This window comes from Ciconia boyciana, chromosome 2 (assembly GCF_034638445.1).
Source record: "Ciconia boyciana chromosome 2, ASM3463844v1, whole genome shotgun sequence".
NCBI classification, from domain to species: Eukaryota; Metazoa; Chordata; class Aves; order Ciconiiformes; family Ciconiidae; genus Ciconia; species Ciconia boyciana.
Window position 1 is genome coordinate 165,908,919 of NC_132935.1, and position 140,939 is coordinate 166,049,857.

The window sequence follows — 140,939 nt, forward strand, 5'->3', positions numbered from 1 at the left end:
TCTTTGGACAGGGGTCGTGAGTGAACGTGCCTGTCATTTTTAATGGGAGGAGCAAAGACTGAGGTCGTTCAGAAAGGCAGGCTTTCTCACAAGTGCTTTCCCATCATTTGCTCAGCTTGACTCATCAGTTTCTGCCAGACTCTTTAAAGTTTTCTTGCTTTTGAAAGTACAGGCTTTCCTAAGCAGTTTCAGCTCCATGCCTGAAGGAATTGTAGGCAGTGATTCATCAGAGAGACAACACATCCCAAACAACTAGAAGGTCAGCTACTTCTTAAGGCAAAAATATTTTGCAGTGATTTATAGCCGTATCTGGGAAAATAGAGCTCTTACATGGCTAAAACAGGCAAATAATAGATTGAGAATTTCTTGTCATCAACACTCAGCGCTCTTCTCACAGAAAGATCACATGCTTTGCATACTGAAACAAAATGTAAGTTTTATTCCTTTTTATTAGTAATGGATGTGGAATAGCCAGTTGAAGAGTTGGACTGATGTATCTTTCTCTTTTGACCAGTGTTTAATATTCTAACTACAGTCCAGATGTAACATTTACACTGAAAATACTTACAGATTCAACCTCATACTCAAAAAATTTCTAGTACAAATACAGTTAGTACATAAAAAAAATGAACAACAAAAAAAATAACAATCCCAGAAACTTCATAACAGCACAGACTGGTTATGGCCTTGAGTTAAGTTCAAGTATTTCCCAGTGGAATGCAATGCAAGCAACAAGGTAATCTGGCTTTTACGTGGGACATTCCTGGCCCTGAACGGTAAGAATAGAAATATAAATGTGGGCACTTTATCCGACCAAGTTGAGCGAGAGAGTCAACATTTACGATTAGTTCAGCTACAAAGCTAAACCCGTCTTGTGTGTGAACAAAACTATTAACCTGTAAAAAAAAAAGCAAAGCATTAATTATACTACTGGTGTTTCTTCCATGGCCGACGCTGCCTGTCGTCTAATTGAAATTCCTCGAGACGCTGGTTTAGTTTGTAATGGTTGTGATGGGTTTTTAGCTTGTGGTTATCCTTATTTTGCCTCTCTATCCTTTTCCTTCCCAAACTGACATGATAAAAAGAGGGGACTGTTGCTCCTGCCCCAAAAGGAGTTGCTCCTGCAGAGACATTAATGTGTGTCGGTCACCTTTGTGGTGTTGAGTTGGTGGAAAGACACAATATCCTAAAGACTTTCGAGGCCAAGGAGTGGAGGAGGAAGGGGGGGAGTGAGCAACTCAATATACATAGTAATAATAATAATAATCCTTTATATTTCTGGGGCTGTCTGACTCATGCTGCCTCCTGTGTGCAGCTCAGATGGGATCTGGGAGAACTGGGGTCCCTCCTCCCCCGGGTCAGAGGAGTCAGCAGTGTCCTCCAGGCTGGCTGGGACCTTGCAGGTAACTTTGCATCTCTCCCAGGCAGCTCACGACACCGGAGCAGTCCTGCCAGGAATGTGCCTTTGTGCTTCTGTCCCTGTCAAAATCCTTGGAAAACATGGGAAAGCAAGATTAGTTTCCATTTGCAAAGCATTTTATGCAAGGAAGTGTTTCAAGCCTGATAGGTGAGCGGGGCTGGCTGGAACGACAGCGGTTACCCTGTCTCCCTGCCTGACGAGGAGGTTGCATTGATCGCCCAAGAGTCTGCCCTGGCTCTAGTACTCATCAATATGGCAATTATTGACTCTCACTATGGAAAACAGTGTGTGCGTATTAAATGTGCTGGTGACACCAGCTGGGAGGAGGCTGCAAATCTGCTGCAGGATCAACTGACCATTCAAAACCCCCTTGGCGCACTGGGTCTGTGGCATGAAAATAAAAAGGCAGTTTGCAGGAGGGCAGAAAGATCCAGGCCATACAAGCACACATCTGCAGAGAGGGGCAGTCCCCATGCCTGCAGAAGATTGGGTTTCGAGGAGGACCAGGGTGGCGGATGGGTGCATGAAGAGGAGCAGGGTGGAAAGCTGGCCCAAGGGCCGCTGCTGCCTCACTGCTGGGAAGACATGGACTGGCTGGTGGTGGCTCAAAGATACAAAGGAAAACCATGATGCAAAAGCAGCCTTTGAAGAAAGGTTGATGAGACTGGAGTTTAGCTTAAAGCAGACTTGAGGAGGATGAAAACAGTCTTCAAAAACCCAAAAGCTTCTGCAGACATTAAAGGCATGAGATGTTCTCCGTGTCTGCTGAGGAGAGGAGATGCCAGGGGTTGCAGTGAGGGGGGGTTCGTGTTAGCCATTAAGGAAGCATTTGATGGTGGCAAGTTGGCAAGACGATCCATGGTCCTTTCCAACCCTGTTGCTCTACGTGTCTCTGAACCTGCAGCCATGGAGCCCAGGGATCTTCTCCCATCGGGCACTGACCAGCTACATCGTTCGGGCATGGTGTATAGCCCTGCTGTATAAAATGGGTTTAATGAGTTGATCAGGTCCCTGTGACCAGGTTCTGGGATTTTTGGCTTAAAATCCACCCCCCAGTTTTTCCACGGTGAGGCGTTTGCTAGGATGGTTTCCTGAAGCAAGAGCAAGGGAGGCACATGCCCATCCCTGCGCTTGGTGACTCGCTGGTGAATCTGCAAGTCAGTGGGAGCCGAGGGGCTGATCTGAGTCATCAGGAAATGCTCAAGCCACGTCTGGGGCTGAGGGAGGTGTCGCTGGTATGGGCAGGAGAAATCAAAAATCCAGGCTCCTGCACAGCACAGTGCCTTCCAGCATTGTGTGGGAAGGACAAGTTTATCTGGGGCTGTGATATTGCGCTCATCTCAAAAGAATCCGAAAAAAACAGGCAGCATCAAGCCATCGCTCTCCTCAGAATTTCCATCCTTCCCTTGGGATTGTGACTTTAAGTACACACTGTTTCCTGTGGGGCACAAGGCTGGCAATAAATGAGAAGTCGCATCGATGTGGAGGACAAGCTTGTGCCCTGGACATCTTACTAGAGAGCAAATTTCCACCCAGCAGCACCTCTGCTCTCCTCCCCAGCAGCCCTGGGCTGTGGACCTGCATGCATTTACCTTCATGATGGCACCACCGTCGGCAACCAGCCTCTCCTGCATTGCCCGGTGCAGCCCCAGCCCAGGAGGAGAACACGTTCCCGCATGCAGGACAAGGACCAACAGCGCAGTTGGATATGTTTGTCTCCCCACCACCATGGTGTGAACTTTCTGAACCTTTCATGCAAAATTCACAGCAGAAAGGCCATCCCTCCACACGACAGATGTGTGTTACTCCTGACCATTTCTGGTGGGGGGGGTGCACTGATCCTCCTCCTAGATGCGGTTGTCCATTTTCGAGGGGAAGATCTCTAGCAGTGAGAGCGGGCAGAGCTCCAGGCATTTTACTGATGGACCAGGAACCAGCAGGACCAGGAACAAGCCTGAAAGTGTTCCCCAGACTGTTATGCAAAGCCATACTGAATGTTTGTAGCTGGATACCTCATAGGATATTTCTTTGCTTTCTTTTTAAACCTACTTTTTTGCTGCCAGCACTGTTCTCTAATGGCATGGCACAGCTCAGTCGAGATTACCAGGCGCTGAAGGCCATACCCAGGTGTTTCATACTGGCCAAAGGGCCTGGCCAGCTGGGGAACAGGCATCCTCAAGGCCTTCAGAGACCAATATCAAGGACATAAGAAAGATGCCCAGCAAGAAATCACATAGATCCAATGGATAAGAAATACTGGCATGGGGACCTGCATGTGACTTTGGGTGGGTGGCACGGCCCCAAGGGACAAGCTCAGCAAAGGGACAGTGCTGTGTTTGGTGAGGATTTACTTCTTTTGAGTTAGGTTTGATCTTGAAGGCTCTGCCTATTTGAGTTCTCCACAGTGGTGAATCAACTGTTGGACTCTTGGGAGGTTGCGAGAGCATCTGCAAACCACAGGCATCTTGGGAACATCTCAGCGATGAGACCCACTCTGAGATGTGGCAGAGTGGGGCAGTGACTGGTTTCATCCTCTACCATTCAGCAGGAGATGCTCCCTGTGCTCCCAGTGATGAGGTTTTCTTTCTATTTTGTGTTACTGGAGGGGAACAAAGCCACAGCCCCGCAGCTGTGCAAGAGACATGGGATGAAACCACCCCGACAAAGCACATCCTCAGCACTAAGCAGGAGCCTTGGAGCTCAGCAGCTTGGTTTTAACATGCCCCTAGACTCCTGTAGCTGCATGAAAACCACCCTAAAACCAAGCCAAGCTCAAAAAGCTCCCCATAAACTAGTGAAAAACTTCCTGCTACTGTCCTGGTCCTGTCCCCACTGAAGCCAGATCTTCTGTTAAGCCCCCCAAGCAAGTGTGTGAAACCTGCCAGTTCCCCAGGGGAGGCTGGAGGCTAGAAGCTCAAAGACTGCTCCAGGATGAGATCAGCCATAGTCCTCAACCAGCCGGGTTTTCCCAGGGGAGGTGGAAGGCTGCAAAATTACCAAAGGGTTGATATTACATTTCTATATATCTCTCTATGTCTATATTCACACACACATGTTCATATGTGTCTGTATATATACGTACATGTACACACACACACATCATATACACGCTATGCATAGATCTGCTGTCTGCCACTATTTATAAGGGTTTGATTAAACAGAAAAACAAATTTGCCAACACTGATCTTCCAATCTCTACTAATAATCAGCAAATAAAGAAGTCTAAACCCTTTATGATTTTGTTTTCCTGGTTGCATAAAGGCACTTTCTGATGATGTGAAGCAGCAGTTTGTTAAAAACTCTGTAACTGCAACGATTCCCATCACATCTGTAGCAAGCGCTATACAGGCACTGGTATGACGCAACGTCACTGCTCGCTCCTGCTGCGTAGCGTTTGATCGTATTTGCTTTTTGCTTCGATGCAGAGGAATAAAAGACAAAAACCTTCAGCGCTGTGCTATGCTTTTAGGTCTCCCTGTGTAAGACAGACAGTCGCTGTGTTTCTGCTCCATAACCTGATGTGGGTGCCAGCTCGTGGCTCGCAGCATCGAACGATGCCTTCGTTTCCAGCGATGCCTGCTACAGCATCTAGCAATTCAGGCACGACATCAGCTGTAAGCGTGACATGAAGGTTCATGCAATATGTCAGTTGTTTTCTATCAAGGGATCAGAAATTAATTTTGATTAAGGATATTTAGTAATTAAACACTGCCTGACGTACAGCACTGTAGCCTCGCCATGCAGGAGGGGAGCTGCTCGCTGTTGGCCTGACTTCTCTCCTGAGCCACCAGCAGCTCCACTTCCCATCACAGCGCGTTGTCCGGTCTCTGTTGGGGGCTCTGGTGGTGACCGAAGGGGTGCGAGATGCAGGGAGTTTGCTGTTGCTCACTGGAGGTTCCCAGCTGGAGAATGTGTTGGAAACAGGAAAGAAGTGTCTTTTGTTAACGCACTGGAAGACAGCACTAAATTGGTCTGAAACTCCTTTTCTCTCTTGACTTCCATATAAAAATTGCGCCTGTGCCCTGTGAAACGAATGCATGACAATACCAAAAAACCAGAAACAAACCAAAATAAAAACCCCACTTATGCTGTCCTCTCTCCTTTTAGACGAAGCTATATCCATACAGACGTCTTTCCATCTTTACTGCTTGAGCTCCCTTTCTCCAAGCAGGCCTTGGGTTTAGCACCTTGTTTCTCCTGGGCAGTGTTGGCCCGGTTCTGCTCTACCACCGTGCCACCCGAGGCAGGACTGCTGGTTCGAGAAGGTTGCGTGTTGGCCTGGGTGCTGCTGTAGCTCTGAAATGCTATGTCTAACTGCTCCTGGGCCACTCGCAAGTGTTTGTGCAGGGTGGACAAGTCTGCCGGGAGGTTCTCATCTGGGCTGGTGCACTGCTGCTCCTGAGCGACGTTAGCCAAGTTCTGCTCATGAGCCATCAAGCTGTTGGGGATCTTGGTGGACTTCTCTGATTTCACTACCAGGTTGTACTCAGGAGGGCAGGAGATGTTCTTTGGGTAGGCATAATTGTAGGGAGGCTGCCTAAAGCTGTTGATTTTCCGGTTACGAATGGCATCTCGGATGGTCCCAAACCCCAGGTGAAACATCTCACACATGTTCAGAAGTAAGCACAGGCAGCTCACGACATACATCACCAGGAGAAAGATGGTCTTCTCTGTTGGCCGGGACACAAAGCAATCCACAGTGTGAGGGCAAGGGACTCTGTTGCAGACGTAATAGGCTTCTACCTCAAAACCGTAGAGCAAATACTGCCCTATCAAAAAGCAAACTTCAAAGGAAGCTCTGGTAAGTAGCTGGAAGACGTAGATTTTCATCAGTCCTTCTTGCTGGATGCGCCTCCTCCCGTCATGCTTTTGTTGCTCTTTGCTTTTGGGCTTGGCTTTGGCTTTCTCCTTTTCTGCTGTGTCGTCAGAGATCATGGGCTCCTCTTCATCAGCCTCCATCGGGTCCTCCATGTTGCGCACTGCCTGCCAGTTCAAAGCAAACTGCTTCTTCTTCTTGAATCCCTTGAACTTCTTCTCCTCCTCCGCCGACCGGGCGATCCTGTGGATGGCATAGCCCAGGTACATGACTGAAGGGGTGGATATCATGATGATCTGGAAGACCCAGAATCTGACGTGTGACAGCGGCGCAAAGGCATCGTAACAGACGTTGTCGCAGCCAGGCTGCTTGGTATTACAGGTGAACTTGCTCTGCTCGTCGGAGTAGATGGACTCCCCTCCCACCGCTGTCAAGACAATGCGGAAGACGATGAGCACGGTGAGCCAGACCTTCCCCACGAAGGTGGAGTGATTGTGAATCTCTTCTAGCAGGCGGGTTAGAAAGCTCCAGCTCATGTTGGTCATAAGGGCTACTCAGTTATAACCTGCAGGAAGAGGGGGAAGAAAAAAACATAGCTGTAACTTAACATCTGTGGCTGCAGTCAGTAATATGGCTGTGACATTGGCACATCTGTGACAGATGAGATCATTTTATCTCAAAGAGGCACCCTTCACTGCTGCAGCCCATCTCCCCAGGACCTGATTAGGGACCTGAGGGACCATGACATGGGGCTGGCCATGAGAGTGCAGCATCGGGGAACGAGCCGTGGCCAGTGTGGGCATGTGCTGCACCACCGTAATGGGAGGCAGGGATAGCTGGTGGTACTAGATAAACACAGATTAATAACACAACAAGCCACAGCACCTACTAGGTTCACCATTACCCGCCTTGTTGCCTGTTTCAAGCCGTTGCTCAGCTGTGAGAAGGGTTTGCATAACTAAATTGAACGCAAGGCACCATGGAAGCCACCTAGGCACAAAAAGGTGCTTAACTTGTGATAATCTCTTGCTTCCATGCCGTGAGCTCAAGTGTCTGAGCTGAAAGCAGGAGTAGGGGATGGTGCCCATACCACAAAGACTTGCACTGCTGAAATATCTTTCATTAGCAAACCCAGAAAAATGCAAAGAATCAGCAAAAGAATGGGAATATTTATGTTTACAGGCTGATGGCCCTTTTAAGTTCCTTTTGAAAAAACAGAACAAAACAAAACAAATGTTTAATCAAATGCAGGCTGTTTTAAAAATAAACCTTGAAAAGCTTTCAGAGAAAACCATGCATTTATTAGAAGACCTGGACAGCTGGGGAGGAAGAGCTTGTAAAAAACATTTTGTGTTTAGCTTAACTTGCAATGGGGCCTCAGCCAGAGCTCCTTGGGTGACCCCAGGCATCATTAAAGGCAGGCAGCAATTTTACTGCTTGTCTGGCAGCAGCCCTGGCAGATACCTGGATGAAAGCAACAGGGAAAGCACTCAGGCCCAAAAAGCACCATGGCGAGGGACAGCGGGGCTCTCACTCCAGAGCAGCAGAGGATGGCATCATCCTTTCTGTTCCCCTGCGTCCCTCCTCTGAATCATCCTCAGGCTCATCATGGAGTTTACCCACCTTGTTTGCGTGCAGACACCTGATGGCAGGCAGTAAATTAGGCATCCGCAAACCCAGTCCCACCCATGAACTGACGCCTACCGCTGCACCCAGAAGCAGAGCGGCAGACGTAGGAGTCAAGCACATAAGCATGGACACAAAAGAGTTAGTTATCGTGGGGCAGCACATAGCAGCGGTGTGTTATGGCTCAGCAGTAGCTGCCCTGGCACAGGCTACTCCCCTGTGGTCCTTCACGATCATGCAGAAGAAGAGAAAGGAGCTGTTGTCCATACATTGAAAGAGTATGGACATCAGACCTACCCCTCCATGCTGGCTGAGCATGGCTGGGTGGAGGTAAATATCCAGGAGGGAAGATGATGCCATGAGACATGAACATGGTCCTAACCTGGCTTTGCACCACTTTTATATGGAGACACAAAATTATGCCCTAGGGTTTCCATGGCACAAGCCAGGCTTTGAGCCCATCACCCGTGCCAGACGCAGGGTGGGAGCAGCCACCAGCGTCAGCCATGGGCACAGCCCCATGTGGGAGAAAGAAGGGAAACGTGCCTTGCTCTGTTCTCCACATCGAGCCTTTCTGGAATGCGATTTTGCTCACGCTGCTTCTTAGGACAGGAGCCAAACAGCACTGGTTTGCTCAGCACTCGCCTTCGCGCTGCCCCGGGAGGTAACAGCGTAGTTCGAGGCTCGAGATGCAGTGAAATTCTTCCGCTCTCGAGGGCTCTCGAGAGCAGGCAGATGGAATTTTCTAACCCTGCTATTTCTAGATCAAACAAATCCTCTGCGAACCCAAACCCCCAAGTCTTCACACGCCAGACCGAGACTGTGGGAGCACTCTGCAGATGGTGTTATTCTTGTCCTGTAGCTGGAGAAACTGAGGCAAGGAGCAGAGAAACAGCTCACTCTAGGCTGGGTAATAAGCCAGAAGAGGTGGGGAAGTTCTCCTCTCTGCCCTCAACTTACCTGGTGAAGAACAACAGCCCTCAAAGCTGCTGGGGCCAGAATCCCGATATTCTGCCCCCAAAATGATGCCTTGGACCCAATGGTCAGTACAGAAATGCTGTTGCAGATAGGACAATTCAGCCACTGCAGAAGAACGTGGAAAGCAATCACCATGGACCTATTCTTTATTTATTGAGGAAACTGGATTTATTCAGGGCTGAGATGGGAAAGCATCCCCTCTGATTGCCTTTTTGCTTATTTAGAGTCAGTGGATACACTTTAAAGTGTCTTTAACCTTTCCTCTGGTTTGTGTCCACATTCAGATATGGGCAAAATGGGCCGTTAAATGATTTGCAGGATTAATCCGGGCACTTGGCCAAGCTCCAGCTGACAGGGGGCTGGGAAGGGAAGACCCTGCTGGGTGCAGCAATGGCCTATTGTGGGACATGGTGCATCCGGGTCCAGCCGAGGCAGGGCTGGGGCTTGGATCGAACACACATCGGCCCCAGCTTGGCTGGCCCCATGCGGGCATTCAGCCACCTCCTGGCTCCCATCTGCATCCCAATCAGCTGCAAGCCCCAAATTGGTCTAAAACACAGGCTTCAAATGTCCTGTAGAGCAGTTCGTTTATAATTTCACTGCTCACCTAAGGGGTTTATAAGGTCTACACCGGGCATAATTTACTGTTTTGCAAGTGTTAGTCACGGACACAGTTCCCAAAGCTCGGAGTCACCTCCCAGCAGCAGTTTTGCTGGGGCAGGGAGGGTCTGACCAAGGTAGTGGTGGCTTTTGGAATAAATATTCAAGTTTTGATCTGATATTAGTCAGTGTTGTTAGCAAAACACCCACTGTCTCCTCTGGGAAACACATTTTGGAAAGGAGCACCCGATAGCGTTGGTTCAAAACACTCACAAACCTCCTGAGTCAGGGAGAAGGAAAGAAATTGCAAAATAATCGAAGTGGCGGGTTGTTGCTTTAAGAAGACCACCTCCGGTTACCAGCCACCAGCCCAAGCTGTTGGTCCTGCCATTGACACTGCGGTTAGCTCTCCATGCACATCTGGATCTGCAGGAACATCTGCAGGAAACAGCCTCGAGCTGTTTCTGCGCCCCTGGGACCCCGCTGTTGCCTCTGTGTATGATCACACCTTGATGTTATTACCACTCCTGTGTGTCCACCCACTCTCCTGGCACCGTATTTGAAAGCGGGAGCTGAAGGAAACGAATTAAAAAACCCTCCTACAATCAGTTCAGTTAAACTTCCAGTGGTTTTTTGCGACTCACTGGCTAGAAAGACTATACTATGAGATTTCAATGCCTTTAATTGCTTGGGGGGCTTAGTACACCATGATATTTTGGAATCAGTTATAAGGCAAACAAGCTTCCAAGGAAGGATTTGTTCACATTGCTTTTGTTGATGAATAGGATGGTACTAGGAAAAGACTATGTCTCATCTCCTCACAATGCCAACTATCAAAGCGCAAAAAATGGATTTTTGCACCTTCTGTGTGCTTCAGACCTAATTCCTCCATGCAATGGAAAAGTTACAAGGCCAGCTCCCTGGGGAAAAAAACCTGTGTGGATCTGCAGCAGGTAGATGGATTACACTAGGTGGTTCAGGTAGTTAAATTACCTGCCGGAGAGATTGCTTGAGAGGACCCACCATCCCTCTGGTTTTGAAATCCATTCATTCACAGTCATCTATCTTCACATGTTGTCTCCAGATTAGCTGACATGCAGTGTATGAAACGCATGCGGGGTACAAGTTGCACTTTGAAACTGCTATAAAGGAGGAGTTGGACCGCTCAACCCATCAGCAGCACTTAAAATAGTGAAAATCGTGTGCAGCCAGGTACCGGAATGAGCTGTTGGTTCCGTGTTCTCATGATGGTTACTTCCCAAAACCCACTGACCCCTCTGCACAATCACAGGCACAACTGTTGGAACTGGGACAACTTTAAAACCTGAGTCTAAAATAAGCAGAAGGAGGAAAAAAATAAATAGAAAAAAACATCTGTGCTAGCTGGATGTCCTTCCTTTCTGCACGGTTCCCACACCGTTGCTTAAGCTGCAGGGAAAACAACGGAAAAAAAAACCTACTTACAGAGACATGGTGCTTCTCGTGGCGGCTTTCCCTCCTCCGCCGACATTCCTGTGCCGCCAGCCCTCCGCCTTGCCCTAGATAAACTCCCGCCGCCTCGGTCCAGCCATGCCCCAGCAGTTGGAAACCAGAGCTCAAGGGAAGTATTTAATGTGCTGTCAAACCCCGCCTCTCCGGTGGCCAGGCACCCACCGCCGGGAGGTCCTGCCCCAGCTGCCTGCACCCCTACGGTCAGTCCCACCGCCGCTCAGGGCTCCTCTGTCCCTCGCCAAGCCTTGGGAGAAGGAGGGAAGGTGCTATATATATATATATATATGTATACCGGGGAAGAAAGGGGCATCGGTTTTAAATCCAAACAAGTCACCGGGTCTGGTTTTAGGAACGCTGCCTGGAATTTTGCTGCTGAGCTCTTGAGCTGGTTGGAAGTAAATTAATAGCATCGGCTAGTGGCACTGGTAACAGATTTGTAAGACAGAGAGCATGACTAATAGGGAACATGTGGAAAACACATTTTGGCAAAAGTTCCTTGGTTGCTGGGAGAAAAAAAAATAATAAGGAGGCAAAGCTCACTAGTGAGAAAAACCGCTCTGAAGCTCCTGCTTTGCTGCTCCCCCAGGCAAGGCTTTCTCTGAAAGAGGTGGTGCACCCCTCTCCAAGCTGGTGGATGGGAGCAGAGAGCAGATGAAGGATGGGGAAGGGGTTTTGAGCACACACAGAGACTTTTTGGCTTCTTTGCAGAAGCAGGAAGAAATAAGGAGTATGGGAATGTACATGAAGCCTAAGGCAAGTACAGAAGAAAACCTCCGTCCTGCTGGTCCAAGGATCGCGTCTCGTCCCTGCTCCATCTGTGGGGAGCTTTGGCATTGCCACCCCAGTGTGATCAGGGCTCCAGGTAGCTGCTGAGATGGAAACAGAGAGTCAAGGCAGAAAGTCTCCCCAAGGGCCAGCAAGGAGGAGAAGGAAGCGACAGCATCAGCCAACAAGTCATGAAAAGCATCAGATCCAGCCTTTGAGGGGAGAAAGTATGGGAGGATGTACGTTTTGATCAAGGGGGACTTTTGAAACCATATGGTTAATTGGGAACTTGCATCCCTGGTCCTGACAAAGCAGGATATTCACTCTCCTGTCAGACCTCTGGTTTCCCGAAGAGCCCGAAGGGACGCGGAGGGTCAGTTCCTGCTCGCTGGAGCATCTCACCCCGACACTCTTGCAAGCAGCAGCATCTCCTGCACTGCTCCATGCTGACTAACGAGCCGTACTGCTGAAAGTTGCTCTGCGAGAGCCCAGGAGCATGTGAGCCTCTGCTGTCACCAGAGCTCGGCTGTGTGACACAACCCCATTGCAGCTAATGGGGTCTCTGGGGAGGCTAGCATTTCTGGGCACATTGCAGTAATTTTCCTGAAGGTTTTAAGTTATAAAGTAATTACTCATACACAGTGATAAGTTAATTCACTGTTCAGAAGTAGCCATCTATGATAGGCAAGTGGAAAAAGCCCTATCATCAGCTAAGTTAGGTGTAGAGATGAATATACCCTTGGGTGAGTATGCCACACTAGGGAAACCAGAGTTTGGGAGGCATTTTGGAGGAATAAGCCTCTAAAGAAGTTAAATTATCACAACCCTGGCTGCATGCTTCAACTTAAGCACATTGCACACCGACAAAGCTTGAGCTCTCAAAGGACATGGGGAGATAGGGAGCTGGTTTCAGAGGAGAGCACCAGGGCTGGAGATCTCCTCCAGCAACACCCCAACCTTCCTGGAGATCTCTCATTGGGACCCCTCTGAGGGGAGAAAACATCCAGCGAGCCGAGGCCACATTACCCCTGCGTGTTCCCGGGGTTGGATTTGGCCTCCAGCATGCTGGGGCAGTGACCTCTTTGCCCGCATGGTCCTTCAAGTCTGGAGACAGTGCAGTGGGTCACCTCGTGGTCACCTCCACAGGGGCCACCGCATGGTCCTTGGGTGCATTGCCCACAAGCAGGGACCCCACAGCTTCCAGCACATCACACCATCTACTTCTAAAAGACAAGTCCTGTGAGATACATCAGACCTGAGGGATGGCCACCAAGATCTCATTCCCATCAAAGAACTGTGGTGAAACTTCCACCCACTCCAGCCGGTGCAGGATGGAGCTGCAGAGAAGTATTATTAGTTACTTAAAAATAACTAGCTGAGAACAACTTCCAGGCTCTGCAGGATTGCGGGCAGCAACTTAGAGATAAAAGGCAGCTCAGCATGGTCCCTGTCCCGTGGGTCATGCAGCCTTTCCAGGCCCTTTGCTTCCTAACCGTGCGGGTTATTTATACACACAGCAATCTCGTCTGGTGGAAGTTTTCTTGGGGCATCTGTGCTTCAGGCAAGCTGAGCAACATCTGCTCCTGCTCCAGCCTCCTGCCCAGCAGGTCTGGCCATCACACTGGCAGGGATCGAGTGATTCCCATCACCAAACCATCACCCATGGGCCAAACCATCACCTGAGGAAGGAGGCAGAGGGCTGGAGGCAGAGCCAGACCTTTGCATTTTCTCCTGCATGCTTTAGCTGGGTTTTCACCAGCCGAACAGGTTGTGTGAAAGCCAAAACCTTCGCTGCATGGGTAATAACAGAAAATGGCAGGGGTATGCGCACAGTTATAAATAGTGTTTTCTTCCTCCCAAGGAAGACATTGGAGAGCAAACAGCTTTTTTAGACATAAATTAATGTACAGGCTAAAAAAAGTCATAGGCACCTTTTCACTCTCGACCCACCCCTGCAGCGTCCCATGTCCCCGATTTAATGCTTAGCACTGAGAAAAGGAAATAAAAGAGAGGGTGGAGATAGAGGGGGAATGGATGTGACGAAGCATTGTACGATTCTGGCTGCTGCTGGGAGTCACCTCTCCAAGTCACTTCTCCACCCAGGCACCGCTCGTGTTTCAGAGTAGTGATCTATACATACTTCTTTTAGATATCCTATTGAAATAAGTGAGTGCTGTCACTAACGATAATGAGATCTGGTGTAACATCTCCCTGCTATGTCAGTGATGAGTAGCAACTGTAATTATCCACTCTGGCCACAAATCTACGAAGCTCTGTACTGTATTGCACTGAGAGTTCATTTTTCTTCTCTAATCTTTACCTTTTGGATTTTCATTCCATCTGTTTTAAAACTAAACGAAATGAAGAAATGCACCTTTGTTCAAATGATAAGCCTGCTTTTTAAAACAAGACCCAGGAAGCAACATCACTGTGTTGAGACAAATGTCACAAAATTGAAATAAATTAAGAATGTCAAGTTTTCATCTAATTGGAAATTGTTGGATTTGGGCTTAAGAGACTACAGAATTTCATGTCTGAGAAGCAAAAATGTTTGAATATCACAAATGAGGGCAAGACTGAAGCAGCAGTTTTAATTTGTATCTTTTCTTCTTTGACTAACTTCACTAACCTTTTTTCTCTGACCTTCGGACATGGGATGCGGGACACATCTTCGCCCTTGGTGGCTGTGGGTGCCATCCGCTTTGAAAGCGGTTTGTGATGGAAAGGGTGACAAAGGCACTGCCTAAAAGGAAGTATTAGACTTGGAAAATATTCTACTTCTTTTGCATCATCTTAAAGTCCACTGCAGAACTGCTGAATTTTGTTATTATTCTGATTATTCAGTAACTTGGTGGCAGTTAGAGAGAAAAAGGGATCTGGGGCTTTATAGCTTTGCCAGTGGACGATAGAGTCACAGAAAGGCACGCTGAGGGTTATCTTTGCAAGCGAAGGCGGCACTTTAAAACATTGCAGCTACACAGGAAAAGAGTCAGGTTTTAATTTCATTAGTGTCTCTGGTGTGGCTGGACTGTTACTTGCAGCCCCATGCCTTTAGTGGAGCACCACAGTTCTGGAAATGGCTTTAAACTGAGATTTTTTTTCCCCAGATGTAAAGATGTGCTTCAGGGAGTGGCAACCTCCTTTCTCAATGCATCCTCCTTTCCTCCAGTCCCCCTCGTCCTGCCGTTATCCTCGCTGTCTTCAGGGCTGCTGGTCCCTGAGCACACAGGTGTGGGGGGATTGATGGGTTTGGGAAAGGGCTCGGGCTCGTTTTTGACAAGTTTTTGACAAGTTTGGTTGAAGTCAGCATTACAACCTTGGCATTTCTAATGGCTGGTTCCCAGGCACGTGCCTGGTTGATAGGACCAGGTAAATGGAGCACTGCAGAGAGGTCTGAGTACGTATCTCACTGGGGCACTTTCAAGGCTGCCTTCCATTTTCTGACGGGAAAGAGGCCATCAGCACCCATCGGAGCTCCTGCTTCATGCCTGGAGTCTCCAGAGGCTTCAGCGTCGCAAGGACTCAAGTTGTGTCATTGCCCCAGTGACGTGCTGGCTGTGCCGGGGACTTCTGCTGGGACACAGAGCCATGTCTCTTGTGTTAAGGTGCTTTGGGACAGGCCAACCCCTTCCAGCAAGGGCAGAAGCAACGTACTGGGATAGGACTTGGGGCTATGGGTGGAGGCACCATGCCTTGCGACAGCCCCTGTTCCCGGCCACAGAAACAGCCCATTCACTCGAAACAGTAGCTGAACCAACACCCCTGTTTCTGGGTGATGGTGTCAAGGCCAACTGTGGACATCCCAGGGACCCATTCAGGAGCTGTGATGCAGAGACGGGAGGGAGCAGGTGGGAATGGCCGCAGTGCTGCTCAACTCAACCACCCCAGTCAAGGACCCCTGGGCTCCCTTTCAGTCCCACCATGTTCCGAAGCTTAACCCAGAAAAAAATCTCAGTTGTGCAAACTTCCCTCCTTCACCGAGAGCTTTGGGCATTCTCCGAGATTTGGGACTAAGCAGGGCTCACATCATAAGAAATCTGCCAAAACCTCAACTCTCTTAAAAAAAAAAATTTACAGGCGGCAGAAAAAGCTGTGCCAGTGTCTTGCTAAAATCTGCTTCATCGCAAATCTCTGTGCGGACTTTTCAGGACAGTGGTGATGACAACCCCAGTGCAAATGTGTCATTTGAACAACACAGAGCCAGGGCCTCTACCTATTCATCATCAGGTTCGTTTTTCTTCTGCATCCAGCTTTGCTTGTTGGGTGAACCCAAGAAGGTTTTGATCTGGATCAGGATGTTGCAGTTGGTCTCTGGCTCTTGCAAGGATCAAACAGAGAAAATCGGGTCTCACATGTTTTTCCAAAGCCCGCGGAGATTTTGGCTGCATAATGTAAGGATGTTTGAAAACGAGGTGATGGCTGCTTTCTTTTATGCACTCTGAAAATATAAACTCTGGCTCTGAATTGCCATGAAATTCGGACCACAGTTGTGTTTCAGTTAGCCCAGAAGACAGGTCAGAAAACAGAATTTCTGTTAAGTTTGCATTGGTTTGTGATTGGAGCAAAAAGCCAATGCTGTTAGCAGAATGAATAATATTTCTGCTGAAAAACAGTGAAATGTTTCCTTTGGATATCACTGACTGATGATCGCAGAAAGGTAAAAGCACTTCATTTTGAAAATGACAAAAAAAATAATCTGATATAGTTAAATAACAGTAAGATTTAAATTCCAAAGTACAAAAGCCCAGAGGAAGCATTTAAACCCAGGCTGGAGAGCAGAAGTGATTTATTCCAGCCCTTCCCAGCTGAAAATTTCGCTGTGATGGACACATTCTTGAGATAAATTTCAGCGTTGACAAAACCACATATTTTTTCTGACAGGAACCTTTCTGCTGAAGTTGTCAAGGATGGCAAGATAACACGGGCCAACACACCAAAAGGTGGTAAGAAGGGACTCGCGGAGACCCCCAGGGACGTGGCTCAGCAACGCCCTTTATAGCATTTTTTCCCTGTGTCTGTTCCTGCTCCAAAGAAAGCATCTGCCTCAATAGTCAGAGGTCAAATCGAGCAATTATTCCCTTCTCTATTTGCTTCCCTTTCCTGAAGTAGCTGGAGAAGCAATGGGAATGAAAGGCCATCTCCAGCCGCACCCGTTGGGGTCGTACCTGGCGTTAGTGCTACCCCCGTCTCTCCTGCAAACCCATCGCGGCTCCCTGAGCTCTCATAACAGGAAGCAATAAACTTTCCAGCCGGTGTTCCCAGCCCTGGCTGGCCTGCAGCAGAACCCTGTGAAGCCAAGCCAGGCTTGACTCGCTGTAGACCTTCCTGAACTTGTACAAAAGAGTGAAAAAAAAAAAGAAATTCAATAAAAGTCAGAGGAAATCCATCCCCTGACGAAAATGGCCGTGCAAAAGTTCACGGCATGTCGCCTCCTCCTGCTGTTGCCCCCGCGGTCGCTCCTCTATCTGCAGTTCACCGAGCAGCGGTGTGTTAATGCAGGCAGGGGCAGAGGAAAAAGGCCAGGGTGCATGGGAGAATTAGGGAACGCTGGAAAAAAAGTCAAGCGGCCACATTTTTGGCTGCTCCAGAAAGGTGTTGGTTTGTTTTTTTTTTCCCCCTAACACCTGTGGATGGGCAGAGATGGTGTGTTAGGAGGGAGCTTGGAAGAGCCCCAGGAAAAGGGGGCAGGAGCAAGAGGAGCAGGAACAGAGGTTTGAAGCTCAGCCACGGCTTCTGGGCTTGATTCAAGAGCTGCTGGGTGAGGTCCATGGCTCACACTGAGTGGATGAGAGGAATGGTTTCCCTGCTTTTCAGCTGCGTGAAAACCATGTGCACAGTGTCAGTGGGGGGAGAGGGGAGGGGATGGAAGCAGCCAGTGACTCTGCATAGGGATGAACATCTTGGACACAGCTTGAGGGTAAAGACAGCAACACCCCAAAGCGAAGGTGGAGTGGTCGTGTCCTCTGTGGATCCACACAAGCAAAGCAAGACATGCTCAACACCTCCTCTAGCTTTCCTCACCAAACCCCTCTTGCAAATACCTGAAAATACAGATAGTTTTAGGTTTTCTTGTGGAAAATGCTTTGCACCTATCCAGGCGGGCTGCTGACTCGGAGAGTTTAACTCTGTTTTTTTGCAGCAGTGCCATCGAGAAAAATGTTAGTGTCATGTCTGTCATCACACGCCTCATCTGTCAGACATGGGGAAGTACAATGGCCACCACAACAGGCGGGACAACCGGTACACAACCAATGCTGGTCTGGTTCAACCAGCCCCATTACATGTAGCAGCTCCCAGGACAGACTCTCCTACCAGGATTTAAACCAGGTTCTTATGGGTCGGAGCAACCCAAGGAGACCCTGCCACTGCCCTTGGCTCTGGCTGAAGGGCGCTTTTGCCCCTAGTAAAGGACAGTGTGACCCACCACTAACCATGGCCCCATTTGTCAAAGTGGAGACTCAGCTCTATAGGTTCAAGCTCAATCCTGGGCTGACAGCCACCTGCCCAAACCACAAGTGCAATATGGAAGAAGGCTCTGGACTGGGAAGTTGGTGGAGGTTTCTTTCAAACCTGAGTGCAGGAGAAGCCCAGCATGAGAACCAGGTCCAAAGTTATCTTTGTTTCTTTACTACCCCAAAAATATCTGTAATTCGCCAACCAAAGTGCAGGGTAGAGGAACCGTGTCTCAACCCTAACAAGGACAGGAGCTTGCAGTGAGCAAGTGCCCCAGAAATTGGTGCAGGAACGGGACCCACAGGATCCAACCCAGCTACATGAACCAGGTCCAAGCTCTACCTGCCTTTACATGATGCTCCCTCATCCAGCCCTGGCCATACATCATGATCGCTGAGCAACTGCCCTGTCCTACGCCGTCCTCCAGGCAGAACTCATGCCTTACTGCTTTAAACAACCGTGTGGTTAAAGACGATGTGCGGGTGATTTGGAAGAGCTGCGATGCTCGTGAGCAGATTTAAGGTCCTTTTGCTTTGGTGTGGCATCTACTCAGGGTGCTGAGTCCTCTGCGCTCTGCTCTACCAAGAACATAAGGGTGGTCTCCTAAACCCATCATCCAGCACCTCAACAGGTGGTCTGGTTGCAGGAGCTGAGGTGAAGCTCAAGGAGCAGGACTTGTAAGGTGAGCCAAAATCTTATCCGAACCAGGACATGTGCATCTAAGACACCAAACCTCTCTGAACATCCCAACACTCATCACTGGAGCATCTATTGCCCAACCTCCTGGCTTTGGAGGACCCTCAGACTTATCAGGTCAGATAGAGCCATAACAGTGAGGCCACTCCATGACCCAAGTGTTGTGCAAACAGGGAAAAGGGCTTGGGACAGCTGCCAAACCCTTCCCTCTACCGTAATCACCCATCTCTGCTCCCTCCCTGAATAAACTCCAAGCTGCAGACCTGCCACCCCAAATCACCAAAATGTCCTCCTGAGCTCAGCCCTAGCTACCTGGACACCAGACCCCTCCTCACAGTAAAAAAATCCAACATCAACTAAATAAGGATATTGAAGACAAGAAAGCAAATGCCAAAGTGAAAATACCAGACGCTTGGATGCGACTTTATGGCCCATTTTTTCCATTACTAATAAGATCTAAACATAGTTAAAAGAGAAGAGAGAGAGAGAGAGAGAGAGACTCAAATGTGATAAATTAGGAAACCAACGGGTTGGACATGCTCTTGCCAACTGTTCTTAGATAACAGACAAAACAGAAAATAAAGAAAAAAAGGAAACATTATTACTACAAGTGCTTTCCTATCCTTCTGGCTGGGTTCCCAGCATGACCGGGGAAGGTTTCTACTCTGCTTACCCAGATTTATTCTTACACCAGTATCACCAGTAAATATTTAAATAACCACTTAGGTAATTATACGATCATGTTTACATGCAGAGAAGAGGAAGATGAGAGAGAAATGCCCGAAGGAGTGCCCGGTGCCAGGCGAGCAGTATGGTACCTTCCCTGGGAGCCCCGGGGACAGGAACATCGGTGAAGGCTGGCCGGTCTGATCCGAAGGCGAGTGTGGGGTGGGAAAGGGACGAGAGCCTTCCTGGACGTGTTTACATAGGTGGGCCCCCACCCGCTGACGCCGGAGAGGTCAGCAGCTCATGCCTCGCATCTGGACGCCACTGGGTCCCCCGTGCCAAGAACGGAGACCACGTGTCTTTTCAACCCCAAAGCTCGCAGGACTGGAGAGGAGTTAAATCAGTGTCCCTCCTTCCCTTCCAGAGGTAGATAGTGGGGTGGAGAAGGTGCCCTCAGGCTGGCATCCGGGTGGGAGTGGAGCCAGTCCCATTTGGCCCTAGGCCATGCTGATGCTCGAAGCAAAGGTTGACTCTGAGATCTGCAGTGCTAGAGGTCCAAGCCCTTGGGCATCCAATGGGGTGCTGGCCGCACCTTTTCCACCCCCTCCACCACACTGGGCATGAGCACACACACCTGCCTGTCTGCCATGCTGGGCATCCAGATATCCAAAGCCTGCACCAGCACCAGCAAAACCTATACCAGCACCACCAAAACCTACACCAGCACCACCAAACCCTACACCAATACCACCAAAACCTACACCAGCACCACCAAACCCACACCAGCACCACCAAACCCTACACCAATACCACCAAACCCTACACCAGCACCACCAAACCCTATACCAGCACCACCAAACCCTACACGAGCACCACCAAACCCACACCAGCACCACCAAACCCACACCAGCACCACCAAACCCTACACCAATACCACCAAAACCTACACCAGCACCACCAAACCCACACCAGCACCACCAAACCCTACACGAGCACCACCAAACCCACACCAGCACCACCAAACCCTACACCAATACCACCAAAACCTACACCAGCACCACCAAACCCTACACCAATACCACCAAAACCTACACCAGCACCACCAAACCCACACCAGCACCACCAAACCCTACACCAATACCACCAAAACCTACACCAGCACCACCAAACCCACACCAGCACCACCAAACCCTACACCAATACCACCAAAACCTACACCAGCACCACCAAACCCTATACCAGCACCACCAAACCCTACACCAGCACCACCAAACCCTACACAAGCACCACCAAACCCACACCAGCACCACCAAACCCTACACCAATACCACCAAAACCTACACCAGCACCACCAAACCCTACACCAATACCACCAAAACCTACACCAGCACCACCAAACCCACACCAGCACCACCAAACCCTACACCAATACCACCAAAACCTACACCAGCACCACCAAACCCTATACCAGCACCACCAAACCCTACACCAGCACCACCAAACCCTACACAAGCACCACCAAACCCTACACCAATACCACCAAAACCTACACCAGCACCACCAAACCCACACCAGCACCACCAAACCCTACACCAATACCACCAAAACCTACACCAGCACCACCAAACCCTACACCAATACCACCAAAACCTACACCAGCACCACCAAACCCACACCAGCACCACCAAACCCTACACCAATACCACCAAAACCTACACCAGCACCACCAAACCCTATACCAGCACCACCAAACCCTACACCAGCACCACCAAACCCTACACAAGCACCACCAAACCCACACCAGCACCACCAAACCCTACACCAATACCACCAAAACCTACACCAGCACCACCAAACCCACACCAGCACCACCAAACCCTACACCAATACCACCAAAACCTACACCAGCACCACCAAACCCTATACCAGCACCACCAAACCCTACACAAGCACCACCAAACCCGACACCAGCACCACCAAACCAGACACCAGCACCACTACACCGTATGCCACCTCCACCAAACCCTACACCAGCATGACCAAACCCTACACCACCACCACCAATCTGTACACCACCTTCACCAAACCCTACAGTACCTCCCCAACCCATGATGTCCCTAGGTTGGGACCATGAGCCTGAGAGTTTGCCATGGTCCCGTCATGCCTCATGCACAGGGCTAAGGCAGACACCCCAACCTTGCTGCCTTCCCCCTCCTACCAAAGGACGGACCAAGCTGGTCCCTGCTACCCAGCTGCCTGCACCCCATGCGGGGGAACTTCACCCCAGGGGGGGAAGGAGCCAGGAGATCTGGGCTGCAGCCAGGTGCTCTCAGAGGACCATCATGGGATGGTACCTTCCTCCCTGCAGCATTGCATTCCCAGACACAGGACCCGCTGCGTGACCCCCCCACTGTAGGAGAGCATAATCTCTTACGGTCTCAGTCCTTAATGAACACAGGGGGCTGTGCAGGTCATCGGTCCCGAGGTGGACAGCCACGCTCACTGCCCCTCGGGAAGTCAGCAGCAGGTTGTGCTCCAACGCGAGTGCACACGCTGCTTTGCAACAGGTTGCTCCGGGGAGCGAGCAGCAATAAAAAGCTGGAGAGAAGAAAGGGTAATATCGAATCCAGCTGTGAAAACAAAGATTAAAACCCTCTGAGCCTACAACCTCCCTTGGCCAACATGTGGGAAACAACGCGCCAACATTAATTCCTCTCCCCATGTCCAGCCAACAGATATTTTTTCATGAATGAGCATGTTGAGGCGGAAGGGGAAGGAAGGGAGATGCAGGAGGAGGTGGACAGCCCTTCCACGCCTTTTACACAAGGGAACCTCTGCAGTTCATGGAGAGGCAGGGCCGTGGGTCTGAGCCAACGATGCTCCAGTGCTTGGGGCTGATCCACAACCTGGGACAAGCAGGCAGCAAGATGAGGTTTTTCTCTCTTTGCTTATACAACAGGCTGGTCCTGAAGGTAGAGATCTTCCCAAGAGAGCGCCAGGCACATGGGTGCATGGGTGCAGGTTTTGCTAGAGAAGTGAGTGGCCCGGGTGCACGCTACCCTGCTCACACCAAACCCTCCACCACCCACTGGGATGTGGTGGGCTCCTGCTGCCACAGCAGGTACCCCTGGCATTGCTGGGCCTTGCACAGAGGAGTCGAACACACCCATACCAGGTACTTGGCTGGTTCCTAAGCAGGGATGCCTGAAGCTGCACTGTGAGGCTGAGGATGGCATACAGAGGATGCTATAGTCCCAGTTTAATCTGCAATAATACTAAACTCCCCCCAAGCCATGCAGCAAGCCCCTTCCTAACCTGCCAGTCTTGTGCTCACATTTCTTTTCTTCCATGCTTTCTGCCAGCCCAGAGTTCAGCGTCCTCTGCTAATTTGAACATTGCTAAGTTTGAAGAGGACGGACAATGCCGCGGAAAGAGGGTGCAAAAGGAAAAAAACCTGATCCTCCTTCACTTTGCGATAAATAGCCCTTAGAAATGCCAAGTCAGGGTTTCTGACCTACGGGCAGCTACTGGGACACGTCTAGGTTTGCTGCTGGTCAACTGAGGTCCATCCTCTTTGCTGTGGCTCTGATGGTGGTCACTGGCTGGGCACCCAGCCCGCGACATTTCAGTATTTCAGGAAACCCCCTGGAAGTTTTCTGGAGTGAATAGCTGCAATCAGTGACCTGCCATTACCAGAAGCTGGGGAAATAAGATGAAGTTGTGGGAGGCTCTTCTTGAAAATTCACTCTTTCCCTCTCTCTGGTTCTTTCCCTCCCTTCCTCTCCAAGACATCCTCCCTTTACCATCCAGACAGAAATAAATAAGAAACCGCAACACCATCTGTGTTTCTGAGAAAGATTAAGAAGCAACAATTTAAGAGATGTGAACCAAAACCCCAAATTATGTTCTGCAGCATTGCTATAAGATGGGTCGGTTTGCACACAAATGGCCAAGGTAGAGCCCTGTGGGCCATGTGTGCAGCCGTGAGGAGCTGGAGCCAGAGGAGCAGAGTCCCACAGCCGACTGGTGGTACCTGACTCACTGAGCCGTGATGAATACGGAGTCTGTGAGCTTCCTTGAATCATTGGAAAGCAGATCTTCACCCATTGTTGTCTTTTTCCCTGGATGCTTTTTGGGTCCCTACTGACCTCAAAGCCTGGGAGCCTTCACCTCAACCCTCTGGAGCCCACGTCAGTGCTGCTTGGCCAACTGTCTGCCATCTCTAGGGTGACTCCAGGCAGAAGTGAGCAGGACACCCCTATTTCCACCTCTCCCAAAGGCAACAGCACAAGGCAGATAATGTTTCTGCCTTCTCTCAAGCAATAAGAGTCTTGCAAACCATGAGCCCCGATCACTAGCACCAGACACAGCCCTGTGATGGAGGGTGGCCGAGACATGACGAGGGAAGGGACTTGCCTGGTGGGAGTTAATATCCAAACCAAGCCCAGGAGGTCCCACAGAGGGTCCCTCCCATGGCACTGCCACCCTGTCCCATGTGGGACTTGACCCCAACCAGCTACATCACTGCCTCCTGCTTAGATGTGTCTCTTCTGCCTAAACCCTTGACAAAACGTCATTGCATCGCCCTGCCATGATCGCAGGCTCCCCTTTGCATTCATCCCCACTGGTTTTATCTACGCTGCTGCCTCCAAAAATGAGCAGGCCTTCTCCTGGCACACCTAACGTCACATCTCACCACCTTCAGGAATGCAGATCCAGACCCCAGACAGCCCTTGCTCTGCTGCTGTCCATTCAAAGGCCCTCACTCCCTCCCCGTTTCAAAAATTCAGCTGACCAAGTGGGTTTTCTCCTTTGGCCGGAGCCCTTTTTTTCTGCTCTTGATTTAATTGTCCAGTTGTAATAGCCAAGAATTTCCAAAACTTGGCAGAAAATTAAAGAATCAGTGCAGGAGCAAAACCACCCCTGCCTTGGAGAACGGCGCTTTCGTTTCCTGCCAGCCATCCTCTTTCAGGCACCGAGAGCAAAAAATTTTGGGCCTTTCCAACCACTAAATCACTCTGTTGGACTCATAACAGGGGCAGTTGAACTACACCTAGTTCCAGCTATTGAAATGACGGCAACAGTCTCCATCCCACAGGAACTGACCCCTTTACTGTCACCGATGCTGGTGGAAGTGCTGATGACATACAAACATTAGTGACCGTTACTAATTTCCAGTGGTGTTTGCTGAAGCTGGAGCCAATGCAGAGCTGGGGTGGAGGGGAGCAAGCTCAAGGCACTGGAGATGGGATGTGGGGATGCTCAACCCAATGGAGAAGCCAAGGGCTGCATGGAGGGGGAATTATGGCTTTACTTAAGAGTTAGCCCCACCAGACTAAGCAAGGTGTAGGCTGGTTAGCCAGGATGCTCTGCATGTCAGGATATCTATCCCAGTCATCACACTGAAGTCCTGCACTCAAAAGCACATGATGTGGTCGGTGGGCTTCATAGGACCAAGAAATGGGGTCATCACGGAGCAGTGCACATGGCGTCCTCTTGCAGCTCTCAGCAAAGTCTGCCCAGCAGAGAAGTCCATGCACATACTCAGCCCATCACCTGCCCCATCCTGGCCAGCCCCGGGGAGAAGTCATTGCTCCTCCACCAGCAATGTCCAGCACCTGATTATAAAATTTTGGGTGCTTTTACCTGTGATTTGGGGAATGACCGATTTCATCCTTTTTCATGCCTGTCCATGCAACAGCCCCATTAACACCATGGAAGAGAAGGGGAACGGGGGACATTCAGCCTCTCTGCTGTGCAATGGAAAGGGATGGGTGAAACGTGCATCCCTGGGTAGGTCTGTTTTTGAAAAGCAATTACTGGCAGGGAAGACGGCAAATCCTGCATTCCTCAGCGAAGGAATCTGGATGATGTCACCTCCTGCCCGGTGGCAGGAGCATTCCTGCCCGCCGCGGCTCCCTCCGGGCAGCCCCTGCCTTTGCTACAAATATTTGTTTTGGCTTGTTTTTTGGAAGCTTCTCATTACAAGGAATAACAGCAGGATGGACTCTCCTACTGTAAGGCCTGTCTCTCTACCAGCACATTAGCACGGGCCACAGGTTAATAGAGGTTCACACATGCCAGCCAAAATTTTACTGCCAGTAGCAGAACTGGGGTTGGTTTTTTTTGTTTGTTTGGTTTGGGTTTTTTTTTTAAATCTGTGCAGTGCAGTGTGGACTGAGAGATATCAGAAATATCTTGAAATGGAAGGCTGCCTGCTCCACTAAACCACTGAACCAAATTCGGTCAATTTTCTAGTATGCATATCTAGACTGGAAGCATGTAGATGTGCTTCTAATCCTGTGGCTTCCTCTCTCTCCCTTTCTAGCAGGATACCCCTAGTAGGTTACACCTAGTAGGATACATCTACCAGGATGCCTAAAGCAAGTCAGGATCTTTCCTAACCAACTAGCCTGGGATAAATTGCCCTTTTGCCTGGAAGGGGAGTCCCAGTAGATCACAGAATCACAAAATCGTATAGGTTGGAAAATACCTTTAAGATCATCGAGTCCAACCGTAAACCTAACACTGCCAAGCCCACCACTACACCATGGCCCTGAGCACCTCATCCAAATGGCTTTTAAATACCTCCAGGGATGGCGACTCAACCACTTCCCTGGGCAGCCTGTTCCAATGCTTGACAACCCTTTCAGGGAAGTAAAATTTCCTAATAGCCAATCTAAAATTTCCTAATATCCAAGATGTTTCTAGGAAAAGGGTTGCAGGGGTATGGGGCAATTGTGGGGTGATGGGGAGGTAGGACCACGTGCAGCGTGGTGGCTTCTCCTCAAAAGGAAAAGTTCTCTTATTGTCTCCTCCAAGACTGTTTTTAGGGCACGTGGGTGGGATTTAGTTGCCTAAACTTGGGTGTTCAGTCCTCCTAGGAGCTGAGCTCAGTGTCCACCTGGCCTCTGAGGGCTGGTCTGGGACACAACTCAGTTTTCAGCTCTTCTCTCTGCTCCTCTAAATTTCACTACATGCTCTCAGGAGCCAGGAGACAAGAAGGACACCGTGTCCAAGATGCGGTATCCTCCTGCAACTCTTTCCTGCTAGTTTACATTTTTAACTACCCCTAAAAATACCCATCCAAGGCAAAGGTGCTGCTTGCACCCCACTGTTCACCCACTTCTCCTTAGCACCCGTGATGCTGGAGGAGGAAAGGTGGACACAGCTGGAGGGGTCAGGAACTGATCGTAAAGTAGGTGTCTTTTGGCAGATGGATAAATCGCTTCCTTATGCTCCAGGATGACCCATTGCTGGCACCTGAAGAAGTTTCATGCTCTCAGACCCTGCCTGCAGGTCTGACAGGAGAAGGACAGCCCTGCCCTTCAGTGGAAAATGTCAGAAGAGCAGGAGAGTGTTTTTTGTGAGACACTTGTGAGGTTAGGTTACTCCAAATCCCACAGATGTTGATGAGATCTCACTAAAGTCCCTGATTTTATTAAAACATGAGTTGTGCAGCTGAGGTCCTAGCAGAGGCACAATGAGAGGAGAGATGGGAATGGAAACGAACTGCGTTTTTAACACCAGCATAAGGTATTGCCCCTGTATCTGAGTGCGTGGATGAGCTGGTTTGGGTTATAAAAAAAAGCACGTTTAAGCAATCGCTTTTGGAGGTTTCCCCAGCTGATGCCTCTTGCATCGGCTGATCGTCTTGTTCTGCCAGGCCAGGGAGGCTGTGAGCATGGACGGGAGCCCCAGGCATCACGCTCTGGCTCTCTTTGTGCCACATACAGCCTTCATTGGTGTAACACTTAAATCTGGATGGATCCCCACCACAACGGGTGAAATCATCTCTCCTTCCCCATGGGAACTGCAGGCTGCAGCAACCCCTCTGAGCCGGGCAGGAGCCAGGCATTTTGCACAGCTGCTGGGCAGCCCAAGCCCTAAATCAACCCTTCTTCAATTAGTGCAGGACTTTCATCAGTGCTCTGTTGTTTTTAAGCTCCAGCGATAAGAGGTTTCAGTGAATATTTCAAACCGTACATAAACTACAGCCTGCCAACGTAAACACCGTAAAAACACTCCCTATAAATCATGCATCAGAGTTCACCCTTACTAGGACTATTAAAATTTTCTGGGATGGCTCAAAAAGTGCTGTGGGCTGCCAGGAGGCTCTGCAGCCACAAGATCTGGGGGAGAGACATGTAGTGCAAAAGCTTGCAAGAAAGCAGCTGCTCAGAGCAGAGCTTCCTCCTTGTCCTCCCACCTCGGGATCTCCGGGCGAGCTCCGCTCACGCAGGACTAAATAAATCAGCTCCACGCCCATACGCATCCTGGCCAGCATGCGAAACCTTGCATGTGTTTGCTGTTAGACACAGTATTTCTTCCAGAAAGCCGCCTGCTTTTCCCTGCTGCTCTTCTGGCCTGCCTGCATCCATCTCCTCCTATTTTCCAGGGCATCCCTCTCTGCTACTACAGAAAGGAGTAAGGTTATCTTGCAAACCAGCTTCAGAAGTGCCAGAGGACCAAAAGCAGATCAAAACCTTTCCAAAGATGTCTTTGGAGCACAGCTACAAGCCAGGCAGTCCTGTCCTCCTGCATTTGCCACCAGAGCTTTCTCTGATCTCCAGGCAGAAACAGCCTCGGTCAAATCCTACAGCAACCTGGAGAGCCAAGAAGGGAGAGGTCTGGAGAAGCCCCCATGCAGGGACCAGCCCCACCTCTGGTCTCTTTGCCATGGATCCCACCCACCGAAAGACCAGCAGTGCTGCAGCATGGCCAGCAGCAGCCCTGAGCCATCTCCCAGGATGGGTCCAAAGGAGAAGACACAGCCATCCTCCCCCTCTCCCGAAATCACGGTGGCCTGTAGTCTGTCTCACCACCCCAGGGACATCCGGGAGAGCTTTGCTCTCCTGCTGGAGCTCCTCACCTCTCCACTAACATGGGGACGCTGGGCAGGACTCCATGCCCTGGCTGGGGCGGTGGGATGTTTCATGCTCCACCAAACCGGCATTCCCCACCGAACACCATCCTGTCCATCCTGTGCAAACCTCTGAGTCCACTCAACCAGGAGCTGAAGCTACAGCTGATCCTTTCTCGCCTGTCTCCCCCTGGTCCCGCCGCCTGAAAAACACTTTACCAGGGAGTTTGTAGCCTGAGAGCAACCACCTCCCGTGAAGCCAAGCCAAGCATGCAACAAAGCCCCACTGAAAGGCAGCCTTCCTCCCGGGTGCCCTTGGAGAGCGCTGAGCAGCTCCTCCCGACTGCCATATCGCCGCTCCAGCAGCTGGAGCATCGCACGCGCCAGCAGCCCGCCCCGGCAAAACTAATGGGTTGTGGCATCTCAGATGACCCCAAATACCTACATGTGGGCAACCGAAACCAGCCCGGGGTGTCCCATATGCAGCCCGTGGAGTCTGGGTGCTGGGGTAAGCACAGGGTCCTCACCCCGGTGGTCTCCCCTTTCCCGGGAGACTCAACCACAACCCTGGGAGAAGCCATGCTAGCAAATAAAGTTCTTCTACAGCAGGGATTGCTTTGCAATGCCCGTGGCATCCTCTTTCCTCTCTCTCCTCTCCTCCCCTCCTCTTCTCCAGCATTGCTTCCTTTTTATTAGCTTGATCTGTTTTGACTTGAAACTCTCCAGAGCCAGGGCTGGCTCACGTCTTCCCCAGAGCCACGAGGTGCTCCCATCCCACCGATCACAAGAGGAGAGCAAAGGGCTGTTCTCGTGCTGCAGAAAGCCCTGGGGGACCTGGCAGTGCTTGCACAGGCCACCGGGTCACCGAAAACTGCCAGGGCGAGGGAGACAACTTCTGCTCTTGCATCATGTCACTAGATAGCGGCTCCTCCCTGGGGCTTGGAGCAGAGAGACGGGCAGGGGGGAGGCAGCGGGGAGCTGCCTGCCCTGGAAAGGAAACGAGGACATTCATTCCTTAGTGAACCTGGTTAACTATTTCTGTCTGGGAGCGCAGAGGAAAGGGCCGGGCAGAGCAGCAAGCAATACCATTGTCCCCAGCAGGAAAAAAAAAAAAAGGGATGATAAAAACATGCCTGGAGGAATTTGGCTCAGGCTGACTTTTGAACCGGCATCAGGTTTCCGAAGCAAAGGCTTCCAGATGCACGGCAGGGCGTTCTCTGGGGCTGAAACTGGTGGGGAACGTCATTTGGGGTCGTGGGTTGGATTAACTCTGCATTGACCCAGAGGGTCAGACGGAGAAGGGATTTAAGCACCCAAAGATGCCCAGGGCCAGACAGGAGCTGGTAGTGATGCTTCAGCCTGGTGGCTCGGCCGTGGCGGGGGACGAGCCACGTTTCTGGGACGTTTTCCGGTGATTTTGTCCATTTACATCCCGCCAGCAGCCTGCTGGTGGGCTCACACATGCCATCTGCAGCTCGCTGCCTTGCTGGCCTCCACTTCGTATTTGAAAGGCGCTTTGCACAAAGCAGACGCTTGTAAAGCTCTTGGCCGAGCATGTGTTTAAGAGGGTATTAAAAGTTGCGGTCAGAAATAACAAAGCAAAGCAGAAACGCAGCCTTGGGAGGCACCGAGCTCCCTCAGTCCTTGCTATGTTGAAATGGGTCTTATCTCAGTTGAAATGGGGATGCTGTATGTAAATTCAACCAGAAAGTAGGGTCTCGTGACCCCAACGCTATCCTGGCCCCCATGGAGCAGCTGGTGCTGCCCTGTCACCCCCTGGTGATGCTGGGTCCCCTCCCAGGGGTGGCCAGCTGGTGGTGGCATCCCCCAGGGATGACAGCTGGGGCCAAGGCCATTGAGTGTCATTAATAATCAGGGTGATGGGACCGAGTTTGTGGCCACTCCTGGTTGGGGGAAGCAGTGGATAGGTGGGGTGGGGCAGTGCTGCTGTGTTGGGGGACCTCAGCAGGCTGGAGAAATGGGCTGGTAGGACTCAGGTGAAGTTCAACAGAGGGAAAGGCAGAATGGTGGCCCTGGCTGGGGACAGGACACAGGACAGCAAGGAGTGACTGGCTGGGGAGCAGCTCTGCAGCAAGGATGGGGGGTCCTGGTGGTCAAGTTGGACATGAATCAGCAGTGTGGGCTTGCAGCAGAGAAGGCCACCCCGTGCCAGCCTGTCTCGGCAAGAGCGTAGCCCATGGTGTAAGCGCTGTTATGATCCTCTCTGTTCTGCCCTTGTAAGGCCACAGCTGGATACTGTGTCCAGTTTGGGGCTCCCCAGTGCAAGAAGGGTACTGGAGTGAGTCCTACAGAGGCTTCCAAAATGGTCGTGGGCTGGAGAAGGGGATGTCTCAGGAGAGGCTGAGAGCATTGGGTCTGATCAGCCTGGAGAAGAGAAAGGGAAGATCTTACGGGCATGTGCAGCTGCCTTCTAGGAGGTTATAGAGAAGGTGGTCCAGACGCTTCTCAAAAGCACACAATGAAAGGCCAAGTTGCAGCCAGAAAACTTTCAACTGGATATGAAATAAAAAAGTCTCCATGACAAACACTGGCACAGGGAACTGGTGGGATCTCCACCTTTGGAGATAACTCGACTGGACAGGGCCCTGGGCAGCTTCATCCAACATCAAACTTGGCCCTACTCCATGACCTCCTGAGGCACCTTCAGCCTCTGTTGTCCTGCCATTGCACAACTCACTCTCGAGATTCCCATCAGTCCCCCCTTGCTCAACATCTCCCACACCTCCGCACCCACCAGTGGCCAGGAGAAGTTGGCATCCTCCCCAGGAGACTGCCCTCAGGATGATCAAGAAGACAGACCACAGAAGAGGGTGTGAAGGTCTCCGAGGAGCTCTTCTGAGACCCTGCAGGATGTAAATGGATCCTGTATAGAGCCACCTCATGCACTAGGGACAGCCCAGGGCACCTGGCAGGCAGTCCCAGGGTCCCCACCTTCTGCGGAGGCAGCCAGAGAGCTGATGGGCCATCCCACAGCACCAAAAAAATGCCACCAGGCCCCTCTGCAGAGGCAAGGAGGTAAACAAATTGTTCTAGCAAAGTTAGAAGTGAAGAAGTTAGAAGCTAGGAGTGACATAGCAATTTACCCCCATATGCCTTAATTAATTTGTAGGACAGGGCTCCTCATTTTCTATCCATTTCCCCCGTCCCCTGCTGCTACAAGCCCTGGGTTGCAGTGACGGCATGCAGCAACCCTGCACAAACTCCTTTATTTTCTCTTTTCCTGACAGCAAGGAGCAGAAACCACAGCAGTTTACGTGGCCGGTCACCAAGATCTCCAAGCAACGGACCAGGCCAAAGGGAGCTGCGCAGCCTTAAAAATGAACCTTGTGCTGGTTGAATGAACCTTGGGTGCAAGAGCTCCAAACAAGCCATAAATTACGAGAGAGGAAAGTCTTCCGCAGTGCTGGGACCTGCAGAAATAAGGCGCATGCCGTATGCCGTGGTCCACCTCCGCAGTACATTACAGGGGAAGGAGGGGTTTCCTTATTACACACACCAAAAAAAAAATCTTCTGGTATTTCGGTCTTGGACAAGCCCCAAGGATTATCTCAGAAATAGCTCTCATAGCTTGCAGGAGTACGAGGCGCAGATTCCCCATCAGTGACATGCCCCTTTCCCCCGTTCCCACCCGTCCGTGACTCACTTGAGCCGGGTTACATTGGATTTCCTTCCTCCAACTTTCTAAGGAGGCTTTGGATAGAGGACAGATTGCCCTCCTGTGGCATTTCAAGGTAATTTGGGTGAAGGGAGAAGGTACCTCTGGCCTCCTGAGACTCAAGGGGCTCCTGGCTTCCCTCTGGTTGGGGTACAGGGTTCACTCACCCTCTGCCAAAAGAGAACACAGCTCTCTCCCATTAAGCACAGCTTAAATACATTTATTAAGCCAAGCTCCTGTGCTTGGTATAGATGGAAAGGGCATTTTGGGATGGGAGGAGATGGAGGCCCCAGGGTGTGCGAGAGAAATGCCTCCCTACCATGCATGGGGCACAGCACAGACCAGGAGGGCTCAGGAGGTCCTTCCAGCCCCACTCTCTGGGGATCCCTTTGGACAAATGCTGGTTGCAACCAACTTTGCTACAACTGTACCAGCGACCTGGAGGTAGGAGGGATGTAGCTAAGGGTCACCCATTAACCACAAGGAAGATCTTAGGGTTTTAATGAGGATGGATTTGATAAAGGCTACAGAAATGCAACAGCACCTTACAGAAATGCAACAGCACCTTACAGAAATGCAACAGCACCTTACAGAAATGCAACAGCACCTTACAGAAATGCAACAGCACCTTACAGAAATGCAACAGCATCTCTAAACAAGATTCATCTAAGGACCTAGAGGTGTTGATGGGGGATACAAGTTGGAGAAGGAGATTCCACCCCAGAAGAGCAACCTGTGTGTTTGGTAGCCAACAGGAGAGTTTCCTCTCAAGGAAGGCCCATTGGCCAAGAAGATGAGGCCACCAAAGAGCAGGTTCAGGTCCCGCTGGTGGTGGTGCTGCCGAGCTGCTGCCCTCCCCAGCTGCGCAGGAGAGAAGACACCCTTTGTGAGATGCTTTGAGATGCGAGGATTAAAAACTATGCTCACATCCTTGGATATTATTTAAAAACCAATACAATACAAAAGCACCTTACAGAGAACATAAACTTATCAATGGACCTTTTGTCCATGGGTTAGAGACACCAGCTGCAAAACCGCATCTTCTGCTGGGGTGAGCTCCTACAGGCGCTGGTTTCTGCCCTTGCCTGGTCTTTAAAGACCGGCTCATGATGCATGAGCGTGTACTACCTGAGCTGATGCTCCAAAAGCAAGCAGGCTGCAGACCCTAAAATACGCTGTACAAGCAGAAGTCTCAGAAACATAACCCAAGGGACCAAGAGCAGGACTAGCAGGAAAACCAGACCCTGAAGCATTTTCCTCTCCCCACCTCTGGTGGCTTGAGATGGGGAGGAGGTTCGGGATGGGGACTCGCCAGAAGATCCCAGAGCACACAGGCGTTCCCATCAGGAAAAAGCTAAAACACCGACGGTTTAATTCCAAACTCCCTGGAGATGGATTTGCACTGCCCCATGCAACAGGAGATGATTTATGCCAACAAAGCGTGCACAAACTGACGCCAAATAGGGACGTTATGTCTCTTACCACCGGCAGGAAAGGCAATACACGAATGTTAGGTCACAGCAAACGTGTTCGCCACCCAAGTGATGAGGAAAGGGCAGAAAATGAAGAGCAGGGGAGAGCGGGGTGGGAGCAGAGGTAGATTGAAGCAGAGGGAGGGGGGCTGCGAAGTGCCAGGAATCGGCCAAGCTAAAACCATGCAGCAAAATATCGATATAAAGTGGAGGGGATGGAAAAAAACAACACAAAAAGTAACATACGGAGAAGCACTGGGCTCAGTCCTTTGCAAAAACGTCCCATCCTTCCCCGCCGCGGTGTGCAGAGCTGCAGGAGTGCCCCATCCCTGCCTGCCGCCGCCGGCAGAGCTCCCCAGCCGCTGCTTTTCCTCCCCTCCCACCCCTTCGAACCGAGCTCTCTTCCCGCTACACCAGCCTGGAGATGATGACGTGGAGACCTCCACCGGAGAAGCTTCCCGCGACAGGAGAGCTCCTCCGAGTCTGGGATTCCAAGGATTTCTTTCCCTTCCTTTTTTTTTTTTTTCATTTCCTTATAAGCATCAAAAAAAAGTCCAGGAAAAACAAGAATGCGGCAATGCTTTCAGAAGCCAAGAGCAATGCCTAGGGAAAAATCAAATAATTCAAATAGTCTAAGGGTTTAGGGCTAATAATAGCGAAGAGAGAGCTCCTTGGAGCAGGAGAAGGGAGGTGGAAAGCAGAGGTGCTGCCATGGGATAAGAAATGCTCCCTTCTTCTTTGGGTTTTCTTTTCCTTTCTGTTCAAACAGGGGTGAAGCAGAAAGGAAAAAGACAGCTGCAAACTCGACCTGTCCTTACAGCTACAGTGATATACTGCAGCATCATCAAAAACCTCTTTTTTCCCCCCTCGATTTTTATGTCAAAGTGAACAGGCCAAAGCAGCACTCGTTGCTCAAATTTTACATTTTTAGTATTTTATGGTGGCCGGGGGCTCTCTGCCAGCCCCATTCCCAGACCCTCTTCATCCCTTTGCTCCCTTCCCAGCCCTGTTTTGCAGGGCAGGGGGGGGTGGCTGGAAGCATCGCCCTGCTCTGCGGATAACAGCTGGAAGGAAAAACGCCTGGAAGGGGACAGAGAGGACATTTTCTTCCTCCTCCAGCCCCTCCTGCTCTCAGCCAGAGGGTTTTGCCCCCATGCAGGGCTCTGGGCGAGGAGGGGGCTGATGTTATCCCACGCTCGAACGCAACAAGCAGGGATTAAATAACTGCTGCCGTCCGGCGGCTGCGACCTTTGGCAAGTTATCTGTTCCTTCACCTTGCCAGCTCGCATGATTTTATGGCTGATCTCACAATAATTGATGTTTTCCTTAAAGGCCCCGTGCTGCAAGGTGAGATTTGGCTTTCAGGGGTTCAAACCAACAAGGTGTTGCTCACTGCAATTAAAGAATCCCCTCCCCTCCCCAAAAAAAAAAAACAAACAAAAACTTAGCAACCCCAGTATGAAGATGGCTCTAAATCTTCTAAATCTGGTGATTCTTCAATCTCCTAATCATACAGGGACCCAGTGCACGTCCCTCAGCATTTCTTAAGTAGCACCCGCCATGTGAAACTACTCAAAAGAATTTGTTTTTCCCAGTTTTAAAGAGAAGAGATGTTCTTGCTTGCCAGCACAGCTGGGATGGGGCAGCCAAGTTTTCATCCACTTATTTAATTTTTCAAGTGTGTGTGTTCTCTCCAGCTGTTTTTGGGGAGGAATGAGCTGGGAAACAGCCTGGCTGACTGTGCAGGGGAGATGCATTCCCAGAAAGGGTTTTCAAGTGGAAATTAGCTCGTAGGATGCTCTGGGGATGGAGGAGGAGGGAGAAGGGAGTCATCGCCACAGCACTTGCTCCTGCAGCTGGTGCTGCCCTTGACACGGTCACAAGCCAAACCTTCAGCCCAGATTTGAGCTTTTTGAGCAGATTTTGGGCAAGGAAAACACCCTCATCAGAAACTGTTTAGGGAAATCCTTTTGTAGGCACCAAGCTTGAAAACAACCTTAAATATGCTTCTAAAAAATCTCAGCCTCGCTCTGTTTCGGACCCAGAGCGAAGCCTCGTTCAGCCTTGTTTAAAACATTTTCAAGCAAAACCCTGGATCCAAATTTTAAGGGATTGCCCCAACCCCTAGCGGAGTTGGATTTCTGTAGCTTAAGCATGTATTTAATACAAAACATTTTATAGACATAAAAAGAAGTAAGACAACTTGCACGGCTCTCGATGTTGACTATATATGTGATATATAAAAAATATACTATATATAATATATGCAATATAATATATACAAAATATATTACAAGGATCAATGAAAGCATGACATTGCCCCCCAGGATGAGGAACAGAGCATCCTTTTGTCCCCAAATCCACTTTTTCTCCCAATCAGCAATGCCCCCAGAGTATTGGTAAGGAGGCGATTAGACGAGCCATACCTTTCACAGCCAGGAAAAAAAGGTGCGTCTGAGCTGCGGGTCTTCACCGCATAACCGGAGACCTTCACGGGGGGAAAAGCCCTGCAGCACAACCGGCCTCAGCCCTGCAACAAAGCCAAGGAGGAGGCGATTATTCCCGGGCATCTCTCTGCCAGGCACAATACGGCAGCGTTTCAGTGCCCGCACTCAATGCTGTCATTGTCCCCCTCCGGAGCCGTGGCTCCTGCGTGCGGTGGCACAGGGTGAAGCTTCTGCTCCTCTGCAAGCTCCCAAAGGCTTCATCCTAGCACTGGAGAGGACCAGGAGACTTTGTTTTCCTCCTAGGGCAGGATAACAGACCTGGGGACAGGAGAGATCTCAGTTTTGCCTTGCCAACACCGTTACGCTATTGCCTGGTGTGAGGTTGCTACGAGTGAGGAAGGAAACAGGATCTTAGATAAAATACATCAGGGGTACAAAGGTGATGGGAAGACTGGGTTGAGATGGGGTGTTAACAGCTCACTGATAAAACGGAGGGATGCTCTGGGTGGTATTTTGTAGGGATCCTTCCAGGGACTTGGCATCTGGATGCTGCATCCAGTGGAGGAGCACACTGAGGAGCTGGAGAGGATCCGGTGGTGGCCACCAAGATGGTCAAGGCTGGAGGATGGGATGCATGAGGAGAGGCTGAGCTGGGTCTGATCAGGCTGGAGAAGAGCAGGGGAGACCTTATTGATAAATGCAACTGTTAAATAGGGAGGTGGAGAGAAAACGGACCCAAACTCTTCTCAGAGGCACCCAGGGACCAGAGAGGAAGCAAGTTTGCTGCAGCCAAGATGACAAGGCATGCAGGAAGATCCTGCCTGTCTTTAGAAACACCAGGACCTGCTGCAAGAAGACCAGTGAAATTTCTTCCCTATGACCGTGGTGGACAGGACAAGGGCAATGAGGTTGGATTTCAGCAATAAAAACAGCAAAGAGCCCAGAGATGCTACCACAACGGTGCCATCTGCTTTATTTTTGCTCCTGGTGTCTGTGGGTTAGGAGTAGGTCCCAAAGCTGATGGAGTGAAGCTGCAGTGTGATGGCTCCAAGGAGCAGCAGCACTCATGCTCTGGAGGGCAGATGGGGTGAAACAACTGTGGTGCATTCAAAAAAAGAAAAAAATATATATAAAGGCAAATGAAATGTGGAAAAGCTGCTGTGATGGAGCTGGGCTGCTCCCCAGGGATGCTGGCAGGGGCAGGGTGTGCAGGCAGCACTTGGGACCCCGGGGCCAGGAGGAGGGAGCAGAAGGGATGTTCAGCCCAGGTTTGAAGCCACAAGGATGTCCGTGCTGGCTGAGATGACTGTAGGCGTTACGGCTTGCTGGCCTCTGCAGGTCAAGCTACTGTAATAATTAGCAATCAGATAGCGAATCGATGAAACACGTGAGATCATCCTCCTTGCTCAGGGGAACAGCCTGACAAGCTCTATCGCCCCATGGATGCCGGTTGTGGCTCCCCAGGGAGGGCAATTACCCCACCGGCGTGGGCAGTGACACCAGTGTCCCCTCTCCACCTGAACCTGCGTGTTGTTTTCTCTCTCTGGTCCATGCCACCATGTCCAGGAGGCATCCATGGGACCACCACCACAAGCAGGGATGCAGCTCAAGTATCCTGCACTTCCAATCAGGAAAAATTATAAGCCTCCCTTTTTTTCCTCATCCTATACCCAGTATATCCAGGTCAGCACATTGCCGATTGTAACAGGAGGGACTGGAGCATTGCACTTGGCTTTTTGGAGAGTTTTCCCAGCAGGGCTCAGTCCCCATCACCTCTGTGCTGGCTTTGCATTAGGGAGCCAGGGACACCCACCATGCAGGCGTTTTGCTTTCCATCAGCGAGACTTGCTTGATAGCAAACAGGAGAAGAAACTCCAGTGCTTCAAGGGAATATCTGCAACTTAATGCTGGACTGAGGACTCGGCCACCGTGGGGCTGATGGCAGGGAGACAGCTGCCCTGTCCTCCCCTGCACCCGCTGGTCCCAGCTCCCTGGGGTCTCCTCCCCATGTGGGTTCACTAAAATAATCCCCTCTATGGGGCAATGAAATAAAATATATAAATTCTTTGAGCTCAACCTAGGCACCAGCATTTCTGCCTCCCTTCTTTTTATCGCCTCCTCACATCTCTGACAGCCGGGATGGGGAAACTAAAAGCCAGGAAAACATCCTGTTCCTGCCTCCTTTCGTGCCGGGGGAGAGAGAAATCAGGCATCAGGAGGGGGATGCATCCCCAATTTCACAAGCGTCCGGTAGTACCAGTTGCTGCTGCACGCAATCTGAATTGCAGATGGCTTCTGGCTATTTACGGGGCTGGAGCCATGTCCCAGACAAGCGGAGTCACAGCTGCTATTGTCAGAAAAAGCTGAGCCTGTACTGGATTCCCCATTTTTTGCCCATTTTTGGAGCCTGGGAGCAGGGCTGAGCTCGAGAAACGGGGAGCACAGTGTTGATGCCAGTGTTTCAGTGCTTCTCGCAGTGCGTGCCACCCCGTCTGGAGCCAGTCGGGTTTATGGATTGGCATCCCGTGCTCTCCAGGGATGACACAGTTGCACATCCAGTCGATGAGGCTGACCCAAATACAGTCCCCAGCAAGGCAGGCACATCCCAGCTCCCGGTCCGGCTGCCAGGGCAGCTCTTATCCTCGTGGAGCCAACGGAGGTGGAGACTGCATGACTCTTACAAGCACCTTGGAGCATCACATATCGATGGGATGCTCCCCAATACCCTGTGCTAGAGAGAAAATCTCGATCCTTCCCCACAACTTGCTTTCCAGCAGCAGCACGGTCAGGAAAAACGAGCCCCAGAGGAGCAGTGTCTTGGCTGAGGGGTGTCGGTGTGGGTCGGGTTGGGTCCCTCCGGGGTCAGTTAGCCCCAGCGAGGGTTACCAGCAGTTGTGGTTTTATGGGACCTACCTGTTGTCGGCGTTGGTGGTGCTGGTGGGTATCTCAGCGCGAAGCAGCAGCAACTGGCGTGTGGTGGTCACCTCGCCGTCCTGCGGGAGAGCACAAAAAGGACATCAGCATCCCCAGGCAGGGACCACGTCACCCAGCATAAGACCAACCTCAGCTGCAGCCCCCTAAAAAAAGCCCACATTCCAGCATTGCTGGATTCCTTGGCTAGGGAAAGCCATTCCCAGTCCACCGAGCCCACCTCCCTCCTGCTCCCGCGGACACACTCCTCATCTGCTCCAGCACAAAGTCAGCCGGCTTCACGTGGCTCGTGAGACGCCGGAGGATTTTGCACTGTGGTGGGTTGGGGAGCGCTGGCAGGTCTCACCCTGTGGCTCCGCTGTGGAGGGGTGACCCCAGGGAGAAGGATCACACCCCAAACCCCCTGCAGTAAGGCTCTCGGCTTCTGTTTGAGGCCATGCAGGCTGCCGGAGGATTTCCTAGAAGAGGTTTGCAGCATACCGATGGAAATGCAGGCACTGGATATAGCAGGAAAAAAAAAGGGGTTTTTTTTTGCCAGAAAAGCTGGTAACTGGTGGCCTCAGACCCCTCAGCCATGCCAGGGCCAGGCAGCACTAACCCCACTGACGTGCTGAATGACCTCTCTGGAAGGTCCTAAATGCACGCGAGGAGCCCAGGCTGCCTTGCAATAAAGTTTTTCTTCCCCAATAACTACTTCTGACAGCACTCAGGTCGCTGTAGCCACAGCCCTACCCATCACACGCCATCCCCGTGCACCGATGTGAGCACATCCCATCGCACCTGGGATGCTAAATCCCAGCACTCGCGATCAGAAGCGCGCATACAGACCGAGCTGGACGCTGACAGGCAAGCCAGAAAACCACAGTTATTCCTACTTCTTTTTTTCCTCGTTGGTGGTTTTATACGCCGGCCGCCCAATTATTTCCCAGGCTGGCTCTGCCCCATGGTGCCTTTTTGCAATGGCACAGAAGGAAGCTTGAAAATCGGGGCTGCCTCCAAAAGCACTGAGATGCCAAGAAAAGCCACGGCAAGGACAAGTCTCTGGACCACAGGATCATTGCAGGGGGACGCGATGCTGGAAGGAGCCACGGGCGGATGGGCTTTGGGCTAATTTTGGCTGCTTGAAGCTATCCTGGAGCGTGGCTCCAGCCTTTCTTGGCTTCCCCCAGGATAATCTGGGCACTGGCTTCGAGGACTGCCTGCCCTCATGCATCCCTGCATGATGTCCTTCCCAGGCAGCACCTCGGTGCCACCGGCTCAGAGCAGAGGTCACCTCTGCGTCTAAAGCCACCAACCAACCCCACGTTCACCCCTTGAAGGGGTATGTCTATTGCCAAAGACCTTGAATGAACAGGAGGGTGGGAAAAGTGATCAGATCCTGCCCCAAAAGCGGTGTGTCAGCCCAGATTCAGCAAAAACCAGCCCAGATTCAGCAAAAAAACCACAAGAGCAAGACTGCAAAGTTATTGCTTTGAAGCAAAAGTGCTATGGGGATTTTTTTTTTTTTTTTTTTTGGCATTGGCTCCAAAATACCCTCAACCCCAGCCAGGGAGAGCCCCCGGGGCAGGTTTTATCCCAGCTCTTCCCCGGCGTGGCTCCTCACATCATCCCACGTACCCTTCTCATGGGGATTAGCCTTCCTCCCTCAGCATCCTCCTCCTGCAGGGATGTAGGATGAGGTGCTGCCACACTTCCCAAAGCGTCTTGCAGAGCTGAAAAAAGCTGAAATCTGTCCAATTTTATACCAGTCTGATGGACCAGGGGGAAAAAAAATATATATATATATATTAAAAACCCTCTTTTTGTGACATTTCTGTGAGGAACCCAGGGGCAAGCCCATTCTTTCGCATGGGGATACCGCAAGATGGAGCGGCAGGAGTCACAGCCACACTCGGGGGGGGGAGAAATTCATCCCCATGGTCCCACGCAGCCAGGTGACAAGATTTTTAACTGCTGTTTGGACAGCTAAATAAAACCACATTTGACACCGTTAGCTTCCTCTTGTCCTTCACCTCGCCCACCTTCACCCCAAAATGCCCCAAACCCGTTGGTTGATATGTTCAGCACCTTCTGCCTGGAAGATCTCCTAGATGGGAAATAGGGTCCCCCCCAGGACCAGCATCTTTAATCACAGAAAACCCCTGGGCAGGGAGACTCCTGTGCCCTCACTTTGCCACAGTCTGATCCCTCGATCCCATCCCCAGCCCCACATCGAGCGCCGGGAGCAGTTGTTTGCAGTTGTGTAGGAACACTGAATTCGGCAGCCACCACAACTGCGATGCTCAGCACAGTCCTTGCCTGCCCCAGGGATGCAGGGATGGCCGCATCCCCAACGAGCCAATACCGAAAATACGGATCCAGAAAGGTATTTATGGTTGCAAATGCAATTAATAAAAATAGATGTCCCATTTTGAGGAGGCAGAAATTAAACCCATTTCAACAGGTGCCTTCGCTCACCCCATTACAAGATTCGATGTACAGCATGGCCCCTCGAAAACACCAGAGCAGCACTGCCAACAGCTGCCAAAAACGACTCGCGAGAGATGCTCAACAGCCGTATCACCCGCTCGGCGACCAGCACGGCTCCAGCAACCCGCTCCCGGTCCCTCCACCACCCATCGCCGTCCCAACGGCCACCCCGTCACCTCGCGTTAGCGCCGGGCATCCAGGCGTTCACCGCTTCGGTCCGTCAGACACAGCGGCAGCCGCTAAAAGCGGGTCACCCGATATAGGGCAGGTTATTTAGGACTTCCCTCTCCGTTACCACCAGGGAAGGGGGATGCAAGTGATCTAAATGACTTTTTTTTTCCCCATTTTCCAAGCGCTGACGGTGCTGCCTTCCCGTCGCGGGTACCACTCACCTCTCCCGGAGGGAAACCCAAAAGCTGGGCTCGGGACTGGCAGCCGTGCAGCTCTCGGGGTGTTGGCAGGAGGGCTGAGCAGGCAGCGGCTGGGCATTTCCATCTGGTGACAGCACCGCAGGTCCCACGCGGTGGCCGGAGACCACCCGACTGAGGCCAGCACCGTGTCCTGCACCTCAGCGTTTTGCCGCTCTGCAGCACGGGCCCCCTGCGCTTTCCTGCTGTCATTTCTGCCATCTAGAGGGGACATTTCCCCATTGCAAACGCATCCCTCAAAACATAACGAAACCCCATGATTCAGAAAAATATCACAGTCCATCACTCGCCGCTGCAGGAAGAGCCTGGCCACAGCGATTCACACCATCAGGATGGGGAAAACCAGATGCTGTGAAGCAGGTACACCTCCAGAAAATTTTGGGGGAGCATCTTCCTGGGCATTTAACCAAAGCTAGAACCTTGCAACGTGAAACTCATGACAACAGAAAGGAGGATTTCACAGTATAATCTATAAAAGATATATTTAAAACACCCAAACAGAGGCAAATGATCAAAATAATCATCAACTCTCATCTTTCTAAGTGCAAGCAAGGTACTAAAAGGGTTGCCCAAGGTCTGGTTCTGCTTATTGGTGTCCACAACATGGAGGATGGATCTTGGTAAATTAGGATGGAGCTGGATTGAGAGGGACTGCAGGTGTGCCAGAGCAGAGCAGCTGGGTAAACTGGAGATGGGGTATGAACAGGATGAAACCCAAGAGTTGCGTTTAAGGTACAACCATGCCCTGGTAAGATGTGGGTTTGGTGAGAAAATATCACAGCCTGGCATTGCACAGTCCAGCCGTTCGTGGTCTGCACGATGCCAGCTTGATCTGGGTTCAGTTTGGGGGAAGACGGCTGGAAGCCACCATCTGTGGGACGGCAGCTCTGCGGGATTCGCCATTTCTTGAGGATCAAATGCAAACCGCCTGTGTCCTCCAGGACAACAGGCTCTGGGACAAGCGACGCCTGTTAGCAGCAACTGTTCCTTCCATGCAGCCCAAAACCAGGTTAACCACCTGGAGGTACCAGATGCAACATTGCTCGTCTCTCTCCCACACTTACCTCTGGTGAAGGTTGGGGTGCTTAAAGTATAGGGGCTCAGTGAGGAACCAACCCCTCCAAGGAGGCTCAGGATACGACCTGCTGGAGGGACCAAAAGGCTCAGAAGTTACATGAAAGCATCAACGTTAAGGCTGAAGAAAGCTGGGGAAGTGCAAAGCATCCTCCCGGCCCCCGTGAGGCAAAGCTCTCCACGTCTCAAGCCAGAGACCAGCATGAGGGACAGTGGCTAGATCAAATAGATCCCTCCTAGGAAAAGGGATTTATTGCTGCCCTCAAGCATGTCATCCAAAAAGGCTGTACAGCTTGGGAAGGAAATCTTTTCTCCCCCAACTTGTGGGTACAAGAGCATCTAAAAATCTACCTGCACCTAAACTCAAGTGGAACAACAAGTACATGTGAATTACAAGATGGCTGCCAGGATGGCAGAGAGGAGGAGAAGCTCACAGTACCTTTCCCCCAGAAAAGAGGGCAGCAGAGAGATCATAGCCTGCAAGCATTCCCTTCTCTCGGCTTATTAAACAAACCCATCTGTTCACAAGGACTGCGGTCAGAGCAGCCGAGCCGTGCCGACATGCTGCTCTGCCACAGCGACACAACAAAACACCGCAGAGGCCGAGGGTGGCAGGCACAGACGATCGGAAACGCCTGGAGGAGCTGTAGCCAGATCTGCAAAAGCAGGAACCAGAGGGAGCAAGAGGATGCCAACACTTGTGATATCAGGTGCCAGTAAAGATGGGAACCCTTCTGTCTGCAGGTGAAAGAGGGGGTCACGTCAATCTAAGTAGCTCCCTTCTGTGAGTGGCGTTAGCTGGGCACAACATGGACCTCCACAAATATCGCAGTGGGATCTTAAGCCACGTGCCAGGGCTGCAGCTGCCCAGATAGCTGCTCTACAACCTCGCAGAACGGCTCTGCCCTTCGGCAGCAGATGCCGTGCAATCGCTTCCAAAGCATCCGCCTGAGGTACCAACCTGGGAGAGCCCACGCCGAGTGTGTGGCAAACAAACACAAGCGTGACCGGGTTTCATTTTCTTTTCTTTTAATAGAAACATCCTAGAGTAACTTGGGAGGAGGATCAGCCTAAAGGGAATGTCTCTCGGAATAAAATGGTGTGGCGTGCTTTGGGAATGATGTGCAAAGTTAAAACGTCCAAGCAGGCTCAGCTCAGGACTTCCTGGATTCTTGGGTCTTCTTGATTTCCTGCAAGGAGATCAGGAAAACAACTGAGCATCTGCCGCTCTTTGGGAACAACTCAGTTTCACAGCTCTGGAGACCACGAGCATTCATCTCCTCAGACCAGCTCCACAGCATCACAGGACCAAGCCCAGAATTTACACATGAGCCTTTAGGGACAAGGCAAGGTTTGACTTGGAGGCTCTTCAGAAAGAGCACCCCCCCTTCCATACTGTCCAGGGATGTACGTTTATTTTGCCCCTAACCCAGTATCGTGCTGGATCCGTTTCCCACTCTTAGGCCACTGATCCATCCCCACTCATATACGCGATCTCTACTCAACTATGTCACTCAGCAGCTCTAAACAGATCAAGTGTGGGTATGAGGTCACGTTTCTGTGTCTGCCTATAGACAGACCCTCACCTGCTCAGCCCACATGTCATGCCTGCCTGCGGAGCGAGGCAGAAAAGCCCCAAACAACTCACCTCCAGGAGTATCTCCTTCAATTCGGAATAGGCTTTTTCTAAATCATCATTAATAATGACCAAGTCAAACAGGCCAGGCTCTTTACCTAGGGAAGGAGATGAGGACAGAGGAGTTAGAGAAGAACATGTTCAGTCCCTGCGTCATCCCTCGTGCATGACCTGAGTTCCTGTGGCATTTTAATATTATTATTTCAGCCACTGATAATGCGCTTCTCTGCCAAGCGCCCACAAGGAACTGCAGCGGGAAACGATGCAGTATGGTGCTTTGATCAAACTCAGCTAATGTCCAAGCCCTGCCAGCACTCCTTGGAGAACACACGTCAGATGTTCATGCAAAAAACAGCTCCCAAATCACCAACACATCCCCTCTCCCTGCGCACATCACTCGAAGACCCCTGGACTTACTAAGTTCCAAATCTACGCGGGCTGCAGTCAAACGCTTCAGTAAACTTTCTTCTGTCTCAGTCTTTCGGTCACGTAGTCTTTTTTCCTAAATCCAATGACAAACATATTGGAGAAATGCGTGTTCCAAATGCTGCACGCAGAAACCACCACCCACCTCACAAGCCAGTGCTGTCTGCCATTTGCTACTGCCAGTGACCACAGGCACGTGAGATAATACTCTGCAAAGGGTGAGGGGCCCCATTCACAGCCCAGAGCAAACCAGTGGCCAAGCTGGGTTTGGACTGAAGATCTCCTACCCAGAGCTCAGGTTCCCAGTCTCTTTTTCCCCCTCCCTGTTTTTTGGGGGTTTTTTTGCAGGTACTGCTGGGAGATGAAATCTCTCTGCTGGGCTCTGGCACCTGGTGCTGTTGGCTTCCTCCTCCACAAACTCCATGAGAAACACAGACTCAGACTAGGTAGACTGCCTGATCTACTGAGAGCAAGAGGGGAGAGCCGAGTCATGGGCTTCTCTGCCACATACTCCTTGCATGGCTTCAGCAAGTTGCATCTGTGTGTCTGCATCTCTCCCTGAACCATGAGAGTGATTTCGCTTCTCCCAGGAGCACACTACGATATTATATAGGGCCCCCTAAGACCAGAGTGGTATAGGATTTCCAGCGCTGCAGAGAACCAGCCTCCCTCGGTTTAACTTTAATATCTGGAGGCACATCTCAGCACAAAAATCTCCTCCTCTCCCCAGCATAAGCACAAGTAATGCCTTTAAAGGCTCGCCATGCTGCAACAGAGTCTATAACCCAACGCAGGTACACACACTGAGGTGTGGAAACTGTACAGGAGGGACTAAAAAAAACAGGGCACAGGAAGATTTATCCCTGTGAGCCAGAGGTTGGGGAGTTAGACTGGGCAGAGGTAACAGTGTGCTCAGAAACGTCCTCCCACCCTATTCTATGGCCCTTAGAGTACAGATGAATCAATGAGGGGGGAAACCCCATCGCTTCAGAGCAAGACGCTGATTACCTCTAACTGCCTAACGGCAAAGGAAGGCGGTCGCTCACCAAGATGTCTATGGACGGAGGCTGCACGGAGATGTAGATGGGGTTCAGGTCTGTCCTCTTGATGTTCTTCACGCCCTGGATGTCAATGTCAAGGACGCAGATCTGGTTCTGGGCCTGAACAGCCTGCACTGCACCTTTACTGGGGACAGAGCAAAGAGGGAAGGGGTCAGAGTGTTCAGCCATAGCAGTGGGGGTTTGGTGTATCCCCCTCCAGTAGCAGGCCTTCACCTTGCAGGGCTCTCCTGTGCCCAAATTGTGGCAGGAGAGAAGAGAGAGCCTGCTCTGCTCTTGCTAAACAGTTTCTCTTTCCCCCAGTATCCTCTGGGTCCCTGGGGTGGAGCAGGGACCTGCTGTCTCCTGCTAGAGAGCCTGGCAAAACCACGACGGAAGGTGTGGAAATGGATAATGTGCAACTAGCCCACAAGCAGTGTGGATCAGGTATGGTCCATAAAGCTCCTGCCTTCAACAAACACAGGAGCAACCTTCACCAAAGGGCAAAAACACCGAGATCTTTCCTTCTCCAGAGACCCACCGATTTCTGTACCCGTGTGCTCTCCTGAAGGATGCTTGATGGAGATGGATGCTCCTGCCTGGGTCGCAAGATGCACAATTAAGAAAATATTTTTTAAGTGGTGGTTCTTGCATGTCATTAAAGATGGTATCTCTTCCCCAACACGGGGGAATTGCCTCGAGCTTGTTCCTGAACACCTACAATTCTCCCTTGAAAAGCAGCAACACCAACCCTCTCCTGGTGCACTGGAAGTACCTGGACTAGTTACTGGGTAGCAGCCCTCTTGGGAGACTTTTCAGTCAGTATTTGCACAGTGCTGGGCACAGATTCTCCTTCAGGCCAGGGCTCTGTGGCATGATGGACAGTGCGGAGAGAAGCCCTGCCAGGAACTCAGAGGTGGCACTGCATGTTTTGAGGTCATGAAGTCAGGAGGTCATGCAATGGAAGCAGAAATTAAGAGAAAACGCTGCCCTACAGCCAGCCTCCAACTTGCTCAATTCCCTGCCCATATCCAGGGCACCTCTTTGGACCTCACCTTGTCACCCTGCACCACCAAAGTTTGCTCCCTGGTACCCTCTGCAAAGACATGCTGAAAACAAGACTCCCTTAAACAAATGCTCTTGTGTTGTCTTATACCCCAGGAAAGGGGAGTCACAGCTCCAGTGAAACAGGATTCAGGACCCCCAGCCCTCCTCCCACAGCTCTCACCAGCCCTGCTCCTGGCTGTGCCAGACGGGGAAGGCAGGGTCTTCACCGACACAGAGGGAAAGCACCCACGGGTGTCACGCAGCAGCTGCTTGCGGCCACGGCACTGCTGTTGGCAGGGTGTGCAGAGGAAGACGTGACAGCGCCGACACAGAATCCTGAACCCATGGGTACCACAGCTACATGACAGCTCGTTGCAAACACAGCTGGAGAGGACAGAGGCAGTGCAAGCAGAAGGTGCCTCTCGGAGGAACAGGGAGCAGATCCGAGATGGGGAAAGCTGTAAAGATTTATGGGAGCCTGCAAGCCCAGAAAAGCCCCAGTGAACAGAGATGAGCAACGGAGCAGTCCAATACAGCGGTGCTGTGAGCTCCTCATGCCAGACGGTGCAGAAGAGCAGGCAGACAGGCAAGCCTTGGGGTCCTGCAGCTGGTGTGGTCAGAGCAGCAGGGTCTGCTGCCTGCAGAGACGCTGCCATGATGGGGTCACGCAGGACGATGGAGGTGGCTGGTGACTTTCCTCCTGACCTGGGAGTCCCACAACACAAGTCACAAACCCCAACAGGAAGGAGAAAGCTGAAGCGAAGCTGCGAGACCAGCACTGTACCCTATACAAATACAGAGGTTTGCTGCTTGCCTCGGTGGGCAGCAGCAAGAGCCCAAATCTCAGCACCGTCCACCGCAAATCCACAAGAAGTCCCCAAAATGCCTTGGTTTGCCTTGTGAAAGCCACAGGCTTCATCTGGTATCACCAGATATCAACTAGCTCCTGCTACAACCCATCTACAAAAAGCCAGCAGCTCTCAGAGCCCTGAAAAAGAGAACCCATGCCTGCACTCTGATCTCAGCCTCTAATTTAAGGCAGCTTCAAAGAATCTCTGGTTTCTGTGGGCAGGACTCAGTGCTATCCCACAGACAGGGCCCTTTCCGGGCTCTAAAATTAAACAATTAATTTTTAGTTTTTCATTATTACTAGCTGATGAGATTTAGGAAGCAGAAAGGATAGGCGAAAACGTCAGCTATTCTGATAAGCATGAGGGACTCCATTTTATCACACACCTGATTAGAAACATCCTTAGGTACCTGTAGAGGAAACAGAGGTTTGGAGAGTTTCTGTATTTATTTTGTTTGCAAACTGGTCTTTATGGCTGAGATGCTTTAGGTTAATTTCAGCCTCCCACCCTGCATGCCCACCACCACAGGCAGAGCACAGGCAGCGTGAATATGCAGAGGGCACCAAAGATGAAAGTGAGGGCCAGGGAGAAAAGCACCTCGGAAACAAACCCAAGCACGTCATTTAATTTGGTTAAAGTATCAAATTCCTGCAAATTTCAAGGAAATTGGCTGAGGAGAGATGTCTTCTCACACCCACCCTGAGGAAAAGGCACCACAATCAACTCCGCCTACGTATCAGGCATCAGAAAGCAGCTGTCTCCTCCACGCTGCAGCCGGACGGATTAAGCAGGACACGTGTGAAGGAAGGAAGCCTGTCCTATGCAGGATGAAGCCAGGGATTAAGGAGCATGAACTTGGCTTCTCCTTGATGCTGGGTATTTGGAAGATGAGCTGTCAGGTTTCGCTTCTCTTGCCAAACCAGCAACACTGGAAGTATCAAGGCCAGGGCAGGGGATTGTGCTTCTCCATCAGCCTCAGAGGGAGCATGGCCAGACCCCTGCGAGGCTGCCCTTAGCTGTGGTGACAGCAGTGACGCCTGTGCATGTCACATTAAAACAGCTACGTTACTGAAATGCAAAATCACCAACTGTTCCTTCAGAGCTGTACAGAGCACGTTCGGTCTGGGGGCCTTCTGTTGGCACCTCCCGTAAGGAAACCATCCTCAGAAGCTAACTTTGCCATCTCCAAAAAGTCCTCAAAAAAGCACATTCAGCTCTTTAAGAAATGTAAGTCTTCCTGAAAAGCGTTTCGGGCAAGTTTCTTTAATACGACTAATTAAATATCTCAGGAAACATTTAACTTTCCACTTTAGCAGGTCCTTTACTATAGTGCCACAATTTCCTCACAATAATTATATAAGATATCTGACTTCTAATTAACATTGCAGCTTAATGTTTTATTGATCATCAGCTCCAACGCCCAGGGCAATGCTATTTTAAAATCCACCTAACTCTTTAACCCCAGTTAAGGGTGCCATGCAATTTATCTGTTCGTAAGCAGCCACTTTATCAAAGCAGCACGCATACTTGTTTCACAACAGCCAATACAGATATTGCTTCTGCTCCTGAATTCATCGTATCCAGACCATTAGGCAACGCAGGGATAATGAGAGTAAGTCTCTATTCTGATGACTACCCTTTGCAAGCACTTGGAAAATATTAAGGAGCGCAAATAGTCTGTGAAAATCACCCTTGTGCAAGAAAAGTGTTAAGCATATGAACTACTTCAGCAGCCCTCAAACACTGGAGGCTATAGACAATCTTGTAACACAACGATGATTTCATTATGATGAGCTAACTCTCTGCAAGAGTTAATTTTGCCATCTTAATAAAGCTGACAAGGACCCCGCTATCAAAATGAAAGGCTTTGCTTACGGTAAGAATCTGCGTGTTTGGGGGAAAACAGCGTTGTTTAAGTTAAAACATTTTTTTCCTTCATCATCTCAGGTCCTGGCACCACCTGGTTCAGCAGCGACAGCGTCTGAACTGCATACCTCGTCCCGTACATATTTCCGGAGAACTCTGCGTGCTCAATGAATTCACCAGCATCAATTTCTTTCTGCATTTCCTCTCTGGTCACAAAGTGGTAATCTGGATAGGGAAAACAGGAAAAATAGCCAGAAATTAACAGCTTTGAAGGTAAAGTTCATGGTCAAAATGACACCCATGGGTGCTTAGGGGAGAAGCACCTTAAAATCTGCTTTGGACAACGCTGGCAGACTGCAGATATCTACTGCCTAATTACTGTATACAGCATCCCCTCTCCACACCAACTGCCCCGACACCTGCTCAAAATGCTGTGGAGCTTTCTGTGTGGCCAGACATGCTGCTGTACCCCCCTTCTCATACCCTTTCCCCTTTCTGGTGCACTGGGAAACTCCCCTCAGGGGTGGAACACATTACACCAGGACTGCCAAAGCCCTTAATTTGAAAGCATTTATGATTAAAGATTAGAACGGGACGAGAGAGAGAGAGAGAGAGAGAGAGAGAGGAGATAAAAGGGATCATCAAAACCAAACGAACTAAAAAGGAATGTTTCTCTATCTTTTGTTAAAATTCCTCCCTTTCACTTCAGAGTGAAAGCTGCCGTCGGAAATTAAGTGCAAACCTTGTTTGATTCTTTCTGAAATATGCAAACAAACTAGAAAATAGAAAAGCAGCTGGCCAGCTGCACACAACCCATTAATACAGAAAAAAGCATCTCATTAAGCAGTTGCATTTTCTAAAGCAGCTCACATTTGAGGTACTTCACCAGAGCTACCTGGCACTTCGGAAAACCAAGACACTCAATAACCAAGTATGGACCAGGGCACTTAAACGGAGAGCCCCGCTTCGAAAGCCTCGGCCAGCGAGTCACAGAGACAGCGTCTAGAAAAGAAAACTGGCAGCACGTGCTCTGCCTCTGTTAACATTTCACCGCTTAATTAAATTTTGGGTTTGTTGTGCCAAGTCCATCCCTCTTCATTACCTTCTCTCCAACGCACGGCACATGCTGCAGAACAGCAGTAAACGGCTGTGGTCTCACTGCCACTGAGATGAAGAACAGCAGTGTGTGTATGTATACATATTTATACACACATATACATACACACTCTCAAATAATATCATTACTGAATGTCTGCCTAAGGAAATGCACCCTATAAACATAAATGTAGAACTAACTTATCCGCTAGTGGGGATTCGTGCATGCACTTCACATAAAAACTTAAAATTTTTCAGAGGAATTATTTGCCGAGTCCGGTGAGACAGGCCCACCTGCAAGACACTCACCTTTGCCATTTACTTCTCCGGGTCTTGGCTGCCTTGTGGTATCTGTAAGCAAAAACCAGCCTTGTAAATTTTGCAGATCACCCAAGGAAGTAATAGTATCGAAGAAATAAAAGCACGTATGCAGCAGATTAACCCAATCACATAGTAAGCTGATCCCCTATTTAAAATGATCAAAGCTTCCGGAATCAGCTAGTGTAACACACAACAACATGCAGGATTGGCCTTTCACAAAAGAATCCTAGATAATCTGAAAACAATCAATTAAGACTGTTAGGGGCTGAGCGGTGAGTGTGGGTCTTACCAGGCTGGGCTTAGTTTTCAGCTCTGCTACAGCTTTCCTGTGTAATCCTAGACATGTTATTTGGACCTCTGCCTCAGTTCAGGGGAATTAGCGGTGCCCTACTTCGCAGAGTTATCTTCATTTTAAAAGATCACGTAGCACCTACACAGGTGCTTAAAAAAGCCAGATTTAACGAATAAGGACAAACTCCTGCATGAGGTAGGTGAATAAATCAGACAGTCTTTGAACCCTGTTGGAAGTCATTCAAACTAGTATTATTTTAAGCACATGCTCTGCAAACCAAAAAGGAGCTGATGGTCATCATGGAGGGCAACGCTGATTATTTTATTTAGGACCAGCAGGAGTTAACCTAATGCAATAAGGCTCTCATCACCTGTAAGTTTTTAAAAAGCACCAGTTGCCAAGGTCTAAGCGGCCTATGGAGATTTAGGAAAAAAATATCTACCAAGATGCAACGTTGGGGAAAATGATAAGATTTAGTTTGGAGTGAGACGAGAGATTCAGTTGAATCCAGAGCATAGGACAAAACACGCAAAAGGAAAGAAAATGTTAAGTTTTTTCCTCTCCAGTAACATTAAATGTTTAAACATCCAGTATTTGCTCTTTCATGGTGGAATGAATGGGGATCTCGCAGATCTCAAAGCAAGGATTTCACTTGCAGTGTTAGGACAGTAAAAAACATTTTGGTAAGGTACTTAAAAACACCTTGCAGAGCTCCAGGGAAAAATCAGGCAAATGAGCTGTGGACACAGCCCAGACTCTCAGGGTAACCTTTAAGGTGTCACTCAAGAAAAAGCAAACAAAATTAGTATTGCAACAGGCAAGCTGCCTGAAGAAAATTCCCTGCACTTACTCTGTTGTGGACGCAGGAGGACTTCAGCACTGCCTGCAGCAAGGCATGAGTGGACTGAGCTGGCCAGCCAGGGGTTATTTTCACATTATGGGGAACCATCCCAGGTAGAAAAAAAAAGGACCCTTGGCCAGCACTTAGTGACCGACATAGAAAAAGTCAACAAACCACCAGAGCAATGGCAGGAGGAGGAACGTACACAGGTGAGGGGGTGAACTGTTTCACTGACTGACCCAGTAATGAGATGGGCTTCATGAAACTCTTAATTTTAAATCTGAGACTCTGGTGTGCAGCCCCACGGCTATTAAAATCCAGGTGGATGAAAAGAATTGGCTTTTGAAGTAGAGGTGTGGGGGGATTTTGTTACTTTCAGAGTCAAGAATCACTCAGAAAAATCTCATCAGGTCTCTGAGCTGTGTTTAGAGGTGTGGGGAGTCACCAGACCTGGAAAGGGTGCTATTCCAGACAAATCTTAGACTTGTCACTCAATACTAGTAGTAAAAGGTGTCCTGACTTATTCAAACATCCCAAAGAACCCACAGACAGACTAGGACACAGGCAAGCCATGGAAGCCCATTATTTGGGACATGAATACAGCTACATAAGCAGGCTCTGGGCTAGCGGCCCTGAACTCCTCCACTGCCCTTCCCCAGAGACATACGGATACTCACGGGAGACACTGAAGCCGAAGATGTTCTCGTAATCTTTAAGCAATTTCTTTAACAAAGTGCTCTTCCCTGCACCCGATGGGCCACTCAGAACCACTGGTCTTGGTCCCTGCATGGCTAGACGGAAAAGTACATGTCTGGTTAGAAACACCCATGAAAAAACACAGCTATGGATTCCCAGGGGTGCTTGGCCCCACAAAACAGCATCTATCCTTTACCCTCGGGTGCAAGTTTCTGCAGGCAAATCTGAAATGATGAGAAATCACAAGGGCAGAGCTGAAAGGAACTAACTGAGAGTGCAGCAAATACCAGGGAAAATCAAAGAACTATTAAATTAGCAAACTGGCTGCAGACAGTGGGAACTGCCACCTCTGTACTGCCGCTAAAGATCCGGGCTGGGAGCCCTGAGGACTTGGATGTCGTTTTGGATAGCAGATAACGGAGGCCACCAGCAATGCTGCAGGATAACTTCACCTTGCTTTGCTGCTGGCCCCAATTCTTACCTGGAGAGTAAATACCTTGGACAAAAAAAGGACATGTATCACTGCAGCGTGAACACTCGTTCTCAAGGGACTGAGGTTAAACTCATAGGACATAACCCAAAGAAGAGGAGGAAACTGGGCTCCAGCTGCCACTAAACTGGGATAATTCAAGCCAGCTCTGTCCTAGCTCTGTTCTCTGTCACCAGGGTTGGGTCCCTCTGGGACCCAAATCCTAGGGAAAACTTTCTCTAACAGGAGGAAAATGCTGTCTGTGTCTGGTGGCATCTGGAAACATCATGGGACATCCACACACACTGGGCAATGGCAGCTTAATACCTGTCCTTACTAATAGAGGCACAGTCACAGCTGCTTCCCTCTCACGGGGAGAGGCCTCAAGGAGTGTTTGCAGGAGATGCTGGCAAGAAAAAAAGGGCAGAAATCGGCCAGCGTTACACATATGCAGCTCCGAGCGAAGGGATGGGATGCCCGTGAGATCACTACACCTCCTAAGTACAAACTACGAGCCTATGATGGAGAGTTAAATATTTCCTATCAGTCCTGGGATAAATACCCACACACAAAGCCTTTTACCATAAGCAGACAACGTACTGAAGCCTAGACCCAGAAGCCCAGTGCATCCTCCACCACTAAACCCCAAAGCCTTGCAACAGCAGTCTGAACATGGGCGTGATCTGGGACACGAGTATGCTTTGGGGTTTATTTCCATATTTCCTGGAGCACTAACTCCAGCTCAAGGTATCTCGTGGCAAGAGAGAAGGGTTTGCTTCCTGGTACAGGAATAAAAAAGGCAGCCTGGGGCCACACAGACCTTTCTGCAGTTGTTTCTTCAGACAGAAAGAAAAACTGGGTGTTTTCATGTGCCTGCCTCTCTGGGGAGGAAGAAAGGTTAATTATCAACATATGAATAAAGAAAATCCTGTACAACAGCGCAGGGGGTACCGCTGGGGACCCTCATCCATCAACAGCAATTCAGCAGCTTCTAAACCAGAGGTGATGACGAGAGTGGGAAAAATCAAATGAGCCTGTTTTTCCTATTTAAAAACAATTAATTTCTGCAAGCAGTAAAGCCCCTGGAAATGCATTTTTTTTAACCTCATCTGCTGGGTGTGGCCTCAGGAGCAATCAGCTGACAGACAGTATAAGGCCTTTCCATTTTAAGTTAGATCATTGCAATGTCACCCCGACCTTACAAATCACTTTTTAAACAGCCTTAAGCCAAATGCCCTCTCTTACAAAATCAGCTGTGGATCGTGCAGCAGGCTAATCTAGCCGTGCTGCCTCCCTGACCCCAAGCCCATGTGAGCCGGATACCTCCTCATCCCCAAATCCCTCCTGCACAGCTCTGCGATCACGCAGGCACCTATCAGGCAGCACGACAGCTAGAAAATTACACGAGTTTTCCCTCCGTTCCCTGAGGATGCTTTGTACTCATCTGAGCAGAGTTAATCCAAGCCTGTATGAATGGATGGGATGCCAGCAGCAGCTAACATGGGCATAAAACCACACACATTCAATCACTGTCCAAAATGAAACGGTCTTTTTTTTTTTTGCTGTTAGTGTCCTCCAGGTGCTGCAGCCCCAGAGATCTGCCAGATCAGAGGTTCTCCGGGGACCTCAGAGGACCAGTCCCATCGTATGTGCATAGCCACGTTGCTGGATTAGGCTCCATCATCCAAAAAAACCCACAACGAGGCCGAACAAACTCTAGGAAGTCCTTCTGGGGACCTGTCCTACCTTTCCCTTAGCCCTTGAGCTTTGATAATTTCCAAATATCACAGATTTTGCCTAAATGTTCAACACCAAAAGAGGAAAGCACACCCTCCTGCACCTCCTCACCAGCGAAATGCTATTCAGTGCTTGCAGCAAGGAAGCAGAGGGGCCCTTGCCGAGTTGTCCAAAGCATCTCCCTCTCTTCTGCCCCTGCCAGTTCCTCTCGCCCACATAAATAAAACGGGTGAGCCCTAACCGCTGCTTGCGAAACACTCCAGAAGAGAAAAGAGGAGCTACGCAAAGTTCATCGCCCTCCAGTCATCCCAGCGCACTTCGCCACACGTCTGCTCCCGAACGATGCTCCTTCATCACACACCGCTTTCCTCAGCCACCACCAAAACCCCCCGCACGTGACATCTGGATGGCAGCACGGACTCCGTCCGGGTGTTTCACAGCTTCCCCTCCACCGCGATCTGGCTGGGTCAACAAGAACTGCTCTGGACGCACAAGTCCCGGTCCCTGCCTGCAGATCCCAGCCAGGACGCTCACATCCCAGCTAGAGGGAAAAGAGCTTTCCTCTCTCCCCCCTCAAAATTTCATCCGCCCTTTAGGAGGCACCGATAGGAAAAGGGGAATTTAAAGCTGCCCAAATCACTTACAATCATTTCATTCAACCCCAGGCAAACTGGGAAGGGATAAGAGGAATGGGCAGAGCGCTGGCTGGGAGCAGGCTCAAACACATCCTTACCTTTTGCTTTTACTCCCTTTCAGCCAAGGTATAAAGTTCAGCTCCTCACAGCAGCGACAGGCTTGCAATACGAGCGAGCCAGCAGAAAGCTGGGCTATTTGTGAGCTGCCTAAAGCCTTAATTACCGAGCTGCAATTTTAAGATGGCCAATGAAAACCGCTTGCTGGTCTTTAATCTCCTCTTGTGGTTTCTTCTCCGCTCCCTGCTCTCCCAGCTGGTAAAGCCACAGTCAAACGCTGCTAACGGGCTGATGGGTGCCGGCGCGTGCTGGCCCGGCACTTCAGCAAACAGCAAAACTGTCCCTGTCTCCGCACGTAACCTCACGGATCACACGTTCCCCACAGTCACGCAGGGAAGAGCTGCTATCTGTGGGTCAGAGGGAGGTGTGGTCTCCCGGGCGAGACCACCAGCTCGTTCAGGTTGGAGGGGGCCTCAGGAGGTCTCCAGCCCACCCTCCTTCTCAAACGTAGTGTGTTTTTAGCTGGCGATCAAGTAGTGATGCCCACAGACACCAAGAACAGATGGGCTCTTAGATAGCATCAATGCACATCGAGCATAAAACCCAGGATATAAAGCTGCTACACTCGCACAGCCAACAGTTGTGTGGTTGAGGCAACTCTTCTAGAAAAATCACTCGGTCTTGGTTTTAGCCAGGATTTCACCTTCCGCAGACAACGCCTCTCTCCTTTTGGACTGAACTCTGCATGGCTGTTGCCTCCAGCCACTGCTTTGCCTCAGGTCAACGATTAGGCTACTTATCCATCGTGAAAGCAACACGGAAAATCCTTCTCTTGCCCACGCAGATCTGAACCCAAGTCTCCAAATAGCATGTCCCAGCACCTCCATGGTGGGACCCTGCAGGGTCTGTGCCACCCTGCCTGTCTGCTGGTGCTGCTTTTCTACCTGAAAGAGCATCGGTGGGGTGTCAGGGGAAGATGGAGATGCTCTCCTTTACCTTACTCGCTTTTTTCCCCAAAAATACTCAGAAATAAAGTGAGAAAAGACACATGGGTTGCGATCACAGATCTCACTTCTTTGGGAAATGGGCTAAAAAATAAACCAAGAGACTTACAGGTGCTTCCTCTTGCCTCCCTCCAAATGTATCCCTTCCCTTTCACTGCAGATCTGCAGAGGAAAACAAGACGTAATTTAGAGGGGAAAAAAGCCATTTCCACTGCCAGATGAAGGGGCTGTGCTGTTGTGGGTGGCAGACGGCAAACTCCCGGCTGGCAAACTGGGAATCTGTGTCAGCCCAGAGCAAAACCAGCCCCCACGGAGCATTTTTGGAAGGCGCTCACCACCTGGCACGGTGAGGGATTTTGGGGACAGCGGCTCAGGGCCGGACAGGTGAAGGATGAAGACGTCCTGGGAGCGTGAACAGAAGAGACAATCTCTGTCTCGAGACGTGAGCAGCGCAGACGTGGGAGCAGGTGCCTTCTCCTCCACCCTCAGATTTGGTTAAACATGCGCCCTGACCCTGAGAAATCGCTCATAAGGACGAGCCGGTCTGCACACCAGCATTACTGCCCTCCCCAGGCTTCTCTGCTCCCCCAGTCCTGTCAAACACAGCTTCTCTCTCTCTGGCAGCCTGAAGCCCTCAAAAACCACAAGTAAAGTGCCCAAAAAAGCCTGAGAAACCCGATCTGGTGTATACAGGGCTTTTTAAATCTCCTGTTTGGTTCCCGGCCCAGTAAGGCATCTGCACAGCACATTGTCAAGCTGTTTGCAGCAGTAACATTACAGGTACACGCTTATTTTGAGCAGAAGCTCAATTTTTTTCCCCCCTTTGCTCAGATTTCGGCATTTTCAGAGCAGCCAATCTGCAACTATCTAGCACAGAGGGTCCCTGACCTCCACTGGGTTACTCCTAAAACCGTTTTGGATCCAGCCTAACCACCACATATCACCAAAACCACAGCGGGCTGGAGGCGATCAGCAAGAGAGCAGCAGGGCTATTTAATAAAGATCCTTGTATTTGGGGGGTGCCACACCTGGGACTGAGGACAAACGGCCACAGAGACCCCACTGGGCTGCAAAAAGACAAGGTGGTCACCAAAGAAGGACGCAGGAGGTTGTCACTAGGGAGAGGAGCGTTCCTCGGTCTGCTCCCGCCTGCTAAACTCACCCTGGATTTTAACTGGGAGGTGGCAATGCAACCAGTAAAGCAAAGGACAGACATCACAAGAGTTAAACAAAATTAATGCTGATTAGCAGAGAGGCTTTAAAGAGAAGGTAAAGCCCCCTTGCGAAGTAGAAAAGAAGATTAAAGGACAGTTTCCCTGGAGGCCCAAGAAAGGTCTCCTGGATTAGGATTATAATCCCATTCCCTATTTTTAGCAGGTTCGTTATAAAGCTGCAACTCCCACCTTTCTAAGTTTTGGGACACTTTCTGAAAACCTCGCCCAGCTACAATAACACAACAAGGTTTAATATTATCTGAGAGCAGGCGAACGCTCCGTGTCTCGTGTGCGAGCAGCCCTAAGGGCAGGATGTCCCCTTGGCCAGTCAGATGGCACCGGTTGCTCCAACAGCCACGGTCCCAGACCCACGCTCATTCACTGGGGGAACGGGTGGGTGAAAGCTCCGGGGCTTCATTTGCAGTTTCTCAGCAGGCAGAGACCGTGCAGTACAGCTGGACTCAGAGGTTCTGCCCCAACAACTTAAATAGAGAATTATTTGCAGTACTGAAACAGGAGGAGAGCATCCCCACTGCGGTACCTAGAGCTGGTGGGACCACTCAGCCACCTTTATCCTGGAAACAATTATCTACAAAGTGCTAATTAGTCCCTCCGCTGGCTGCACCGCTTCATGTTGCTCGCTTTGCGGGGAGCAATGGTGCAGCAGGAGGAACAAGAACCGCTTGCTCAAGGTTACTCCAGAAATCATCTAGGTCCAGGCCACAGATGAGACCAGGAGTCAGTCCAAGACCTCATCCTACCACAAAACGGGACCAGTTTAACCAACCAACTGGTTTGAGCCAGTTTACCCAGCTGCGTAAATGTCTACAGAGGTGAAGCTCAGACAGGTGTGGTTTTGCCATCCGCTTCCCCTCACGTGCATTGTGTTTCACCACAGAGCTTTATTTTTGGATACCTGAAGGGTGCTTACCCCAAAACTCCTGTCTTACCTCACCGTCTTGCACGGTACCCACAAAACCCAACCGATTCAGCCTGCAAACCCCCCGTTTGGCTTATCTAACCGGGGAGGGGGGACGGGGACACCTCAGAGCCACCCCCAAGCAGCGCAGCTATGGGGACCCGGCGTGGCTGGAAGGTCGGGGACAACGCCAGCCCGGAGAAAGCCCGGCAGGGCTGGCCGGCAGCCCGACGGGGTTCAAGCCTGTCCCACCGCCCGCACCCACGGCCGTCCTGCGTGGACAGAGCAGCACAGGCGGGCACTGAGAGGGGGCGAGGGGGGAAGCTCATCATCCCCAGGCCAGCTAGGGGCCAGCCCCCCTCAGCCAGGAGCCGCGGCGGCGGGAGCAGCACCGCGGGGCCGGCTGGGCCCCCTCAGCCGAGGACCCTTGTGAGGGGCTCAGCCGCCCGGAGGCCGGCGCCCATCGCCCCGGGGCCGGCCGGGCGTCACCCCCCGGCCACCTCGACCCACCCCCAGTCCGGACGGGCCCCTCAGGGAGGGCGGGAGCTCCGCACCCCCAGGACGGGCCCCCGGCCCCGCCGCGCTCACCCGCCGCCCGGGCGATGGCACCGCGCAGCCGCCGCCAGCTCATGGGTGAGGGGAGGGGAGGGGAGGGGGGATCCTTCCCAGCAGCCCCCGCGCCGCCGCCGCCGCGCACCCTGACGTCAGGCGGAGGGGGCGGGGGGAAGAGGAGCGCCGCGCGCCGGAGGGTGCGGTCACGTGAGCGGAGGGGCAGACCACCAGCGCGGGGCGGGCGGGGGGAGCGGTCAGTGAGGGGGGCGCCGGGACCGAGCAGTGCGGGGGCATGGCGGGCCTGCGGGGAGCCTGGGGCCGACCCATGGTGGCGGCTGGGGGTGCGGGGGTGGCAGCTTGGGGGGGCTGGGGGGCAGCTTGGGGCCGGGCCGTGACGGGACGGGATGAACCATGATGAGGGGGGCGCGTTGGACCGAACCACAGCGCGGTAGGGAGAGCCGCCGGAGGGGGGGCTATCCTGGGCTGAACCATTGTGGGGCGGGAGGGTGGCTGGCTTGGGCCGAACCACATTGGGATGGGGTGGGGGAAGCCATCGTGGGGCTGAACCATGGCCGGGGTGGGGCGGTGGGGGGGGCATTATGGGGCCGAACCATGACAGGGGCGGGGGGGGGGGGCATGGTGGGGGCTGACCCATGGCAGGGGCGGGGAGAGCCATGGCGGGGGGAGCCATCCAGGGGGTGATGCATGACGGGGAGGGGACCTGGGGGACCACACCGTGATGGGGACGCGGGGCTGTCACCCCACAGCTGCCCCAGCAGAGCTCCTTGTCCCCCCAGGGTGTCCCCAGGAGGCTGCCTCACCTCCCACTCCAGCGGCCGGGGGCCTACGTGGAGGATCCGGCCTCGCTCGCCTGCACCGGGATGGCGGCCGCGAGTCGGGCACTGAGGTGAGCATGGCGGCGGTGGCGGTAATCCCCCGGGAGAGGGGCCGGGTCCTTCTTCAGCGTGAGCCTCGGTGGGGCTGGGTTTCGTGAGGCGACGGAGGTTCACGTCCTCCATCGTTTAACCCGCCGTGGTGACCTCTCGCCACGCTGGCTGACTCCGCTCCCCTTCGCCTTCCCACCAGCGCCCTGCGCCTCGACGCCATCCCCAGGCTGCTGCCGCTGCTCGCCGCCTCCAGCCGCAGCAACTCCAACCGCGCCTCCGTCTCCCACCTCCACAGGCAGCTCTACGGCCGGCTCTACCCCGTCCTCCTGGTCAAGACCGACGGCTCCACCGTCCGCCTCCGCTACAAAGAGCCGAAGAGGATCCTCATGGTAAGGCGGGAGGTGGCGGGGGGCGGGCTGGGGGTGAGGCGAGGCCCCGGGGGGGGTCTCACGCCATCCCCCTCAGCTGCCCCTGGACAGCAGCACGCTGCCCGAGGCGGAGCGCAAGGCCCGGCTGCGGAGGCAGTTCCCCAGCAAACCGAAGGCCGGGACGGAGGAGACCTTTGAGGGCATCGACCTGGGCACCTACAAGAAGTTCTGGAAGAAGTGAGGCTCTGAAATAAAATTAAAAAAAAATAAAAAATAAAGGCGGGAAACGAAAAAAAAAATAAAGGCGGGAGTCGTCGTGGTGCAGCTTTGTGGGGGTTTTTTGCCTCGGTTCGTGACTGCGGTGGCACCGAGGGGAGCTCCGCCGCTTCCCCCCTCCTTTCGGCGGCGCGGTGGTATCGCCCGCTTCGCAAACGCACGCACCCCTCCCTCCCCCCCCCGCCGGTGAGCGCGGTGGTAGCGGCCGGGGCGGGGCGGGAGGGCGCGCGGGCCCCGCGGCCCGGAGCGGCGCGCGAGGTGCGTGCTTGGGGGGGGAGGGGGCGACCCGGGGGGGGGGGGGTCCCGCGTGTGGCCCCGCCGTTCGCAGCCGCCTTCTTCCGCTTCTTCCCGGGGTGCCGGGCGTGCAGTGACCCCCCGGGCGTGCGTTCACAAACCTCCGGGCCGTGCACCCCCCCCCTCCGGTCTGTGTGACATCCCCGGGGCCTCGGTTACCTCACCGGCCCCGGGGAGGGGAGGGGGGACACGGCCATTTGCTTCCCCCCACCTCCAGGAGACCCCCCCCGGGTTACCCGGAGGAGCTTGGGGGGGGGTCAAACCCGCGGCTGATCCCCTTGCAGGTCACCGAGACCCCCCCACACACACCCACACCCCCCGCGACACCGCCGTGGGGCCCGGCACCATGTTCGGTTCATCCCGAGGGGGGGTCCGGGGGGGCCAGGACCAGTTCAGCTGGGAGGACGTGAAGACAGACAAACAGCGTGAAAACTACCTGGGTAAGGGCTGACCTTGACCGAACCCCCCCCGTCCCCATCCTCCCTGTGTGTGTGTGTGTGTCCCCACACGGTTTTGGGGTGCGGATGGAGGTTTTGGGGTGCGAGGACTTTGGGGGGGGTGGGTGTCTCGCTCCCCACAGGGAACTCCCTGATGGCGCCGGTGGGCCGGTGGCAGAAGGGGAAGGACCTGACCTGGTACGCCAAGGGCAAGAAGGAGACGGCCCCCCCGCTGTCCCGCGAGGAAGAGCTGGCCGCCGTCCGTCTGGCTGAGCAGGAGGCCATGATGGCAGCCCTGTGAGTCTACACCCCCCCCCCAAAAAAATGGGGTGCAAGGCATCACCCCCCCCCAGCATCACCTGCTTTTGTTTTTATAGGGGCTACAAAAACGTGAAGAGACAGCCCACCGGTCTCAGCAAGGAGGTGAGGGACCACGCGTCCCCCCAGCGTCACCCTGTGCAGAGGTGATGTCCCCCCACCTCTATTTTTGGGGGCACAGACACAGGATGCCCCCCCCCCCCAGGACCTGGCCGAGGTGTGCAAGCGGGACGGCGCCGAGAGGGACAAGAAGGACGTGGACCGGGTGGTGGGCTTGGGCAGCTCCAGGTACGGGGTGTGGGGGTCCCGCACCAAAACACCCCATTTCAGGGCAATTATTTTTTAATTTTGCTATTTTTAATGCTTTTTTTGTTTGTTTGTTTGTTTGTTTCATTTCGTGACTCATTGTGGCGACGTCTCTCCCCAGTGGCAGCGCCGGCCGAGTGATGCTCTCCAAGGAGGACAAGGAAGCGGCCAAGATGGGGCTCTCCGTCTTCACGGTACGGCACCGGCATGGGTCACGTCTTCCCCGTCAGGTTTAAAAAAAAAAAACCTGGAAAAAGGCAAAAAGCCCCACCCCGCGCTCGGGGTATTTTATTTAAAAGCAAAGCTGGTGGTTGTAGCGCAGAGATCTGCAAGAGCTCCCCGTGTCCTGTTTGCACAGCGTTAATTTGTGGGGTTTTAATTTGGAAGCAGCTCTTGCGGGTATTTTAATTTTTTTCCAAATTTAATTTAATTTTTATTTATTTTTTTCCCAATTAAATTTAATTTTTAAAGGGAGAAGCTCCCTTTTTTCTTGTAATTCAATGCTACGAGCTCATAGACGTGCTCTGTATTTCCCCCCCGCCCCTTCAAACCCTAGCACCAGAAAGTCTCCAGCAGCCCCGAGATGTCTGGCTCCAAGAAGAAGCAGGAAAAGGAGGAGAAGGTGGAGGAGAAACGGTGAGGATGGGGACCACCGCTTTGGTGGGAAACCACCAGAAATGGACTTTTTTGGGGAGGAATATTTTGCAAAATGCTTCTCTGGCTCCATTTGGCATCGAGCTTGTTCTGCATCTGCCTGAATCACCCCCAAAACCTCTGCTTTGCCCCCAAAACCTCTTTTTGTTGGTGGTTTTTTTTGGTTTTTTTTTTGCTGGGAGCTTCTCCTTGGGCAAGGAGGGACGTGGTGGGATCCACGTGGAGGGAGGGATGGGGATGAGCTTTCGGAAGAGCTGGAGGGATGCGCGGTGTAGGGGTCCTCACCGCTTGATCCCTTCCTTGCAGACCAGAGGGTAGCAAGAAATCCAAAAAGGAGAAGAAGAAAAAGAAAAAGAAGAAACACAAGAAGGAGAAGAAGAAGGACAAGCATCACAGGAGGGACGCTGCTCCGTCGTCCTCCGATTCTTCTCCAGACCAGGATGAGAGGTAGCTGGGTTGGGATGAAGGCTGAGCCCTGGTCGCGGGACCAGGGCTTGCAGGGCATCATCACTGGAAAACGGGATGAAGGATTTAGGAGAGCCACAAGGTTATAGCTGGTATCTCCTGGCTTTCCAAACCCCCTTTTTCATCCCCAAAATTAGCTTGCTGGTGTCCCCAATGTCCATGATCTCACTTTCCCCTCCATCCCTGTAGGCACCACCGAAGGAAAACCCAGCAGCGCTCCGAGACATTGCGGCACGGCGGCCGGCGGCGGCACGACACGGATTCCTCTGCCAGCAGCCGGGATTCGGGCAGGAGCCCCTCACGCCGTCCTGCCCGTCGGCGGAGCCGGAGCAGGGATGGCCGCGGTCGGCACCCGTCCCCGCGGCGCAAGGGGAGGAAGAGGAGCAGGAGCAGGTCTCCCCCATCCCGTGGGGTCAGGCAACGCCACGACACCGATTCGGATGACTGAGAGGGAGCCTGGGGTTTTTCCAGGGACATCTCACATAGGCTATATATTTTTTAAGGTTATTAAATTAAAAGAGCCGTAGCTCGGCGGTTGCCGGGGCTGAGTCTGGCAAAAGGCATTATGTTTTGCGATGCCAGCTTGCCCCTTCCCTGCCCGCAGCTCCGGCCTTCAACCTGGGGCAGCACCAGCAGCTCCCCCCGCTGTTGATCCCAGCCGTGGAAGGGGCAGCAGGCGCCCGGGCACCCTTCTCCTCCCTGGATCCATCCATCCAGGTGTGATTTAGCACGGAGGATGCTGTGGGGTGCGTGCTGGCGCTGGGACAGTTCCAGCTGCGACGCTGGAAACACTGCGGATGTCTGGTGTTTACGTAAAGAGACTTTGGATGCAGTTATTATTATTATAATATTTTTTAATCTCTTCTTTCAATGCCCTCAAATAACTGCCAGTGAAGCAGCTGGAGGAGAGTTTCTTTCCTTAAACCTTCCTTTAAGTTCATCGACTGCAAAATAAAATCTGGGGCTCGCGCACTGCCAGGAGGGTTTTGCATCTTGGACCCGATGGCTTTATGGTGGCTGGGCTGTGGGGCTCTCCCTAATTAGGGAATTAGGGAAACTGCCCTAATTAAGGGCTGCAGGGAGAACCTCTCAAGTATTTCCTCAGCTGCTGGGGAGAATGGGGCTGGGGAGTCTTGCGTAGATGCTTGCCCTGGTCGTGTCCACCCCGCAGCGGGGCACGGAGCAGTGAGCTCCGTTCCCATCCAGGATTTTAAACCTCAGAACACAAATACGAGTCTTTATGTGCTTGGTGCACCAAGAAGGGGGGTGGATTTTACATCAACAAATAGAAATGTTTGTTGAAATATTTGTAGAAATGGAGAGGGATCGTCCTGAGCAGCTCTGGAGTATCGCTGGCTGCTGGAGTGGCCGCACCAAGCACAAGGACCTCGTTTGTGTAATTAATGATGCAATTTCTCCTGCTTAAGACAGGGCCGTTTTGTGTGTCTTGGCAGACAAAAGCCCCGGGCTGGCAACCGGCCTCAGTTTGCACTTTGGCAGCGCTGGGGGGGGGTCTTCTGTCATCTCAGCAGCCGTGCCATCGCCCTGCCCGCAGCCGGGCAGGAGGGACGAGGGTGCAGAGCTGCGCTGCCGGTGCAGGGTGGGACCAGGCGTGCCCGGTGTCGAACAAGAACAGCATTCATCGTGGGGGGGGACACAGCGGGATTGGGGCGATAAACTGAAATAAAGCCCTTCTGTCCCGCTCCCCGGCTGTGAGCACGTGCTTAACCCCGCTGACACAGGCAGCGGGAGATGCTGCGGAGCGGTTGCAAGCTTTTGTGATCCCCACACACACAATCCAAGATGCTTTTTGGGGGGTTGACAACCTCTTGGCAGCATCATGGGGCTATTCCTCTTGCTCTGAGCAGCTGCAGCCCTAGATCCAGCCCAGGGACCCACTGTGTGGCTGCCCACGTGGCACAAGTCAGGTAGCCCCGAGCCCACATGCTCCCTGGCACCAGACTGAGCCTGCCGAGTTCGGGGTCACCCTCCTGGGGATTTTGGGGGTCCAGGCTGTGACTGGTGCCTGCTGGGAGCATCCCAGTGCAGGGCAGCAGTGGGGACGGTGGAGCAGGGCTGTGCTCAACATGGAACTCAGTGCCAGGAGCTCCAAGCTGAAAAGGGAACTGCGGGAGAGCTGAAACACCACAGCGAGCAGAAAAAAAAACCCCAGAGCCCACGCAAGTCCCAGCATTCTGCTCTGAGTCACGTTCCCTCCATGGGCTCCTGCTTCCCCCTGCCTTCATCTCCCAAGCGGGTGGGACGGATGCTGCTGGCAGAGCCAGGCTCTGCTGGGGTAATTCACACTCACAGCCCTAAGCGTGTGTCCCAGCCAGGGACAGCCGGTGCCGGAGGGTGTTGATCTGCCAAGGCTGATGCCGGAGGGGCTGTGCATGGTTACCCCAGCGCAGTTCAGCCTGGCTTGGAGAGCTCCCTTTCTCTCCCCAGCTTTCTCCTGCCTCCCAGGGAGGTCACACCTCTTGCTATCTTCTCCAGCACCTGCCGAGAACTTGCACCCATTTACCCTGCCGTGAGCTGATGCCTCCCCCAGCCCCAGAACTACAGAATCACAGAATCGTATAGGTTGGAAAAGACCTTGAAGATCATCGAGTCCAACCGTAAACCTAACACTACCAAGACCACCACTACACCATGGCCCTGAGCACCTCATCCAAACGGCTTTTAAATACCTCCAGGGATGGGGACTGAACCACTTCCCTGGGCAGCCTGTTCCAGTGCTTGATAACCCTTTCAGTGAAGTAAAATTTCCTAATATCCAGTCTAAACCTCCCCTGGCGCAACTTGAGGCCATTTCCCCACAGCCAGGTGTTTCACAGCTCAGCCTCTCCAGCTCTCACCCCTTTGAAACTTCTGCCAAGACTTTACCCCCTGCCTGGTGCTTTTCACAAGCCCTGTTAAACCATTCATGGGACTGCAGGAGCTTTACCCACGCCGAGAAGATGGGACGGATGGAGCAAGCACAGCCCACGGGGATGAGGGGAGACAGGGAGGGCTCTGGGTGTGTCCCCCCCCCAGCTCGTGAATGGGCCAGGGGGAGCACACGGAGGGGCAGAGATAAGCCCCCACGGTGGCTCGTGTCACTCAGGGCTGCAGCCGGGCTGCATCCCCTCCTGTAGTCCCCACTTTTGACCCCACACAGAGGAATCGGGCAGCAGCTCTTACCCCTTGCACCGTCTGAAGGAATATGTGCCTCTTTCGCACTCAAAACTGAGATCAGAGTGAAATAGCTTGAGAAATACGGACAAAATAAAAATGAGGGTGAAGAAGCCCGGCCCCATCCCCACCCCAGAGCTGCACACCCCATCTACCTCCCTGCCGAGCTGTTGCACCAGTTCCTGGGTGGACTGGTTAGGAACCACACCAGCTGCAGCGTTTGGCCCTGCCAAAGGGAGCCAGCGTTTCGTGCCGGCCCTTTCCCCTGGGCGTGAGCTGCCTCCTGCCCCGCTGGCTGGGTGGCTAAAATCCCCGGGGGCCTGGCCGAGCCCAGAACAGAGCAAAGCCTGTGCTGCCCTGAGCAGACTCCCACAGTTCGCTGATCTCCGATAACATCAGCACATTCCCTGTCTCTTCCTCCTTCCAGCCCCGGCCAGCAGCAAATTCTGCGTGTAGAGAAACAGGATCTGCGGCGTGGCCGGGGCAGTCTGGACACCGCACGGCCCCTGTGCCGACATGCCTCGGGTGAAAACCAGCGCTTCAGAGGAGCCTCTCTGCTGCCGCTGGGGTCGGGGTGCTGTGTCACAGCAGGTCATCCACCTTTTTAGGGACAGGGGGATGAGAGAAGCGTTGGGGGGCTCTGCTTGTTTCAGCAGTGCAAAGTGACACCGGCAGAAGAGCTGGCCCTTCAAGTTCAATTCCCTCCCCAAACAGGAATAAATAGATGTCCTGCCCTATTAGGCATGCAAAAATCTTGATTCAGAGCTTGAAATTCAAGGCGAGATGAACAGCTTCAAAAGAATAACCTGACTAACAGGAGTTTTGTAATCCCTTGTCATTGTTTGCCTATTTACCCTTTACTACTGAGACAAGTGCAAGGAACAGACACGGGGCTCAGGCAGCCCTTGCTGGGAAACCTGAATAAACCTGACCTCCCACCTGCAGCTCCCTCAGCTGAAGACAGGGCAGAGGAGACACCCGTTTCACTCGACGAGCCTCGGCACAAGAAAGGACAGTCCTAAAATAAACCTGTGCTCAGAATTAGGGCTGGTCTGTGCACACACATTAAGCAGCTGCCGTGCTGCTTGAAGGATTCAGAGAGGAAATAAAACCCGGGAAGTGAGGAGAAGCGTAATCTGTGGAGCAGAGGAGAGATCAGGAGATCATCCAAAAGGCCAGCTCTCACTTGACTGAGAAAGCAGATGCCAGGTCAACAGCCTACAGCAAGAGCAGCACTGCTGTCTCCTCCTGGCACAGCTGCGGTCCCCTCCAATACCAACCCAAAGCCCCACGTCTCCCCACCAGTGAGGTTGCTCTCTAACCTGCATAATATACCTTTCATCTTACAGTTTTCCAGCCTGTGTAAGGGGGAATCTGCTGCAATTCCAGCCAGGAAAACAGCCAGCAGCTGGCCAGCAGCCCGAGCATGACCATCAGTGATGAGCAGTGATGTAGCTGACAGGGGAAGGCAGGATGAGCAGCTGGGAAGAGCTCTGTCCCAGGTCCAGACGGGACTGCAGAATGGAAAAATGCAAAACAAAGCATTTAGGAAGGCAGACTTAGTACTTTTTCCCCAAAAAACCTCCTAATTCACGGAGCCTATTATTAAATGGGATCAGCAGGAAGAACAATCCGTTGTGGGAAGTGATGGGACTACACAAGAAGCTCAACAGATGCCCTTGAGGCAATGAAGGGACTCCAGCAGAAGCCAACTATCACCAGCCGACAGGACCAAAGAACCACTGCCCACCCCTTCACCTGCAGGAGTCCAACCAGGAATGATACATTATTTGGAAAATACGGGAGATGAGCTGAAATTTTCATGCAAGTTGTGACGTGGCAAAATGCCAGTTGGATTTGCATTAATCTAGCACACGGTACTGTACAAAGATGATACAAAACAACATGATACCAGTGCAAGTTTCATGAAACTTTTTATTCAACAAGTATTTCATTATGATTCTGCCAAGATGATCAAATGAACAGCAAGGCATAAAAAACATGAAATAGTTAAGAGATTTTATTCTAATAGCTTTAATTACAGTGCTTGTTTGTCGAAATGAAAACTGAAAACAAGTATACAAAACAGTTGATTACTAATGTGTATTGAAAGCAATAAAGGTTTCCACAACACTAAATAAACCAGTTCTGATAGTTCCTCAAGTTAAAGTTTAACAGCTCCAGCTTCTTCAGTGTTTATCAAAATACAAAAGAAAAGTAAAGAGGTCTTTTTTTCTGATGGCAAATCTGAACCTTGCAGTATGAGGGATGCCAAGGGTTTTCACACATATACAGATATGGGATTGTTCCAAAATGGGATTGAATACTTCTAGAGTGGAATGACTCTCCAAACTCTCATGCTTTTTCTTTTCCCTAGACACTATACATAGATGTTTGGTGTTTTTCATGGCAATTCTTACGTTAAGTACAGTACTTTCTGCCTATAGAGCTTAGGACTAGTACAGGCTGTGCTTTCTGTGGAAAGGTTTGCCTTTTGGAGTGGTTTACACACAAGAAAAGTACAAAACACTTTTGACAAATACGACAGGCTAAAAATGTGACTTCTGGAAATTATTAGAGTTCAATGGAAGTGATAAATCTCACCTGAACCAAGTTAGCATGAGCCTGCAAGCTCATCTAAACCAGGTCCAACAGATCTTTTAACGAATATGAACAAATATGAGCACATACCATGAGCTACAGAAAGAGCCAGAGAGCTATTAGTTATGATATGTTCTTTAACCAGATGAAGCTAATTGGGTGTCGATCACTGCTTCACCATTTCAAAAGAAAAGTCACCACATTAGAGCTAGAACAGCAGAAGCTATGTCAAACGTTTGTATGTTGAAGTGTTTTTACTTTTCCTTGACTATTTAAAAAAATACAGAATTCAGGTTAAAAACCAACCACCAAAATGGATCTCACAGATCTCACAACCCAACCGAGATAGTATTCAGCTCTACTGCACAAGGACCACTGGCAACCCTTATGTTAATCCACTTAAATCCCTTCCAAGTACTAAACAGTGAGTTGATTCTTTACAATAAAAAAGCTGAGTAATATTGCATAGGAGTACCAGAAACTGCCTCATTGGAAACAAAAACTATTTACATTAAATAAGAAACCTAACTGTTTTCAGGCTTGTATTTGCCACATTTACAGCATGATGCAATATATACTGTGACAAAAGAAATGAAAACAGCTTCCGGCACTCAATACCACAAAGTAGCACAGTTTGCCACATTAGAGTAAAGCAAAGGGCGAATAGGAGGAAATAAGAGGGACGGGTGGAAAAAGAGGGAAGAGGAAGGTTTATGGTTTCATTTCTGGTTTCGGAGCTGATTGGACAACCAGTCCAGTCCTTCATAGAGACCGTCTCCACTAGTGGCACAGGTTGCCTGGATATACCAGTTCCTGTGACGAAGAGAATGCAGTCCAAGTTTGTCTGTGATTTCTGCTGCATTCATCGCGTTCGGCAGGTCCTGAGGGAAGGAAGAAGAGTCATTTTCTCCCCTACTTGCTGAGAAGAAATGCCCACCTCCCTAAACCTTTTTTGATCATCAGCTTTAAAGCCGTTAAAAGAAAGTTAAGAGCTCTTAGAGCTTCTCTTTCAGAAAAAAATCAGTGGACTACTTCTATATTCAAGCCATTTCCCCTATACCGACAAAAGTCTCAAAGGTTTAACAACATGATCAAAAGCACATATTATGGAATATTTCTCTTCAGAAAACAGAAGCGAGACAGCTGACATTTGGATCAAGTCATCAAAGGTTGTTTCCTTCACTTTCCACTCAGGAAATGTTTTCTGCGACTGCAGTTATAAATTAAGATCAACTTTTATCATAAAGTAGTACTCAGCTTAGTACTGCTTCTGTTCATAGTCCACCTTTCTTGCTCCTAGACAAGACTTATGGCTTCTTTACCCTTCACAACTGAGCCTGTGCAATCAATGAAGCAGGATGCTATTCCTGCTCTAAGTTTACTAGTCATATTTAAGACCTTCAACATTTGGGTTTAAGCTACTAAGGCCTTTATACAAGCAATAAAAGGCAGAACTCTCAGCTCACTTTGTGGCCTAGAAGAGTTACGGCTCACAGGTCAACACAAATACATTAAAAATCAGCCCAGTGCTTCCACCAACACCAGCAGTGCCCTCAAACACCCCGACTGAAGAATTCAGGGATGTTCTGGCATTCTGGCCTTCCTCTCTGTTTGGAGGAAGCTCAGGCAGGTGCTGTACTTGAGCCAAGCCAACCTTAAAAATCAAACTGGTAGAATTCTTCCCTAAAACTGAAAATACAAGAATTTCTATTAGGCAAGACTGTTTAGAAGGATGCTCTGTTCAGATGAGAACAGGGTAATCTATGGATTTGCTGTCTTCAACAAATCTATGGGTTGTTTGTCTTCAACAAAACTGAATGGACATTTACTGAAAGCTTATCTATTATTACACTTGAAAACATGAACATCAAGATCTAGCACTCACAAGTACGTTGTATGTTTTCAAGAGTTCTTACAGAAAGACACCTTTCTTGGGCATACCTGTTTGTTAGCAAACACTAATAAAACAGCATCTCTAAGCTCATCTTCTGCCAACATTCTCATAAGCTCTTCTCTGGCCTCGTTCACTCGTTCTCTGTCATTACTGTCAACCACAAAAATCAGACCTAAAAATAAGCAAACACCAGAAGTTATTAACAAATGATGAATACTTCTGGAGGTCAGAAGTAAGCTTTGAAGAGAAAATAATGCAAAATAATTCCGTATATATCAGAAAAATACAGTTTTCTTATTACTGTAATTTCATGTCTAAGAGAAAGTCTGTTCTTGCTGAAGGCTGGTGAAAGCGAGTGTTAGTTTGCATTTGTGTTTTTGGAACACTTGTGCACTTCATCTACATAACCACTTGATATTTTCCAGTGAGTAGCAACTCTTGAAACCCTGTGACAGGACTCAAATGCATGCACGCACATTATAAAGGCGCAGCAGTGGAAGAAGTGACAAACTCTCAGTTCATGGGGCTATTGGAGTTTATAGTAGAAAACTCTGCTTTGAAGCAAAGGCAGAGAGCTGTGACGATTACAGAAGAAAAGCAAAAATTCTGAACTCACTCTGAGTCAGGTGGACAAGGAAGACTGGTTTCTAGATTTCTTCCCGCCCCTCTTTGAACCTGCACTAGCTTAACAGAAGAGCCAGAGCAGCACACAAACACACCCTTTTATAATAATAAATACCCCCCCCCCCCCCAAACTCACAAGATTATCATAATAAGGATATTTTAAAAACTTTAGATTCTGGAAACCTGTGATTTAAGCATTCAGACTCACCTTGTGTGTTCTGGAAATAATGGCGCCAGAGTGGTCTGATCTTATCCTGGCCACCTACATCCCAGACTGTGAAGCTAATGTTCTTGTATTCTACTGTTTCCACATTGAAACCTAAAATAGAAATTGTGGCAAGAATCTCAGTTAAACATAGTTGGCCCTGGACCTATTGTATTTACCAAGTCACACCCAGAATGTCATCACTGAAAAAGCTATCTTAAAATTTAAATCTACTTTAAATAAGCAGAATCCTACACTGAAGCCCTCAAAGCAGACAAACACAGGTTCTCTAGAACTCCTGCTCCCACGCCCCCCACTGCAATCAAACTAATGATCAACAGCTGTAATTGCTACCTGAGCAGCTACAAAATGCAGAGCAAACTATGTTGCATCAAAAAACCCTGGGCTTTAAGGACTGCACATAAGGTTGTCTCTGATCACACAGTTCTCAGTTACCCTCAAAAAAAAAAAAGAAAAAAGAAAGGGTGTCACCCTCTGCTTCTCAGTCTAATCTACTTGATGCCACCACACACTTAGGAGGGCAGACTGCCTTCTGTGGCCCATAAAGGGTTATGCCACAAGTGACTGAAGAGAGGGAATGGAGAGAAAAAACAGCCTCATGTAATCTCCTCCCATGCTGGAAAATTTGGCTGTGCCATCTTCATACCATGGATTTAGCAAGTGTTTGTTCTGACAGTCAAGTTGGGGCACAGCACTAAGTCACTTAAATCAACAGAGTGGCAGCTGAGATAAGATACTGCTGTGAACAGTAAGACCCAGATCTCAAAGCGAGCAGTTATATAAATGCAAAAATCTTACCTATAGTAGGAATAGTAGTTACTATTTCACCAAGTTTAAGTTTGTACAAAATAGTAGTCTTTCCTGCAGCATCCAGACCAACCATTAGAATACGCATTTCTTTTTTGCCAAAAAGGCCTTTGAAGAGGTTAGCAAAAATATTTCCCATGCTTGAGATATGTTCTCACTGGCCAGTGAAGTCTAGAGGAAGAAGATCACAGTATCACTCATGAGTTACCAATGGCTATGTTCTGACCAGGGCATAATCAAGAAACAAAAAAAAGTATCGGATAATATAAATTCTTCAGATGCCCCCAACCACCACTGTACATTATTTTTCCCCATACTGAAGCAATACAAAAGATGAACAGATACACCAAAACTTACTCCTTATAAAAAGGCATTGCTCCAAGTGCTTTAAATCTTTCAAATACTCTTTCAGAGATTTTAGCATTAAATGCTGTTCTCAAACTTTTGTTTGCAAAATTCATGGTTTGCTTTCAACGCAACTGACCACTTGAGGTACTTCGTCCCCCATTATGAGATAATTTATCTGCAGCCTGAAGTGTCACCATAAAACACATCTTTTTCTAATTGATCTGCAGTTAAAAAAGTTTTAAATGTGTTCTCATCCCTTTGCAGCTTAGTGCACCAAAGCTGATCCTTCTTTTGCAAAGGAAACTCAGTCTGTTGGATTCTCTCCTACTCAAAACAGTTTCCTTCCTCTCAAACGCTACGGAAATGGCCTGTGAATACAATGTAAACGCAAATCAGTATTTTACCTTCATTAACACTGGAGACCTTCTCTAGGAAGCAAATCCACGTTTACTAAATCTTAACTAAAATCAATAGCCACATTAAAAGAGGCAGGCTTAGAAATGAATGCTTCTTCCTTCACTGCAAACACTTCTGCTTGGACACTCAGAAGCGATTAACATCACCAGGAGCTTCCTGTTTCGGAACTGGAGAGACTGCCTCTCCACTCCAGCCCTCACAGACACTCCCTGTGCCCTTGGAACGGGATCCACCCCACCACAACTTGTCCACTTCTTCCCTTCTTCCACAAATATCCCCTCCTTCCCAAACTTCCTACTACACAGTTTACAGCGAGTTTGAAATTGCCAAGAGAACTATTATTCTGCTCACATAAGACGTGAAAAAAAGCAGCCTGAAAGCAGGGTGTAGATGAGGTTACATGGCGATAGTAACGATTCACACCTCTACTGCTGCTTTGTCTAGGAGCTCTGAAATGTCAGTTTGAAAAGACTGAGCCCAACTGAAACTACAAGCTTAAGGCAGTAGGAGCATGTACAGCCAAGACGGGTAACATTCGAAGGATGGGTTTCCTGTAAACCAAGTCACACAATTTAAAGCACAATATGAAGTCTGAATCATCTCTTGAAGATATTCTGTATTGCATGATGAAGCTGTGTGCTTGAAGCAAAATTCTCACTGGAAATAGACTTTACAGAATATCTAAATTAAAACAAGCTTTGAACTGAAAAGTGTACCACAGAACAAAAATCTCATCCAGCTCTGTTTAGCTTTATCTCAGGGATATATGAAGTCTGGCTTCCTCGCTCAGCACTGCAGAAGGCCTAAGCAGTTCTGCCCTTTTCAGAAAGCTTTGCTGGATACAATTTTTAACCCAAACGTTAAGCACTGTAACATTAACTAAGTCACATGCCTTAGCACAAGCAGCTCCACAGTGAAGTTCAGAGTCCACTCCAGAGTTCCTGAATAACATCAGTCACCACTTCAACTTGCTGAAGTAACTGGAGTCAAAGATTCATTTATTTTATATGATTGAAGCTCAATGCAATTGAAACTTTAAAACTAAGCTCATCTATAAGCCAGACAGGGCAGCTTGGGAATTAAAACCAAACAGAAGTTTTAAAAGTTCTATTATTCCACCATTTCTTTCATATTTCTGAAGCACGATCATGAATATTCAGCTCCCACTTGAATATATGAAAGCTGTATAAACAGGAAAGTTAATTAGGAAGTAGAGAAAACAGTTTTGCTGTAGTCCCTATTTATCCAAATCACGCACACAGCAGGAAATCTCACTCCCCAGCCCACAACAGCAGCTCTTGCTGGGCTGGAGGGGAGGGAGGCTGTAAAGCTTCCCTTTGTCCGCCTGCTCATGCCACCTCTATCTTCTACTTCACCTGAAAAGCAGTAATCAGGGTTGAACTGTGACCTTGTACCAGAGCTCTTGTAACCCTCCAAAATGAAGTGTAAAAACTTTTGTAGCAAGAGAACCTTACAAGCCCTCCAAAAGAATGCATTTCTTTTGTTTCTGCATGTTTAAAAGCATAATAGGTTATTAAATGCTTCAATCAATAGCAGTAATCCGGTAACACAGCAAAATCTTAGCATTTACATCCATGACATCTTTCCACACCCTGGAGAAGTTGCCGTCTGCTGAACAAGTTGCTTACACTTGGCACTAACAGTAGTGAATCCCATTAGATCCTTGTTTTCCTGGCAGCTATTTCCAGGTCAGGTCTGCCCTCCACCACTGAAGCTGCTTTTATACCACTCATCCTCCCAATTTTACTTTTTGAAGAATAATAAGTTAAGATACATTTAAGCACTTGGATTCCATTTCCTTCTGGTTCTCTTCCACACTCCTACCATCTAAACCACTTCTATAACTTATTTGGTACTTCAGGGTAGGCGACATTGCAGAAAGTGTGATTTATTTTTACAGGCAGTGTAGTTTACAGCCCACCCCTGCAAGACAAGCGTGTTTAGATGTTGACCAGAAAGTAGCAGAATCATTGCTGTCTAAAAGAAAAATACTAGGAGAAACCCATCTGCAGAACTCCCACAAACTGCTGTGGTTCCCACCAGTGACTTGTTGGATGCTGCTGGGGCAAAAGAGAGGGTCTCCATCTTCACCATCGGTGGGACCATCCTCTGACCAGCAGCTAGAGGTGTGTTAATCTATTGCCACAGAAAAAGAAATCACACTCCCACATTTTTGTACATTACACCCCTCTGCTTGCACTGTCCCTGCCAGTATTTCATTACTTTCTATTATCAAAGCAAAAGCACCGAGTTCCTTCCCCTTTATTCATTCCCCTTGATGAATACAATCCTCAACCAAATCATCATCACAACTGTGACCAGCCATCAGGTCTCTGCATTTTAGACCATCCGTACTGTCAAACAGCGTAGACGCTACCACAGCAGAAACTGCCGCGACAGTTTAGAGCTGCATCCCAGAACTTCGCTGCCACTCATTAATACAACTCAGCTGAGGGATCACGCAATTACTTCCACTGTACTTCAGAGCTGAATCTGCTTGCTTTAATTCTAATTTCAGTCCACTAGTTGGACCATGAGAACTAACATACACAGTCTGAAAATATGAGGAAATTTAAGACCCTTTTAGGATAACCAAGCAACCCTGTTGTTTTTCAGGCATCTTCAACAATCGAATCTTTGCAATCGATATCAAGACTTGCCAATATATTGCCTATATTCTAGACTGAAGCTTAACTTTCTCTTTTCTTCAACTCAAATGTCGCCAGTAATTGCTACACTGATCATTTTAGAAGCACAAGTTTAATGAAATGCCTGAAAACATAAGACTATGGCTTGCGAACTGCTTGTAGTACTTCAGCACATCTTCAAAAGAGCTACCTATCTATCAGGCTAAGTAGGAAGATTTGTCTGTGAAAGGGAACAATTTGAATAAACAGCACAAACTATTTTCACAAACTATTTTTGCAGAACATAGCATGTGTGCACGTTCCCTCAGTGCGACTTCGGCTTCTAGAAGTGGAAGCTCACCACTCAACAAACCCAGATCACCCCAAAACTGAACTGTCTGTATGACTCTTGTTGCTCCCTGCCCATCGAAGCCCTGAAGCACACCTTAACATAGTCTACTCCACCTCAAGATCCTCACAGCAGTAAAAACCTGTTAGGCAGGTTCAGGTAAGATATAATGTGCCATTGGTAAACAGCGAGAAAGGCATTCACTGGAGAAGACTGCAGTTTTGTTTCAGGAAACAAGGTATTTTCAGCAGCCTGTTTTCTAGTAAGTGATATGTTTAGATAAGCAATTAGGGGAACAGGCAGCCTTTTTCAGAAAGGCTTAATGTAATAAGTTAAAAATGAATGAGCATCTGCAATAGCAGGCAGCTTGGTGTCTGTTAAAGCAATACAGCCCATGAGTATGAACTAGAATTTGCTTTTATTAATTGTAGGTGGTTAGAATAAGAGCTCTGAGGAATATCTCAAGGCCAAAGATCATTCAACACTTAATCTTCTGCAGCATTTTATATTTAACTGTACGTTAATGCATTTTAATGTCATTTCATTCAGGCTGCTTATCTTGAGAAGTCAAATATGTTTCTTGACCTCCGAACTTCTTGGATGAACTGTTAGTTAACAAGCCATCCCACAGAAGTATGACCAGAAGGGTATGCCGTACATCAAAGAGCATAGCTACGTCTTGAAATCTCTGCATAACCTTAATTTTGCACTTCTGGAAAAGTTCTTTTTGACCACATAGCAATTAAACTTCACTGAGCCACGAGTTGTGGCAAATGGCACGGTTTCATTCAGGTTTACACCATTTCTTTAAACATACTATAGCAGACAAAAATCAGGCTAAGACAGAGGATGCCATATGCACTATTTAGTCAAATTATGCCAAATTATGCCAGTATAGAAACACATTTATTTTACTTCTACGGACCAGCACTTGCCACATAAGGCTCCCACAGTGAAAAAATAATGCTCCAAACTTTTCAAGTGGCATAACAAAACTTGCTGGGCACAATCATTTCGGCAATCTGTTCGGCAATAGTCAAAAAATACCAGCAGCGATGAAGGTCAGTCAAGAAAAGCTTAATTCTCTGTCCCTTCTCTGCACAGCACACAGATACAGAGGTACAGAGGGCATTTGTTGTCTCTGGGAACTATTACGTCTCCCTAGGATGTTCATATCTTGTTTTAAATGCCCGTTTCAAGGAGAGACAAACATGGTGCCACTACCAATGACATACTGCATTACAATTACAATCAGTCAAAATACTGATGATAAAGCACAAGCTAAAACCCCTAACAGTTGCAGTTTTACCAAAAAGCTTTTTCCTAGTAGTTTTCTGCACCTTGTTCTATTTGCTTAGACACCTATAGCAAGTAAAACTGGTGCGCTTATGAAGACAACTGATTTACTACCAAAAGCACATCTCCATTTGAAGGAAAGTCTACTCGACACTGGCCTAAGCATTAACTCTACCTAATACAATTAGAAAAACCCCAAACCCATAATTCCTAACCTGGTATTAACACACTAGTTTGATCAGTCACAGGACAACAAAAATCGATCAGTTTGTTATTTAACAGAAATATTGATTTGAAATCCAGTTATCACTAGTTGGCCTGTATCATGTTTCTAGTTTATGGCATTCTAGAAGGTTTTAAATTAAAATGTCAAGAGAAGAAAAATATTCATACAAAAGATCACCAAACCTATGTGTAAACAAGGGGTGAGAAAGCTTTAAAAAAAAAAAAGAGTTCAACAGCTGTTACTGTTGTTACATGCAAGAACAACTGGCAAATAATTTAAAGTGCAAATCTAACTTGGCAGCTTGTTCTTTACAATATAAAGCGTGATTTCAAAGAGAATGTGAGAAGTGATCCAACAAGAATAGAACACTGCTAAAATTTAGGATTAATCTAGGGCCACAGTATTTCACACCACCACTCAGCAGGCACAGTCAGTTAAGTACAGCTGCATTCTTTTGAAGTAATTTCTTTACAGGTTAAAGTGTTCTGTTACAGCAAATTTTGAAAAATGCTCTTGATCAAAACACTTCTTTATATAAAGCCAGGGTGGCCCAATACACAATTATTCCAGTACAGTTATATTCAACTATTTTTAGAAGTTGTTTACTGGCCTTCCACATCCAATAACCGAGTGAAAGATGACTACTCATCAACTCGAGCCCTTTAACTTTGGGGCCTTAACACTGGAATTTAGCTTAAATAATTTTGAGTTACCTGAGACTTTAGACCATACTAACATCACTAGGCATAGACTACGTGCAAAATTTAAGAGTAGCTAACCAGTAGGCCAGGTTCTTTCTTCACCAGGGGATTATCTTAGACTTAAATACCATTGTAATAAAGGCCACCTCAAGAAACTCTTCTCAGAGCTTTTCATTAGTAAGTCCCAACTCCTTTATAAGGGTGTGTTAACTGAGGAGAAAAAAACCTACCACTGCAACACTTCACCCCACTTCACGTTGGAGGTGCTTCTGCCAAGCATGAAATGGAAAAGGTGCCCTAAATGATCATAACCTTGTTATTTGTCTTTTAGGAGAGGTTAGAGGAAAGGTACTGGCATTGAAGCGTCATGTGAAATAAAAATTAAAGATATATAACTGTACTTGCATCTAAAGAGGCATAGTTGGATTTGGCCACCAAAGGCTTGCAGTGACCACTAAAAAGCGCCCAGATGCACACTGCATGTTCAAGGCAGATGGAGGACAAGTCAACTGCAAGTGAGAAGCTAGGTGAAAGAAAATCCCAGAGAGAGCTACTCCTTATCTGGCACCTTCGTTCAACGCAAGTAGGTTGAACACTCTGCTGCCTATACACATTACCCAGATAGTGCATTTTCCATATGCTGTACATTCTCTTGAGAGCACTGGGCTCAGAGTGGCAGGAAAACAGAAAATATTTCCATTTACAAGATCAAAACAAGGGCAAAAGAGGGAACATTTCCTTTGGGGTCATGCCTATTTCTCAGACACAAGAACAACTCACTCCTAAAATACTTGTCAGAATAAAAAAAGTCAGTATCAAGCAAAGAGGGCAGGCTGTTTGACTTGGTACTCAAAACCCAAATCAGAGTTATTCCCTTATTCTCACCTTCAAGCAGGGGGAGCAAGCTATTTCTGTTTCACAGTGAAATCTTAAACTATTTTAAGCAGTTATACACTACCATGCATAACTCAACAGCATGCAAACCAACACACAGGAAAAACATATACCTGGTCTGAAAAATATTTTATTTAAAGGATAGGTTGACAGGTGGAAAAGTACAGAAGGAGTCACTTTTAGATAAAGCACATCCATTACCGCCCTGCGGACTGCCTGTAGATACTCAGGAAATATAGCGGTGCCGACAATGTAGTTGTGACACACAAGTTTGGACTGCGACTTCTATTCACCTGTTAAACGATGGGTATACTGTTGTGAGAACTGGTTACTACAAAGCATTTCTTTTCAGATAAGCATTGCACAGGTTTGAGGCTGAACTATTCACCAGTTCAAAATCTTAAATTTTAAGCCAAATATCCTGTTATTCATTCCCAGTAACTGGGCAGTAAGTCAACATTTGCACTCATAGTAGAAATGGCAAGAACTCACACGAGAGCTTCGGTAATGAAACTGGCTTTTGGTTTGGGGAAAATGTCAAAGGAGAGCCTACACAGCTAGTTGTTAGATACAAGATCAGTGTATGAATAAGAGCTATATTAGACATGAGAGTTTTATTAGAATTGAAACATCAGCAGAAGTAGTACCATAGTCCTTCAATATTTGCATGTATTAGAAACAAGAAATAAAATTGGATACTCACAAGCAGAAAGAAAAAAATGCTGAATAACACAGAAAAACAGCTGCTGTAGTAGGAAGCTGATTATAAACTTCTTTACTCATCAGTTAAATAAAGGAAATAATGGCTGAGGACAGTGCTAGCTCTAATACAAGCTCTATAGCATTCCAGTAGCAAAACTTTCAAGAGATTTCTAAAAAAAGCATCAGAACTACTCCTTTTCAGAAAAAGTTAACTTATGTTCACCAAATTTATCCCCTCTAAGGCAATCTAGATGCTTGTGAGGGCTGTTGAAATCCACAGACTTTCAAGCAAGAATTTTTATCTTTACATATCTCAGCAGCTTTTATTTCTAAAGTGATCTTTTATTTTTAAAGAAAGGTGGTTCTTTAAACTTCACCACTGCAAATTCAGCTGGAATCTTGGGTTGTGAGCTTTTCCTCCTTCCACCAATTAACATAATCAATAGCTTATCTGGCAATTGTGCCTCAATTGTACAAATGCTACTGCTTAAAGCAGGTTTTCAAACAGGAATAAATGGAGAACAAAATTTGGTGAATTGTAAGGACTGGAATCCAGCCCCCTACTCCCACACACACTTTGTTTGCCTTGAAAAGCTGTGACTAGTCCTGCCCTCCACTTGGTCAGCATGACTAACACACACAGGGAACTACGCACACCGAGCAAAAATGCACCACTCCTGCCCAGTCCTTCTCAGATTCTGACTGTATTTCACAACTAGGCAACCTTAAAAATTCAGCAAATGCCTCAGACCATCGGGGACTGATTTATGTTCAGGTGATTGCCTTTTAATATCATCCAGCAACTATTATGTATATCACAGACTATCACAGCAGCAAAGGCTGTTCTGAGTGGAGATGACATCTGCTTGAGCCATTTTTCCTCCTGATGCACTACCACAGTAGAAGCGTCAACAAACTTGGCAAAGCAATTGAGTTTAAGAGGTTCAAGTGAGGCGAGTTTCCTCACCCTTTCACCCAACGTAATTACAACAGGGAAAGCAGTCCAACAGGGTTCTCAAGCACTGCAGACGTGTTTTTAACAAAGGAAGTCAGCAGCATCATACCTGCCTCGTAAACTTCCCTTTCAGAGAATCCCCTTCTATATCTGTAAGGCTGTGAGTACTTATACTGACAATTTGATTATAAAACCCACGAACAAAAGCCAAAAAGAAATCCTCTAGTTCAGCTACAGTTCCTTTTTCCGACAGAAGTGCTCCAAATCAGTAGCAAAAACAGTAATAACGACATTGCCAAATGACCTTGGACAATTTACTTTGACTTATTTGCCTGAAAAATAAGGCTAATAGAATATCCTGCAAACGGGTGTTGCAAGTCTTGCGGCTTGCAAAATAAAGTTTAAAGTATTATACAAATAGTTCGCATTTTCGTTTTTGACAAAGCTACGTTTCAAAACAAGACCTCTGGATACAACTCTAATCAACCTGAGGAATTTGGTTTGGCAAGAGCCTAGCAAAGCAACAAGGTCAATGTCAAACACAACATTTAGGCAGTTTTATGACCCAGCAGAGTTTTAGTCGTGCTCTGCTGGGGCAAACGGACTCCTCCGTGAAAAGGTTCACTAGCTGGCCTATCACTTTATCAGACAGAGATTATCGGCCAAAGCATTACGTTAACTACTCAGACAAACAGGATATATAGTATTTTCAGACAGAATATAATATCCTCTCACCGGGAGCTGCTATGCCAAGGAAAACTGATCTCCTAGACCATCAAACCCAAGCCGTGGATGGCAAACAGAGTTTGCCTCAGGCTAAAGCTCAACTTCTTACCATCACCCCCTCAGCCCAGCAGAAAGCCCTACTCAGCAGCCAAGGGCTTACAGGAAAACAATCGCTCTCCTACGAGTTTCATCCAAGCCTCATTTCCCCTACCGGGCTACCAGATCTCGGAGATCCGCTACGACGAGGGTTTTCGCGGGGAGAGGAAAACGAGGAAATACCTCTCTCCTCAGACCCGTTCACGGGCGGGGCAGAGGCCGGAATGAGCGAGTTTGGGGAAGGGAGGAGAAGCCCATCCCGCCGCATCCCGTCCAATCCCTCCAGTAGGGGGAGCGGCGCCGGGCCTTGTGCAGCTGCCGGGGAGTTGGAGCGGTCCCCCCCTCCCGCCCGTGCCCACGCCACCCTCGGCAGGGAAACGAAAGGGCTGGCGCCCGCCCCGGCCCAGCCACCCAGCCCCAAAGGCGTAAGGCGGGGGGGTGGGCGGATGGGGCAGCGCCCCAGCCAGGCCCGCCGCTCCCCAAGGCCTGCGCTGCGGCCTGGCTGCGGCTTCCTCCTCCCGCCGGCAGCCGCCGAGCGAGGGCGGTGGTGGGGAGAAGAAGGAAGGACGGAAAGAAGCGACGGGGCCCGCTCCCCCTGGGCCCGCCGCCCTCTCCCCTCAGCGCCAAGGCCGCGGTGCCTCATACCCGGCGGCCGCAGGGTGTGGGCGGGGGAGCGGGGCAGCGGCGGGCAGGAGGGGAAGGGGCTGAAGGGAGGGAAGCGGGAAGGTGTCGGTGAACCCACCGGCGTCGGCTGCTGCCCCGGGCAGTGGGTCTGGCTGTCCTCGGACTGTCCCGCTCGGAGCCGGCTCCCCCCTGCGCCTCTCAGCCGCTCTCCGCCCAGGCACACAAGATGGCGGCGCTCGGCGGCCACGTCAGTGCCAGCCCCGCGCGCGGCACCACGGGTAACCGAGGAGGGCAGCAAGGGGCGGGGCCGAGCGGGGAATGGGCGGGGCTACGGCAGGGAACCGCAGCGCTGGAAAGGCGGGGGGGCGGATCCCGCCGCCTGACCACGCCCACTCCCTGACCACGCCTCGACGCCCCCTTCCCCCGCCGGCTCGTGACCGGATGCGGCGCGGGCGGCGCGGGGCGGGGCGCGTGCGGGGGCTGTGTGCACCGTGCACCGTGCAGCGCGGCGTGTGCGGGGCCGTGCATCCCCCCGGGGGCATGGGGCGTGGGGCGTGGGGTGGGGGCTGATGTGCAGCGTTACCCCCTGCCAAGGCGGGCAAGGATCCGCGCTGGGGTCTTGCAGGTGCCCTGCAGCATCGCTCCCACGCCTGGCCGCGCGGGGATGCACGCTTGCCTCGTGGGGCTTGATGCATGCATGCAACACGCTTTGCATGTGCCGCGCAGCGCTGCAAGCGTGCCAGGCTGCGTGGGAACACGTACGTGCCCCGTGGGACGTGGTGTGTGCACACCTTTTGTGGGGCCTGCGTGTGCTGTGCAGCGTTGCTCCGTATGCCAGGCTGTTTGGGGATGCGTGCGGCATCTGTGCCGTGCAGCGTTGCCCTGTGTCAGGCTGCGTGCTCAGGGATGTGCTCGTGCCTTATATATATACATCTATACATTTGAAAGCTGCCTCTGCATCCTGCCACGGCGTTCATGCATGTCTCATAGTGCTGGTGTGCCCCCCACCTTCACGGCTTCTGCATCTGCTGGTTGTCCACGTATTTACTGCGTAGGCACAGAGAAAGTCAACGAAAATCTGTGTGCTCCCCACCTTCACGGCTTCTGCATCTGCTGGTTATCTGAGTGTTTACTACGTAGGCATAGAGAGTCAATGAAAATCCTTCAGGCTCTTTAAATCAAAATAAAGCAGGACCCCAGGGAGGGCCCTCGTTGCTGGCTGCTCTGCTGCTGCTTCAGTTCACCTTTGAGACAAAACAGAGTGGATTTGGTAAAATTTTCACTGTTTCTCATGCTGGAAAATGCTAGACAGATGGAGAGGACCCAGAGGATGGAGTGCACTGGGTGTTGCTCCGGTCCCTCTGGTTTCCCTATGCAGGGAAAACCCCTTTTTTAATTTTTTCACCTTAATAATACACAGATGTGGGAGGGAATAGGTGAACATGGAGCAATTTTTTAATTCCACGTGGGGAAAAAAAAAAATCACATGGTTCGAAAGCTCAAGAGATCGGTGTAGAAATAACTGTTAGCGCATGTGCGCAATAAATTTAGGATTATTTCCTTTCTGTTTTGTGGTAACTTTAAGATAAATCGAGGGCGTGTGCTGTCCCAGGCTAAATACTAAATGCTAAATACTAAATACTTCCTTTATTAAAGACAGGAAGAGGAGTTTTGAAAGACAGCAAGAAGACATGAAAACTGCTTATTTCTAGATTTCCCCCTGATGCTGATAGGAAGTGAATACCTCGAAGGCCTCCGTCTCCCTGTCAAATGGTGTTGAAATTGCCCAGCAGCTGAAAATATTACACAGAGGCGAGAGAAGGCAGACAGACAGATGGACGTGAGCCCAAAAGCTTCTTTTCCTAAAAAATTGTGTCACGCGCAAGAGAGATGGCAGCAACAGGACTGAGAAATGCCAGGAGGGAGCCTGGGGTGGAGGCAAGATCTGCCCTGTGCTTCTTTCGGGGAGGCACCATCCCTGTGCATGAACAGGTATGAGTTAATATTATTATTATTTTACTTAATGAAGCACCTAAATTGCATTAAGATCTCCCCAGATAGTAAAAAATCAGCCGGAGCACTGACAGTCTAAGAAAGCAATGGCAAAGACCAAATTAACTTATTTTTTCCTGCACTGCAGAAGCCGACCTGTCTCAAACGGGGGATTTCAGGAAGAGAATAGCTGTTGTGGTGAACAGATTGCTGCCCACCTCGACGTCCAGGCATGGACAACTACCACTGGGATCGCAGATGTCCCCGTCCCTTCGGCGCGGGCTGTTTGTACAGCCCTGGGTTTGTGAACCGTTTGGGGCACGGCATCCTTCAGGACCTGGTTTAAGAGATAGCGAGTTGAACCTAAAACGCAAAGCGGGATTTAATCCTTCGGCAATGCCTTTGAGAAAGGAAAGGAGAATTTGCATTTGCTTGGGGCTTCTGGGGAATATCTGCCTCTGTCCTTGCTGGTTGGGGACATTTTGGGTGAGCCCTGGGGCAGGAGCTGTGCTGGGAGGCCACGCTCTGTGTCCCCATGTATAGGCTGATACAGGGAAGCTGCTCTCAAGGCAACAGCAAAACCCCGTTAATGCATTTATCCCCATCCCCAAATCCCCTCCCGGCCATAGCCGAGCCGAGCAACCGCTTATTTTACAGCCCTGTCTCCATGCCTGGACAGTGAACCAGATCAGGGCATTGCTCCGGGTAAAAATAACCCTTCTTTCCCTTTTTTTTTTTTTTTTTTTTTTCCCTTTTTGCTTTATTTTTAACCCAGAGCAGTTCCTCCTTTAGCTCACAGGGCTGGGGGGAGGAGAGGAGATGCTCATCCCACCATCCCATCACCTCCTGCCCTCCTCAGTGAATGATGGAGGTGCCAGCCGGGGTGCAGAGCGAGTTGAGGGAGGTTTATTTTATTATTATCATCTATGATATATGATTTCATTATTAGCATCTCGGTGGAGACCCGAGTCGACCCTGTGGCTGAGGAGCCAGTAGGAATTTGGCCCCGTTGGTCTGAGTCATTAATGACGGCTGCCGTGATGCAAGATGAACACTTTGCCCGGTGACTCATGACATTTATAGGAAGAAAGAGGCCCTAGGTTTTTTGCAGCTGGGAGAGCAGATGTGTCGCTTGTTTTCTCTTTTCTGTGAAAAACCAATGTGGGAGAAGGATGAAATGGGAAGGGATCCCTCGGGGTGGCTCAGCTCGTTTGCTGGGTGCTCCTGGGGTTACAAAAAGCCTTTTGGCTTTTCCTAGATGGCACCTTTGGAGCTGGAGAGTTTTCCTCCCTGCTGGGAGCCTCGGATGACAAATCTGTCAGCTGAACTACACCCTGTTCTCACTGCCTGTTGAAAAAAAAAATCAAAACCCAAGTGTTTCTGAAAGGTGTTTTTCTGAGGTTATAAAAATATCATCTGGAGTCACAAAGCGCTTGCCTGAGCGGTGCTTTTCTTTTTGCATCTGCCCCAGGAAAAAATACTGTGGGCTGGATTTACTCTTAACTCCAGGGTCCCCAAAAATAATCTTTTCCCCCAGTGTGGGCAAGTCGTCTTCATTGAGAAGATACTGCTTGATGATAATCTGCTGGTGACTGGTATCATGGGGTGGTGGAGACCTCTGAGCTGGCAGCAGCGATGTCCAGCCACCGAATCCCTCCTGGTATTGATGGTGAACTCATTTTGGGCTATTTTGGGGTGACACTGGGACGGGTGCCCATGTGCGAAGGGCTGAAGGACACCAGGGTCAATCGTTGCTCTGCTTTCTGCTGCCCTAAAGCTCCTACTCTGTGAGGCCATCTTGTTGGGTCGGGGATTTCTCACTTTTGAGTCTCTCACGTTGGGGTGAGAATTGCAGTTACTCACAGGAGCTGAGAAATTACCCCCCAACAGCAATTTGTTACCTTATCTACTGAAAAAATAGCAATTATTTCTTGGATTTGGCATCCTGGAATCACCTATAGGTGGGTCTGGGCTGTTGAAAAGCCAATAGATCTAGTCTTGCTGCTCATGTTTTACCATCCTGGCAGCAAAAGGAAGGTGGAAACAGGGAGAAAAGCAAGCTGAACTCTAAATGGCTCCCTTGATAGGCAGCAAAATAAGAATATTTGCAGCAAGAGCTTTCGTTTTGCTATGGTTTCTCCACTCAGAGCTGATTTAGGTGGCAGAAGGACTCGTGCAACCAGAGCGTTTTTGAGAGCATCTCAGATGTGGGACCGAAGCCTGGAGAGCAAACGAAGCAGATCGGCTCTCCGCTCCTGACACCAACTCCTGTGGGATCTTGGGCAAATTGCTGCAGCTGTCTCAGCCTCACTTTTTTCTCCTTAATTCTGAAATAGCTACACTGCGTGACTTAGTGACGTGCAGTGTAACCTGCCGGTGAGAAGAGCTTTGTATAACATCAGTATTGCTAATTGCTGACACCTCTGGATAAAGCTGTCAGCTGCAACCTGCAGTGGGATGATGCCCTGTTTGAGCAGCCTTGGCGATGTCTTTTGGTAGCGAGGGAAAACGGGTTAGAAAGGAAAGTTTGTTCCTCCGTGTCATCTATCCATCCCTCCTGCCTTCAGCTGCTAGAGGGCAGATGTCCCTGCTGAGCGAGTCCCTCAGCTCTTCCTCAAGTCAATGGAGACACAGAGGAGTGATTCACCCATCCCGCTCCAGACATCACCTCCAGTAGGTCTCCGTTGCCTGTTGAGGGAGGACTCCAGGGGAGATGTCCATGTTCGGCCAGTGGGATCCCTCCTGGGGTGGCAGATGAGGATTTTCCATGCCCCCCTCATCATTTCAACCTCAAGTACTTAATTTACTCAGCATTCGGGTTGGAAAATGCATGCTGGCAGGTTGCTTTGTCTGGAAACACGCTGCAACTTGCTCAGCCTGCCCCTGAAACTCAAATATCTGTGGTCGAGGAACACTCACTGGCTGCATCTTCTCTGCAGAGCACTTCAAATGTAGAGGTGTTACCACCAGCACCGATTACATCTGATGGCATTTTGGGCATCTGCAGCGGCAGCAGAGACACATTCCTGAGCATGCATCTCGGGTATCTTCACAAAGAGCTGCTGTCCTCTTCTCCCCTCCTTTTTAAGCAGCCAGGCCTCCCTGTGAAGGGGATGATGAGTCAAATTCACCAGCACGTGTGGGGAGATGCTGTGGCCACCAACTTGCAGCAGCTCCTGAATGCTCAGAGCTGTGAGCTGGGAGGCTGCTTGCGTTTTAGGAGTGAGCAATAGTGCTGGTATTTGAACCATGAGGGCCTCTGGTCTGGGGAGTTGAGCAGCTCAAGAATCAAGACCTGATATTGGTGTTGGTTGGTACTGTGAATGATTGGTCTCTCCCTCCACCTCCTCTGATTTTGGGTTTACTCCATGGCAGCATTTTAATGTTGGAGGTAACATGGCAGCGCTGCAATCAGACCCACACCGACAGAACTGCAGCTGGAAGTGCAGCTTCATCGGGTGTCCGGATCCATGGGGCTCAGGTCCACGTGGGGTGGAGATATGGACAAGCACCATTGTCCCCTGCCTTTGGGCATCCCCTAAGGATACCAGCCATTCCTCACCAGTGCTTCCAGGTCTTCATGGCAGGGCCATGTGATTACCCATAGCACAAAGTATTGGATGAGATCACGTCCTTAGGGATATCTGGTCTTCCTGGGACTCTCGAGGCTCACGCACAAAGATATTAACTCCTGTGACCTGGATAACCTTGAGCTACTGTGGGAATTAGAAATACCACCAACTGGGGAGTCATCTAAAGGTCCCACAGCCTCTCCTCTTTGGTGGCTGTGTGCTGCAGGCAGCCGGTTGCTCAATTTGTGATCTGATCCACTGTGCCCACCACACAGACACTGGGTCCCGCAGCTGGGGACGTCCTTCCAGGCACCACAGGGCCCAGAAGAGCAAGAGACCAAGCTGCAACCTCACAGTACTTGTCTGGGACAAGGGCTTCCTAAAGCATTGAAGAACGGAAAAGTTGCAACCATTATGGGAGGTCACAGGCCTCGTTTTAACAGCACGTTTCTAGACTGGTGTTGGTACAGCTTTGCCCTTGGCAAAGGGGTATCTCGTGCATCGTGACTTTGCACGAATGATGCATTGCTGTCCTTTGCAGCCAGCTCAGAGCTTGGATTCAACTTGGCTACACTGCCCACAGAGAGACCAGGCTCAGGCACACAAATTAGAAGTTAGTCCTTATCCACGGGGGACACGAAGCCCTTCAGGGGATGCTGGAATCCCTTACAGGAGTATGAACTGATGGTCCAACTCTGCTTGGGCTCAGTCTGCTCAGACTAACTTTATGGGCAAGTCTGGGTCAATGCAACTGAGTTCAGTAGGCAGTGCTCCCCTTCCAGTGAAGTCTCATAGGATGTGCTGAGCTGGGTCTGGTCTCTGGGACCAGTCTGGTCTCTGGTATGGGCAGTGCAGCAATGCCAGAGCTTATTCCCTTGTTTCATCCTACCCCCAGTCCATCGGACACTGCCAGAGCTATCCCAAGTTGTCTCCTGGAGGGTAGGTGCTCTCCAAGTATAAAGGCAAAAGTTGGGAGCATTAAAACGTCCCATTTGGAAAGCTTTGTGCAATTTTACGGAGCTCCATCAGGGAAAGCCATCTTATCCATCACCAGGGTACCACGCTGCCGTGTAGGTTTTGATGTGGCAAATATCCTTCTGCTTTTAATGCCCATGCACAGAAAACCTGGATTTTAAATGCTCAGCTGAAATATTTCACCTCTAGTAGCACAGCACTCTGAAATCCCTTGCTTTGCTAGCAGAGTTGCCACCTCTGAAACACTAATATTGTGTCCTGCCACCCCTGGCTTTTTCCAGCCAGGATTCTCAGTTAATGAGCTGTAAAAGAGGAGAGCGCTTCAGCTTTCCATATGAAGTCACTTGGCTACGGAGATCTAGAAGAAAATGTAACACCAGAGGTATTGAGGTTATTATCACAGTGTCTTCCTGGATGGGAATGAAATTTCGGTTGTTCTCCATCATCAAAACCTCATTAAGTTGCACAGCCACTAATTGATATGCCCAAACCTGACAACTTGCGTCAAAGGAGAAGACGGCAGTCGCCCTGGGACCTGCCAATCAATGTCACAGCCGTCCCAGGCCCACGGTGAACTTTGACCGCCTGCAAGAATGACGGTGATTGTTTCAGTTGCAAGGAGAAAGATGGAAACCAGCCTAATTATAACATCAATGTCAGGTCACATACCCCCACTGGACACCTGTGTGATGGAGGAAAAAAAACGCCAGACAGCAGCTCTTGGGGTCCAGCTTTTGTGAAACTACTCGAGATGTCGTGGCCGCTCTGGGTTGTCCAGGCTGGAACAACATACCTTTTAAGAGCTTTGTTCATCCAGCATAATTATTCTGGAAATCTGACGATGCACATTGCAGGAAAATTGCAACTGGTGTAACAGCAGGAGTGAGAAAGGCCAATGTGCAAGGGAAATCCTGGGCTGTTTGCAGCAAGGTTTGCAAGGCAGAAGGAGTTGGAGTCAGGAGGCTGCTGGAGGAAGGACCATAGAGAAGGCATTGGGGTTAGGAGAAAGGTATGGTACTGAAAGGAGGTAAAAAGGTGATGAATGGCTAAGTCACTGCAGGACGGGATAATTTCATCTCATTTTGTGTCTCTACAAGGTAGTGATCCCCTGCCAAGTTCATTCCCTGCTCCCTTTTATCATAGAATCATAGAATGGTTTGGGTTGGAAGGGACCTTTCAAGGTCATCTAGTCCAACCCTCCTGCAATGAGCAGGGGCATCTTCAACTAGATCAGGTTGCTCAGAGCCCCGTCCAACCTGACCTTGAATGTTTCCAGGGATGGGGCATCTACAACCTCCTTTTACAGTCACTGCAGAGAAACAGGGACCTGAGGGTGTGATTCGACCACCCTTTCCTAGGTACCTGAGATGAGCTGGGCCTTCATCTCCACCAGCAGGACTGACTCGATCTCCCCAGGGGTCTGGCTCCAGTGGAGATGTCTACTTCCTAGGAGATGAGGCCCTGAGCAACCTGAGCCAGTGTTGAATTTAGCCCTGCTCTGAGCACTGTTGGGCCAGAGACCTTCAGAGGAGCCTTCAGTGTCAATTGGGCATTGCTGTCTTCATTTAATCAGATCTATGTGGCAGGAGAAAAAAGAACAAGGCTAGAGGGATGACTGGCTGGATGGCCGAGCCCAGAGTGTTGTGGTGAACAGAGTTAAATCCAGTTGGCGGCCGGTCACAAGCGGTGTTCCCCAGGGCTCTGTGTTGGGGCCAGTTCTGTTTAATATCTTTATCAATGATCTGGATGAGGGGATCGAGTGAGCCCTCAGTAAGTTTGCAGATGACACCAAATTGGGTGGGAGTGTTGATCTGCTTGAGGGTAGGAAGGCTCTGCAGAGGGACCTGGACAAGCTGGATCGATGGGCAGAGGTCAATTGTGTGAGGTTCAACAAGGCCAAGTGCAAGGTCCTGCACTTGGGTCACAACAACCTCATGCAACGCTATGGGTTGGTGAAGGGTCTGGTGAAGGGAAGCTGGTGAAGGGTCTGGAGCACAAGTCTGATGAGGAGCAGCTGAGGGAACTGGGATTGTTTAGTCTGGAGAAAAGGAGGCTGAGGGGAGACCTTATCGCTCTCTACAACTACCTGAAAGGAGGTTGTAGTGAGGTGGGTGTTGGTCTCTTCTCCCAAATAACAAGCGATAGGACAAGAGGAAACGGCCTCAAGTTGTGTCAGGACAGGTTTAGATTGGATATGAGGAAGAATTTCTTTAGTGAAAGGGTGGTCAAGCATTGGAACAGGCTGCCCAGAGACATGGTGGAGTACAAATCCCTGGAGGAGTTCAAAAAATGTGTAAACATGGCACTTCGGGACATGGTTTAGTAGGCATGGAGGTGTTGGGTTGACGGTTGGACTAGATGATCCTAGAGGTCTTTTCCAACGTTAATGATTCTATGATTCTATGATTCTACGAGAGAGGTCCTGGGCTGACATTCTCCACTTGCCATTATGCAGAGCTCAGGTGAGATTTGAGGGGTCTCAGATAACTTGTCCCCAGGATAAGAGATCCCTCTCTCTGTTGTAAAGTTTCTGCACTGTCCCACAAACCCGGACCTGAGAACTTTCCCCCTTTTTACCCTGAGCGTGGGGCAAAGGATCTGCAAGGATGGCATGAGTGTTGAGGGGCTCACACAGCAGCCTCTAGCACTTGCTTGAAGCTCAGCCGATCTTGCTTGTGGACTCCCATGAGATGGGTCATGAGATTTTTCTCCAACCCAAGGCAAATCTGCTGAAGTCAAAGGCAGTTTGACCTCAGCAGAAGGGCTGGGCATGCAGTACAGAGAAGAAAGCAAGCAAACAACTGCTCCCAAGGTCTGATCTGCTGAAATTCAAGTGTAAATTAACATAGGCCCCTGGCTTGTATGCTGCAATAGTGCCTGAGCATCCTCCCGTTTAACTGCAGATGCGGGCATCCTTGCTGCAGGATGCTGTCAGTGCTAAAAGTTCATAGAGGTCCACCAGAGTTCATGGGAGGAAAAAACCCTCAAGGACTGTTAACCCAACTGTGGCTCTGAGCATTTCTGGCAGAAGTGGGAGAAGATCTGCCATGAGGTAGCTGTAACATTCACCAGTAGCTCTGTGTGGTACCTACAAACATCACAAATGAGGACCTTGACAGGTCTTCTTAGCTAGGACATCATCTGGTAGGACATATCCTTGCCCAAGACCACATGGCAGCAGACGAAGGACTTGATCTACCAGCTCCCAAGCAAGGACTGGCCAAGGGACAACCTCATGGTTGAGATCCCAGGGTGTCTTTTTTATTTCCCCCCCGGGATGCAGGGGAAAACCTGTGCCCACCCCATGCTACAGTCTGTCCTCTGGGTTTCTGCAGTCCCTTGGACAAACACCCATTTACTTTATGTTACTCCTATACGTTTGCAGCGCGTGCACCATGCTTGTCTCTAGGGAAACAGCTGTGATTTATCCTCGAGAAATAGATTGCAATTAACATTTAAGCCCATATCCATGATGCAATTACAAAGGCAGTATAATGAATCAGTCTTTTAATAATAAGCTCTGTAACCTTTGAAAACTCACCCAGGTGGGAGCCGGGCACCCAGCAGATATCGTTATCGCTGATGTCGGTACTGTTGAAATTGCTCCACCCTTCCCTGATCTGCTGACCGGGGTCCGAGGGGCACGTGCTGGTCACTAATTCTAGCTGATGCTGTGAAAATCAACTTAGGTCTCTGCAGCCAAAATAGAGGTTGGTTCCCTATTTTGTTCTGCAGGGACAGATGTGAACTGGCCACGAGGGCTTGTTCCTGGGTTAGGTCCTGGTGATGTGGGATGGAGAGGCTGGAGGGGACTGTCTACCTCTTCCTGTCACCATGTGAGAGGCAGGCATGGGAAAATGGGGTAAAAAATAGAGATTTGGGGCCCTCGGTGGGAGAGGTGCTGGGTTTGGGGCAGCTCTCCTAGCCAACTTCCAGCCAGCATCCAAGATCTGAAGCCATGCATCTCTGGGGGTGTGAAATCTGTAATTATAAACCAGCTAATGAACGTATGCTTGCCAGGTGGATTATGTACAGCTGGGGGCCAGCAGAAGCCCATCATGGGCTTGGCCCTAGAGCATGGTGTGAGCATGGTGGGGACGTAGCTTTGGGACGGGTGACTTGGCTGGTGAACGGAGATGAAGGTTGCATTGGGATGGGTCTTCTTGTAGAGATCTTTTTCCCCTGGTATGGGTGGGAGGGTTGGCTGGTGGCTTAAGCAGAGGGGAAGACATGGGTTTGGGACGTGTCACTTGGAGTTTTTTTACCTATCGAATGCTACCAATCTGAAAGCTCTTTCTCCTTGGATGTAGACCATGCCTTTTGGTGGGAAAAGTCCCAGCTGGCCATCACAGGAGCAGCCGTTCATCCATGAGATCCCAACGCTGAGTCACCCTGGAAGCTCCTCCACCCTGCTGGCTCCTGCCGAGGAGCTCGGGCTGACCACGTCTGACTTCAGCCGCTCCGTTCAATACCTCCCAGGAGGAGTCTGGGCCCAAATCCCTTTTTTTCCAAGGAACAAACTACAGCAGCGAGTTTCCTTGGCTTGAAATCCCTTCATCAGCTGCTCCAAGATGTCCCGAAATAAATAGTTTTCCAGAACTCTTGTCCTCACGGCATCTCCTGAACCAGAAGCCATTGTCCTGATTTCTCCCTTGGTACCCAAGGAAGCCCCTGAATTCAGCTTTGGGGTCCCATAGGGTGCAGTCCTGTTTGCAGGGGACTGGAAGCCGTGCTCGGGGGATGCTGGCTGCTCCCTTGGTTTTAACGAGGTCCTTAATGGTTTTTAAGGCCTCGATCCAGCCAGGGCTGCTCTTTGCATTAGAGTGGGGCAAGGGTAGGACTCGCTCTTCTTGTGAGAGGTTTTTGCAGTTTTACTTTTTTTTTTTTTCACCCTTTTTTTCATACCCTTTCCAAACTGAAATGAAAGCGAAAGCGAAGCTCCTGAGAAAATTAAAATTTGAAACCAAATAGTAACGACTGGCAGCTCTTTGCAATGCCAGACCAGGTGGCACATTCTGGCCACGGCTGGCTTGAGGTCAAGTAGGAGACCACGGAAAATTGGGGGAAAAGAGGGGAAAAAAGAAAAACAAACAGGCAGTTCAAAAAATACCGAAGCTGAATGTTTTGGTCAGTCTTCTTCAGGGAGAAACAGCATCAAACATGGCCTTTTTCTGCTCGTTTTGCTTTCCACGAGTTAATGAGCTTGCAGGGAGGGGCTTGTCTTGTTGGAAAGTCTCTGTATTTCCTCCCATATGGGGAGCGGACGAGCTGCCCCCGGAGTTTTAGTGCATTGAAAAGAACAAACCTTCGATAACGTAACTGTGCAAGCCATTTCAAAACACAGCTGATGCTGAAATCAAAAGCTGTGTGAATTCATGCTCTACTCAGGACACACCCCCCGCAGGTAAACTGAGGCACGGTGGCCTTTCCAAACCGCAGCAGTGGCAAGGTCGTCTCCAAAAAGGGCTTTTTCAGCCCCGGTTTCTTTTTGCTGTTGGCTCCCAGGGAGGTTTCTTGCAGCAGATGGCAGCAGCGGGTTTACGAAGGCGCCGGGACCCGCTGGGTGCTCAGCAGCACCCACACTTAGCCCGAGCACCCAGGACGTCGGTGAGATGGGCTTGCACAAGATGCCCCATCGATGAACCATCGGCCTTTGCATTCAGCAGCAGAACAGCAAACCCCAATTGCCTGGATGTGTTAACCTGTGTGGATTCAGTGTCTAATAGAGGGGTTGAGCAGCCTTCCCCTCCCCGGCAGCCCTGGTGTGTGCATCTCTCCTCCCCCCAGATATTAAATTTTAGAAGGTCTATAGGGCTCAAACCACCCCAGGGACCTCCATGTGTTTGATACTGAAGCTGAATCGCCTCCTGCGGTGTTTCGGAGCTGGGGTGGACAGGCAGACAGACACAGCCTGACTGCTTTATCCTTATTGCTCTGCAGTGACGATTCCCCCTGCAATCTCAGACAGTCTCTTAATAGTCTGTGCTTCCTAATGAACATGTTTTCCCTGCTTTTTCTGTTTTTTTCTAGCTTACTTTCTGAAATCGGGGAGGGTTCTCACATGGTTTGTGTGTGTCTCCTCTACAAGATTATCGCTCTATAGGCTCATTTTAGCCCAGTTCAGCGGCAGATGGAAAAACGCCCTTCCCAAACACTGCTTACACCCTTGAGCCAGACCTGCGACTGGTGCAAATATGGGACTGTAAGGTGACAGGGACAAATGATGTGCCCAAGGCCACGCAGGTGAGATGTCAGTGGCAGAGATGCCCTCTGGACCCTGACATGGGGGAGAGGAAGCTTTTCTCTCCATGGAGGGGGGATGCCGGTGCATTCGTGTCGAGCATCCCTTGGGGACCAGGCACAACGCAGCCAACCAGCCAGGGCAGGGGATGCGGCTCAGCCCTCCTCCAGGATGGTTTTGTTTCTGCTGAAGTTAATTTAGGGTTCTGGACAGTTGCTGTTAGGGAGGGGCCGGGAGCTGACATCTGAGCATGACCCACTCTGGGGGACAAGGGGATGGGAGAAGGAGAGCCTCTCCGGTCCTGCTCCGTGTGGGTAGAAACCAGATGATGGCTTTAAAAAAAAGGGTTGATTTTTTTTTCCCCCCCCTTAACATATATTTCTATGTATTTATATGCATAGATTTGCATGCATTAGCTGGCAAACGCCTCTCCGCCTGGTGCACGAGCACAGCAGTCGGGGAAGAGGTGGCAGTGAGGGGGTGGTTGCCTATGTGCGATCCCTAAAAAATGAATCCCTCAGCCTCCAGCCTTCGCACACACACTGGCCGTGGAGCCAGCAAAGCCCCCAGAGAGGCCGGCTTCCCCTTCTGCACGTGCCTCGTCCTCGTGCACGCACGGGGCATGCACATTGCCGGACTGGGGCTCCGAGCTGCATCCCTGCCCCAAGATGGGGGGGGACCATTGCAGGACCATCCATCCCCACCGACCCGGGTCCGCTCTGTCCCTCACAGCGGGCTCGGGGGTGGCTTTGTCCTCCCGGTGCCTGGGTGGTCTCCCCCGGCATCGGCGAGTGAAAAGGTTTCTCTGAATTGCTGCGTTGCTTTATAGCAATAACTGCGGGGAGTTATTCTCCCCAGAATTAAGTCCATGACCGGTGGAAGGGTGTTAAGGTAGCGCTTCGCAGCTCAAATTATCTTGGCCCCTCGGAACAAAAAAGCAGATTGTGTTGCCGGACAAAAGGCGTTTTCTATGTAACTTCTTGTCTTGAAGCATTCATAGTGTGTAATGCCGATATAAATACCCGAGGGCTAGGCTATCTTGCGTTGTGGGCAAACCTCCCATTCAAAATAACCATTTGCTGGGGAATTGTATTGGGGGGGGGAAGCCAAAAGCGCATTCAGTGTTACAGGCCTGGCTGGATGCACTATCTTTAAGGTATGATCTGGATAAAATCCTTGGTGGCACCAGGGCAGATATGAGAGGGGGTGTGCGAGGCTGGGCCGAGGAGATGGGATGTGCAGAGGGGCTTGTGCAATGGTTGGGGATCCTGCCAGCCCCTGTCACCACAGCTTTTCCACCCTTTCTCCGCATTTCTAGAGCAAGAAGTGATGATGCATTATGTGCTGCTTAAACACCTGGACCCCAAAATTCCGTACCCCACTCCTGATCCTGGGACACTGGTGCCCGAGGACGACCTGCCACGCGAGAACGATTCCTCCACCCCCCTGGTTACCCCATCATCTTTGCATGGCAGTGTCATCCCCAGAGGAGGTTGCAAGGCAGGGGGTGACCCGGGGGACAGCTCAGTGATGGTCAGAAGCTAAACAGACCCCAGGAAGTCATTGCACTGCTCAGTGCCTCAGTTTCCCCCTGTGAGCTCTGGACTGTGTTTTGGGGCTTGGAGTTGCTCTATTGGAAGCCAAACCTTGCTGTCTGTACAGCATCCTCCACCACCACCCCGCCACTAGGTGGGAGAAACCAGGAGGATTAATTTTTTGGGGAGCAGTGGAGCTCTGCTGGGGGAAATCACAGTTTGGCAAACACTTGTGGGATTATTAACCCTCACACTCCCAAATTTCTTGGGGTGCTCCGCTTATAGCTCTGAAAACGAAGCAAGCGCAGGAAACAAATCTTCTTTTCTTCATATGGGCTTTTGCTTTGCCTGCATGCAGAAATCAGGCAGATTCATGTCTGCGGCGGGTGCATCGGCATCCCCGTGGGTTACCCTATTAATTGGTTTGGCTTTATCCCTATATTCCCCCAGTGATGCACACCTCAGCCAAGACCGTGGCCCTGCGGGGTCAGGGTATAGCTATACGTACGTCTGTACGTGCATCTGGCAAGGGAAGCAGCAGAGGAGGAGTCAGGGAGCTGATGCCGGGCATCATCTGTCCTCCTAACCCAGCACTGGCATCATCAGCCATCACTGTTTGGGGACAGGGGTGGCCCTGCTGGGCTGTTGTGTCTTGTCACTTTGTCCCCACCATAAGTTCATTTAATTTACACTTGAATTTCAGCAGATCGGACCTTGGGAGCAGTTGTTTGCTTGCTTTCTTCTCTGTACTGCATGCCCAGCCCTTCTGCTGAGGTCAAACTGCCTTTGACTTCAGCAGATTTGCCTTGGGTTGGAGAAAAATCTCATGACCCATCTCATGGGAGTCCACAAGCAAGATCAGCTGAGCTTCAAGCAAGTGCTAGAGGCTGCTGTGTGAGCCCCTCAACAGTCATGCCATCCTTGCAGATCCTTTGCCCCACGCTCAGGGTAAAAAGGGGGAAAGTTCTCAGGTCCGGGTTTGTGGGACAGTGCAGAAACTTTACAACAGAGAGAGGGATCTCTTATCCTGGGGACAAGTTATCTGAGACCCCTCAAATCTCACCTGAGCTCTGCATAATGGCAAGTGGAGAATGTCAGCCCAGGACCTCTCTCGTAGAATCATAGAATCATAGAATCGTTAAGGTTGGAAAAGACCTCTAGGATCATCTAGTCCAACCATCAACCCAACACCTCCATGCCTACTAAACCATGTCCCGAAGTGCCATGTCTACACATTTTTTGAACTCCTCCAGGGATGGTGACTCCACCTCCTCTCTGGGCAGCCTGTTCCAATGGTTGACCACCCTTTCACTAAAGAAATTCTTCCTCATATCCAATCTAAACCTGTCCTGATGCAACTTGAGGCCATTTCCTCTTGTCCTATCACTTGTTATTTGGGAGAAGAGACCAACACCCACCTCACTACAACCTCCTTTCAGGTAGTTGTAGAGAGCGATAAGGTCTCCCCTCAGCCTCCTTTTCTCCAGGCTAAACAACCCCAGTTCCCTCAGCTGCTCCTCATCAGACTTGTGCTCCAGACCCTTCCCCAGCTTCGTTGCCCTTCTCTGGACACGCTCCAGCCCCTCAATGTCTTTCTTGTAGTGAGGGGTCCAAAACTGAACACAGTATTCAAGGTGTGGCCTCACCAGTGCCGAGTACAGGGCCACGATCACTTCCCTACTCCTGCTGGCCACGCTATTCCTGATACAAGCCAGGATGTTGTTGGCTTTCTTGGCCACCTGGGCACACTACCAGCTCATGTTCAGTCGGCATGTTCAAGTTCACCCATGCCAAGGGGATGTGCCGGAGCACAGCCGAGGACAGGTGGGAGGATGGGGACAGGTGGCACCTGGCATCCCACAGGGAGCAGCTCTGTGGAGGTGACAGCAGAGACCACACTGTCATCTGTGCAAGGCCATCAGGGCGTCAAAGGCCGGGGGGACAGCTGGGCTAGTGAAGACTGGAGTTCCCATAGCTGATGGCTTTCCAAAACTGGAGTGGTTGGTTTCACCTTGAGCCATCTCTCCATGCTGAGGGACATGGCCAGGGTATCTTCTGCACCCAGTCAAAGCCAAGCCCAGACTCCCCATCTCTGTCTTTTTGCTCCAAAAGCTCTTATGTCTCAGCCATCACTCAAAACCCAACTTGGTTGGCCAAAGAGGGTATCAACATTTTTGTTAGTCTGGTTTCCTAAAATAAATGAAATATGTGTGACAACATCGCCTTGTCTACTGGTCCCTGTCAAAGCCCATGAACCTGGTGGCCAATGTCCACCAGCTTGCCAGGAGGTGGTGGTCCATGTAGTTTCTCCAGCAAACCTGATGCTCATATGACACCCAGGAAAAGAGGAAGAGGGGACATTAGGATGGTCAAGATATTGTCATGGAGGCAGCTATAGGGACAAGGGGAGGGGCCAAGACATGTTTCACCCATGGGATACAGGTCTAACTCATCAAAAAAACCCAGCTGACCCCAAATCTGTTGATGACTGGGCTTCCTTAGGCCCATTTGCAGGCAATTAAATTTTACCAACACAGGGGTTGGGCTGCCTTGACCACAGCTGTCCCATCCCATGAGGTCTCCTGCCTGCTCCGGAGCACTCCCATAATGAATCCACCGTGTTATTCCACTTCCCACCAGCCTCCAGGGAAATTAGATCTGCAGCTGAATATTATGGCTATTTAGGCTGCTTTCCTGAGGAAATAAAACCCACGTGTTTATTACTGTCTGTCTGGTGTCTTCCACCCCATTTCTCCCCAAGTAGCTTTTTTTCATACTTGAAAAGTTTCATCGGTATTTGACAGTAGAGAAAAAGTCTCAAAGACCGTGTGTTGGCCAACGTTGTGTCCAAAGTGGGCTCTCACTTCCTGTGGTGTCCATCATCGGGTTTAACATCAGGAAAAGCCTTTTCTAGGAGCATCAAGAGAGAAAAACACCTTGGGAAAAAGAAACTAGAAATGCATGAGCAAAAAAAGGCAGGCACAGGCAGAAAGAGGTGACCTGGGGTAGGACTTCTTGCAATGAACTTCCTGGAGAGGTTGAAGGCCAAAGCCCATCAAGAAGAGGACACAGAGGCTTGGGCAAACTGGTTGTCCAAGATCAGCAGTCAGGTAGGGGATGTGCTGTAGCTTGGATCCCCCTTGGGGGGTCATGCCCTGGGGCATCTCAGCAATGCCACAGGAGAGTGGCAGCAAATGCATGAGGTTTGGCAGATTCGGGCTTGCTTGTGGAAGTTGGGTCGGTTTTGGCAGCTACCTCTCTTTTCATATTTAAAGTCTCCCTTTGAACAAAAGGCAAGTTAGCTGGAAATGGTTTCCACCAGGCACAGAGGAGTTTTGCTGCAGACTGCCACCTGGACTGGTCCTGTATCAACTACTTCTGTGGGATTTTGGGCCATTTTCTTTGTCTGTTGCTCACCACTGTTGGCTTTGCAGGGCTGAGCCAAGTTTCTGTCCAAGGGACTCTGTGTCTGGTGTTACCATCTCCCAAATGCAATGGGATTAGGGACATGGCATGGGGAACAGCCCATGCACCATTCAGGATCTGGTCAGGACAAGGCAACATGACCAAGAAACATCCTTCTAGATGTGACTTTGCTCCTCAAACCATGCAAAACGTTCCGGTTTCAGCCTAATGCTCTTGGGTCCCCATGGGTTTGGCTTTACCTGTGCATCACCCAGAGATGGAGAGCCAGATGCTCTGCTGAAAGTGCTGTGTTTCATTGTGTTGTGGCCCTGTTTGTCCTGAGGATGGAGGAGTTTAGAGGTCTGTGGGCTTGGATTTGCCTCTGCTGAGGGGGAGATTTTGGAGGCCTACACTCCCTTCATTGGCATTGGGAATAAAGTAAAGGGCAGGGTGAGTCTTCAGGGCACGTTGGTGTGTGTCTCAGCTGGGAGGAGGGCTCAGCTCCAGAGGCTGAGAGCTCCTGGGACCAGTGCCTCCAGCTCGGACATTCGAATGGAGGCCATTTGCTCTGCAGATGCCCCGCAGTAGTTTTCAAGCTAGTGCAGCATGTGGGGGTTGTGAAACCCAAGCTAAATCAGAGAGGGGAAGGGGAAGTGCCTCGATACGTCATTGCAGCAGATGATGGAGATTGCCGCTGCTGGAGGGCCGTTGAGGCCATGGGTGGAAGGGAGACTCGAAGGTGGGGATGGCTGTGGTTAGCAGCAAGATCAGTTAGCACCAATAGTTTTATTAGGGATTAAGCCATGTGCTTCATTAGTAGCAATCAGGGCTACTGTTTGGGAGCAGGTTACCTCCAACGTTCTTACACTGTTGTCCCAAGCATCAGGCGTGAAGCACTGCCCAGTCCAGCGCTGGAGTCAGTTGTCCAGAGAGCTGTGACATCTCCATCCTTGAAGGCTTTCAAGACCCAACTGGGTAAAGTCCTGCACAACTTGGTCTGGCCCAATCGCTCACCGTGCTTTGGGCAAGAGGTTGCACTAGAGACCTCCTGAGGTCCCTTCCCACCTGAGTTATCCTATAACGCTGTGACATGAAGCATCTCTGGTCCTGTCCTATCTGTCCCTGGGTTGGGAGGCTCTTCTTGTTTCCATGATAGCTGGAAGATTTCATCAAAGCAAAGAGCCATCACCTCTGGCTCTATCCTGGCAGCTGGGATACGGCTGCAGGTTTTGGAGGAGGTCCTGTTCTGGCAACAACCCAGACCCGTGGGTGGTGCTTCCTAAATAATTAAAATTTTACTCCCACTCCAGCATTTCAAAAATTTCTGTGAAATGTTCTATTTCCTGTCACAGTCATTTTATCAAAACAGTTTGGAAGCAATTTGTATTACTTTTAAGCTAAAAAAAATACATTTTATTTTGGTAACATGACCGTTTCGGAGAATTATTTTTTATTTTTTAAATTATTTTTTATTTTTATTTCTCAGAAATGCTCCGTAGCATCAGGTTTTTCCAGGGGATGCAAACCAGGGCTGTGCCCAGAGTTGTCCCAACACAGCCCATCTCATGCCGCTGACTGGAGAAGGCACTTTGGTTCACAACATCAACTCTGCAATTTAGGTGCCCCATGATGGGTGGTATGACCTGCTCCTGTTTCGCCTGGAGCAGGGTCAAAACACTCCAGCTCTGTGAAGGTGCTGGATGAGCGCCCCTTCTCCTCCCTTTCCCACAGCCCGTGGGTTTTTGCAGAGATGGTAACCCAGGAACTGCTAGACCCATAGACCCAGCTGGACCAAAACCGGTCAGTTTAGGCTGTTTTAGAAAAAGGAGCCTGTTTCCTCTGTTTCACCCCAAAACTTCAGAAAATCTTGATCCCAGGCTGATCTGAGATAGCTGCCACCCAGCCTGGCCCAAGAGCGCAAGCTTTAATGGACACAGGGATCCTTTCCTTATCTTGCAGCAGAAAAGCAAATAATCCTTTCTGCTCAGATACCTCGGAGAGAGGCATGGCTGCCTTTTCATGATGAAAAAGCATTAACTCTGAACCCTATTGATGGCATTTCTGCTTGACATGGGCACTACGAACTCCTCCACTTGGTGGCAGCAGCTTCCCCCGACGTGCTCTGCTGGAGGGTTTTCCTGATTGCCCCTGAACCACAGTAGCTTCATTTGGAGGTTGGGTTGTCACGTATGAGCTGCCATGCGGGTGGGAATTAACTGCCTGCCCATGCTCAAGCACTCAGATACGGTCAGACACTCGGGCTCTTTCCATGGCCCCTTCGCAGATCACCTGGCAAAGTTTTTGGGATGTATACGAGATGAGAGACAGCTCCACCTGGCAGTAAAAAAACAGAAAACCAAGCAGGATAAAATCACCAGGGCTTTATGTTCCTCCAAAAAGGCTTCAGTGACCTGTTTTCCAGGTTGCTGGCCTGTCCCTGCCCAGCGGTGACACTGCTGGTGGGGAGGCAGTGCTTGCTGAAGGGACATTTCCAACACTAGATGGAGCAGTGACCCTAGACATGAAGGAGCAAAAATATCTTGCTCTTATTTAATTCACTCCTTTCTTGCCCTGTATCTTGGTCCCGAAGGGAATTTAGGGCAGAACAACTCTTTTTTCAGCATGCAGGCAGGTTGCCATCCCTTGGTGGATGCTCAGTGTCCTGCGATGGGGACCATCCCTCGGTGAGCTGCCTGGCTGCGGTGGCCAAGGGATTAGGGTCTCGCTGCTGGAGGACATTGCCCGTCCCAGGAGGTGAAGCAGGGATCAGGGGGATCAGACTCCGGTTCATTTCCTTGTTGCCTTAACACGTGCGTTTTTTCCTCGGCCGCACAAAGGCAGAAGGTCAAAGGCTGGGGATTAAAAGGTGACGGACGGACATCTGCGGCCGAAACACAGAGCGTTCGTGCCCGGGTGTCCACCGGCAGCAGCCATCCTGCTTTATGGACGGGCTGGCTGCAAGGAGGTGGGGGGGTTTTCTCCAGGGCTAAGGGGGATCCTTGGATCTCGCATCGGAGGCCACTGGGGTGGCACAAGGCATGGTTGTGCTGGCTTGTGCCTACCTGCCGTAGGTGCTCTGAACACGCAGAGCAAAGGGGAAAGCGTTTTTGCATGTTTCTCCTTCTCTGACATATTTCCCATCTCTCATCCACATGGGACATATGTATTTGGACCAAATGGGGCAGATGTAGCTAGCAAAATGCTTTTTGCCCAGTGATTTGAGGGGACACACATGCTGTGGTTCCTCAGCCCTCGTCATTTCTGTAGGAAATACCTTCTTCAGCAGGTGAGTAGGAGCTCTCCAGGACAGAGCTCCATGCGAGTTGGTGCCTCAGTTTACCTCTGAGTATGAAAGCTATAAGCAGACACCCCAGCTCTCCAGAGGTGCTGTGAGATTCAGGACATGCTGAGAAAGTGTTGGGAGCTCCCTGGGGTATTATTACAAGGCTACTTCTATATTAAGAATGGTTGATGTCTTATTTGTGTATCTTTCTTTCTCCTCTCATGGCTGCTGTGCCACCTGTGGGCTGTATCTCACCTGGTTGGTATCTCCATGACATGATGTGCTGATGTTAATTAGAGGAGAGCCTTTACATCAGCCTTTTGGGGGGCTGGTGTACTAGGGATGGATCCAGACGTGGTTGGTACCCAGAGACTCTCCTCTCCATGGTGCAGCAGGACAAATGACCCTGATGGTAATGATTGTTCTTGTCACCTCCATGAGGACACTAATAGATTTTAATGGCCCTGAGCAGCTTTAGACAGTCCACCCACACCTCCTCCCCATGGGCCCATCATCCTCACTGTCTTGAAATGGGCAGGACCAAGAGCTGAGTGGTCCCTAATGGCCCAATGAGGGTATCATCTTCACCAGCTTGGAAAGCCCAGGGCCAAGACCTGAGCTGGCCTCAAATCTCATGCAGGGTGAACAGCAACAGCTCTCTTCATCCTGTTGGCTCAGTTTTGGATCCACCCTCCTGGATTTTGGGCCCTTGGCAGCTGTGCCTATATTCAGCTCCTATTTGTCCTTGACAGTCGGTGGAGTTCTGCAGCTCAGATGGGCTGTTTGGTCCCTGGAGGTGCCTGGACTCAAGAAAGTGTCCAGCTCCCAGCTGAGGCAGCTCAGCCAAACTCCTGCTCTTTGATGGGTGGATCTGGGCATCAATATGGCTTTCAGTGGTCTTCACAGGTGATAATTGTAGGAGCATGTCAAGGAGCAACAATCAAGTGCAGGACCTTGTGCCCATGTCCCGCACTGTCCCTATGCTGTGCGCCTGCCTTGCAGACAGACCCAAACTGAGCCCCAAGACCACGTGCCTTCAACCTCCAGCCAAGAGGGCATCTGCCAGACCCTACAGGAGATGGAGCTGCTTGTTCCTCCTCAAGCTGGACCTTCCAATGAAGGTAGTTGTGGGTCTGGCTTCTCTGTCCTGGCCCCACCACCCAAAACCTTCCTCTGGGGTCACGGCACATGTTTGGGCCACCAGACCTTGCAGGCTTCTCCAGCACGCTGGTGTGCAAAGCCCGCGGCAGGGGAAGCCATGCCATAGCCCCGGGCTGTAGGAGCTTGGGCGTTCGCCTTAACTGAGGGCTTCAAAAGTCACTCCCAGTGCCGGGAAGGTGGCTTAGCTCAGTAATGACCAAAATCTCAAATACCTGAGGCTTGAGTCACGCCTCGAGGAGGAAACATGCATAAACAAGCAGCAAGCCAGGAAACTCCACCGCTCCGATGGACAAAGGTAAAAGTCAGTGGCTTGGTATGTCTGCACGATAGCAGCAAAACTCAAGGCAGCAGGTTTTAGCTGATAATCACAGCACCCCAGGCTGTGCTCGCACGAGCGAAGTGAGGGCAGATTTAGGCAGCACTGCTGAGGAACACCCAGGCTGCCGGAGCCACGCCGGGGGGTGGTGGGTGAAATCACAGCGCTCCCCTGGGATTTCTGATTGGGGGGGGGGATAAAAGCAAAGTTCATCCCCCCGGGGAGGCCAGCAGGGTGGGGAAACTGAGGCAGGGAGCATGTGGGAGGTGGTAGCTCATGTTTCTGAGCCCTCGCCATGACCCCAGTTTCTCTTCTCTCTGCCAGACCAGCACAGAAAATAAACAGCCCCAAATCTCAGCTGTCAGGGCTGGATCCCAGCGGGGCTTTTTGCATCCCACCCCTCTGAATTCCCCCTCCAGCTTGAGGTGTGAGGGCAAAGAAATTTCTCCCAGGGAAGGTCAAGCATCACCCCAGGAGCTTCCAGCCCATGTTCAGGCTTGGCTGCAAGTCCTGAGGATGGAGATCCTCCTGTCTCTTTTGTGCCTCAGTTTCCCGTTATGCAAAATGAGACCTATCAAACTGTCCTCCCACAGGGATGCTCTGAACATAGTTACAACATTCCGAATTTTTCTCTGCCGACTACCCAGCAAAGAGAGGGAAAAATCAAGTGTGTGTTGGGAGATGGATAGAGACCTGGTGCACCTGGGAAGGATGGAGAACTGGTGAAAATTGATCGTTACTGGTGCCCAGTGGCTCTGGGGCAAAGCAGGGACAACCCCGCGGCATGGGGTGAAGTTGAACCATGGGTTGAAGTTGAACCATGGGTTGCTTTTCCATCCCACATCGATGTTGGGGCCGTATCTCATGGTAGCAAGCCCTGAGCAGGCAGAATCGCTTCGTTCAGGGTGCCTGGCTGGCCAGTAAACAGCCGAGGAGTGATGGGCACACGCCGAGTTTGCCTTCCTGGCTGGAACGCCGCTTATCGCTCTCCCAGCATTTCCCATTTTTTCTCATGCCGCACTTCAAGCACAAGAGAGACATTGTCACTGTTCCTCGAGCTACTAGGCAGGGAGCACGGGGGGAGAAAATACCCTTCTTGGCCTCTCTCTGCCTGTGCCTCCGTCTCTATAAATCAAGTGGATTTGTGCGGCTCCCCGGTCAAGTATGGGCATTAGTGCTGCGATGTGAAGTCATTTCAGTAATGTGCACCCAGGAATGTGCCTTATCTGATTTCCCTCCTGGATTTTCTTTTTCCCAGTCCTATAAACCGAGGCTGAGGCTCCCTCTGGGCTCACAGACAGAGGTGTCCTGGGAGAGCATCAGTAGGGTGCCGGTGGGATTCACTGGAGCCTTCCCTGTGAGCGTGGACCTAGGACCACTCCCCAACGGTGGGTGCAGCCGCTGTCTTTTGGACTCTAAACAATTTCCCACCCTGGACAGGGGCCATCCCACGTTGCTCAGGGAAGGGAATGAGACGATGATAGCCCCCCCCCAGCAGCTGCTATTTGGGGGTCAAAAATTCAAGCCCTCTGCTTTGCACTGCCAGGCGAGGCAAAGACAGAAGAATTGCCCTGGGAGCTCAAATATAACCTATGCATGTGTACAAATCGCCCCACAAATAGATTCCCCTCTGGATTATTACAGATGGGGACCTTTCTGTGCCGGATTTCTTTAGAAAAAAGAGCTTTTCCTTTACCTGAGCGGGAGGGGGCCAGCGGCCAGGGGAAACACGCCTGGAATGTGACAAGCCTGTTCTCCTGCTTGTTTGTGTAAACGAGTTAGGTCTATTCCCTTCCTCTCAAGTGCACGTTTTTAAGCCTCCTTGCAAAGCAAATTTACTTTGAGAGCACATGGATGCCAGCACGGGGGGGGCGTGGTGGTTGGTGATGATAATAATTAATAGTATTAGTCGCTGAGAATAATAAAAGCTCTTTTTTACCCCAGAAGTGATGGGTGGTGAACAAGGGCTCCATCCAACACTGCCCACCACCTTCATGTCTGTATCTCTTCTCACCTGTCTCCTATGAGACCATCTGGCCATCTCCAGCTGGGAATTTCTTGACGAGATGGTTTTCCATCAGTAACAGCCCAGGTGTCCACAGCTGACCCTTTTTGCATGTTGAGGTTGCAATGAAGAGCTCCTCAGCTCCTGAGTCTGAGCCACAGCAAGAAATACCAGAGCAGATCACAGAGCAACTGATAATTCACTATAAAACCTAGAGATGTGGACCCTGAAGGCTGGTGGGTGGCAATGTCCCTGATGGGTGAGGGACTTGCTGAGCTCCAGGAGGACACTCAGCCTGGCCCTACTGCTGTCCCAGGAAGAGCATCTTTTCTTCCCACCACTGATGCAAAGCTTTGAGAGGTCCCCGTGAGGCAGTTCAGAGGACAAAACCCCCTGGTTTTGGCCTGAGAAAGTCTCTATCACCCCCTCCACTGCCACTTTCAGTTATATCTTAGAGCAGTTATGGGAAGCAATATCTTAATAATAATAATAACAACAACAATTATGATGATGATAATGATCTGTGGTCAATTACAACATCCCTGGAAATTTCACTCTCCCAGGAGATGTCAGCGAGTGCCTGGAGAATGACCCCCTCTCTAAGTGATGTGCAAAGACCCCAAAATGTCCCCCCTCATATGTGATCGCCCATGCTCCTTGGCCACTTCTCATATGTGACTGGACGTTTCAGATAAAATCCATGGACATCCTCAATGTCTTGCCTTACTCCCAAGACAGGCAGCCAGCCGTACTTCTCCTCTTTCCCCGTCATGCTTGGCCGTCAAACCAGCTTGTTGCTGCTGGGCAGGCTGGCAAACAGCCTTGGCATCACCTTATCACGCCCTCCCAAACAGCGTTTTAGCTGTGCAGGTGAAGACAAACTTGTGGAAAGGCACCTTCTGTCTCCAGATGGTGCAAGATTGGGGATTTACCCTATACGTAGGGAAACTGAGGCACTGGGACAGCCAAAGGCAGCTTGCGTGTGGCAATTTGGAGTAGCAGCCCCATCTCTTGTGTCCATACCCCACGGACCACCTGCGTGTATTTTCCATGGCTAGGTTCTCCCTGACTTCACCCTGGACATGGACTGAGGTCACCTTCTCCTCCTCTCCCTTTGGGTCCTGCAGATTTCCCTGGCTCCAGACTCTGCTGGCAGGATCATCAGCTTCATTGCATATGCAATGTCTGGCCTGTCCCACTCTTCAGATTTGTCTTTTGATGCCATTTGGAAAATTCCTCTCCGTAACCACCTTGCTGATGGGATGTCTCAGCACCATGATCCCTCTGTGTGCCGACACGCCGTGTCCCAGGATGGGGCCAGCGTGGCTCCCTGGGCACATCTGTGGTGCCCTGGGCTGAGGGGTGTGGTGGTCAGCAGGGCTGGGAGGCCAACGAGGCATGTTGGGACCTCCTTGGCAAAGCCAGTTGGGACCATCGCCACCTTTCCTCCCTGAAAAAAGGTGACCTGTGGCACTTAAGGCTTCCTGAGGAAAGTTGGGCACAAAGAGACTGAGCGCTGGCTATTTGGGAATATTGCTGATTTTGCGAGGAAGGGTTGAATTCTGACATGTTGCTCTTCAGCGGCTCAAATTCCAAAGGTATTGATGGGCTGAAGATGCCAGAGGGGCACTTTGTGGCAGCTGCACTTGGTGTGCAGGACAATCTCCCAGGCTGCCCAAATAATCTGTTTATTTTAGCAAATGGGGAATAATCCTCCTTTTGTCCCCTCCTATCGCTTGCCAGGAGATGTCTCCCAGGCCACCAAGCCTGTCTCAGAGAAGTTGGGATTTTGCTGCGTGGTAAAATGGGGCTCTTCACGCCACGCTGTCAGCTCTGCAAAGCCCAGGAGCTTCGTCCAACGTGGCTGTCACCATGGCTGAGCCTTAACAAAGCTATTTCGGCACAGTGGATGCTTCAGCTCCTGTTTGTCAGCTCAGCCAAGGGCAGGAAACTTGCTCCAGGGGTCTGTGGGTGCTGCAAGGGGACAGCCAGGGAGACCGGGACACCCATTTTGGATCAAACCCTTTGGCTATGAGTGTGGCAGACTGCAGGACTTGCAACGCTACCACCACCATCCAAAATAATTACTGTGTTATAGGGCTGTAGACCAGGATCCAGGGCTAGGTGCTACACAGTGGGGTGTGAGTGTCTGCTGCAGTCTTGGGGTCCTGCTTAAGCCTGTGTTTGGAGTATTCAAAAGTGTAAAGCCTGCTGGGATAATGTTGGTGGACCAAGCGTGGAGGAGGGATTGAAATTGCTCTCCACTTCATACTGGGCATATATCCTGGAGTGACCTGTCCCCAAACCATGCCTGGGCTCTGCCCTGGAGAAACCCATGGGTGGTCCAAAATGGAGTCAGCATTAATTGGCTTCAAGACAAAGATTGCATTGATCTGTTGAGCCCAGGGTGCCCTCTTGCCTCCGCCTGATCCAACACGTCTTCAGGAGAGGAGATGTCCTTCCTGGGATGACTTTGCAGGAGCAATGCATGGGTGGTTTTAATATGTGCACGGACACGCTGAGGAGCTGTGGCCTTTCCAGATGGGCTGGGGAGCTCTGCTGGTGCCAAAGAACGTTACCCACCCAGATGAGAGAAAGGCAGGAGGTGACGAGTGGGAAAGGAGGGAGGGTTCACTTTACCTCCTGGACATTAATTGTGCAACAAGTGAATTTCCCATCTCTTGGTTTGGAAAAGCCCTCCAAACCTGTTTCCCGTGAGCCGGTGTTTAAGTCCCATTTTGACTTGGCTTGTGCCTCATCTTTGTCCCCGTGGGAGTGCTGGATGTGCTTAGCTTGACCCTGGCCAGAAGACTGTAGCATAAACTGCTTTTAGTGCAATGCCCTGGCATGAATCCTTTGGGACTTGAAAAAAGATGATTCTGTTGGTTCCTCTGGTTTTGCATCCCCAGGTCTCTGTGTCTCCTCTATGCCGATGGAAGTGGGGATGCTTATTTCTGAATGAGCAACGCTTTGTTCAGCTGTACCTGGGGTGTAGCCTTCTCACAGCCTGAACTCTCCCAAGGTGTTGAATCTACCCCTGTTACACAGTGAGATATAGTTGAGAGGGTCCCCTAAGTAGGGGGTGGTGTGTGTCCCAAAACAAGCACTGCCCCATGTCCCACCCCGTCCTTCTCCTCCACTCACCAGCCTGCTCCACCTTATTCCCTGGTATTGACCTAATCTACCTTGGGATTGACAAATCATTATTTCCAAACCCAAAATGCTTCCATGCATGAAGGATTGCTTTCTTTAATTTTGTCTTTTTACCATTCAGCGGTTTTAAACTGAAAATGGCTGAATGCAAACACTAGAGGAAATCTTCCTGAACTGACAAAAAGTCCATCTTACAGCCTGCCTACCTGCCTCTTCTCTGCTCCAGAGTGCACGCACCAAGGACCAGATTCATGCCCTGAGATGGAAACAAACCCTCTCCCCAGCCATGGTCAATGGAGAGAGCGACCTTCCCAAGGCAACTTGTCCCCCCAAATGTCCAACTTCCCTCCTGGAGATGTTCCCATTTGGGCAACCGCCACGGTCAACAGAGAGAGGTACCTTCCCAAGGCAACTCGTCCTGCCAAATCTCTGGCTTCCTTCTTGGAGATGTTCCCATCTTGGGCAACAGTGCTCCCAACCAACATGGTCCTTTAAGCCCTCGAACTACATGGGATTGGCTAATTCTGAGTTGAGCCGTTGGACCCTTTTTGTCATGCAACGTTTGGTTTCTCCGCTGGAATTCCCCAGGGAGACGCTGCCGTCAGTTTGAATGGACGCCTGTCCACTCCAGGCCTTTCCAACCCCCAAACATGGTGTTAAATGCTGCAAAGCGTGTCAGGCTTCGAGTTCCGTGTCGGGACACGTCTGAGGCATTAAGCTCTGAATGCCATGTGAAGATTGGGAACATTTTTGTGGCAAGCTGCCATCTTCGCCCGGATCATTTACCTCTTGAGTGACAAACCCGGCTCTGAAATGCTTCTAATGCTTTGCAGTGCTGTGGCTTCTCTCATGTGATCATCTCCAAGCACGGTACAGACATTATCTAATTATGGCCCTCCCTGAAGCAAAATGGGGCAATTCCTGGCATTTTCAGCATGCTTGTGTTTGTATCATATGGAGTCAATCCAGGCAGACAGATAATCCCAAACACTGGTGATGCTTGAGTCTACCTCTTTGCAGGCTGCTGCCTCCTGGGATGATGGTCGGAAAGGAAATTTGAAAGCAGGGCAGAGGTTATCAACACATATTTGCTCAGGAGCTCAGATCATTATGGAAAAAGTCCTTCAGATTGAATTCTCTGAGGTTTAGGTGCCTGGACGAAGCTCAGCATCTCCACTGGTTTCAATGGAAGCTCAGACAGCAGGTGCCTAAGAAGACATCTACTATGGGCACCTCAATTTGGATGTCTTAATTTGTCAGCTGGCTTTCATCCCTAATGTTAGGTGGGACGAATCCCACCTCAGTTGCAACTAGTAGCAGTGGGACCACACTCCAGGTCCTCACTAGAGGATCTGTGCTCATTTTCTTCTTGCACAGATACAGCGTGGCCGCGTGGGCTCTGCGTGGGGTGAAAAATATTACACCAGCTGTGTGGTCTGGGGTTATTTTCATTAGTTTCTGACTCAATGGGTGAATTGCAAGCCCACTCCTGGCGCTGTCGAGCAACATGGTTATTTAGACTTGAAACCAGGAGTTGATTTTTTCCCCTTTTTTTCTTCCCCACCCCTTTTGGCCAATACACTTGGATGATTTACTGATGCAGATCTGCTGGATTAAGTAATTGATTTGATGCCTCTTGAGTGCCAAGAAAGAAATACTCCACATTAAAAAAATAAAAAATGTGCCAGCAAATCCAGCCCTAAGTACTAGTTAAAGGCTTCTGAAAAGGCTGGCTTGACACTGGCAGGGCCACCCAGGCTCCTGTTCTCGTGTCTCCTGCCCCAGTGCCTTGGGAGGATCCTCCACAAGGATGAGAATGGGTTTTTATTCCCATCCCTTTCAGGGGCCAGTGGGTTGTGTGGGGTGCGTAGGCACCTTCCAGCTTGAACAGGGTGGGAAATAATTATAATAGAAATTTTCCCATTCCTCAGCAAGGTGAGCTCCAGGCCATCAAGAAAAGACCAAAGAGCAGCTCTCTGGGAGGATGACTGGTGGACAGATCAGCCCTTCCTAAAGTCAGAGATCCAAGTTCAAGCCTCTTTCTACCCTCTGCCTTGCCCCTATCATAAACTCTTTAAGGAAGGGAGCGATTTGATAGTGCAAGTACTTAATTACTCATTAGAGCGGGTATGAACTACTCTTGGGATGGACATTTCTCCTTTGCTTTTCATTAGAAATTCTGGGACAAAAGAATATTTCCTGACAAGTTGGTGTGAACTGAGATAAGCCTAGGAAAGCTCTATTACTTTATGAAATAAAAAACTCTCAAAAAATTGTCCAAAACACAGCCTCACACTCAGCTGCTCTCTGAATAGCATTTTTGGTGGCCTAAATTGGGTGATAATTTTGCCTGGTAAGCCCAAATGGAATAAACTAGCAAAGGATAGTACAAAAAAGGTGAAAAGCTTTTGTCCCTTCTGGATTTCTGCAAATAAAGGTTTGATTTAGCCCACGGCAGAAATATTTCAGTGGGGACCTTTGGTGGAGACTTCAGGGGGATAAAATTAATTGAGGACAAGAAGTGAAATGGGGTTAGGAACCTCTTCCAAAGAGACTTTAAAAGATAACGGAAGATGGAGCGAAGTATCATCTGTGAAAACAATTGCTGGTAAATTTAGTTATTGTATGGCAGCCCTCTCTGAAATATGGTCAAGATAAGGATGAGAAATTCAGGGGTTGTTTTAAGCATTACTGCTAAATCACTGCATTTTGGACCTAATTCTGCAGTTGAAAAATAGCTGGTTTTAGGTGCATGACCAAAGCTGAGCTTAGCGATCTCTCCCAAGGCAAGTCCAAATGAGAGCAGCAAGAGAGCCCCAAACAAGGATAAAAAATTCATGGCTGTGCTCAGAAACATAAGATTTTATCATTCTCAGCCCCAATTTCCCACTTGCAAAAAATGCCAGGAGCAGTTTCAAAGCTTCTCAGTTATTCTGAACTGCAAAATAAATACCACTGGTTTATGGAAAACCTCAGTAGGGCTGTCTACCCACTGATTTTTTTCAGTGTTTTTTCCACAATTTTTTTTCTGGGGAATATGTTTTCAGCATTGCCAACTGCTGTGTGATTCTTGGGGTTCCTAGTATTTCTCCTCTTGCCATGCCAACTTCTGGACTCCTGAAATTCTGTAGAAATCATGCCTTTCCTTTTGAGAAACCAGCAGCTTTTAGCTCATAAAGAAGCATGGCAGACCTTGAAAAAGCTGGACGCTACAAATTCAAAGTTGACTGAAAGAAAAGGGCTGCCTCCAAAGCCTAGATGGCTAAAACGATTACACGTTTGAAATCCTCACTGTTCCCGACCCGCTCGTCCCTCTCAAGGCTCCCTTGCTTGTCAACTGCTGAACATTTCAGTTGCCAGCCCTGTGCTGCTCTGAGGTAGTTAAGACCTGGCAACATAAGGTGATGATTACTAAAAAATTATCGCACCACCAGGAAAAGAAAAAACAAACAAACAAACAAAAAATAGGGGAAAATAATGGTGTGACTGGAGTTCCCAGCTTGTGCTTGGCATGTTTTTTCTTTGGCAGTGTATCTTTGTTTTTTGGGAGAGTCTCTCAGAGAGCTGGTGAGTGCCCTTCATGGTCAAGACTCTAATTAGCCACTCATCTCACCCTGCAGGCATCTGGATGGGCTTCCCCAGGACGTTGTGCATCCTTCGGTAGGGCACAGAGGGGAGGCTGGCAGCCTCTGGGCTTCACAGGGTGCAGAATTTGCATCGGCCTAATTAGAGGTAGCGGAGCTGGCCTGTCTCTATTTTTCTCCTTTTTTCCCCACTCTTTGTTTTGCTTCGTGACAGGCTGCTGAATGCATGAAGTGATGTGAATTGGTTTGATTTAATTAATCCTTTTAAAAAATATAGATCTGGTGTTTGTACATATCCCCTCCGTCTCTCTCGACAGATTGTTGGCTCTCTGCTCCGGCAGGCTTGCGAGCCGGCAAACTCCCTCTGCTGGCATGGTGACCTCCCATTTTCTTCTAGCCAGAAATTTATGATATAATCAGACTTTCCCCAGCGGTATGATCATCTTCATGAGAACAACACCGTGCATCGATTTCCTTGCTTTGTACACCAGTTGTTGTAGTGCATATCAGCATCCTGGTGATGCTGCAGTCCCCCGTCCCTAAGCTGGCAGCAGATGATGGACAACCCAACGTGGACATTCCCATGGGAGCAGAGCTCTGTCGAACAGCCACTCCCAGTGCCAGCGTGGTTCCCTGATCACTCATCTTAATTTTCCAGCAAGGACACAGGTCAAGCATAAGGGATCTGGGTGCACTTACTCATGAAGCAAATTATTACCCAGGTTGAGTAACTGGCATCTGCCCAAGAGGGAATGAGAGAAACTTTTTGGAGAGATTCTGCCCATCTAGTTCTGGGACCTTATCAGGGCTGGACTATGTCGAGGAAGGATGTTTATCTATTCAGACATTTTTTGTTGAAGAGATTTCTCCTCTACCAACCAAAAAAAACATACTCATGTGGAGAGCTTCCTCCTCTGCTGTGGCAAATGTACTTGACGGCGTGTACCTGAGCCCAGCCCTGAAAGCAACCACTGTGCTGAAGTGTTTGCTTGCCTTCAGAAATGTTAAGAGAGGGAATTTCTCTTTAGGAAGCTCGAAGATATTGGCTTTGAGTTCACTCTATGCCTGATCCAAAGCTTCTTGAAGTCAATGCAAAGCTATTGTGGACTTTAAATCAGGCTCTGAGCCCACAAACTCATACCTGAATAGGAAAAAAAAAAAGAAATGACAGCAGATATCTCCAAATGAAGAGAGCTCTTGTTTCCAAAGTCCCACCCTGAAATGCCAGTCATTGGAGGGTTGGTACTTCTGCTCCCTGCTGGGCACAAGAAAGGTTACCCTTCTGCATCTCCATCTATATCAATGTCCAGTTTGCTTTTGAAACCTGCTGAAATCTTGTCCTCTGTTCCACAGGGCAAAGATCCATCTTATGCAAAGGTTTGTTTATTTTTTTTTAATGATTCCTGTATTATCTTTTCCACTGACATGTAGATGTTTTATCTGTCCCCATAAAGCTTGAGCAGATTGTGTTCAAAGTGATGAATGTGCCTTCCTTCTCCAGCTCTGCAGGGGTATGAAGCTGGTGCAGTGAAGGTTGGTGCCTGGCCAGGAAGGTGGAGAAGTCCTCTGCCGTAGGACTTGGAAGTCCTTTATGGAAGGATTCTCCTCTTGCAACTGCCTTAGACTCATAGAATAATAATTTAGGTAGGAAGGGACCTCCAGTGGTCATCTGCTCCAACCCATGGTGTGCTCCAAGCCATTACCTTGATCTGTGCCAACTAGCAGGATTAGGGGATGGGATGGGATGGTAACTGTTCCCAGTGGGCAGCATGAATGGAACTGCTCTGTAGTTCATGGAAACTCAGTTCTCCATGATCTGAAATTGTTCAAGATTGTCACTGACGTGATTTGGACCCGGGCCAGCCAGGGTTCTCCCAGGCAATCTCTACGATGCAGGGAGGGGACTGCAGACCTCACGCTCACCCTAGGAGGCAGTTTGGATGCAGTCCCCCTTGCTGGAGGGTCAGAGAACTGGATGGCACGGAAGCAGGCCCGTTCGCTCAGCCCCCAGTTCCCAGATGGATGGGTTTTGGCTGCCCCATTACTAAGGAGCTGGGTGCTATGTTCTCAGTGTCATGATGTGGGGCTTTTAGGGATAGTGTTAGAGCCAACCTGGTGTGGTCAATGCCTCTGTAGCCTTGGCAAAGAGACCATCTTTGCTTGGAGGAAGGTGTTATCTTGTTTCAGAGGGGAGCTGACACACAGGCAGGGTGTGTTTCAGGACCTGGGAGTGAGAGAAGAAGAGACGGGAGCTGGTGGCATCATCCAGAAGAGCAGGGGAAAGGAGTGTGGTGGTGTATGAAACGGCCCTAGGAGCAGCCAAGCTTGGGAACCAGCCGAGAACAATGTTGGGTGAACACGCTGCACTGCAAGAGGGCCTCAGGTGGCATTCGTGTCGCATAGGCAATGGCAGAGAAGGACATAGCCCTGGTGTCAGGGAGCTCAGGGAGCAAATGGGTGCACTGGTGGATGGGAGGAAGAAGATGGAAGAGAGCAGGGGGCCAGTCCGGCCCTGGCGAGAGCAGGCAGGGCTGCCTGAAGAAGGGCTGCATCTTGCAAACAGCTGCAATCACAGGGCAATGTGTTGGCGACATGAAATATGTCAACAGGCAGCAATTAGGGCTGCAGCGCGGAGCCCTGCCGACCACCAAGGGAGATGACCTGGCTGGGGGATGGGGACAAGCCCAGGTCTCACTCAACGCTTGTCCCGGGGCCGGTGCAGCTGGATCTGGGCAGGTCTCTCCCCCCACCACGGCAGCACGCTTCCCCGAGTTCCCCAAGACACAGACATGGCCCCGAGGTCCCACCAAGTGCCTCCGACCTCTCCAAGCATGAGGAACATCTTCCTGCCGATGTGAGCCCTGGCGTGGAGATCAAAAGCCGGTTTCTGTTTTGTGAGGGGGGGTCCCGACCACAAAGGATGGTTGAGAGAGCGGCGGGCTGGAGCTTGCACTGCGTCCTGGTTTCTGTCCGACTCTGACAGAGGTTGGTCTGACACTTCCCATTAGAAGATGGTATTTCCAGTTTCTTCGAACTTTGCCAAGCTTTCAGTACTTGGGATGAAATTTTCCAGGCCCACGTCTGCCTCTTTGCCGCAGTTGAAAGCTGAGACCGCAGTGGTTTGTCCCTCCCAGGAACAGTTGCTGGTTTTGCTGGTGTGAGCTCACGCATTTTGGGGGCAAGAACTTCTACCCCAGTTAGCAATGGCGTTAGCATGAGGATTTTGTCCTCCTGCAAAAGCAAAACAGAAGTGTATTCTGCCAGGGAGAAAAACCCCTGTTTGCACATGGCCAAGAGAAACCAGTTAAAGTGCAGAAGCTAAATCCTGCAGCAGTCCATCTTCACTGATAGCCCGCCAAGCACACAGCCGTTGCCACGTCCTGCCCTGGTCCTGAGATGTTGCTGGTCTGTCTTTGAAGCTTTCCATTTCAGTGATTATCACTGCTGGCTCAAGGAAGCCCTTGAGATTAGCAAGGCTTGACAAACCCCACGGAGATATAAATCTTCGACTAGATGGTACCCAGGCCCTGTAGATCATGGGATGGGATTTCTCAAGCTCAGAATAACAGCTGCTATAGCTAATGATGTCCTTCATTTGTGCCATTTCTGGACTGAAAGTGGTTTCTCGGTGTGCTGAACAGAGCCAGCTGCAACCACCTGCTTTGCGCAGGTATCACGGGGACTTACCCCTATTTCATTCAGCGCTGGGAACCTGTCCAGGACCACATCGCTGCTTGCTCTTCTGAGCCCTCATGCTCTTTCTTTCCCTCTTTAAGGGTGGCTGGGATGGAGCAGCATTCACTGGGCCTGCTGCTCCAGGGACTGCTCATCTCCTGCAAGTTCACTCGCTCACTGGTATCAAACCCCACATTCCTGCGGGCAGCCTGACACCTCAGGCTCTCGCAGGCCAGCAGTGGAAAAGCAAATTTTCCTTCTAGGCACGTTTGAAAGAAGGCATCAGAGAAGAATTTCCAGTGGAAAAATACCAAACTCTTGCACTTGACTGAGAACCAAAATAGATTGCAACAGTGCTTTCCCCTGGGAGGAATTTTCCTACGTGGGGGCGGCTGGGGGGAAAGGGCTTGAATGGACAGGTATGAAGTTAAAAAAAATTGTCAGGTCCTTTCTTTGCACAAGCAAGAGGGGAGGTTGGCAATGGGGCATCTCTCCTGCACGTGCTGTGCACCAGAGACCAGCGCTGTACCTTGCTTTGGGCATCTCGTGTTTTCCTTGTGTGTTGGCAGAGCTGGGTGGACAGTGTCCCATCAGCCAAGGAGGGACTGGAATACATTGTGTTCCACCATGGTATATATTATACATTCATTTAATTTGCTGCATATGGTTGTTGAATATCTATATCATTTCACAGAATCATGGAAGAGTTGAGGTTGGCAGGGATCTTTGGAGATCATCTAGTCCAAACTTCTGCTCAAGCAGTGCCACCTACAGCAGGTTGCCCAGGACCGTGGTCCCATTGGGTTTTGCGTCTTCAAGGATGGAGGCTCCACAGCCTCTCTGGGAAACCTGGTCCACTGTTTGACCACCCTCACAGTGTAAAAGCTTTTTCTTACATTTAAATGGAATCTCTTGTATTTCAATTTGTGTCCTAGTAATTATTTTATTCTGAAGATCCACCAGGATCTTTGAAACAAGCTCCCTTTCCAGTGCTCCTTTGTGTTCATCAGTCTGCTGGCCAAAGGTCCAAATTAAAGTCCAAATTCAGACTCCAAGGCTCTGGGGGTGATGTGTAGACCTGACCCTACTCTATGGATGATCCCACCTGTCCTACCCCGTTTGCTGGGGAACAGCAAATAAGCTGGGCCACCTTTCAAGCACCTTCTAATCACACCTCCCACTGCCTAAATATCTCACCAGCCATCATTGCATCCAATATAGGTGTTGGGACATGGCCTGAAATTGGCTTCCCAGCACCAAGAAGGGGATGGGGGCTCATCCGGTGACTTCCTACCATCCCCTCCAGGCAGGATCTGGCCCGTGGCTGACAATGGGCTACTTGTCGGGCTGAGGCGTTCGGCAGGACCCCGAGGTAAAGGGGAGACTCCCTTTTACTGCTTCTTGCTTAATAACAGGCTTGGGGATATTAATTACCTTAATTAGAGCTGGCCAAACCTGTTTGACTTGGAGCTGGGAGTCAGTGGGGACCAGCTCTCTCAGCTTTTTTCTGCTCTCAGGTCTCATGATGTTCCCCAAAGAGTGAGACCTGTCCTATTTCAAACATAATTGAAAGGCTTTTAAGAGGCTCCATAGATCCTGCAGCTTTCTGAGCAAGAAGCCCTCTCTTCTGTAAGGGGCTGTGTTTCATAAACAGCAAGAAAAGTGGCTTTATCTTGCTCCCCTCCCCAAAATAAAACCAGATGTTTTTAGTGACGCAGGGAGATCATAGGCATAAGGCACTGCGCTGTCCTCAGGAGACTTGTGACTGCAAACCCCCTCATTCTTGGGATTGTAAATCCCATTTGGAAACATGGTGGGTGGGTTTGAAGATGAAGAACGTGGGCCAGTCATGAGGCTGGAGTCGACCCAGCTCCCTGCTTGGCTGGCAGTGCAGGCAAAGCCTCCTGCCTCAGTTTCCCAGCTGCAAAATGTACCATGTCTTGTGCAGTCATCACTTTTACTGGCACATAGGTAATATTTAGTTGGGGCCTGGGGTATCACAAGCAGTAAAGTTTGGTGACTCAATTGCTCAGAATTTGCCCAGAGAAGTGACTTCATGGTGAATGCCATGTCAATGCAAGGTGAGACATTGTGTTCAGATAGCCATGTGGCTTCTCTCTGGGTTTCCCTGGTTGTCACTCTCCCAGAGTGGGTGGTGTTTGCTGATGACCTGTTGTCATGATTCACTCTTTCCTTTGGCTGAAGGTGCTAAGCTCATCTCAGGTTGACCTCCAAACAGTGACTTATCATTTGCGGGTCACACTCTTCCAGTGGCTGAGAGAGGACCTTGGTGCAGTTCAATCTACAATTCATCTTGCAAGAAAGCAGGGCTGTCCATGGAAGCACAGTCCTTGCAGTACGTGCAGCCTCCCACGAGCTGATGGCGTGTCACACTAGGGCTGTCAGTCCCTAATCTTCCCTATAGCCCCAAGGGGTGACAGAACCCGTGCCAGATTCCTCCAGCGCTCATTGTGTTCAAATAACGACCTTGGCTCTCTTTCTCTGTATCATGTACTATCCCGTCTGTGCTCACCAGCTCCAAAGCCTCCATCTCCTCTTGAGAAAGCAGGAAGCCATGCTGTCTCAGCTCCAAAGCCTCCATCTCCTCTTGAGAAAGCAGGAAGCCATGCTGTCTCAGCTCCAAAGCCTCCATCTCCTCTTGAGAAAGCAGGAAGCCATGCTGTCTCAGCTCCAAAGTCTCCATCTCCTCTTGAGAAAGCAGGAGACCGTGCTGTCAGCCAACCCTCTTTAGCAGGTGTCACAGAATAGACAGATGAAGGCATCTCAGAGAAGTGGTTGAACTGCCAGACCATCTGCCCGGGGTCCCTAGGTCTTCAGGGGGACAACTTCCTCTAGACGGAGTTTTGGAGCTCCTAAGCTGGGTTTTTGCCCCGACTCACCTTCCAGAGACACCTGATCATTTTGCAATTCTTCTGAAGGCCTCTCAGAAGAGCCTATCTGGTTATGGCAGTTGGGATCCATTGTGCCTCACTGTGGTGCTGTGCGTGTGTGATCAATACAGCCAAAGTGCCTTAGCCTGAAGTAGAGGAGATGAAATGTACTGTGTCCCTCCAGTGACTATACAGGGAGCCTGAATTTCTTCATGAGACATCTTGTGAAGGTTTGGACCCATATAGGGCTGGCCCTCAATCATCCCTTGAGCCTGGGGTTGACTTTGTGTCATTGCTGCCAGGACTGATGCTGTAGACGTGTCTGGGTCAGGTGCAGGGCCCAGGGTCTGTTCTCCAGGCAGGTAGGCATGCCCATGAGCACCAAGCAAACCTGGCCTTCTCCCCCTTCCAAACTACCAACCGGAGAGGATCCAGCAGTGATGGGGTACCCAGACCGGTGGCCAAGGCCCCTGCACTATATACGAAACTAGACTGGTAGAGTCTCTGTTATCCTGTTTACTCCTTTCCTCTGCACAGCAAGGCGAATGTTACCTCCATCATGCTGTCTATAAAACATAGGTAGAAAATACAGAGTATGGTGCATAGTTTTGGTCCACATGAAGCGGTGTTTTCAATGAATAAAATATTTGCACTTAGAAATACTTTGTCTGCTGCAGATTATATTTAGCCATTTAGCCAACTGGCTTTTCCAAGCCAGAGGGACAAAGTGCCCATCCCAATCCTCTTCCTCCTCTTTTGCATTTCTTGTTGAAGGGTGGACATCCAGAGATACCCTATCTACCAGGTATTGCTACAACACATTGGAGAAAGCAGCTATTGCATTTATTATTTTAATCCTGACTCAGTGTTTGAGTATTTAGAAGTTTAGGAGAGTTGTGGGCTCTGCCAGTCCTGAGATATATTTAATTCTTGCATTCGCTTAGTTGAAGAAGGTATTCAAACTGGAGGTCACATAGGAGTTACTCATCTTATTTCTGTATGTGCATCTTCAGGGAGCCAATGAATGGAAAACTGCCCCCCCCCAACAAGAAAACAGCTTTGTATTGAAAGTTCCCTAAATTGATTGGGTTTATGGCTGGGCTGAAAATGAGGTCATGGACTACACTGATTGAGGGACTCCATCAAGGTCCCTTCTAGCTCTATCTTCAGTGTTTCAGTGATTCCAGTTCCTGAAATGCCTTTTTTTTGAGCTGCTGTCATTGATACTCTTGAAACATCAAGTTTGATATCTTGTCCACCTACGTGAGAGAGACGTTAGTGAATGTGCTCTGCAGTTGTGGCAAACCTGTGTACATTGGTGTAAGGATAAAATAGACCATGGAGGTTATGAACTGGATTTTCACACTAAATGATGTGAAGTCAGGTCTTGAGTGGCCTATTAGGTAATGTTAAGGGGTACCAGTATAAGTACTAATATAGTACTTATTAGTATAGCTGGACACTAACTATCAGCGTGATATCACTGTGGACTATACTTAAAATTTGTGTGTGTTTTGTGATCTGATTTACAGGTCTGTCACCAGGTAGTTGTCATTGACCTCTTGCGTGACCTTAGTTGGCCATCCCAGCTGGAGGTGGTCAGACACGTTAGCTTTGCCTTCTCCCTCCTCCTCACTGACATGAACCTGGCCTGTTGGCCAACTGCTCCCTTCCTCCAGACCAGCTGTCCTCCACCTTTGCTCTTTGGCATCCCCTAAAGCTGGGCTGCAGACGTGGTCCCAGGCTGTCCGGCATCTCCAAGGACAGAGGCTGCCAAGTGGGATTTGGGGGGGCTCTCACTCCTGCTAGACCTCTTCAAGGCTGCCCAGGTCCTCTGTCACACTTTGTCCTTACTGCTGAATTAAAGACCCTTCTCCTACATCCCCTTGATTATGAATTTTGCTCAAGCCACCTCTTCACCTCTTCTTTAACAAACTTCCTGAGCCCCTGAGTTGGGAGTTGGCTTCCCAGATCCCAAACAGCTCGTGCAGCTCCTTCCCCCAGTCCTGGTGCATTAGCAACATCTCCGACCTCTTCCAGGAAATGTGTCCCATGTTTCGGCTTACCCTAGGAGCAAAAAATTGTTGCTTAAGCAGGTTTCAGGCATCTCAGCCTGTGACCTTTCTGTAACTATTTGAATGAGTGTATTGACTTGTTCTGTGAATTATAAACTCCATTAACTCTTTAGTGACTCCCCAATGCTTGGTGAGAAGGGCTCAGATCCAGGGCATATCTAATGTGCCGAAGTCTCTTCAAGCTTATGGGAAAGAGGAGCTTAATCCCCACTGAAGATCTGGTTAAAAATACCCTTTTCAGTGGCAAAGGCTGACAGCTGCTGGTTACAAAATCAGAATTAGACACTTCATCACCCAGTACTGTAACCTCTTTTTTTAAATGCTTTCCTAACTTTCAGTCTATGAGAAATAAATGTACTGTGCCTTTAATCTTGCCCTGCTAAGATTTTCTTCTTTAAAAAAAACACACAACCCAAACCGACTGCACTCCAGCAAACACCTGTATTGCCACTGAAAGCCCTTTTGCTAATATATTTTTCCCCCTGTTCTTCTTGATCACACCTGTCTAGCTTTGGGCAAAACAAAATATTCACATAGCTGCCAGAAGTAAAGTTCTTTCCTGGCTTGAGCTACTGTGTGTAAAGATCTCCAAAGAAATGTCAGATCACTTTATTGAATCCTACTGAAAACTTGTTTGACAGTAACATGCAGAAAGGATCAGGACCTCTCTGTAATTGCCAGTGGGTTGAAAAGAGTGTTTGTTTTGAAGGCTTAAAAATGTTTTTTCTTTCTTTTTTTCTTTTTTCATTTTATTTTTGTGATGATATTTGGATGCATTAAAAACTGCAAAGAGCTCTCCGTGCACGTTGCTGGTGTATTTGCATAGATGCATGAACGCACGCTGCCTGCACATGAACACATAGGGAGGGCTGGACCTGCAGCTGGATTGCAGCCACCTCTGGGGCAGGAGGCAGAGCCAGCCAGCAGCATGCACCAGCTCAGCAGCCCCGGCCTGGGCACAGATTAATATATGCAATTTTTCAGGTGCTCTGAGCTTCACACAGGAGTAAAAAGCACCTTTATGCAGAAAGGTTTTTGCCCTCATAAAGCCCTGCGTGTGAGCAGGTCAGAGCTACTTCAGAGAGGCAAATTCCACCCTCTGCACACCGCGTCTTACAGCTCTAGCTTCCTGTGAGTGGAAACAAATACCTATTGTAGTGGGGAAAATAATTAGGAGCAGGTGAAAGCATCTTTTTAATGATCCTCTGACGAAACTGATATTTAATTTACAATAGGAATATTTGCCTCTTCAAATCCTTGCCTGTTGCTCCCAGATGTTAATTATGGTTTGTCACTCCTGTGTCTGCTGTGTGAAATACATGTTCCTCTGAGTGACACCCAGTGCTAACCTTTGCCTTGGCATCCTGGAGAGCACTTCTTTAATTATTCTTTAATTTTGAAAGGAGTAACCTGGGATTACTGGAACAATCAAGCTCCAGCCCTTGAGATGGGGGAGGCAGCTGGAGCATCACTGGAACTCCCATTTCTATTTGAGCTTCTCATATAACTTTAATCTGAGCTAGCCTTTTTCAAGTAGTCTACCAGACCTCAAAAGTGTTTATGGGGACACTCAAAATTCACCTTTGGCTCGCTCATTTCCCCAAAGGCTTTTGTTCCTGTTAGTCCAAGATGAAGTCTCCGTCCTCAGAGATGGACACTCACTTTGAGGTCTGAGTTTGAGAAATAGCGCATTGCTTCTCAGACTTCCTCACATCCTCAGGTGATGCCACATCCAGCATTTTTCAGATTCAAACCCTGGCCCCAGGCTTTCTGATGTCTCCGTTCTTCTGTGGTTATTTCCCTACTAAATGGCACCCTGGATGTCACACATCTTGTGGGAAACCTGAAGCCACCAGTGGCAGCGACTCAGAAAAAACACAGAGAAATCTCAGCTCCTGTGGCTTGAACTGAAGTCCAGCAAATTCAGTAAGGATGGTATTAATCTCACCTGCCTTTAGGTGCCCACAAGGTTGATTTGGCAGTCTGAGGCAGTCACCTGCATCTCACTTTGTTGCCCATAAAGAGAAATGGGAAGCTCTTGAGGAAAGGTTCAGTCTGTGTCAGACAGGAATTGAAGACACATCAGAGAAGTTGCCACCTTGTCTGGATGTTCAAAGTTGAGAGGGTTGGACCATTTCCGAGGTCTTTATCTCCTAACAGAGCTTTTCACCTGTCCCAAGGGGACCCATTTTTGACAATGAAGTGAGGACAGCAACTAGGTTATACTTGTGTTCTTGGTGGAACCAGGGTGACTGAGTGGCTGAATCTGGTTTGTATTGTACACATGGACACACACGTTAATCACACTAATTTTGACATTGTTAGCTAGACCTTTGGGGCCCCAATACACCTTTCTGTGTTGCAAAATGACATAGCCCAAGGCAAAGGGGCTTGCCCAAGGACATAGAAGGAGCCAGACCCACAACAGGACAAGACTGAAGGAGAAGAGCTGGTGGAGGCGATAGTTTCAGCTTGGAGACATCGATAGCAGAATGCGTGGTTGCTGGTGGGGGTGATATTTACTGTCCAGCTCCTCTAGACATCATGTTTCACAGCTGAGGGGATGACCAAATGCTTCCTTGGCTTTGCCAACAGGAGCCCTACAATTAGCCAATATCATAAGTGAAGCCCCCTCGTAAAACCAGCATGGGGTCATCCAGGGCTTCATCCTAGGAGGGACTCCACACAGTGGTAGTGTCCAGACACCAGTCAAATGAGCTGATTTAGAACATGTCATATGTTCACACGGACTCATGAAGCATTATGTTGCAGGGGTTGATTGGGAAGGCTAACATGCCCCCCACCTCCCACCCTGTGCTAATGACAAAAGGCTGGTTTGGCATTGGCATGCCTCATCTATGGCTTTTCTTTTTTTTTTTTTTTTTACAGCTGCAGCTAGGGAAGGGGAGATGGAGATTAACTGAGCAAGCTCTTCCTGGTGGTCAGGAATCTGAGTTTTCAATGTCCTCCAGTAAGAGAGATCTTTTCCTATGGGTTTGGGAGCACTGGATGAGAGAAAGCCACATGAATTAGAAGCAGGTCCTCCAGCATGGCTGACTTGAGTGACAAGAAGAATTTCAGACCAGGTCTACCCGCATAAAGCTCATACCAGTTTAACAACCTTGGTAGGGCTGTAAAACCCTTTTTGTACCAGTCTTGGAAGAGAGAGACCAGAACAGTCTTTATTCAAGGACATCCAATGTCATTGGAGGAGCTGGGAGTACCTGGTGTCAGCCAAAGCACTTGTTTGCTCACTTGGGCGGTATCTCCACCTTGCAGCAGGAGCTGGTAGGATTGCTTGGCTGGTAGAGCTTTCTAAAGAGACCTCCTCCTGCACAGTGTTAGTGTCTGCTGGATCTCATCCATAGAGACACCTGCATTAACACAGACTTCTACCTGTGCTGCCTGGGAGTGCAGACCCAGGGACGTGCTGATGCATGCAGGATCCCACGCTGACATGCTCTGGTGTGTGCAGGCATTTGTGTTCATGCTGGTGGGGTGTCCTTCTGCATGGAGCTCTGCCACCACCTCTCTGCTCCATATAAACTCATGCAGAACCTCTGCTGTTAAGTCAGACCATTGGAAACCCTCTCTTGGGCATTTCCTCCCCCCTCAAAACTGTCCATGCATGCATGCATGTCCATGTCCATGCATGCACATGGATATGGACTCTCTGTGTCCTGTGTTAGGGACTCACAGCCCAGCACACTTGCAGGTCCAGGCTCAGGAAGGAGAAATCAGGAAACTGAGTTGTATTTATTTTTATGCTACACTAGGGTAGAACTTATGCCCAGATCTCTCCCACCTTATTGAAACCTGGAATCACCGTTCCCTTGGAGAGGGACAGACCTCTCCAATGGCAAGTCAGACCTGGGGTGGCCCGAATTGCCCATTGGGATGAGGTTTCTGTCTCCCCACAGCTGTAAATGAAGCCTGGTGCAAAAAGGGTCTGATCATGGATATCCACAGAGTATCTGTTCTTCTTAGTGGGAAACAAACCTAGAGGATATTCAAGTTGGATCTACAGGTTGCTCTGTAAAGGTGGGAAAGATTAGCAAGCAGGATTTGAAATCTCCAGTCTGCTTTGACACTGGGGATCCAACACACGCGGAAGTTCAAACCAGCACCTCCAGCAGGTCCCTGAACAGAGAAGCATGACCTACACCAGGTGCTTGGGTCTCCCAAATGCTTCCCATGCAACCCTTGATCTCTGCCTATGTTAGTTCCCCATCAGCAAATCTTCCCTGTCTCACTCTTGAGATTGAAAACTGTTTTGGTGATGGGGTGATGGCCTATTCTGCACACCGTCAGCACCCAGCACCACGGGGGCTGCATCTCATGACAGCAAACTCCAAGGCTTTGCAGCTTCACCACTCACTAATCACTGCTAAATAAGAAAAGGGGCAGGAAGGCCACTGAACTCATAACAGGCGTGTTTAAATCAAGGAAAGAAAAATCAGAGTCCAAAAATTAAGGCGCTTTGATCCTTGATTTTATGTCAACGGAGACGAAAGAAGAACACTAAGTCTTTTTACTTTTTACCAGCTGCTGCTTGAAACAAAATAATTGGATAATTAAAAGGCCTTGCCTTATGTCAATTTTATTTAGATGCCTTGATCCACTGATGGAATGTGTCATTGATAGAAGGTTTAAGAGCTCATTAGAAAAATCCCAGAGATAAACCCAGGGCTCAGCCCCTTCAAAGGGCTGTCAGCTGGGAGGGGAGCAGGGATGCTGTCCCAGAGTGGCCCATCATAATGGTACCACAAGGGAGAAACTGTCCTCGGCAACAGCTGTACAAAAACAGGTTACGCCTTTAGCACAGCCAGGCTGCAGGTGTTGTGAAACACCCCGTGCTCTCCCTCAGCAGCTGATTTGAGTCTGAAGGAACAAATTTTCTTTCTTTGATGGCGTGGCATTTTTCCTTGGCAAGGTGGTGATGTTTTGGTGGGGTGCGACCATGATGTCCCATCTCAATGCACTGACGTTTTGCAGTCCCTTGAAAAGTATGGAATTTTCCTAACCAAAGCCACCCTCCCATCCCTGCTTCCCACCAGCCGTCGCCTGCCTTATCTGACGTTGAGTGCTGGGTCTTGGACAGGAATGAAGACCCTATAGAAAATAACATGGCGAGTGTACCTTGCCCTTCCCCACCTCTCTTGGCTCCCCAAACCCCGATAGTTTCCCACAAGACTCAGTTGCCAACTATAAATGACTCAACAAACGTCTGCTTCTTTTGAAAACACCACCACATTTAATACACACATTTAATGCCTTGCGAGGGATATGGCTTCTCATATAGGAACTCTTCCCTGTGTAAATGCATTTCTTTAGAGCCAAGGCTGAAGATGATGTACAGTTCTTGTCTGAGAAGATGGTGCCTTTTGCAGTGATTAAAACATGTGGGACAAAAAACAATTTCTTTCGAAATATTTCTTCCCCTGATGGATTTTGGATGAAAGTTTCCAAAGGCTACTGAGCAGGAGCTGACGGTTCATCAGAGGCACGTCCCTGACTCTGACTGCCATGTGAGCCTCGTCACCTTTGGAAATAGAGTTCAGTGTGCTGAGTAGGTAGATGCTTTTGAAAAATGAACCTTTATCTTAAATATCTGCATCAGTTTGTTAACATTGCTTATATAATTACTGTCCTTGCTGACTCCATTTCCCTGTTTATTCCTTTTGTGACCACAGTAAACTGTAGTTCACAGCCAGAGAGAGATGATGGTGTGTTACCTACACTGGGTAGGACTGATTTCACGCTGTCAAAAGGGAGACAGGTAGCTTAAGCCACTCCTTTGGCCCTTTCCAGAGTCAATGGATAGAGATGAGCATCTCTAGCGAGTGGCACATCCTGGTTAAAATAGGTCCCCCAAATAGATGGGAATGACTTGCCCTCTGAAAGTAGCCCAATGATAGGAGAGAGGCCCCAAATGCCTAGGTGTGCCCCACATTTAGAGGTTAAAGGGAGCTGAGATGTATTGGATCCTCTTGCAACATGAAAAATTCAGGAGCCCTAGAGAAAACCCTCTGACCTGCAGCCATGCCTGCAAAATTGGATGGTCTGAGACCTGCCAGTTGGTCTGCCACTGTGCGTTGTGCACACTCCTCTTGCATACAAATAAGTGAAGAAATAAATAACCCACATATGCACATATATCACACAAAGCTATATATAATGTGCATATGGGTACACGCACACAAAATCAAAATTGTATATGCATGTGGTAGGTGTGTGTGTCTGTCTAAGGTCTGTGTATATAGCTGTCTTTAAATAGCATGAAGAGCAAAGAAATACATATATATATGTATATCTCAGGGCCAAATGCAGCCTATATGGAAAGGGTTTATATAGCTTTGCAACCCAATTACATGACCTGGAGTCAGCATGGAGGGAAGCATAGGGGGGGGAAAGGGCTACAGTGGGTCTGGGTCCTGACTCCAGAGGAGCAATGGCAGCGCAGGCAGCTGCCTGCATTGCTAAAAGTGCCACTAGCAGAATTAACAAGCGGAACCCCATCCCTGGCGTGGCTCACGCTGGTGGTCGGAGCAGGTCTCCAGCGTGCCGAGCGCTGTGTGAATCTGAGGAGGCTGTGATCCTCACAGCAGTGGGTGGTAGAAACCACAGCATGTAAGCGATGCTTTCTGCTTTATTTGATTTGTGACTGATTTATAAGCACTTCTGCGGTGTAATTGGCTTCACTGAGCCCACTGTGGCTTCGCGCTGCCATGGCTGAGAGCTGGGCTTGGCTCTAATCTCCCATTCCCTGATCTCTCCCTGGAACAATCCATGCACTGCTCTGACATGCGGAGAGATTATGGTGTTGGCTTAGGAGCTGATTAGTCTGCATGATAGCTGCATGATAAATATCTTTATAAATAGCTTTCCTGAGCAGATTTCATTAGGCATCCCTCAATAAGCACCAGGGCCTGCTGAAGGAGCAGCCACCACCTCGCAGACTTTTGTCCCGGGACAGCTGCCTTGGGGGCTCCACATCACCCCTTGGACCAGTTGTACCTGGTGCTTGGGGTCGTGGGGTGAGGGATAGCCGTGGGGTGATGCCGCTCCCTGATGTCATGCCATCTAGTACCTTGGCTGAAGGGTGTAATCCCACTGGTGTTCCCAGTGTCTAGCATGAAGCATCATGGGCTCTTCTTGCTTTAGATGCCCATCATCACAGTCAGCTCACCTTCCCTCTGCTCTCCCTGGAAGGCGATGGCTGGTGGGGATGACATCCTCCCACATTGCTGAGTCCATGAAAGAGTCCAGGTCCAGACCAGGAAAAGGGCCTTACTGTGCTAGGTCCTTTACAAGCAAACCGCAAAGAAGAAATGCTCCATGAGCAAGAGATAGGACAAGGTTAAGATGGTGCACAGCAGTGCGGGGAGCATCCCCTGCTCCAGAGGCCTCCCCTCTTGTAGACTTATCTGATTTTGGTGGGTTTATCCCTTCAATAGATTTGGTCCCAGAGCTTAATTCCTTTGGAGCTTCTGGCTATTTATGTGTTAGGTATAAAAATAAGAAGGTTCCTAAATAATGTGGTGATAGGACAAAATGTCCCTGAATCCAGTTACCATTGAAGGGGTTTGAGTTGAGGGTGCTCTAACTGCTCTATGAACCTAAAAATCAGGCTGAGCAATGGTGGCAGATGAAATGGGAAAGCAAGTGGGTGGGGGCCTTGTTCTCAGCAGAGAACCAAATCTGCCCATCGGTAATGCTGTTTAAAGATGTTGCTGTTTCCACTGGAAATAGAGAGGTGCAACGGAGTGAGTGTATGTGCATGCAGGTATGGAAAGAAATTGGAGGAAAGAAAATGGGAAGAATACAAAGAAAACCCTCCCTTGACAGAAAGGAGGGGAGGACTTCTGAGAATCGTGGTCTTCACAGGTGTAATGCAATCTCCAGGCAACTCACAACAAATTCCCATATGAAGGTGGCTGTGTGGACATCTAACTGGACTGGCAATGACTCATGTAATGATGCTTCCATGGTCCTCAGAGGACAGTCTTCCTCCCCTTCTTCTGCCTCAGTTTAGGGCCAGAGTTTAAACGGACAGAGAGAAGGGCTGAGATTACTCTCCCAGGCGTCCTGTCTAAGAAAAGCCAGAGGAGGACATTGCATAAATTCCTGCTTGAACTAGAAAATCCATTTAGATAAAACATTTGGCCTTCCTTTTAAAATCTGTGTAATGTGAATTTTTGTAGTCTGCTAAATTGTTCCATCAGACAGTCAACTTCAGTGTGAAAATATGTGCCATGTTTGGTGTTTGATTATGACTAACTTTGATTTTTGGCATTTAAATCTTCTTGTACTTTTGTGTGACAGACTGAAGAGCTCTCTATTACTGAACATCCATTCAATAGACTACTCATGGGCTCACAAACTATCATCCTTCTGTCCACTGAGTTGGTGGACTGAGCTTCTCTAAGGGTTTCCAACCTTACCTCCATTCCCAGGACTCTTCTCCAACTCCTCTTTGATTTAACAACATCCTTTGGGGATTGTGCCTCCTAGTATTTCAGAAGCAGTGCCCTGTTTGCAGTCTGGGAGGAAGAGTGTGGGGTGGGGAGTTTCACCCTCATCCCCTCTCAGCCTGGCTTGGGCAGCGGGAGGACTTAGCGGGTTCATGTCCCTTTGCTCCCTTGGAGGAGCGAATGGGGCCATTCAGCATCTCTCTCAGCAGCTCTGATAGCCTGCTTTGGATCCTGCCCAGCAAGAGCATCTCCCTCCGTCCACTGCCTGCAGAAGCAACCCAGGGGAATCAGCCGGCTCACACAGCTAGCTGCCTGGAGTGTGGGGTAATGAGGACATCCCATAAATTCAACATTGCCCCCTTTCCGGCATCCAAGATCACTAGACCTTTTAGCAATAAGCCCCAGTTGCAAGCAGATGAGGTTGCCTGCTGTGATGCCCAAATCTCTTCCAGCGTTTCTGCTTCCCAGGAGGGGGAATATGGCCACATTCTTCGCTTCTGCACATCTACCTTTACACGTGGCCCTCATATGCTTGCTATCTGCCTGCACCCAGCTTAACAAGCGAGCCCTTTTCCTCCACACCATTGACCTCAGCCTCCATTACATGCTGATCCGGTAGACCTTATGTGTCACCAGCAACTTTTTTTTTTTTTTTTTTTAGTCCAGGACGTAGAGAAACTGTTAAAATGTGTATTGAGGAGCCATCCTCTGTGGGACCCGACTAGGAACACACCCATCTGGCGATGATCCCTTGTTTAGAGTTACGCTTCGAGACCTACGTTAGCCAGTTTTTAATCCCTTTAATGTGTGCCACGTTTGGTACTCCAGTTTCTTAATCAAAATATCATACAGTACCCAGGCGGTTGCCTTGAGGAAAATCTAAGTAAAATTACATCAGCACTCTTCCCTTTATTAACCACGCTTGTGCTGTTATCAGAAAATACATCAAATTAATTTGACAAGATCTATTTTTCATAAACCCAAGTTGATTGGCAGCAATTATATTACCTTCCTTTGATTCCATAATAAACAAATCTCATATGAGCTATTCCATTATTTTTTCTGGGATTAATGGCAGGCTGGCAGTCTAGAACCCGTGTTGTCCTCTCTCCTCTTTTAAAACACCGGCAGAACATTCATTTTCTTCTGGTCCTCTAGAACTTCCCTGGGGTTCAAAGACTTTTGAATAGACTCCAATCCCTTCTTGGCCAACTCTTTAAAAACTCCTGGATGTAAATGATCTGAATCTGCAGATTTATTAATGGCTAGCTGTGGGAGATGCTGATTACCATCTCCCTTGCTTATGGTTAGAGCTGTAAGTGTGATCATCAGCAGTGTGTGGTAGAAGTAGCTTGTGCAGCTTTTTCTCAACATGCAGAACTGAAGTATTTATTGAACACGCAGGGCTTTTCTTGGTTATTATCCATGGTTCCACCGTTCCCCTAGAGTAACAAATTAATGCTCTCGTCAGGGTTTCTTTTGTTCCTTGTACAAGAAAAGCGCCTTCTCTTCAACCTTGACTGTGCTGACTATAAATATTTCTTCAAGTCCTTTATTTCCCTTATTGATTTTCTCCACTCCTGAGTTCTAGTTACGACAAAAATCTCTTTCTTTCTCCATGCATTACACTGGTTTTATTTTAGTACAACAACTCACTTGTTTTATTCGTTATCTTAAATACCTACTTTTACTTTCCTTCTTAATCTGGCTTAAAGAAAAGCTAGTATGGTCTCTCTCCTTGTTGATAAGGGTTGTAGATTTTAAATCAGTAAGTAGAAACACTCTTGAATAGTTCACATATTGACTCATGCAAAGCCTCTCCTGTTGAAGCTACTGCTATTTGACCATTTGGATCTGTTCCTCCTTTGTTGTAAGATGAGGCCCGTAAGGAATTCCTCTCCTTGAGATGCAACACGTGATGTACATACTTACCATCCTTAATTTTCAGAAATGTTAAAGGTCTTTCTCTGGTGTGTGGCCCAGCCCATGTCACTCAGGATGCAGCCTCCATGGGCATGCATCCAGTCTCCCTTACAGAGCAGAAAGGTGCTTGAGGACATGGTTGTCTTATTCTTTGTTGAAACCTGGTGGTCATTAGTTCATGCCAACTTCAGGTCTGCTCCTCCTTCTTGTGTGGTTATGGAGGTTTCCTGATTCCTTCCTCTTTATGTCTCACCAGTAGACAGTTGTCATTGTGGTTATAGAAAGTTATCTGATATTGCTGTTACGTGCACGTTCAGAGCTCCCTTTTACATCTGGATGAAATATCTGCCAGAGACCTTGGCAATCAAACCAGGCTTCTTAGCGCTGGACCTTGTTTTGTGATTTTGTAGCTAAAGGTTTTGTGATTTTGTAGTTAAAGCAGTCTGGTCTGACCTCATAGCTGGCATTGCTTTGAGCAGGAGGTTGGAGTAGAGATCTGAAGTCCCTTCCAAGCCAAATTATGCTATGAGCCTATGATTTCTTTGGTTAATCTCCTCACTTAAAAATAGAAAACAGTATCTGAAAAACAAAATTTTCAATTTTGGCTTAGTTTCAAAATTCCCTCTTCTAATTAAAATATGTTTCCTGGTAGGCTTCAGCACCAGACTCGGGTACCTACATTTAGATGTCTGCACCATGTAAGCTGGTGCCTGAGGTTTCCTGATAATCGATAGAGATCTGGTCACTGGAGCCCACAGAGCAATCCAGCCAACCAAACATATGGGTGAGCTGCACTGGGATCTCTGGGATCTGCTGCTGAGGGCCTCAGCTGAGTTGCTCACATGGTGGATGCATGGTGCCGTGTGGGATTGCAGACCCCTGAGCAGGGCTGACAGATGTGGACCAAGAGCCTGGGGGAGACCTTTGCAGCCATAGCCTGAGGGCATCTCATTTGGCATGAGGCACCACACGATGGACTGCAGCGGGAACCCTGACACCCAACGCCCATGTAGACAGCCTGCACGTGGGTGTCTGAGTCTGGAGATGACTCTCTTGAATTTTAATTCATAAGCATGAAAAAAAGCATTGGTGGACTCCTGGAATCTGTTGCTAGAGAAGGTTGTTGAGGCAGTTAGTATCATCAGGTTCAAAAAAGGGCTAGACAAATTCAGGGACAACAGGTCTACCCATAGGTAGGTAGAGGGGCAGGCAGAAGTGCAGCCTGCAGCAGTCCTGTGTGATGGCTGTGGATGCTGGGGCAACATGAGGGCAATGACTGCAGAAAGTGGCCTCCCTGGAGAGCATCTCCTATTGCAGTGGTGGCACACAGGTTACTGAGCTACTGTAACTGCTGGTCTGACTCAGTAAAGCATTTTTGCACTTTCATTTTCTTATGACATTTCTTAATGTCAAAATGCAGTTTTTCATTTAAGATTACTTTGACGTATGTCTTTTCCCCCTCTAACTTTTTGATTTCCCACAAGAATTTCAAAAATTGCTTTACATATGTCTCTGACCAGCTCTGCAGGTGTCTGCAGGACCCCAAGCCCACTGTGGACATCTTCTTAGTGCTCCCACACTCTTTGGCTTGAAGCCTTGCTGAGTTACAGACTCCTGCCCAGGCACCCAGTTCATTTGGGGGTCGAAAGCTGTGACTGGCTTGGATGGTCCTTTCCTCTCCGTGGGAGGTTATTGGCTCTGCAGAGGGATGCCTTACCATGACTCTGATCTTGCTCTTGAGCCAACACATTTTATAACCCGTTTTTCTTAGTGTAAACTGACATTGGCAGCAGTTTATGTCAATATGTTGGGCCAATCCCCCAAGACTCCAGATAAGAGGCAAACACTACACTCTTCTGCTGCCCACAGCATTGAGAGAGAGGCCAGACTTGATCTAATCTTTCTGTTTGCATTACAAGCATGCCTAGAGGCCTTGCTGTGCTAGGTCCTACATGTCGACCTAACGAGAGACGGTTCCTGCCTTGAGTACCTGGCAGCCAAAACAGGCAAGGGAGATGGAAAATGTGAATGGAGCAAAAAGCACAGAAAGCATCTCACCCAGGGTCACTTGGTGGTGGCCAGCAGAATACTTATGTCCCCTGATGACCTGTTAGGGGTCTAGGACTCTGTTATATGGCATATGTGTGTTGAAGGGAGAAGGCTGGGGAAGAGGAGGTATTCAGGTGGGTTTGGGCTTGGTCAGTAGTGTGTCCTCACAGCATTTGAGAGAGCACTCTGGCACCCTGGTCCAGGGACTGCACAGCTAGGGAACCCCAATGCTCTCTAAGCAAGGTCTTGTGGCTTGGCATTAACAATTATGAACGGTCAGCATGGACCATTATGAATGGTCAGCAGCAAATTTGACGTTGACACTGCTCTTGAGGGCACTGGAAACACCTCAGGGGAATGCATGGCTTACTTAATTAGCTAAATAAGGCCCTGGGAGCTGGGTGTTGAAAGCTGTGTTATTTAATTGCACTAATTTCTCTCACATCATATCTCTTCACCATGCATGCCCCACCTGCTTTAGTCATCGTGAGCTAACTGGCGAAGATGGACATTTCCCAGTCACCAAGGAGAGCTAGTGGGAATGGGATAGGAAAGGGCAATGAACTCTTCAGAGCTGTGCCCACATTTCAAGTCTAACCAAGCTGTGGTGACACAGGGTGTAACTTAATCGGTTTTTTTTTCCTGAATAATTGCTCTTACTGAGAAATCTAATCGGAGGTGACTGCTGTAAAGGGCAGTTGGCTGGAAGTCATGCTGGAAGGATGCCGTGGTGCACCCCGCCTTGCAGAGAAGAAGTTTGCAGGCTGGATGCAGAAGGTGTGGTCCCGGCTGGGACTGGAGTCCAGCAGAGGGCACTTGCTGAATGCAGCAGGCTGCAGCACCTGTCCTTGGGCCATGGTTTAATTACAAACTTTGGCATATAGCAATCTTGTTGTCTAGAGTCTGTGGTTACTCAGTGTATCAGTTTCATAAACTTGCCTGCCTGTCCTCTGTGACTCAGTTAATAATAATTAAATGATTCTTTAACAATGCTGGGTAGATTTCCAGCTATTTTTCAATATGCATTAATAATCCTTAATGCTGGTGAACTTCCAAAATTCCTGGGGTCTGGGTTGCTGAAATATACCCACACTGATGGGTCTGATTCTCTGTTCCCTTGGGCAGTCATTTACTGGTATTTAAAATGCAAAGTAGGTGTAAGTGAGTGGAGAATGCTGATATTGGTAGTATTTTCTCTTAATGGTGCTAAGGTTTGTGAACCTGGTCCAACACCCCTTGGTGCTGCAGAAGCAGCAGGATTCAGTAGGCTTTGGAGGGGACTAGGCATGGCTGTGCAAGGTAAGGAGGCAGCGAGGCACGAGATGTTATCCAAAACTCCTCCAAAGGCCTCAACTTGCTGACTCTGTGCAATTAGGCAAGTGTCTCCTGAGAATAGGCTTCTGTAGTGCTGTGTCCTATCATGAGGGAAAACATTCAGACACAAAATTTCCTGCAATAGCTGGGCCCATCTGTCTCCTCTCATAACCAGAACCTAAGAGCATAAATATGCAGAAGAAACCTTGCAGGAGATTTGTCTTCAGCTGATCTTTGCAAATCCAACAACACATGGTTGCACTGTTTGGGCAGTTGCAGACTCTGAGCCGTAAGATTAAAGAATAAAACAATAAAACAATAAATTCCTAGACTCCTAAAAATGGGAGGTAACAACACAAATGATCATCTGGTCTGATCCCTGGCATCACACGAGCCAGAGGACCCCACCCAGTGATTCCAGGGGCAAGATTTAAATACCAAGCCAAAAAATATCTTTTCTAGGAAAAAAGGATGGCCTTGATTTCATGAGTTTATCTCATTCACTAGTAAATTAATTCTACTCTAGGTTGAAGTGTATGCTTTATTTCTAGCCCTGGCTGATCTAGTGAGTCATCTGTTTTATATTAGATATGTGCTTTAGGATGGAGAGAATGCATCCCATAGCTCCAAAGACTTTGCTGGCAAGGTCCCGGCTGACCATAAAGGGACAGACATCTACCACATTGGACAGACATCTACCTTGGACAGACATCTACCACATTTCATCACGTGAAAGCAATCCAGTATAGGAGCTTTATCTTTTAGCTCTTGGATCATGTAATACTCAGTTCTGTTTATTAGATTAAGGACACTTCTGCAGTTAGAGAGCCTTGTCCTATACTGCCATACAGCATTTTGGAAGGAATCTACAGATCTCTGGGAAAGTTTGATGGCTACACACAAAAGCTGGCTAGATACCTGGCTTAGTTATCCATCTGTGCCCATCTATGGGCACCAAGGCTCAGCTCCTCAAAGGAAAAGATGCATCCAACTTTTTCACTCATATGGCTACCAACAGGTATGAGAGGCGTACCCCGCTACTTTAGAAAAACTCACTATTTGGCAGTTAAAGTCAGTAGGTGTTAGTCCCTTAAATTGTAGCTAAGCCTTCTTTGAAGCCCTTATTGACTCACTTGCTATACTGTTGAGCAACAGCACAAAGTCTTAAAGGACTCGGAAGTTATCTTCCTTGCAAAGAAAGTTGCAGCCCTCAAATGGCAGTGTTCTTGTAATCTGCTTCTTCAGTAAAGAAGGACTACCAGCCACTGCCAGAGCTATGAAGGAGTCTATGTTTTGGGGCCAACATTATAAAAATGCTCTGTAATTCATGTTTGTTGTGCTCCCTGCAGGACAATTTACCCCTCCAAAGGTTTTCAGATCCTCAGAGTCAGTGGGAACTAAGGATGAGGTTCAGCTTGTCTGCTTTAGGGTGAGATAAATTGTATGCCACTGATGGTACTAACCAGATCTCCATGGCCTATAAAAAGAGTCCATGAGGACTACCTCAGAAACAGATGGCTTTATTTCATGTGTTTGCACTTGGCCAGACGATGCCTATACGAAGTCTTCTCCACCTTCTATATGACAAGTCTTTTCTAAATTTGTGAATCCTCTATTAAGGCTGAAGTTCTCCTCAAATGAAGGAGTATTCCCCTCCACTCATCTTTTTCCAGGGATGGAAATTACCCAAGAGACCATGTGTAGAACAGGGTGAAAAAAGGGGTCTGTCTCCCTTTGGAAAATGATGGTTGTGTGCTGAAAGGTCTCATCAGACTCTTCCTGGGAAGTCTCAACTTCATACCTGGTACTGATTTTTCTCCTGATGTCATGAACAGACAGCTCTGACTTCTCCACAGTGCATCACACCATTGAGATAGCTTGCCCTCAGTTCAAATTTCCTGGTGTCCCATATGGTCCACCTGCTAACTGCTGGCTTCGAACCTGCAGTGACCCATCTGGCTCTCCGAACTTCAGGTGAAAGGGGGAACTTGGATCCAACTTGAGCCCTGCCGTAGGGACAGTACAGATGTCATAGCTCGAGCCACACAGCACATTCAAGGTCACTTTCTGGCACACTTAAAAGAGACAATACAGCCAGTGCCAGCGGGACTCAGAATGAGCATCCCTGGTGAGTCTCGTGTTTCTCCAGGATACTCCTCATTTGCCTTCACATCTAGCAAGACATTAAACAACATCTGACTGCTCTCTTCCATATTCTGTTTTCTAAGCTATTTGGCTCTGTGATGGCCCAAACTGGGCTTACAATTTTCTGTGTCCCAGGCTCATGCTATTCTTCAATGCCAAGAAACTGCCTGATGCCCATGTGAAGCACAATCAGAGGATCACTCCTCCTACTTGCCATCTCTTGAAATAATTTTTAATAGCGCTTGGTCTAAATTTTATGGAAAATAATGGGCTTTGGATCAGGTCCATAAAGGTGGCTACGTCCTGTTGGGAATCCAAGAGAGCGGGGATTGGGTGTGTGTGTTTAAATGCACCTATTTTTAAAGAGAACATGTGATTCTGCTTCCGATGTGTTTGGTAACAGGCTGATACTGAGGCTGGAGGCCAGGCTGCTCAGGTAGCTCTATGTGGAGACTGCCCCCAGATGAAGATGCGGATGTACATCTCCCCTTCCTTGTGTATTTCTATCCTTTGTTTGCTGTGCTTTAAAGCTACACCTTAGTGCTCTGGGATCCAGCCAGACATTAGGAGGTGATGAATCAGCACCCAAACTAAAATCCAAAAGGCCAGATGCTCAGCTGGCATGAAATGGCAGCTTCCTACTGAAGTCAGTGGAAATGGGCTGAGTTGTATCAGTTGAGGGATTGGCTGTAGGGGTTTTAGGTGAATTATCCTCTATTTTCTCAAGACATTAACAGGCTGAAGCAAGTAAACGATTCTTGATATATGGTGCCTGGCTGCAGAGAACACCTTTCACCTTGATGTTAGGTTTTTAATACACCCAAGCCTTGGCTTTGCAGGCTAACACACTAGAGGGGATCTGAAGGAATCATCCTTCATTATCAGAGTCATCCCATTATTGAAATAGCTCCAATGATTCTTCACAATTACAATGCCTAATTTGCCCTCTGAGCAAAAATGATATTAACACCAATGACGTGCTCAGCCCTTTTTCCACCTGCAAATGTTTTGGGTAATCATTGCAGGTGCTTCTTTATAAAATGAAGCAACTGCCTTTAAATATTTCAATTATTTTTATTAGATTCCACTGTTTTGCAAACCTCATTGGCTGCTAGCCAGTCCTCAACCTATTCCTCTGTCTTTTAGTGGCTTAATATTGAAAAGGATTCGCCTTGCCCTTAGACTGGATGTGTTTGTACAAGTGAACTGTCTGTTGATAGAAACAGATGTGCAAACCCCAGATTTCTTGCATGTTTGGTCCACATGAGTCCTGAAAAAAGACACATACTCCCCAGTCAATAGCCTTATATAAGGGCTACTATATAGATGTGATGCTGTTTGATGCAGAGTGCACTGAGTTTGGTTGCTTCTGCAGCAGGTTTAAAGGTATGATTGAAGCTTGATTCTATGGGTGTCCTTGGGTTGTGCTGTTTGCTTGACGCTCACTTCATCGAAAGGTGGGATCAGATGGAGGCAACTGGGCCTGTCCCAGAAGGGTGTGTTGCTTCGAGTCTGTCACCAAGTCTGTACCAAAACTGCCACCGTCTCCAGTGAGAACCCTGTGTGGATCAGTTTTGGAGGATTAGACACCAGAAACTATGTTACGGAGTTTCATGACTCTTCCTTTTTCCTATCCTCCTTCCCTCCACTTTGCAGAGAAGCATGACTGCCTGGGGAAATTCCTGGAATATCTTTAACAGAGCAACACTTGCATGTCCTTTTTCTCACAATAGCTGCATTTCTCCCCTGTATATGTAACTCCCCCCTGCATTTATGAAGCAGAGCTGTTTCCATCCACAGCCACTTCCTTTGGAGACAATGGAGCAGTCAAGAAAGCCCTAAAACTACAGGTCTTAACTGCCTATGACGGATGTCCTTTCCTAGTTAGTAGCTGGAGATTGGGTGAGAAGGTCTTAGGGCTGGTTGTATGGCCATTCTTATGTAAAACACAGCTCACAAAACTGCAGAAGATTATCATGGCTATATTTTCTAAGGCAGACCAAATATTTCCTATGTTGGACTCTCTGCAAGCAGGTCCTGTTCCCTGTCTGTCGCCCAACCCTCTGCAAGTGTCACCAGCAGGATGAGATATGGTGTAAGGAAACCCCTCTGCATCCCTTTAGGGCTCCAGTGGCCTGGGGCTGGCTTGCCAGGCTGTCTCCAGCCCTGGTGTTGGGGCTCATGCCTGGCCCATCTGGCCCATCTCAAGTGAGGTGAGACAGCCATCACCTCCCCTTGTTCTGCCAACACTTTCCTCCTTCACCCAGCTGCTAATTGCAGTTCACAAGGAGA

At 49.5% G+C, this 140,939-nt stretch overlaps 5 protein-coding genes and 1 long non-coding RNA gene across 12 annotated transcripts; 3 read left to right on the plus strand and 3 right to left on the minus strand.

Moving 5' to 3' along the window:
- Nucleotides 1-407: 407 nt before the first annotated feature.
- GJC2 (gap junction protein gamma 2) lies at nt 408-41,880 on the minus strand. 5 transcript variants are annotated; one of them, XM_072854868.1, is made up of 4 exons: nt 41,762-41,880; nt 38,883-38,962; nt 35,949-36,052; nt 408-6,801 (listed from the first exon to the last, which is right to left on the minus strand). In XM_072854868.1, the coding sequence occupies exon 4, from the start codon at nt 6,779-6,781 to the stop codon at nt 5,534-5,536; it is 1,248 nt and encodes a 415-aa protein (XP_072710969.1). In that variant the 5' UTR covers nt 6,782-6,801; nt 35,949-36,052; nt 38,883-38,962; nt 41,762-41,880; the 3' UTR covers nt 408-5,533. The 5 variants fall into 5 exon arrangements, with proteins under 5 accessions (XP_072710969.1, XP_072710968.1, XP_072710970.1 ...); XM_072854867.1 differs by lacking the exon at nt 41,762-41,880 and having other exon boundaries at nt 38,883-38,987; XM_072854869.1 differs by lacking the exons at nt 35,949-36,052; nt 38,883-38,962; nt 41,762-41,880 and adding an exon at nt 7,860-7,877.
- Nucleotides 41,881-43,883: 2,003 nt separating this feature from the next.
- GUK1 (guanylate kinase 1) lies at nt 43,884-59,722 on the minus strand. 2 transcript variants are annotated; one of them, XM_072854872.1, is made up of 9 exons: nt 59,603-59,694; nt 56,991-57,043; nt 52,961-53,074; nt 51,139-51,180; nt 49,863-49,959; nt 45,980-46,118; nt 44,925-45,009; nt 44,520-44,605; nt 43,884-44,061 (listed from the first exon to the last, which is right to left on the minus strand). In XM_072854872.1, exons 3-9 carry the CDS (start codon nt 53,070-53,072, stop codon nt 44,026-44,028), a joined length of 597 nt encoding a protein of 198 aa, XP_072710973.1. In that variant the 5' UTR covers nt 53,073-53,074; nt 56,991-57,043; nt 59,603-59,694; the 3' UTR covers nt 43,884-44,025. The 2 variants fall into 2 exon arrangements, with proteins under 2 accessions (XP_072710973.1, XP_072710972.1); XM_072854871.1 differs by lacking the exon at nt 56,991-57,043 and having other exon boundaries at nt 59,603-59,722.
- On the plus strand, nt 59,691-61,135 carry MRPL55 (mitochondrial ribosomal protein L55). Its single transcript, XM_072854873.1, has 4 exons — nt 59,691-59,763; nt 60,364-60,473; nt 60,653-60,842; nt 60,919-61,135. The coding sequence occupies exons 2-4, from the start codon at nt 60,448-60,450 to the stop codon at nt 61,060-61,062; spliced, it is 360 nt and encodes a 119-aa protein (XP_072710974.1). The 5' UTR covers nt 59,691-59,763; nt 60,364-60,447; the 3' UTR covers nt 61,063-61,135.
- Nucleotides 61,136-61,319: 184 nt separating this feature from the next.
- Nucleotides 61,320-65,194, plus strand: C2H1orf35 (chromosome 2 C1orf35 homolog). Its single transcript, XM_072854875.1, has 9 exons — nt 61,320-61,355; nt 61,676-61,831; nt 61,972-62,125; nt 62,206-62,251; nt 62,352-62,434; nt 62,574-62,646; nt 63,009-63,088; nt 63,413-63,553; nt 63,761-65,194. The coding sequence occupies exons 2-9, from the start codon at nt 61,738-61,740 to the stop codon at nt 64,017-64,019; spliced, it is 930 nt and encodes a 309-aa protein (XP_072710976.1). The 5' UTR covers nt 61,320-61,355; nt 61,676-61,737; the 3' UTR covers nt 64,020-65,194.
- Nucleotides 65,195-68,660: 3,466 nt separating this feature from the next.
- ARF1 (ARF GTPase 1) lies at nt 68,661-83,137 on the minus strand. Its single transcript, XM_072854876.1, has 5 exons — nt 82,998-83,137; nt 72,889-73,068; nt 72,073-72,183; nt 71,288-71,412; nt 68,661-70,227 (listed from the first exon to the last, which is right to left on the minus strand). Exons 2-5 carry the CDS (start codon nt 73,034-73,036, stop codon nt 70,066-70,068), a joined length of 546 nt encoding a protein of 181 aa, XP_072710977.1. The 5' UTR covers nt 73,037-73,068; nt 82,998-83,137; the 3' UTR covers nt 68,661-70,065.
- LOC140648601 (uncharacterized) lies at nt 83,027-90,201 on the plus strand. Of its 2 annotated transcripts, none has more exons than XR_012041293.1 (3): nt 83,027-83,157; nt 84,536-84,871; nt 85,020-90,201. It is a non-coding gene; the product is annotated as an uncharacterized lncRNA (long non-coding RNA). The 2 variants fall into 2 exon arrangements; XR_012041294.1 differs by having other exon boundaries at nt 83,037-83,157; nt 84,592-84,871.
- Nucleotides 90,202-140,939: the final 50,738 nt, after the last annotated feature.

Coding starts and splice junctions, on each gene's coding strand:
- GJC2 (XM_072854868.1), bottom strand. CDS start 6,781: ATGACCAACATGAGCTGGAGCTTTCTAACCCGCCTGCTAGAAGAGATT.
- GUK1 (XM_072854871.1), bottom strand. CDS start 59,645: ATGAGCTGGCGGCGGCTGCGCGGTGCCATCGCCCGGGCGGCGG. Junction 49,960..51,138: donor CGGAGAAGTAAATGGCAAAG/GTGAGTGTCTTG, acceptor TTCCCTATCCAG/ATTACCACTTTGTGACCAGA. Junction 46,119..49,862: donor GGAAATATGTACGGGACGAG/GTATGCAGTTCA, acceptor CTCTGTCCCCAG/TAAAGGTGCAGTGCAGGCTG.
- MRPL55 (XM_072854873.1), top strand. CDS start 60,448: ATGGCGGCCGCGAGTCGGGCACTGAG. Junction 60,474..60,652: donor GCCGCGAGTCGGGCACTGAG/GTGAGCATGGCG, acceptor CCTTCCCACCAG/CGCCCTGCGCCTCGACGCCA. Junction 60,843..60,918: donor AGCCGAAGAGGATCCTCATG/GTAAGGCGGGAG, acceptor CATCCCCCTCAG/CTGCCCCTGGACAGCAGCAC.
- C2H1orf35 (XM_072854875.1), top strand. CDS start 61,738: ATGTTCGGTTCATCCCGAGGGGGGGTCCGGGGGGGCCAGGACCAGTTC. Junction 62,252..62,351: donor CCACCGGTCTCAGCAAGGAG/GTGAGGGACCAC, acceptor CCCCCCCCCCAG/GACCTGGCCGAGGTGTGCAA. Junction 63,554..63,760: donor TCTCCAGACCAGGATGAGAG/GTAGCTGGGTTG, acceptor CCATCCCTGTAG/GCACCACCGAAGGAAAACCC.
- ARF1 (XM_072854876.1), bottom strand. CDS start 73,036: ATGGGAAATATTTTTGCTAACCTCTTCAAAGGCCTTTTTGGCAAAAAA. Junction 72,184..72,888: donor AACTACTATTCCTACTATAG/GTAAGATTTTTG, acceptor TTTCTATTTTAG/GTTTCAATGTGGAAACAGTA. Junction 71,413..72,072: donor TTATTTCCAGAACACACAAG/GTGAGTCTGAAT, acceptor GCTTATTTTTAG/GTCTGATTTTTGTGGTTGAC.